General features: G+C 39.3%; 4 protein-coding genes and 2 long non-coding RNA genes across 14 annotated transcripts; 2 read left to right on the top strand and 4 right to left on the bottom strand.

The window, feature by feature from the left end:
* Positions 1–37,371: 37,371 nt before the first annotated feature.
* CFAP161 (cilia and flagella associated protein 161) lies at positions 37,372–42,542 on the top strand (the record flags this gene model as incomplete). The annotated part of the gene is made up of 7 exons (XM_082060915.1): positions 37,372–37,434; positions 37,583–37,672; positions 37,837–38,072; positions 39,380–39,464; positions 39,954–40,112; positions 41,245–41,318; positions 42,161–42,542. The coding sequence occupies 7 exons, from the start codon at positions 37,372–37,374 to the stop codon at positions 42,345–42,347; spliced, it is 894 nt and encodes a 297-aa protein (XP_081917041.1). The 3' UTR covers positions 42,348–42,542.
* Positions 42,543–51,734: 9,192 nt separating this feature from the next.
* LOC309443664 lies at positions 51,735–66,070 on the bottom strand. The gene is made up of 4 exons (XR_014184841.1): positions 66,057–66,070; positions 57,267–57,381; positions 54,397–54,528; positions 51,735–51,864 (listed from the first exon to the last, which is right to left on the bottom strand). It is a non-coding gene; the product is annotated as an uncharacterized lncRNA (long non-coding RNA).
* A 1,900-nt stretch (positions 66,071–67,970) lies between these two features.
* On the top strand, positions 67,971–97,486 carry IL16 (interleukin 16). 2 transcript variants are annotated; one of them, XM_082060806.1, is made up of 20 exons: positions 67,971–68,377; positions 76,343–76,482; positions 77,209–77,362; positions 79,048–79,141; positions 79,732–79,877; positions 80,853–80,963; positions 82,309–82,423; positions 82,643–82,716; positions 82,808–83,021; positions 83,942–84,059; positions 85,223–85,355; positions 86,249–86,336; positions 87,074–87,549; positions 90,045–90,186; positions 91,314–92,406; positions 92,908–93,085; positions 94,701–94,802; positions 95,479–95,731; positions 96,635–96,760; positions 97,016–97,486. In XM_082060806.1, the coding sequence occupies exons 1-20, from the start codon at positions 68,009–68,011 to the stop codon at positions 97,207–97,209; spliced, it is 4,320 nt and encodes a 1,439-aa protein (XP_081916932.1). In that variant the 5' UTR covers positions 67,971–68,008; the 3' UTR covers positions 97,210–97,486. The 2 variants fall into 2 exon arrangements, with proteins under 2 accessions (XP_081916932.1, XP_081916931.1); XM_082060805.1 differs by having other exon boundaries at positions 67,972–68,377; positions 90,048–90,186.
* LOC309443666 lies at positions 79,777–81,105 on the bottom strand. Its single transcript, XR_014184842.1, has 3 exons — positions 80,988–81,105; positions 80,251–80,375; positions 79,777–79,898 (listed from the first exon to the last, which is right to left on the bottom strand). It is a non-coding gene; the product is annotated as an uncharacterized lncRNA (long non-coding RNA).
* Positions 97,487–99,659: 2,173 nt separating the features above from the next.
* On the bottom strand, positions 99,660–104,970 carry STARD5 (StAR related lipid transfer domain containing 5). The gene is made up of 6 exons (XM_082060807.1): positions 104,266–104,970; positions 104,138–104,187; positions 103,872–104,004; positions 102,368–102,485; positions 101,712–101,805; positions 99,660–101,143 (listed from the first exon to the last, which is right to left on the bottom strand). Exons 1-6 carry the CDS (start codon positions 104,353–104,355, stop codon positions 100,996–100,998), a joined length of 633 nt encoding a protein of 210 aa, XP_081916933.1. The 5' UTR covers positions 104,356–104,970; the 3' UTR covers positions 99,660–100,995.
* A 48-nt stretch (positions 104,971–105,018) lies between these two features.
* On the bottom strand, positions 105,019–132,277 carry TMC3 (transmembrane channel like 3). Of its 8 annotated transcripts, none has more exons than XM_082060800.1 (25): positions 132,172–132,246; positions 130,733–130,835; positions 127,535–127,685; positions 125,315–125,463; positions 123,847–123,990; positions 122,810–122,885; positions 121,305–121,386; positions 120,495–120,601; positions 118,927–119,025; positions 118,691–118,833; positions 117,191–117,338; positions 116,195–116,238; positions 115,897–116,044; positions 115,490–115,599; positions 115,251–115,329; positions 114,566–114,805; positions 112,855–112,983; positions 112,175–112,242; positions 111,802–111,930; positions 110,870–110,980; positions 110,303–110,428; positions 108,868–108,946; positions 108,645–108,687; positions 107,233–107,530; positions 105,020–106,286 (listed from the first exon to the last, which is right to left on the bottom strand). In XM_082060800.1, exons 4-25 carry the CDS (start codon positions 125,422–125,424, stop codon positions 105,446–105,448), a joined length of 3,354 nt encoding a protein of 1,117 aa, XP_081916926.1. In that variant the 5' UTR covers positions 125,425–125,463; positions 127,535–127,685; positions 130,733–130,835; positions 132,172–132,246; the 3' UTR covers positions 105,020–105,445. The 8 variants fall into 8 exon arrangements, with proteins under 8 accessions (XP_081916923.1, XP_081916924.1, XP_081916926.1 ...); XM_082060802.1 differs by having other exon boundaries at positions 125,315–125,455; XM_082060799.1 differs by having other exon boundaries at positions 127,576–127,685.
* Positions 132,278–144,179: the final 11,902 nt, after the last annotated feature.

The raw sequence follows: 144,179 nt of genomic DNA, 5'->3' as shown, positions 1-144,179 counted from the left end.
GAGAGCCAGATAACGCAGAAAGAGCTCAACCTCATGTGTCTTAAAAATAAAAGAAGTACAAAAATTACTCCCCAAAATCTGTGCTGTTACAGCTACTTTTCTTGCTACACTGACAACACTGTATTATGGAAATGGCAGTGAAGTATGTTCACCACCAAATATCCCAAAGCTGAATGCAAAAATCTTACAGTTTTATTGCCCAAATAGTGTATAGGATACTGACACCTTAAGGACAGAGCCAGGCTGCTGACTCACACACCCTTGGTTCCAGCTGAGCAATGGCCTTGGGGAGCTATGGAGCAGAAAAGCCATTATACAGATCTGCTCCTACTTCATAATCTGCCTGGAGAAAACAAACAGATATTTCCTTCCCGTAGCATGGATGGCATCTGCTGTGAGCAGAATGAAAGCTGTCCAGCTCCCACAGAGCCTCGGCTAGGCTGGAGCTCCCAGGAGAGCTGCTGACCCGATTGTAGCACCTGGGGGAATATTGCGCTACAATTCCCACGAGCAGATATGACTGGGAAACCGTGGGCTGTGATCCAGGATACAAGCCTTCATGAGACAGTTTCATTTCTGCAAGATAATTAGCAGTGTAAATGAATTGGCGGCAACCATTTTGCATGGAAGACCGATAAAGCAATTCTTTATTCTTAACATGGCCTCTAAAATTGTCTAATAATAAAATATATGCTCTACATAATCTTTATTTTTTTTAATTCACTTCATTTTTAAACAAACAGAACTCCTCACTCTGCTCCCCCTGGAAGACAGATAATGTTTTATGAAGTATTTTGGCAGAAGGCACAAATTATCGTATTTATTGGCGACATCATAATGAATTAAAGGGAAAAAATTAAAGCTATTAGAAAGAGGTCAAATTCCAGCCTTTCCTCTAGAGTGAGGTTCAGTTTTGAAGTCATTTTTCAAAAGAGGTTTTACACTTACAAAATCTAACGAGGTTAATGTGAAACTGAATGAGCTGATCATTGGTTTGATACCCCGGACGCTGCACATGTATTGCTTCCTTTAATGTGATAATGTTATTTATCATCTGCTACCCTGTCAAAAGAACCATTTCAATTTCAGACTTCCATATTCATAAAAGCCTGTGCTGCTCCATTATCTTATAATGAGAAAAAACATCTCTGGAAGGATCACAACAGTCTGAGTTGGTAGGAGTGGAAAATAGGATGCTGCCTGATGAACATTATCTGTTCAGGATTGCTACTCTTCGGCTGGGAGCCTTTCAAGAGTACTGAGCATGAATTCCAACTCATCTAAATTTTGTGGGGTGGGGTTGTTAGTGATTTGATGTTTTTTTCCTGTGGTCTTTCTGGCATAATTTATAGAACAACTTCCAGGAGGTGCTAAGTTTGAATATTTCCAAAATTTGCATGTGTTGCCTGTTGGCTTTGAAGAACATATAAGTTCTACAAGGCAGAAAACTGAAAATAAAAGCTCACCTTCCACATCTAGGCCACTGAGCTGAATCATGCTACCTTGTAAGAGTTGTTCAGTGGCATTCTTGAGTGGTGTTCACAGTTTCAATAAATCTCCTGGCTGAGAGATGTGAACATCTAAACTCCTCTCCTGTCTAGCCCTGCACAGACAAAGCCCTCTGGCAGAGCTTAGAAAGAGAATAAGATGGGTTCAAACTGGAACACAAGAGGTTCCACTTAAATTTGAGAAGAAACTTCTTCTCAGTAAGGGTGACAGAACACTGGACCAGGCTGCCCAAGGAGGTTGTGGAGTCTCCTACTCCGAAGACATTCAAAACCCACCTGGCCACCTTCCTGTGTAACCACACCTGGGTGTTCCTGCTCCAGCGGGGGATTGTACTGGATGAGCTTTTGAGGTCCCTTCCAATCCCTGACATTCTGTGATTCTGTGAACTGAGAGGGGCAGCAGCCCTAACACAGATGTTTACTATTCAATTAATTACCTCTGGCTTGGTGCTAATCACTTGCACATTCAACTGAGAGAGCAGAAACATGCAGGAGGAGGACAATATAAAAGAAGAAAATCCATACACACACAAAAAAATCCATTTTTATATTAATTAGGGGGAAAAAAAGGAAAATTTAAATATAGAAGCTGTGCACTCTGCCCACAATTCAAAACAGACAAAAACACTCCATGATATTGCTGGTTTCCCTCTTTGCACTGAAAACCAACACACAGAATCATAGAAACATAGAATGGTTTGGGTTGGAAAGGACACCTTCCAGTAGACCAGGTCACTCAAAGCCCCGTCCAGCCTGGGCTTGAACACTCCCAGGGATGGAGCATCCACAGCTGCTCTGGGCAACCTGTTCCAGGGCCTCACCATCCTCATGGGGAAGAATTTCTTCCTAATATCTAATCTAAATTGACCTTATTGCAGTTTAATACATAGGCATTAGTGTGGAGCAAGTCATGTGAAGACCTAGGGTATATAGTCATCCTGCTGTCCCCTCGTGTCACACAGCTCAGTGTGTGTCCCTTATCACAAAGTTTCACCACTACACAATTTCCACCTTTTTCCATTCCCATTTCTGCCCAAAACACAGGGCCCTGTGACCACTTGTGAATTAACCAACATCCCCTTCCACCCACCTTGTTTTGGAGTCCTGGTGAGACACATGTGCCTACACAGAGGAACTGCTTTACTGTGGGTACGTTGCTGTCTGGACCACAGTGTTTTGAGCTGCTGCTTCTTAAACTGTGAGAACGTAGCTAAAGTAATACAATGGCTATCTCCACCCTAGAGCCTGTGGTTTTCCTAAACCACAAACTGACTACACGGCAGCCAAGTTCCCCATCATTTAAAAATATATTTATACACATATGTATATATTTCTATTTATAAATTTATATGTGTATTACAGAATATTAATACTTCTTAAATGGATAATGAATTAATCTACTGATTATAACTTATACACAAATATGTCGGTGTAGACTAGTTTGGATGGAGGCTACAGAACTCCAAGAGCTTTGTTGAGAGGAAATAACATCAGAAAAGATCTCTGTTACTTGGTTAAACACACTCATGAAACTCTGCCTCACCAATGACTTTTGTACATTGGCTTGAAACTCCAGCTGCAAGCTGTACAAAGGAAATGACGACAGGATATAAAGGACTAGGGAATATTCGGTATTTACTAAACAAAGATCTTAGTTTGAATGTGTATCCAGTCATGCCATAAGTATTTGACAGAAACAGCTCCCTTTGCTCGGACAGTTCGGAGAGTCATTGCTGTCATTTTGCAGAGCACACACAATAAATCACCTTGCGTTAATGTGCTTGCGATAGTCAAATTTCTCCTCCCCTCTTAAATTGTGAATTCAAGCTAGAAAGGCTCTAGCAAGCCAAAAAGCATTGATAAATACTGGAACAAAACCCAAAACCTTGAAAGGCCCAGGGTCATTTTGAGAAGATCATTTCACACTGCAGTTCTTCAAAGGCACTCTCTTCAGAAGTGTTTCCAAGCTCAGACCTGAATTCATGTTAAAATCACACCAACTTGCTGAAAGAGATTTTACAACTTCATCTGACTTCTGGGGTGACTAGAGAACAGTTCAGAACATTTTTAAGATTACCAGATGAGAGTTGTTCTTTTAACCCAATATGTTATGTCCTTTCCTTGGGAGTGGAAGAAAAGGGCTATTATAAACCATAATTATTTATGAACTGTGTTATGGTCTTTTCCAGATGACGGTGTGCAAGGGGCCCAATGTTTTATCAGGCTGTGTGGAGCTTAGGCACTGTAGTGACAGACTGCCATCATTTAGGAGCCTTTTATTGTGGAGAGACAACAGAAGCAAAAGGTCAGCGATTATCAGCCCCATATTGGACGTGGCCAAAAGTGCTTAAATTACTTGCCCAGCTTCAGAGAGTGAAACCTGTGGTAGAGCCGGAAACTAGCTCAGATTTCCTGAGGCCCACGGTGGCACCTCTGATGTGCTGTGACTCATGGCTTACTCAGGGCTGATTAACAATAGTTCAGATTTCAGTTATCAGAGGTTACCCATCTCCTCTCCCCTTTGCATTACATTTCTAGAACTGTTTCAGTGATCACATTTTACGGGCACTCTTCCTTGCAGAATTAATTTTGAAACCCAAATACCTGAGTATCTACAGATAGTTTGGTTCACCATAGATGATAAAAGACACTAGAGAAGACCTGTAATTCCATGCCACTTATCTAAGCCAGCCTCAGACAAGCAGCAGTCCCAGTTCTGATAAGCTACGTTTGAAAAGACCTTGGATTTGCTAGCTGCAAATTCAGGGGAACTCTGATTGCTTGACAAGAATAAGAAATGTAGTCAAATTATTTGCAAACACCTTCAAAGTAAACTCCAATGGGAGGGGAGACCCTGCTGGTCCCACATTTGTGAGGGACTTGCTTCTGCTTGCAGGTTTTCTGCTCTCATTTTATCAGCATCCTCTATCATCATTACATATCCTGAACTTTCTTGACTTTGATTTACTTTTTTGTTCAGATGTGTCTCTAACTTCTTTTCTCAGTTGCTCCTTATACAGCAATTTGAACAAACTGATAAGCAAAAATTTGCCGGATTAGCATAAAAAAAGGTTTGCTTGATTCCTAGTTGCTAACAGGGGGGTCAGATTGAAGAGAACCACAGACACACACACAAAAAAGAAGCAGTAAGTCAAGCTTTTTGCACTTTGTGAAAGTCTTTGAAATGCAACTTGTTCTTCTTTTACATTCACAGTTCAACTAATATTGAAGTCTGGAACAGATCTCTTCTTGTCCAAGTAAAACCTGGCTCCTGTCTAAGATAGCAGCATGTTCCGCAGGTTTTATGCCACTGCATTTACCATTCAGGCCAGAAACTTGTATAAACTTCTCTAAACTAGCTTCACATTTTCTTTTTCCCCCTGCTAGGAGCTGTAGGAACAAAAAGTTGCAATATTTAATTTCCTTGCAGGCTTCTTAGTGCTTCTCTCTGGAAAGGAGTTTGATCTTTTCCCACTTTGATTAGAAGACGACACAGATGGAGAAGTAGTGTTACTTTTGCCAGCAGCAGCATTGCTAATTTTCTCAAGCTGCAAGGTATAGAAAACAACAGAAATAGCTGCATAGTATCTGACTAGCAAGCCTTAACAAAGTTCTTTACTTCAGGTGTGCTTGATGTTGCTGTACAGGGAGCCCAATAATGATTTGGTAGTTAACTTTCTCTTTAATGATCTCATTTTTCCTTGTAACTGTGAAAATGAAAGAGATTGGCTTAATCCTACCAGCTTGTTCCAAAGGCAGGGGAGACTACATGCGGTATCGAGCAACACAACAACATGTCAGGAAAGATAAATGAAATGGCTTTGTGGTGTCAGCTTGTGAAGAAATGAAGATGAAATATTTTTTCCATACGCTGAATGAGGCCAGACAAACTCTGTCTAGATCCTCGGCTCACTACAACCTGCTTGTATCATTTTTGGAGGAGAGAACAGTCTGCTTTATGGCAGACACTCAACCATGCTACACACTCTGAAAAATACTCCCTTTTCTCAGAATAAAATTCTTTGTAGCTAGAGAAGATAGAGTGGAAGTTATTTGGGAGAGTCTTCTGAAATAGCCAACTGTGATTTTATACAGCACTACTATTTTTTTTCTTAGGTTCTAACTCCTATTGAATTAGAACTAAATGAATAAACCCCAATAAAAGGAGAATTCAAAAAATCAAGTGCCTGTTCCAGGTGACCTCATATGTTGGAAAGCAAGTTCTGGGTGATTGTGGGTTACTGGAAGTCTGTTCTGGGTGGAAGTCTATGTAATTTTCCTTTCCAGGGCTCGCGTGGCTCTAGTTTCTTCTAAGTTGATTTCAGGTAAATACATATTATTTAAGCCCTAAAGTTTTAGTTATCAGAAACTTCAGGTTGTTGCTTTCTAATTAAAACAAAACGAACAAAAACCAAAACAACACCACCACCACCAGTACGAAAAACAGACAACAAAACTTCATGTTATTCCAGGGAGGATTATCTGTGTGTAAAATGTGCATTTTTCTGCCTCTGACCTACCCACATTCCTGTGAATTTTATTTACTATCAAACCAGCGTCAAATGGGAGAGACAACATTTTCTGTAAATAGCAACCGCTAAGTCTCATTTTTAACACTGAAAATATCACAGTGTGTGGTTTAAGTACAGCAAATTGAGCATGAAGAAGCAGCTTTCAGGATAAGCTTTATGTGCAGAGCCCCAGAGTCTCCGTGGGGGGAGGGAAAAAGTCTAAAGACAGTAACCTTTGTTTTCCTTTCTTTTTTTGAACATGCAAGTAACAATTCTTGAGCTTTCATTCACAACTTCTCAAACATTGAGTATATTAACGCCTGTAAAACGGCTTATTTCATGGCTACATGCCAAATACTAGCAAGACACTCTATTCATGGCAGTAGCTGAAAGCACCGTCCGTTCTCACTGTATCTCTCGGGCCACAATCACTGGTGTCAGATGTTTTTACTGACCAGACTGTGGAACTGGTGAGCAGTGAGCTTTCCCACCCTTCCCTTCTCCCAAGCATCCGACAAGCCACGGTTTCAGAGCGGCTACACCCTGCTTGTTATTGTTTAATTCAAGTATTTAAGGTGGGTTCTTTTTTATTTTCCTTAGCCTTTCACCTTTATTTAAAATAGAGTGCATTCAAGGGACATCTGTGTTACTGGCAACAACATCACATGAAGGAGGTTTCTATAAATAACATCACTATTAAATAAACGGCTGGAGCACAGCATTTACTAGCATGATGAAGTCAGTATTGTATTATTTGCTCTTGGCAGATCTGACTGTTAGTGAAATAAAATAGATTTTTAAAAAAAAAATTTGAAACAATATGTTTAATGCACAAATAAAACTGAAAAGCAAGATTCAGAAGATGTGTCGCGAAATTGCTAAATTCCTTAGGTGACACTGGCAAAGTGACTAACATCCAAATTCAAAAAGTGTGCTTTCTAGTAACTTTTATCTCTGTTTTTCAGCTGTAAAATGAAGTTAATAATACTGAAGTAGTTCACAAAATATTATGATGGTTAAAACATTCATGTGAGCAAAGTACATTAAGTTTCTCTGGCTGAATGAGTCACTACAATACAGAAATTATTTCAATTTGAGATGTTTGGCATGTGAAGGAGCAAGGTAAATACTAGATAATTTTCTTCTGTTTTCACAACTGAAGAAATGTCAACTCTCTAAAACAGAGGCCAGACTTTCAAAGAGCATAATTGTAGACATACCCCAAACCAGTCCTAAATTGGTTTGCTAAGGGCTGGTCAAGGTCCAGTCAAAGCTGTGATTTGCTGTGGAAATCCAGCAATTCAGCCTGCCAAACTCCTTACTCCATCTCTAAAATATTACTCTTAAACTAGCTAAGTAGGTAAACCCAGCTTGAATGTTCATGCTGTGAAGAAATGACTGCACTGAAGACAATTTAAGTTAAGCGAGTAACGTGATAAAAATAAGGTTTGTCTGAGAGAATCAGGGAAAACAAAAAAGAACATAAGACGACATAGGAAGTGGCAATAGACATGATTTCACCAAGAGAGCCCAGTAGTAGCAAAGAGATGATGGAAGAAAACCTACAGAATTGATTAGAGTAATATATTGTTTTCCTATTCCCAAACATCCCATGGGTTGTAATGAACATGGTATAAGAGAGCTGCACAATCCACGCATTAGCCAACATTAAGTAAATAGATTTCCCAAGAACAATGTCTATAGTCTGCATTACATTTCTATGTAATGCTAGAGGTTTAAAATGTATATGACATTTATTTAAGGGAGAAACCAGTTCAGCTGAAAGTGAAGAATATTTTGCCCAAAGATTTGTATGTATCAATGAACAGACCTTGGAAATACATATACACAAGTACAGATGCCTGTTTGAAAACTGGACCCACAATTCTAAGCAAATTATATACTCGAGAAAGCAAGCTGTGTGGTTTCTGAAGAATACATGGATAATAAGCATATCTAAGTCTCACCATGCTCCAAGATTTTCAAAGTAGGCCCAAAATACCGTTTCTCTTACTTTTTTTTTCTTTGTAAAACACTCAAATAATGTAGCTCTTAAAATAAATTTACATGGAAAAGCCTAAGAGAGAGGAATCAGGAATGAATAGAGAACAAACCAAGAAATATCTTTTTGTCGTCATATAAATACATGACTCATCCACACCCTAAATACTATGTATAGTTCTGTTCCACTCATCTTAAAAAAAAAAGATATGTTAGAACTGGTAAATGTTCTGAGAAAGGTAACAAGGATGATTAAAGATTTGCAAGAGCTTTCATATAAAAAATACTAGGCGGGCTGGGAATCTTCAGACCGGATAAAGTGGAGGAGGCTGCAAAATCATTACTGACATAAAAGCATTAGATAAAGAATAACTGCTGTCTCTTTCAATGCAAGAACCAGGCACATAGAAATGAAGATACAAAGAGCCAGCTTCAAAAGTGTAAAGTTTCTTCATTCAATAGGCAATAGTGAAATTCATTTTTAAAGGATATAATGGATACGAGAAATTTATGTGAGTTTGTGACAAGTATGAACAAGTTCCTGGAAAATAAATCTTTTGGGGTCCCTCTACAGAAAATCCTCCAGAGGTTCAGGAAGTTCCCTGAACTAAAAATAGCTGAAAAACAGGAGAGTACATGGCAGAAGTATCATTTATTCTTGCTCTGTTCTTATTCTTCCCTGATTTTTTTTTTTCAAAAGGTCTCTTTTGCTGACATGGAACACACTGATATAGTATGATCTGGCTCCTGAAGTAGTAACGTTCTCAGCACTCCTGAATTTTCTATAGCTACTTCAACTTCCTCATGCAATTTATTGTGTACCCCATTGGACACGATCTTGTTGTTCCAGCCACCCTTCTGCCTGATGAGGCACAAACTAAGGATCCTGCACTGCTGGGAGTTCTACCTATTGGTGAAAATATACTCCTTAACTTTTGTCAGCTCCTCTGCTCTCTTGGCAAGGTCAATATTTTCTCCTTAGTACCGTATGTGTTTAACATTGGCCCAAAACCTTGGGTGGCAAAATTATTTTATGCTAGTTTTTGGTGTTGCTGTTTTGCACAGTCTCATGACAGATTTGTCTGTATTGCTTCAGTTTTGGAGTCAGGATGTTGGACTAGATGTCCAATGGGCTGTAAAGCTGTTCTTATTTTTTACGAAAACTGAGTCATGTGTCACTTTACACAAAAAGGTGCAAACACAAAAATGCTGTGCTAGCATAAATTCATTAATGAATGGGTTCCAAATCAAGAATTAAGATTACAGTTGAAACAGTTAATAACTGATATTTGGTACATTTTTCATGTATCTATTGTGGAGATATGAAATTAGATCTTCCTGGGTCAAGTATATATTTCTCCTGGGTCAATCACTGGGAATAACACCACATGTCATTAAGTGGAAGTGATATTTGTATCATTTTGCAGGACTGACTGACTGTGCCCTTAGGTACCTTTAATTGAGATGCAGCATTAAAATATTGAATGCTGAAAAACAATAAGGTTAGAGGAATACAATCACCAAGTAAAACAGCACATAATTAAATGTAAATTTCCACTGTAGAGCTCTCATGAGTTGGTATATGAGCCTCAGGAGAGGAGCAGGCAGGTTAGGTCTAACACAGACTTGTTTTCTTTGGCCAGTAAACAGCTAATAATTTTTTAACATGGCTCTTGTTTCAGATATCACATTCTATGTGACTGACCTTCTGTTTCCCTCTTTTAAGTCTGTTGAGATTCTTTAATGTACAAGGTCTTTTGATTATATATATATATATATATTTTTTTTTTTTTTCTTAAGGTAAGAAGGTGATCTACTGTGTCGTGTATTAAAGAGAAGGCAAATATTTTTGGTGGCTACTCAACACCTAAGGGTTCAAATCCACCCTACACTGATGTTGGTTTCCCTATCCTGTCTCCCTCAAGCCATATGGATTTTTGATTACAGTGCAAACACAGAGTTGCATAATAAATCAGTGACTACAGTAAACCAGCAGTAATGACACATTCAGAAGTGTAACTGGTGGCATTCAGCCGTCAGTGAGGGGTCTGTGGGGAGCTGCAGTACCCCAGGGCGGGAGTGTGGAGCACACACCATCTCTTCCAGAACAACCTCACAGGACTGACAACAGTGAAGCTTGCACTCTCTGTTTTAGGTTAACACGACTGTCAACTTGCTAACTGGCATGACTGTAAAAACTGATTTAGAGGCACTCAGCAAAGTGACTGTTGAGCAGCAAACTTGCATGATTTACCTCAGGCTGAGAGCATGAGCTCTGGCTGTGGTGAGAAGCTGGTTGTCCTTTCCCTTTCCCATGCTGGTCTTCTGAGGGGCTTCGCCGGGATAAGTCTGCAGTGCCAGCTGTGAAAAGAAGGTGCCAAACATTTTACAATTTGCTTTTCAAATGACAGTTACCCTTTGATTCTTTTGAGTCCCTGGTTTGCTGATGCCCGGTACCTGTACAGACTCAGGCTGGGGACAGGCCGCTGTCCTAACAACAGCTTGGGAGATCATTTGTCCAGACCCACTTTAGTATTTGCAAATTTCATTTCTAATAGCCACCCACTAAACAAAGATCAATAAGTCCACACAAAAATACCCAATACATTCATATAATACCTTTACCACTTCATCCAGGTTCCATATGTTATTTCAATGACTGGTCTGGATTTGTAAGCTACTACCTAATAATTTCACACCTACCACACCTACAAAACACAGTAACACGGCTGTAACTAAGCATATCATATAAGCAGATTGAGTAATTCAGACAAAGCAGTGTGGTTATCTAAAATGCAACCCAAACACCATATGTCATTATGAGCTATGTGCCTGTTCTAAAGGCAGATGCTGAAATACTTCAGATCCGTCATAGCTAAATACTCCAACACTGCTGGATGGTTGCATAATAGGTATAGAGGTACCACAACCTTTCTCGAGACACATAATTAAGTGGTAAGGGTTTAGTCAATCATATCACATATGAATATGCAGAGCACTTCTCAAAATGAGCATTGCAGTTTTTAGGAGAAATCCACTAAGTCACATGTTTCATAACTGGAGAACTGTCATGATTTACAAGTGTACAGTAGAAACCAAGATATTTAAGAGTTAAAAGAGCAGTTCGAAGTTCTCAAACTATATTTAGTGTTCATAAAACTTGCTACAGTCCATGGACCTGGTTCTTCCATCAGTTAAATTCATATTACTTTCAAAGAATTACTCCCTTTTCTTAGTTTTAATAACCCTGTTTTTCTACTGACTGAACTTCCATTGAAACAGAGTAGTCTCTAAAAGGTAGACTGGCACAGATACTTATTTGCATTAAATTTTTTTCATTTTTCCACTATGCTTCTTTACACACGGGCTTCTCTTGATTAATTTTTTATTTCACTCTTACTTGGCTCCGTCTACATTTTTTCTTTTCCTTTTTTGCCAACTCTCTGAAACATAATGAAAACACTCTGCATTAAAGCAGACTTGGAAACAGCATAACAGGATTGCTCACCCCAAGTATAAACACATTCCTTTTTCTACAATTATCGGATACCTCCTCCTTTCTAAACAACAACAACGAAAAAAGAATGTACACATAGAAATAGAGTACTTGAGAGGCTGTCATTATGGTCCAGTAGCTTTATTTTAAATTTTAATGTCTAGCAAATTTACTGCAAGATTAACTTTTTATGTATATACAGAATGTTAATTTATGTGTTTATTTAATCACACGCACACAAACACACACATATATTAGGAGCTACCCATCAATGGAATATGGCTGCTGCCACAATCTTATGCCAACAAAAATGATTGCTAAAAATGAAGTTGACAAGCTCAGAGTCTTCACATGAGTTTCTTTAAGACAAAATACAGATATTTGCAACAAGCTCTTCAGACCGAGTGCATCCTGATGGTAGCAATTACATTTTCAATGCACTGCTCAGGAAGTTGACTGCCAAACTTCGATTTATAAAGCACGGTATTAGAAAGCACACTTTAATAGCATTTTGAGTGTTTATACCTTAAAGTAATGAAAAATTGCCTCAGTTGTGGAGCAAGAATAAAATATTACATTCTACATATATTCATATTTCTTGATTAAAGGCAATAAAGTCAGATTAACATTTGACTATATCCTTTTACAGTGGTGAGAAATTTATGTGAAATTTAAATGAAGTTGCCCAGCTTTTTACAGATCTGATTCCATACAGGAAAGACAGATTTTGTGAAAGCAAACAAGTGATTGCTCTTGACAGGGCAGTCAGGTTGGAATACTGGACAAAAATGTAACAGGAGGGCTTGGGCTCCAACAGCAGCCTCAGATCATTCCAGCTGCAACCACTCTTAGCATCAGAAGCGCACCAATGACAATATGATGCTCACGGCAAATTTATTTAACCTACTTATACCAAGTCTGCATTTGACAGTTTTCCAGTAGACGGCATTTCACGTGTATCTGACTCCATTGTTGAAGAATCTCAGATGGCATCTATTACCAGTGCATAAAGCACATTTACTTTACGGCTCACTACAACTTGGGAAAGAGCAAACTGGCTTTGCTGATGTTATACAGCTATTTCTGCAGTCTAACATTTGGACAAACCCCCAACATTTCACAGCACTGAATCCCAATATACTTACAATCAAGCACTAGCTCATCCTGGAACTACTGGAAAACATTCTTTCAAATAAAGGCACACAGAGTTCAAGTAATGTTTGCCAGTCTATGAGAAACAAACAAAACGGGTTATCTGAAGGATGACAAAACATGAACAATAGTTTCAGTATTGAACATCAGCAACGTCTGGTATTGCTTCATCTTGTGTTTTTACCATAAGAAAGAGCAAAACCATATTGCCATAACTGCAAAGACCGTTTTCTCTTCCGTCTAAATCCAGCTCTGGCAGAAGATAAATGGGGTATTTGGACTGTGTCAAAGAGGTGAGTAGGGAGAAAGCGAAAACAGTGGTTCTGGCTCATTCACTGAACTTGTTACAGGAACGGACAAGAGCCACTGTTTCTTAAACAAGGTGATCCCCTCAAAAATCTGGCACCTAGTAGCTAATCTGCAAGCAGCCAAGTTAAACACCTGTATGCCAGACAAAACCAGCTGTCTGCCTGTCCTGCCAACCCATCTGCTCAATATACCTCCTGCTAGAGGGCTGAGATATTTCAGTACATACACAGTTCAAATACAAGGTTGGTGTTTGTTGTTGTTTGTTTGTTTATTTTCTGTGCTCTAATCTTCCCCAGGACCCCAATTTTCAAAGCACCCATTGATTAACTACAATGGTACTACTACCTTTATTATCACCAGCAGCTGGACATCAGTTCAGTTTTAACTGGCTACTATAGAGATATAAGTAACACACACACTAAATGAGTTATTATTAAACTGCTGTTGCCTTCATCACCCGTCGATACACAAACACTGTGTTGCTCAAACATTTGCCACAAGAAGTAAAAATTTAGGATAAGATTATGTTTTAAAAAAGTTAATCTTTCAAAAGATTCAAGAAGGAATTCCATAAGGGACTTAAAAGAAGGTGCTTTTGGCTATGTAATTCAAACAGCACCTCATGAAATAAAAATAGAACTAGGTTAGCTACTGTTGTGGCATACATATATTTCAGAAAGGATTGTATAGCTGCTGGACTTCAGGAAGGAAAAGGAAAACCCATTGAAGTTGCCTTTCATTTTGTTTATAGCAGCTCCACAGTTATACATGCAGCTGTTACTGGCAATATCAGAAGCTGAATTGGTATCAAGGGAAGAAATGCCATCCCATGCTCTCTTCTCAGCACAGGGGTTTTCAAGTCCGTCCTCAAAAGATGAACTTTTTTCAACTAATAACAAGATACAGGGGTTTTTATTGCTCACACTGGTGTAACAGCAGCTGCAGAGAACCCCCACAAAGTTCCACAGAAACCTTGTGAGAACGCTCCATTCTCAGGCCCACCATTTGTTCTATACACACAAGAACATTTATTTTCCCCACCTTGCCTAAAGGACCCGCTTTCTCCCAAGTTTCCAGGTCAGTTTGCCCATCTCTTTTGGGAAGTGTGTCAACATTGGTCTGGATGAAGGGGTTCGTTTAGAAAAACTGTTTCTAATAACTTTCATTTATTTTATCTCTCATTCTGCTCCTTACCATGTTACTCTTTTGGAGGAGGAGGAGGGGTTAAATTTGTACCAAAAGAGCACTGACCAATTTGTGTCTGAAGAGAAATGACTATGCATCCACCTTTTAAATGTTCCTAACAGCTTTTCTCTCTTTGCTGGGTGCAGGGGAGCCTCTCTCCCCAGTGAACGCTTTGTTTGCTCTTTGTTCACAGAGGCTATCTGTCTATTTTCAAACTGGTAAAGCTTAACTAGTGCTTCACAGGGTGTTCCTGACCAGGGAAGCTAATACAAACCAGCAGGACACTTTCAGCATTGTGTACATTCCCTTTATGTGATGTCACTCTTACTGCTGACAGGAACGGGGAATGCATTTAGATTATTTACTTTTCTAAAGTATATAGGCAAAGTACAAAAACTATCTGAAAATTATTCATTTCAGTGTATTTCAACATCATTTCTGGTGCAAAGTATATTAGAAGAGGGAAGTCAGAACTACAACCTCACTTCTTTCCAGCTATCAAATATTTGCTCTAGAGTTTGTGGCTATCCGTGAACTTCAGTTTTAATAAGGAACTCTTATCTTTAATTTTAAATAAGCTGATACCAGAAAGATTTTGGAAGGGCATCATTGTATTACTTAATTCTACAGTACCTTTTTAAGTATGCACATATCATTAGGTTTCACTGTAAGCTCTGTTAAACAAGATAGTGTTTTTCATTGGATGGCATAGTCGGGAATAACAAGCATATTATCAGGAATTTCTTACAGTCAACTCTTTTACTGATATGGATGGAGCTTCTTGTGCACATCCTCACTCGCAGAGCGTGGGAGCTGAAAACTCCTTGACTTAGTATAAGCACTACTTAGCAACAACTAAAACATCAGTGCATTATCAATGTTATGCTCATATTAAACCCAAAACACAGCACTATACCACCTACCAGAAAGAAAATTAACTCTATCCCAACCAAAATGAATACAACAGTATTTTTAAGTTTTATATGTATTATTTCATCATTGCACCTCCTTAGTAGAGAGAGAAATTGGATCTTTCCAGAGGGAGAGGAGGAAGAGGGAGGACATTGCAATTGCTGGTATAGCTTTATAGCTTTTATTTCTTCATAGAATCACTAGCAGAAAACTCTAAAACTATAGATAAGAGATTGGAGGACTGAGGTTCTTCACCACTGAACTGACTTGTTTTGTGGCATGAGTGGTGTTTTGTGGGGTTTTTTTGTTTGTTTGGTTGTTTTTTTGTTTGTTTGTTTGTGGTTTTTTTTTTGGGTTTTTTTTTTTTTTTTTTTTTTTTGGCTGGGAAGGATATGATATTAATCTTAGAGCTTGGATTCGTGAAAGGTGCTGCCTTATTTTGGGACAGCTGCACAATTCCTTCCTCTGGCTTCTCCTCTCTTCAAGATTGCCCTGCTAAGAAGGGTCACCTCAGGTCCTGGAAGAGATGATGCTGAATGGCTGTTTACAACTCATCATACTCAGAAAAAGTAGCACCAATTTCATGCTCGGTCTGGCTCTAAATGCTGATGGTTCAGCAGCTGCACGAGACTATTACTGATATAGAACTGCATTACTTGCTTAACTATGGATTTATTTTATTAAACTTGAAGTGGCAGAACTTTTCAGAGTACGGCACTTTGGGAAGTTCCTTTAACTATATCCAAACCAGAGGTAAAAAAATATTTGGGCTCAAAAGTAAAACTATACTCTTGAATTCTAATTCAAAGATGTGAGTCTAACCTCCTCTCATCCATCATTAAAAAAGTGGAATGGAATAGTTCTGAGTAGGAAGATACATCTCAAGTCTCTTTCTATTTTTAAGTAATGTTCACCCCACTTGCTACTGTCAGAGTGCAAGAACTCAAAGAAAATATGTACATGAAGGTCAGAGTGCAGCCGTCTTTAACTACTGAGTTGTGTGAGGGAATGTGAAGAATTTAATACAGGCTGCAAATTGTTCCATTTCCCTTAATTATTTTCTCTGTGTCAGATACAGTTCTTTGGTGGGTGTTTGTTTTTGCAACCATAGTGATGAGATACATTTGCTGGCTGCAGTCAAAATAATTCCGAGCAGTTATCTACTGGCATCATTTTTTATTCAGCAAATCCAGACATTTGCCTGCTTTACACCCAAAGGGTAAGAAATAGCTCCTGGAATAGCTCTTAAATTATTTTTCTAAATCAGACCCATAGTTTATTTTTTGATACATTCCCACAAAAAATCAAGATCACTCCTCATGCCAACACAGAACTGGATCCATTCAAAATTTTCTTATTATTCCGTTCTTGAGAAAAAACAAAAAAACCCAACAACTCAGATGATCTCATTTAAATCATAAATATGAATATTCTTCACAGCAACTTCCTTTATAACATGTGCAATAAATCACTGTTCCTCCAATGCTGCTCTGCTACTACACCTCTTGGTGTGAAAAACTGTCAGTATATGATTTGACAAACTGCTGACAAAACCAACTTGATTTTAGAACCACACGGGAATCCAACGCTCACTGATAGATCATAGTTATCTGGCAGCAGTGTATTTAAAATCATGTATGTATAAGCGTATAAATACACACTGGCTAGTTGACTTTACTGACCTGGGATGTAAGCAATGATTTTGACAGACCATACTGCTCACAGCTTTGCAGAGCAGAGTTTAACCCCCTGTGATTAGATCCGAGGCTCTGATTACAAGTCTTGCTGGAGTGACGAGGGACAGCGGAGCAGCAACCTTGTCAGCTGCTGAAATCAAAATCCAACAAGGACTCTGAATCAGAGCTCATAGGAAAATAGAAACTGAACTTTATGGCAGTTTGCTCTGCTACACCGGACTGCAGATTCGGAGGACAGGCACATTACCTCCCCACCCCTCCCGCTGGCCCGATAGCATCTCGCAGGAGAACAGGCAGAGAGCTGGAGGCAGGAATCTCTTTAGTCATGCCAGTGTGAATTGGCAGAGCTTGGGATTCCAAGCACGTATTAACATGAGGAGGCCTTATTCTCAGAGCTGGAATAGCCCCATTGATTCAGTGTGTCCAAAGAAACTGGATTATGAAACAAAAGTAAATTCTATCCTCATGTTTTATCTACATCACTTATTGATATGTGGTGCTTTCGATTCTGTTTTCAAGAAGAGGCAGCTGTGGCTGCAATACAACCAGGCAGTTAACAGTGCTGGGGAGCCTGTGGATTGCAAAGAGCTGAATATGCTGGTAGGGAAGGTAGGAGACATTTGATTTGGGGAACCATCAGTGATTAATACTGTTTCAAGTAACTCTTGGCCAGTACCCAGCTAATCTGGATTCCAGAACTGTCACAGAGCTAGTAGTTATTTTGCCAACACTGGCTGGCCACCCCCAGGAGCTGCTCTAAGCCACCACTGCAAACAGCAGAGGACTAAAGGTTCATCTTTTTTTTTTTTTGTCAAATTACAAAAGGAGGTTGATTTTTGAAAGGAAACCAATGTATAAACTTGCTCACATAAACTGGAATCAACAAAATACTTTCTGTCTCTGGCATACGGTTTGAAACCAATGTGAGGACAGAGATGACTTTAGGGACCTCAGCCCCTTCCCTGACTGACATCTTTCCAACATAGTCACTTTCCATCATGAAGAACGCATTGTCACGACTGTAAGGAACCCTTTGTGCAGGACTGAATTTAACAATACAGCATTGTAGGAGCAATTTGTTTCCCTTTCATTAATGAAGATGTATAGGACATTAAGTACTAGTCACTGACTTTTCATTGTTTCTGCTAGAAGAGATGGCATTTGCTGTTCCCAATTTAAGAAGGAGCTGGGATGGCTGTCAGAGCAGTTGATGTCCTCCAGGATGGGTGTTGCTAGTGAGTATTATTGTTAAAAAATATAAATAGTTTCTAAACAAAATGTTGTGGGAGGATGAAAGTTCAGTTAAAGCTGGGCAGTGGCCAGCCTGGGTTTCATGGAGTAATTGCTAATTGTGTAAGCCCTGCCCAGTGCTCTGTTTACCAAGGATGTTTTGCCCATTTTAGCTGAGGTGGGGCTCATTTCCCTAACAGACACAGAACAGAGCTGCAGTCTGCTCAGTATCCTGCGCGACAGAGCATGCTCAGATCCTCAGGCATTCACAAAAAGTAAAAGTAACTTCCCCCCCCCCCCGCTTCCTGCTATATAGTGGGCTCAGATAAAAGGCTCAGGGTGTCCCTCACGTTCAATATTTACCTTCTCTTACTGTCAGAATGTCAGAAACGTTCAAGGTCGAGTGCAATTCAGTGCTCGCCCCAGTTAATCCTTCCTGTCAGACTTGGTTTAAATGCAGCATTCCCAGTATTCCATTTTGATCATTAGCGCACGCAAGCAGTAGAAGAAACTGAATGCACAGTTCCTGCCTTGAGTTTGTTCAGTAAGTCCCGCTCACAGCTAATAACAGTACAGCAACACGTGTGCTGTGCTCATACTAGCCAACCTCAGTTCTGAGTGCAGGCAGAAGAAAGCTTAAATTTATTTGTTGCAAAGAACTCGCCTTCATGTAAGTGATTTACCTCTTGCAAGAGCTGCTAGCTGGAAAACAGCACAGTATAAAAATGTCGCTTTGTTTGTTAACCAGCTCGTTCCTCCCTTCATTATAAAATTAACCCAAGACTGAACAGTGTTTTAAACAACCTAAAGCTTAAAGCATGTGGTATCTGATTGAAGGAATGGTTTTAGGATGCACAGAATTCCCTGCCAAAAATTCAGCAGCATCAGCCACAATAATTCTGCAAATTAGTGCCAGGTCAGAGGATTGTAATTATCATTTTACTATGATTATTCTTATAATGCCGCATCACACTGGTAATTTCTGCTGCAGTTGCCCTACAGTTAGGGCAGCCACTTCTACTTTGCTATCTTGTAAACACCAGAATCTTAAACATTTTTTCAGATCTTATGAGGTATTTTTATAGTCCCATGCTAAATCAGAACACTTGAAACAGAACCCATTGGGTAGCACTGGGTGGCCCACATGGAACTGTGTACTTGTGTTACACTCAGTGGCACTGGAGCTGTGTCTGCAGCAGCAGCCTTAACTCTGGATTTCTCAGCCTTTGCCAAGTTACATCTAGAACATGGAAAACCTTGTACGACTCTGTTTGCTTAACAGGAGTATGATCCACATACCTCACCTTTAAAAATTAGGAGAAAAGCATTGAGTGCACTGGTCTTTCACTTTTACCAGTGATGCTGCACTTGAGAAGACAAAAGATTTGAGATAAAGCATTTCCTTGCACCCTGTCCCAAATCTGAGTCATAGCTCTAGGGACCTCAAGGCCTCTGAATAATATTTCCTTTGCCTGTTGCCTTTATTTTATTAGCACACCCATCTGACTGAAAGAAGGGGCTACTGATTCCGTACCACCTTCGCCAGTAAGGCAGGATGGGTTCTGGCAGGGAAGGATGTGTGAAGTGCCGTAATACAGAAACGGTGCAGCAAAAGCTTTAAACAATATTGTTCCCTGGGGCTTAGACACACTGAATTGCATACCAGCACCTGAGAACGTGGTGCACCTGCTGAAAGGAAGGGGCAGCCAATTGGGCAAAATTTGTGGAAAAGCAGAAAAAAATATATTATTCTTCCTTCCAGGAACAGTTGGTTTCTGTTGAATTGATGTTCACAGCCTTCAACATACCTCTGGCAAGTTTTGTTTGCAAAAAGTGGCATGTTTAGTGTTTTGGCCAGGCTCACTGCACATACTGATACTACGAGTTTTATTTCCACTCTTTCCTATTCCCGCATGCCATGCTCCCACAGTTCTCTGCAGCAGTGTTCGGCTGTCATATTTCGCAAGATTTCACAGTGAATATTACATGCTTATTATAAATTACTGAAGTCCAGTGCTTCTGGATCATGTTGGAATTATTGAGAATACTCATATTAGCTCCACAGCAGGCTTCTGTGGTGCTGCCCAAAGAACATCTGACTTACTGCAAATGCGCTCTGTGTTTTGTTCTGAACATGTAACATGAACATATCTGGAACCTCCAAGCTGCAGAGTGTCTCTGCCTAGTGTCCTGGACATCCATAAATCCTGGACAAATGTAGAAAAGGCTCAAATTCCTCCAGCAAACAGATTTCCAGATGGAAAAAGAAGACATGCACAGGGAAGTCAGACCGATCAGACCCTAATTCCTAGCAATCCCAGCGCTCTCCCTTGTCAAGAAGGACGTGGGCACACATCCTCCCCTTTTTCTATGCCAGCTTTCTGATCCTTCAATACAGAAGTCGGTGTTTCAAAAGTACCTTGTGACACACAGAGAAATGCCATGTAGTTGAAGAAAAGACCTTGCGTAATTAGCTTGGCACCTATTTAAAAAGAATGTTTCCTATAAACAGGGCAAACAAGAAGCACACATCCCACCCCAAAGCATCCCCCCGCAATGCTCTTCCAATACCTCTTGCTTTACCTTTAAACAGAGTATTTTCCAGTTATCCAAATTAACCCTTCTATTTTCCTCCTTCCTATTGCGGAAAAAGGGAGGAAGATTGTTTCCATTCTTTCTTCTGCTGTTCCTCCCTTCTCTGCTGTGATCCCACGCTTGACCCAACCGTGGCACTAATCAAATATTTGCATGAAACAATTCAGCTTGCTAACTTAAGAAAATTAATTTCATAGTGGGTAAACAGTGGGTCATGGAGGACTCTGTCGAGGACTGGACCAGACACAAAGTAAGCACTGGTGTGGTCCGCTGGGAGCAAAGGAACAAGGTTGTCCTGCCAGGGGTCATAAGAGATCAGCTCACCTTGCTTCATGGAACCATGAGCCTAGAGGTTTATCTATGAACTTTAGCCGACAGGATGGGACTGCTGCATGGACCCAGGAGAGCTTCCAGCTGTTCGCATCTCCCTTCTCGGCCATGGAAGGAGCAGGACACCAACCTGATAGCACCTCTTGTCCAGGTCTCAACACATGGCTGTGTTTACATTCCAAACATCAAGGGGGGGCTGCTCCTTTGGTAGGTACCTAAAAATGAGAAGGAGAAAGAAAGGGCCCAAATGAGAAACTGAGTGCATCTGCTTTTCTCTGCTTGCTTTCTCTTTCTGTTTATCTTTAGTTCACATTTCAGCACTCTAAGTGGTAACAATGAAGCAAATTCGCTAAATAAATTGTGAAAGGATGACTTCAGGGTTTTGCTTCTCTATAGCAAGAACAAAACAAAAAAATAGCCCAGTTTAGTAGTATGGGGCCAGTTTAGAGTAATACAATTGCTGGACACCAGTTCCCTGGTTGTTCTGCTCCATTCAGCTGTCTCTCCTCAAAACAGGCGGTAACTAAATTACACAGAGAAGGCCGTAGAGAAACTATTGGTATTTTATGATCTTGGGAAGTGAATAATAGCTGAAATCATAACTAAAAACCAGGAAGCTGATGTTCTCCTGACATCTGGGTGAATCAGTGCACGCTCAGGAACACCATAGCACATCATGTCCACATTGCCCTGCTTCTGCTGGCCTCATGTTTGCCTCACGCTATGCCATACAACCCATAGTCATTCCAGTGAGCCATTTTCAGATATAATCATATTACTGTGTAGTATATAACGCTGCAGAGGGACTGATTTCCAAACAAATGTGCCTTTTAAAAGTATTGAGTAGCACAGATTCCCAGAAAAGAGAATAATTTGTTTTGCATGCTGTCAAAATCTCACTTCATGTTGAGATGTTTTGTTTGTGCTTTTGTTTTGGGTTTGGTGTTTGTTTTTTGTTGTTGTTGTTGGGTTTTTTTGGTTGGTTGGTTGTTTTTTTTGACATAGGCTCACATTTATCTCGGGAAAACCTTTCAGATGTTCGAAATTCATCTATTTTAGTTAAATGGCAAGAAAACTGTCACCCGAAACTTTATTGAAATAAAAATATATGGAAAGAGAAGATTACCCTTCAGCAGAATTTAGGAGGAAATCCTGCTTTTGGCCATAGCCATGTAATATATTAGTACAAAGTAAGATTGAGTATATTATGAAATGTGGGAGTAAATCTTAATGTTTCTAATACCACTGTTGCTATTTGTAGTTTATACAGAATAACAGTAGCTACAGGCCAGCACACATTGCTCACTGCCTTATTCCTAAAGCTCATATTTTCTAAAATTATATTCCATAATTAAACAAAACAGTACTATAATATGAGAGCATTAGTTTTAATGAAAAGCAGTTACATATCAGTCTTCAGCTTAATTTGCTCTTCACGGACCCCAGAAATAAAGGGATTAACTATTGCAAATCCTTCTGGTACTTTACATTTAATCACAAGCAATTTATGATAATTTATTCCACATGTCTGATACCACTGAAAAAAATTTGCACATGAAGGGTGCTGGTGCCTCCAGGAAGTGAGTTTGTTCTGCTCTAATATTAGCAGCAGACTCCAGCAATGCAACATACAACATTCATTCCATACCCCCAAATTTGTAAGCACGTACTAAACAAGTCTCTGATAGTGACTGGGCTGAAGTTATCTGTCATATGAGTTCCAAAGGACTATCAAGAACTGAAAAAGAAACTTTGCTCATGTTTCAGTCCAATAGGAGAGAAAGATCAGAATTAATTTTCTTATTTTTTCCCTAACTGAAGGAGTTCTCAAACCAAGAAAGTACTTTTAACCATGACTTACATTTTCCCGTCTTGATATTGCACACACCCAAAGTGCTGTGTTTTTTTTTTTTTTTTCCCTTTTTCTTTAATCAGTAGATTTTTGAAAAGCAAAGCTTTCTTTTTAAACACAGATGCTGTAACAGAGGGGGTGACTTCCGGCGTACACTCACCAATGACTGGACCACATACCCCTTGTGCGGCAACCAGGGCTTTGCAGCTCCTGCTGAATTTGGCAGCGGTGAGACACCATGGCCCCGCTGATTAGCTCTATCTTGACTCGGGATGAGGCCAAGGCACCTGGCTCTGCCTCAATTTACAGTTCGGAATTAACCAGGAAACCTACTATTGGCACGCTCAGCTTCTAATTTGGGAAAAGAAAATACTGTCTGGCAAGCTTGCGAGGCTGCTGACCCCGGGCTGCTGGAACAAGGCGAACCGTGCTGCTCTGCACCCTGAGCTAATCAGCGTTTCCTCAGCTCGCTCAAACCCTCTGGAATCTCTGTGAAGAGGAACCTGTGTAACAGACCCGTCATGTCTTCTCATTCCGATTGGTGTATAAATTGGATATTCTGGTGTGATTTGTTATTGTTTTCTGAGATTTTTTTTCACTTCCATGTGACAGCATAGCATGGAAGTGGGTGCAGTGTTCTCGGGAGCTGTCAGGTTTCATTAGGCAAACTAGCACTTACTAGGAAATAGTGGCATGAAAACACCTTTCTTACAGTTGCCTCAATGGCCTCCAGGTTCTTATCAGCAGATAAAATACAGCGAAGTGAGTATTTAGACTGCAGAGAGAGGCTAGGTTGGCATTTATATTTAGATATTAATTAAGCTCATAAATTAATGACTGTATTTCCTTGGTCATATTTTTGAAAGAGTTTCAAGGTTGGCTTTTTTTTTTTTTTTTTCCTTCTAGAAGCACTTGTTCTCTATCTTCCTAACCATAGCTTTTCCCTGAAGGCTGCAAACCTAATTATGAGAGGACTAAAAGAACTGATTAATTTCCCAGTAGCACCATGTCTTCAGTCACCACGTGTATGTCATTCAGTAGTGTTTAGGTTTTGTATCTTGCTTTTTAAACCCATATTCTGGCCTGCAAAGATCAGCAGTGCCAAGCACCAACAGGTGTCTAGGCAAAAAAAAGTACTAGAGACCTTGAAATTCAAAGTATTAGTTCACATTCAGTGCTTGTTGCAAGCATTATTTTTCAGATTATATATCTTGCTAGATGAGGTGGTAGGATCCAAGCCGGCAAAACTCAAAGAAATCCTGCATTATTAAATGTCTTCAATCATTAATAAATCAATCAGTTTCTGTTTGAAACAAAGTCTAAACCACAGGGCAGGTTTAAAAGACTGGAAGTACTTGTGCTACTGGGTAACAAAACATGAAAAAGAAAAGATATATAAGTTCCATTTTCTTTTTTTACAAAGATGGCAAACAGAAAAACACAGATAGTCCCGGAGGTCTTGTTTTCTCCACAGTAATTCTCATTAAATTCTCACTAACTTAAACTTATAACAACATGTATGTGAAACTGAATTTTTACAAAAGATCCCCCAAGTAAAACTCAATCACACGGGAGTTTTCAGACCTTTGGCTGACTCATGTACGGTTCAGGTGTGATTCTGGGCAATCTGTTGATTTCCCCATTTCAGGGCATTCATTTCAGCCTTTTCTCTTTTTCTTTCATGTTGCAGCCATCAGAGGGGTTTGCCCAATTCAGTTATTTCTGCGGTAGCCAAACAGAAAAGGTACAATGTTAATAACAATATAGCACTGCCAGGAAACAGTTGTGAATGGTGAGTTCAGGGCTATACTAGGAAAGAGCCACAAGGAGACTTCAGATATATGGTTTTAGTGAAGAGAGATGGCATATCCCAAGTATTTCAATTAGTAGCCAGAAACAGAGGGATATGAGATTTAACAATCAGAACTTCTGCTCACACCACTGTTTTTCTGGCACAGATTACACACCAGATTAATTTTGGGAATAAGATATTAAAATAATCATTAATTTTCTTTAGAAGAAAGAATGCCAGCCCCTTAGGACCTGGTTATTACACCGTCTCTGTAGGAGTCCTTTGGCTTTTAGAACCAGAAGCATTGTTACATATCTGATAGGGAAATATTACAGTTTAATAAATCTGAATGTAGTGGGTGGAAACAGAAGTTTCTGTAGCCCCTGCAATCAGATTAAGTTGCATTTTATTTACGTTTTAAAAACAAAATTCCTGCTACATTTGTCACCAGGGAACGTTCTCAGACATGTAAATAATTTAAAATGCTCATGTTTCAGTAGAATTTGTGCCATGTTTACAAGCAAATATAAAATAAGGAAATCCTTCCCAGATATGAAAGCTTTTACTGCCTATTGTTTTTCCTACATTTAAGCAACATTTCCTGTCATATACCTGAATGTTTAATACTAATCCAACTACTGACATGTCATTTTTATGGGCTTTTTCAAGAGTTCAAATGATAGCATGTTGATCATTTTAGCAATTCTTGGCTTTCAAGAATCTCCTGTTTTCTCTGAAATCTGAAATATCCAACAGAAATTACATGAGCACACACACCATTCTGTCATATGAATTATGATCTTTGAACACATTTCAGGAAAAAGCGTGTGCTGCTCTAAACAGCTTTAAAAATAGCTTCTGTGCAGACAGATTGATTTCTGCCTAGTTATATTCTGTTCTCTCTGTTTAAATGAATCACCTTTACACCACAAAATGTGAGGGAAAATGGAATGATGAGTAGGAGAATGAGTGATATGTATGGGAATCTCAAGGATGACACAGTTCCGTTGTGTCTTTATGGTGTTAATCTTTCCAGCCGTAATCACAAACATTTAAATCCAGGATTTTAAGGCAGGTTGGGCATGTCCTTTCCTGAATCTATGGCTGGGTGGGAGACTCAGAAATCCATTGGCAGTAGTTTGGAGTAATTCTCAGAATAAAAGGTAAAAATAGAATTGAGTAATTGCCAGTTTGTCAACATATGTTATACCTCCATTAGCCAGTAATCTGGGCACAATAGGAATGGATCAGTACACCAAACCAATTTGTTCTCTGTGCTTACACAATCTACTTTTCTAGGGTTTTACTTTGGACTACATTTAGTCTGACCCCCAGATTTAGATGTCTCCCACATGTATGGTTTTATATCAACCAAAGAATCAGTGACTGGTACAGCCTGCAATGTCTCCATCAGCACTTGGAGCAAACCTGGAGTGAAGTTTCTTGTTTATTTTTTTCCAAGAACAGCCTAGATAACGTGTGTCAAAACTATTCTGCAAACCCATCCAATACACTGAGATTTGCCTAAAGACAATGCTATGCCTTCAAACCAAACTGCTGATGTAGACAACTCTCTTAGATCCCGTTGTTCTCACAGCAGTAGATCCCAGGAATGGGAGTCCTTGCTTGACAGGTCTCTTGTTATAACTTGTCAACCCTTGCCAAGAGGATCCCTTTAAGGGTTCCAGGTCAAAGGATGAACACTTGCCTGTACTTTTTCAATCTAAACTGTAACTCACTTTTAAAAATATAAAAAAAGTAAATTGCTGTTCAGCTTTATCAAATCTGTGCTATTATAATATGATGGAAGATAAAGCAGCTACTTTAATTTCATGGAAGTACAACATTAGAAGCCAGCTCCACTTTTAATGCAAGCATAAAAGGCAATGAAGTTTATTCCACAGCACTGTTCCATGAGACTCCAGCCCTGGCCTGATGGGATTACACTTCCCAATCTGTTTTCTCCCTCTTCACTGTGATTATCATCAAGAAAGCAGGAACTGGTGCTGTGTGTCCTCACTGGGAAGTGGGCTGTCCACAGCAACTGCATTGCTGGCTACTCAACAGAGCTTGTTTTTCACTTGATCATACAGCAAAGAATTAAAATCACTGTAGATGGATGCTGCTTCTTTTTTGTGTAGAATTTATTATGTGTTCTGTTCTTTTTGTCACAATATTGAAGGGGGAGGTATTGTTAATATAACTTAACCACTGTCCCCAGTAGAAATGAGTCTAATTAGGGTGAAACGGTAATTTTATTCACTGAGAATACAGGCATCCATCCTAAATTCCTTTCAGTGACTAAGGCATGATGACACATTTGGCATTAATTACATAGTGGTGCTATAACACTTATTTGCAGGACCGACTGCCATTAAAAACCATTTTCCTACTCCTACCTTCAGCAAATCTCTAGAAATAATCAGTGTAACCTGCAGCACAAATCAATTACTAAGGACCAGACTGCTTTGGAATATCTAGTGTTATAAAAAAGCACCAAGGCGCTACTTTGACCACATGGAGAAAACTCATTCTGTCTCACCACCTCCTCTTCCTTCCTGAAATCCTCGCCTTGTTCTCCAGTGTATCCGCAAGGTTGCTGGAATTATCATTTACTTTGCCTGATACTTATCATGTTTCATCTCCTCTTTGAATCTCATTTACAGGTTTCAGCTTCCCTGTCTTTACCCTTCGTGTCCACACAACATCTCTGTCACCACCTCTCTTGCCTGTTTTGTCTCTAGATCTTTGTGCTCTCTAGATAGCTGAGTTGAAAAACACAGCTCATTACTTTTGCTCAGAAAATATACAAATGTATTATTCAGGATACCACCATGTCAAAGCCTGGGGATTAGAACAACACAGGGATACACGAGAACAACATGTGGCTGAAAAGAATGGTAAAACCACTACAAGATTCCACCTGCTACCAGCAAACCCCTTCCAGCAACAAGCATGGAAACACTACAGGTAACAGTCTAGGCAACATAAATTACTCTAGGATGACAGTTTTTAATTCCAATGCTTTGAATTACCTTTTTCCCTCTTTGCCCCAATGACTGGTGTAAGCATATAAGCAATGCTACTCCAAATATAAGATAAAAAATCTGGAGAGGTTCAGGTACCACTTAACCATCCTATACTGAAGTGCCTATGTTAAATCATTAAGCAATTATGAACTGTAGTGGAAGAAAACTGCCCTTAAAATCTCTTTTCTCAGAGGTCCACTTATCTTTCCAAGCCTGCAAGTATTCCTAACAGTGAAAACAGTAACACAGAAGAAGTTAATTTATTATACGTGACCAAAAATTCATAATTTATCAGCCTGTGTCAACGATCATTGTAATAATTGCAAAAAAAATCAGCAAAATCCATGTTTTCACACACCTCCCGGGGATAATATGTATTATCTCATGTGCCCAATATACTGTTTTTTTTCCTCATATGTGAAGAATGCTGAAGCTCCTGCTGAAAGTTTTTCCAGCTCTAAGACCTGACCTGATAACATAAGGATGCCAATCCAGAGTTGATCCTCTCTCACCAAAATGGCTGAATGTGAAGAGAACACTCACTGGAGTTTTGTAGCGTGGTCTGTGGTCCCCAAACTCCTGGAGTTTTCAATATGCATAACATTTCCTCGCTATGTTCCAACTTGTGATTTTTGGGTTATAAAAACCGTTTCCCCACTCTGAAAGATTACACATCCCATTGGTATGTTATTGTTACAGGAAGACACAATAAAGGAGGATGTGTTATGAAATACATAGGGGAAAACGCTGGGTAAAGATGCAAGGGGAAAAGAACACTGAGCACAGAACTAAAGTGAAATATTTGTTAGCGAGAAAGGAAAAAATGAGGAAATGATTAAAATATTAGTTACGCACTTATATTTCCACAGACAATTGAAAATCTGTTTATAACTTCACCTAAGTATAAGAGAGTGATGTGAGGCATTGCTGGGGAGTTATTATTTTATGACTTTTATCACTTAACACATTGAGAAGGCAGAGAATCTCTATTAGCTGGAAAGCCTTCAAACCCCATTGGGACTCTATTCTTGAGCATAGAAATTTAAAGTTCATGACCAACTTATGTCATGGAGCAGCTCACCCTACCTCAGTTTCTCTATCTGTAAAGCACAGACACCCTATTTCAGTTTCTCTACCTGTAAAGCACCAAGACAAATAACTGCTCAAGTTCCTCTAGCTCATTGTGAGCATGCTTTGAAGTAAACACAGCTATGCATTATAAGCAGGTTAATATTAGAGTTACCTGTCATTAAAGCGAGAAGGATATCATAGAGTACTCAAATATCTTCTTTACTACTCCTTGAAGAAAATTCTAGTTTAATTTTAGGCACATCTGGTAGTTTTTGCTTGGGTTACCAGTTCCCCAGCTGAACATAGGCTAACGAAGAAATAGATGAGTGGCTGGTCCATACCAGGATATGTGAAACAATGAGAATAGTGAACCTTAGTAGTAAATTAAACATAAAAATAGAAACATTTTATGGAAGCAGCAGAAGTTATTAAAGTGACAAATCTGTCCCTCAGCTTTCCAAGTTTAACTAAAATTGTGCAGGATTCCTAACAACACAAAATAAGACAGGCAAAAAAACGTAAGAAGGAACAGATGCTGCCAGGCTTCCAGAATATTTTCCTGCTGATGGGAAAAGAATCATCCTTTATGATTTTACAGAATGAGGCTCATTACTTTGATCAATTTCTGCTACAAGTGGACAATGGCAGGGCTATTCCTAACAACTTCTGCAGGTCTTGGTTTGACATTTCCTGGACATATACAGAAAGAAGAATCAGACGCATTCTATGTTGCAATCATTTCTTCTTTCAGATACATGTTTATTCAGTTTATTTGCGCTCCCCCCCTTTTTTTTTTGCCTTGGCAAGACTTCACAAGCATTGTTGGGGAAGAAAAACAGATTTAAAAATAATTATTATAAGACAGTGCAGACTGTGTATTAAAAAGACTTTTACTGAAAGTAAGAAATTGTTTAATCTTGTTATGAAAAAAAGTAGCCAAGCTTGCCCCAACCATGGGAGGTACCTGCAACTTTTGTGAAAGGCCACACCTAATTTCCACAATTTATTGTTACTTTTAGTCACTTTCGTGCTCCATAATATGTCAGATGCAGCCAGGAGAAGACACTTGCTACAGAAATAATGTTATAAATACATGCCCATGTGTGATATAAAATATATGTGAAAAAAAAACACAGGACTTTCAATGTACCTTTCAGAAGAGATTAAGGCACTGCCCTTCAATTTTATTGCGGTCAACATTTTAGACAGGGTGTAACAAATAAGCACAAGAGGAGGGAAAAAGAGAATGGTGACTATAAAAATAATGGATAAAATAATGAGAATAAGCATGATATTCAGTAAGTACCTGCAGGAATTCATATCAACAAAAATACCTGCAACAGTGGAGTGTCCTCTGAAGTGCCTATGAATTCTCAAGGGATTATGAAATAGAGGATAAGGAAAAAGAAACAAAATGAAGAAAACAACCTGAGAGGTAGCAAAAGTAAATGAAATGGAATTTGAGAGGAGCAGAACAACGGAAGAAAAGAGAAGGGAGGGGAAAGTGTTTATTCTAAAGCTTCCTTCTCTGTCATGATAACACTTTTTGCTTTCCTTATCAACCAGAACCACATGGCCAGATTTGATTTTTTTCTTCATGCCCTGAGTCTGAAAGAATCAGAAGAATGCCACTTATTCCTCCTCCAGCCACTAAGAGGCAAACTTTCCTCTCTCCTTACTGCCAATGTTCAGATCCAGCTGGTCTCCCAAGGTTAATTTGCCTTTCTTCTCTCCGAATTTATTCTCAGTTTCCCAGAATATCATGTGCAAGTGGCCTAGATTACCACAGGAAACCTCTTTGTTAACTTAACTAGTTCTCCAATGTTCCTTATTTTGCACATTCACCAATACTTTGACATAAAAGCCTACATCATTGCCCTAACTGTATATTTGTACTCTTAAGCATTGGAATTTGCATTCCTGCATGACCATCTCTATTGAGAATTTTTTAATCTCAAAGTTGGCTCTACTGAATCATTTACATACCCTGTTACATCATGGGAAATCATGCCAGTCTTCTCTGAGACACCGTTGCTGCTTTCAGTTTTGCCAAAGGCCGCTGCCAGGATAAACAGAAACTAAAAAGTGCTTTGTGGATTTAGTGATTGTTCTCCACAGAGAACTCCATCCCCACAAGACTTCTGTAAGAGACAGAATAGCTTTTAACGTCAGAAGACTACATAAAATGGAGCTAAATGCAAACACATTCCCTTCTTTGATTATCATCTTATGGAAATATAAATCAATTTACTTCGTGCTGTACCTTGCAACAAGAAGAAAAATCTATAATTTTTTTCTCTTATTGAATATAGCCCATTAGTTTTTATATGACTAATTTTGCTCTTTCATTTCTTGTTTCCTATAGCTACTACTGCTTAAGGTTGCTCAAAGACAATCAGGTTTCACTTTCCATGTACAAGCACTGGTTGAAAACCTAAATAGCCTTGAAACTTCTCAATTTATTTGATTTTACTTACTCCTCAGTAACTCTTACTAGAATTAAACAAATTTTCCCAGGGCCCACGTAAGATATGAACAGTTTGTATGGATTAGGACAATTCTGTGCATTCTTTTGTATAGCTGCCTCCTCCCTCCTAGATGGATTCCCAAAAGTTTAAATAATGACAATGCATATGGTCTGGTGATCTTCAGAATATATCCTTACCTTCTGGTTAGTTCTGCATATATTATTGAAAATAGCTTTCTGCTATCAGATACATTTTTGAAGGAAGCGGGAAAGCTACGCTTTAATTTTCTCAATGAACATAAATAATGCTTCAAATACCTTTTATTCTTAGTCCAGAGTTCCCTATATCTGGTGAGACAGCTGTGCAATTCCGTGGTGCTTTCAGGGCTTTTCTACTAAGAAGGGAGCACAGACCCCCCTGTGGGAGCTGCCCAGTGTTCCATGTGGGCAATACATCAATACATACACCAACAGAGCAGTGTGCTCACCTCCAGCAAAAAAATACTGTTCCTGTGGACAGATATTCTGACCCCTTTCTAAAGAGCCCCAATCTTGCTTTTATACTAATTTTCTCCACCCCCCCTTTTTTTGTTTTTTTTAGAGAGATTCATGTAAAACTTGGAGATGACCAATTCTGTATCATTCGGTTCCACTGAAAAGAGCAAACAGGAGGACATTTACCAAGACTTAAAACTTATTTCAGCAAGAGAGTTATTTCTCCCCAGAACAGGTGTTCAAAGAATGACTGGTCTAGCTTTCCCTCTCAAACTAGCAAATACACTGTACCTTACAGTGACCATTTTAGTAATTTTGTTATTTATCACATTATTTGTGCTTCCTTGAGTCTTCAGTATTATATTGAAATATCATCTGTATTATATTGAAAGATTTCTTTTCACAGCTCAAAAAAATAACTGCCAACCTAGAAGTGCTAATTTACTAGCCAATAGAGACAAAGAAATGTAAGAATGTTCAGAGTCTTGAATTAGAACAGTTACTTGGGTCTTCAGATGTATAAAATATTTTCTGTAGGCCGTGATGTCTGACATAAACACACTGCCAGAGTAAGGTCATCCACATCAAAACCATAAATAGTGGAATGGTGGCAGAAAATGTTAAAAACTATTACAATACACATGTTCTTTTCCCCTTAGGACAAAAGATTCTCATCATGTTCCTTTTTGTTATGCCAGAAATATTTAACTGATTCATGTTTTGTGGTATAAATACATAAGTCACTTTCTGCTCCTGTTTTTTTTTAATGTAACATATTCATTTGAAGCAAAGTAAAGCATTCTGACCTCTGACACTTCTTTATCTCTGAACCTTGGCTACCACAAATAAACTTCTGATGTAGGCCCAGTGGGACAGAGCTTCTAACAAGCAAATTTAGCAAAGGTTGGAAGATGGATTGACATGGATCTCTAGCACTATTTGTAAACATCATTACTTTGCTTCAAGAGACTGAAGCAGATATTTCCACCATGGAAAACTAAGGTAAAAGACTGTTCTCTATCTTAACACTATCATCATGGGGAAGTAAAATCCCAAAGGAGAGAAGTGACATAACCAGGTCAGGATTGATGCACGGAGGTGATTCACACTAGGAGATAAAGATGGTGCTGCAGGCAAAGCTAAACAGGGAAGCAGAGGCAGCCCTGAGCACTATCTATAGTTAGCCCTAAAGTGGGAAGAAACAGAATGATCTGGGTTCACAAGAGGTCATGCAAAATTGTTGCTTTTCAGTTTCAGGAGCAGTAGGTTCACATCGGCAGGTCTGCATGCTTGGACATAGTCAAATCAGCTAAAGTCATGGAGTTTAGGGCTTTTTTTCTCCCTACAGACAATCTTGCGATTGCTTTTTATATGCAAAAATTGCTAACAAAAGGCGAATTTCAAAATCTCAAGTATGAGTATTCATGGAAACCAAAGTTTAAACAGATCAGTAAACAAGAGAGACAATGACCTGATTTCCACCCTTTATAAATAGGACCACGCCTCATCCACAATGATTTTGTGTCAGTGCCTGTGGGTGATGACAGAACTTAGTAGCTCAGTAAATCCAATGCACTCAATATATTGGAAGTAGGGTGAAACATCACTTAAAAGTCTCTCCAAGCAGGTCCCTGGTAAGTAGTACTTAAAAGAAGCCAGCTGAGATTGTATCACGTACATTAAATACTGCAAATTAAACATAAACCTTTCGCCTAGCCAATGATGTGGCCAGTCTTGTTGTTCTGGTCATGATACCTTGGATAAATTCTCTATAGCTTGAAAAATCAGATTTTTTTTAAGTTGCCTGAGTGTAGGTATACATAGTTCACAGTCCTGTGAAGAGGTAAATGTAATCAGCAATACAGCTTTGTTAATGGTGCTTCTGCTTGTGCTAATAAACGCTATCATAGAATGGTTTGGGTTGGAAGGGACCTTAAAGATTTTCTAGATGAGTCTTCTTTTTTCTCTTTTTAAAAATGAAGGTTATGTTTCCCTTTTCCAGTCAGGGGGAACTTCACCAGACTCAGTCAGTAGTTCTCAGCTGAGCTATTTTTGCCAATGAAAGTATTCTAATGTCTTCAGAGTTAATACAGATCTCTTTGCAAAATATAATGTTATTCCTTGGAGACATACTTTAACATTTCTATATTCCTTTCAAAAGTTACTACTGAAATGACAACATTTTTCTGAGAGATTCAGAGCTCTGGTAATTTTTCATGCCGACCTCCTGAATAATATTCAACCAGACGGAGGAGAAAGCCTTCAAATAGTTAGCATGATCAGTCATGATGAAAAAGCTCAATTTGAAGAGCTGTTATATATTCCATTATACACCACTTTCTCAAGAAGGCGTGCTCCGTACAAGTCTAAATGAGAGCCCAGTAGAATGAGAATACCATGAAGATGTAGATAACTCAATCCAAAGTGTTCAGTGGTCTTAGACATATTGCAAATTATTCCCTCCCCCTTCCCTCTCCTTCTAGAAGAACCTTTTTGTTATAAAACACCAAATGAGCAATCATAGCACTTTTAGATGTCTTCATCCAGATCTAATATTGGGAAACTTTCCACTTGTGTGCCTACATCAGCAAACTTACTGCCAATACAACGCACAAGCGTCCTACTCCCCATTCTTGTAAAAGGTAGACTGAGAGACGTGTTTGATGGACGACTACATTTCAGAAATTACGATACCGTGAGCAGGTTGATTGCTCCTCAGCATTGCAGGAAAACTCCACACTGAAATTCACAGCCAAAATGGGAGACATCAGTACAACTGTCTGGCAAAACAACAATCCTTAAATCTTATCGCCTAAACTACTTAATTCTTTTCATGCTGTGAACAGATGAGTGTTTGGGGAATAGGTTAGAACAAGAAACTGAAGCTGTATTATTAACAAGCAGATTAATCATTTTAATAGCCAGAAATGTAATAACAGCAAAGAAAAATGATAGCTATGCTCTAATTCATAGCATGTGCCAGAATAATGCTAGTATGAAATAATAAAATGAAAGGAGACAAATTGTCCTGAAGAACATATGTTTTACTCCTGTGCAGCATTGTTTGGGCTGTTTTGTTGATCATATTTGGCACATTCGTAATTTTCAAGAGGAAAAACAAAGGGAAACAGGAACAAACATAGATATTCTCCCAAGGCAGTAAAGGTAGGTATTAAAAATATTCTCATCCAATCTGCATATGATTAAACCTTGTCATAGTATATTTTTCAGTATGAATAGACTTTAATAAATTCCCAAACAGCAGATGCAGATACAAATAAAAAGAACATTTTCCATTGTGAAATAAGAAGGTAGATGAGTGGAAGAGCTCACAGAGAAACTTAATGCTCTGCTGCTTCCTCTAAATAAAGATGGCACACCTCTTCCTTGAACTTCATTTATGTTCATATCTATTCAGACCTTGTCCTTTTTGTCAGATTATTTAAAAGTAGCTTAACTCTGCAACAAACAAACAATGACAACAACAAAAACTGAAATTTCTTAGACATTGCACATTGAGATAAGTAAATCATTTAAGCTCGAATATATAATGCAGCTTTGAACAAAAGTGTGATAAATGCACTTAATTGTTTGCATACCAGTATGATTAACCAGTCACCCTAATCAATACATTAGCTCTGTAAAAAGCATGAATGTAACTTTAGATGCTAAGTATAAACGATTATCAACACAGGAGATTAATTCAATATCCTTTTCTGAAAACACTTCAGATTTCAAATCACATCTAATACTTCCGAAAGTATTTTATGTTTGGCCAAGATGAGCAAAGTTTCCTCCCTATTTAAATTAAACAATTCAGCATTGCTTCTAACAGAGCTTAGTTTAGGAAAGCGTCACTTACCTCAATTCACCACAAAGTGGTGCTATTTGAACAAAAATGGATTTAATTTCCTGCTTAAAAGGGTTGGGATGTACTGAATACGCTTTTCTGTGATAGCCTTTGGTTTAAAAAGCAACTCACAAAAGAGCCAGATTTCATGTGAATTGTTGTCAAAACTGTCTGATGATAACATGTATCTCGGCTATCCATAAAAAGAAAAACAAAACAAAACATACAACAAAACCCACAAACCAAAAACCAACAAAATCCCCAAATCAAAACAAAAACCAAACCACAACACGTTTTATTTTAAGTTTCTTGAGTTGCCCAGCATTGAAACCTTACAATAGTAAGAAAACCATGGCAATTGCAAGAAAACCATGACAGTTGTGAAGAGATTAAATGTCCTGTGTAAGAATCTACACCATCATTGAGAATCATTGCTTCAGCTATCTGGAAAGTAAGCACATAGTACACTAACTTAGCCTGTCTTCATAGAATTATTTAGGTTGGAAAAGACCTTTAAGATAATCAAGTCAAACCATTAAGCTAGCACTGCCAAGCCCACCTCTAAACCATGTCCCTGAGAACCTCACCTACGCATCTTTTAAACCCCTTCAGGGATGGTGACTCCACCACTGCCCTGGGCAGCCTGTTCCAGGGCTTTACAACCCTTTCTGGGAAGAAGTTTTTCCTAATATCCAGTCTGAACCTCCCCTGGTGCAACTTGAGGCCATTTCCTCTCACCGTGTCATTTGGAGAAGAGACCAACACCCTCCATGGTGCAACCTCCTTTTGGGTAGTTGTAGAGAGCGATAAGGTATTTTGCCATAGTAGATTTCAGAACTAAAACAATAACAAACCAAACCATTTGGAATCAAAACTTTCATCTAGAGCATTCACAATATTCGCCAATACTGTAACATTGGTGGCACAAGCTTGTTTGTTGCGTTAAGCCAATACACCTGCATGACAAATAGAGTGAAAAAGGCTACTTGTTTGTAAATAAAGCTATAGCTTGGCTCAAATTCTTGAATTTCAGCATCTTCTGTTTGTGCAACTATCCCATCACAGCACTGAGCCAGGAACAGAAGTACTTGTATATACAATGACACCCAAACACGTGTGAGCATTAAGCCAGGGGATCAGCCACCTCTCGGACTGGCGTGAGGAGATGAAGAGCTGCTTTGGGCCCCTCATAAGGGTTTTTTTTTCTTTTTCACTTGCAGAGGCCTTTCCCTGGGTCTCTTTAGTTTGGAGGAGACTGAGGGGTGACCTCATTAATGTTTATAAATATATAAAGGGTGAGTGTCAGGAGGATGGAGCCAGGCTCTTCTCAGTGACAACGTGGTAGGACAAGGGGTAATGGGTTCAAACTGGAACACAAGAGGTTCCACTTAAATTTGAGAAGAAACTTCTTAACAGTGAAGGCAACAGACCCTGGCCCAGGCTGCCCAGGGAGGTTGTGGAGTCTCCTCTGCAGACATTCCAACCCACCTGGACACCTTCCTGTGTAACCTCATCTGGGTGTTCCTGCTCCATGGGGGGATTGCACTGGATGAGCTTTCCAGGTCCCTTCCAACCCCTGACATTGATTCTGTGATCGTGGTCTGGCAGGTTCTCCTAAGAGGGCACAGACTGAGAGGCTCGCTCCTGTCTCCCATCTGCACTAACCCCACCCTCTGTGCATGCCCGGGGAGGAGCACTCGGTTCATCTGAGCCGCTTCTCACATTTATCGCATTTTTGGGCTCGGGTGGTGCCGCCGCTGGGCAGAAAGAGCCCGCCCCCTCCCTCCCGCTCGCGGCCGCTCATTGGCGGGCTCGGCCTCTCTAGTGCCCAATCGCGAGCTAGAGCGTTCGCCATGGCGACGGCGGACGCGGAGCAGCCCGGGCGCACCATGTCCGGGTACAGGCCCGGGGTGCTGATAGGCAACTGGAGCGAGGACGCGAGTTTGGAGGAGGTAGCGCTGGAAACGGGTCCCTCCCTTCCTCCCTTCCCCTCTGCACCTCACGGTGTTTCTCCTGTAATTGTTTAAATTCGGTTAAAACCTGAGGGTGTGAGTGCGGAATAACGTGTCTGCCCCCCCCCGCCTCTTTCTTTGCGAGCAGGAGCGCCTGAGGGATTTTATACAAAAAAGAGAGCGAGGAGAACTTCTAATACAGAAAATAAAGAAGCTCCAAGATAATATTTTAAAGAAGGTAATTTTTAAAGAAGCTTTTGTCTATGACTCCACAAACTGGCATAGTGGTTATTAGTGCTCTCTACGCATGAAGAATGCTATGGGTTAGTATTTTACATGCTAAAATACTTGTGATACTAGGTTCAGATAATTCTGTAAAAAAATCTGTATGTTTTTGTTTAGATAGAGCTGTCGGTATCTAAGGATGGATTTGTTCATTTTGGAGACACTGTGATGCTTTTGAACCCCGCTGACGAATCCTCGGTGGAGAATTCGGCTGGAGCGGGCGGCAGTCTGACTTTGGCAATTAATCTGGATGAAATATCCATATATTCATTTGAATCACTACGAGCCCCTTGTGGAGTTAGCGCAGCCGAGAGTGCAGACCCTGTGGGTCGAAACACTTTTTGTATTTTAAGGTTTGGTCCTTTATTCTGAGTTGCTTTCCATTATGATGTTAGCTTTCAGTATCTTGTTTTGATAAATATGCAGTCAAGTTTGCTAATATACAAATGATTTAAGAGTCTTTAATTTGGGTCATGCATCAAACTTGATTCTGCTCTGCCTATTACTGTGAATAATTCCAAGGAAGTTTAAATCAGCTTAAAGCTGGTGTGAAAACAGAATTGAGTTCACTATATCATTTGGTAAACTCTGCAGCTGTTTTTAATCGGGTCACATTTCAGCTGTAAAATACCAAATATGTCCCAAAAGTGCTTAGTTTTATTATTTGTTCTCCTGCAGATAAGGTCTCTGAAGCAGAGATTTGTGTCAATGCTTTTGTTGTACATGAAGTGGACAGTGTTTCTGTTGTCCTAAAAAAAACCCCAAAAACCTAACCAAAGAACACATTCTCTCTCTCAAAGATATATTTAATTCCAGTTGTTCGTGGGAGAAGAAACAGAAGAGCAGGGTCCTGCTCAGCAAGATTCTGCTTGAGTGCATGTATTTTATTATAATAATAGTGCATAAGAGTACAAACTAACCCATATAATCCTGATGGAACAAAACATTTTGAGTTAGACCAAAGGAAGAATTTTGATGCCAAGAGCATAGTTATAGGCCTTCTAGAACTGGAATCAAATAATTTTGCTTAACTTCTGTCTGATCTTAGAGTGGCTGGCACTGAACACTAGCAAATCCCTCATTAACAGACTAAGTTCATCAGCTATGTAGGTTTTTTAAGCTGAATATACTTAGAAAGTCTAGCACTTAGTTTAGTGATTCTTTAATATAAAATACATCATACAATAATTCTGGAAATAGAGATATACCAGCATGTATGTTGATGTAATGAACCAAATTATTGAACATCAGTTACATCTATTATTAGCAGCTAATGTTAAATTACTGACAAATACACACACACACACTGTTCTGCCTTTAGTCTTTGATTTTTCAGATGCTTGTATTAAGTATATTTTAAAGAGGCCCTCAGTGCTGAATTCCGATTAATTTTTCATTGTATTTTATGTTTCCACCCTGCATGTTAATGGATATGTCATAAAAAGTAAATTATATAGTCTGTTTCTATTCTGTTAAATACTTCAACCAGTAAGTCAAGTACGAAATGTCTTTTCAATTATTTAACCTATTTTTAAAGGTAAACCTAATAAAAAGTGTTGCCACAAAACTTAACCATAGACCAAAACAAACAATCAAACAAAAAATACTAGTAAAGATGATTATTTGAATGTCTCTTTCTTCCTCTCTACAATTTTAACAGTGTTGATGGAAGTGCAGTGGATGAACCAGTTAGATTTGGGCAAAAGTTTGGTCTTGGGACAAGAGGAGGGTTTCCTGACCCAATGGTAAGGCAATCAAGTTGCAAATAACAGTGGCAGCATATACTGATACTGTGCATTTAGCTACTATATATATAAAGCTGTACAGTAGTTCAACATCTTAGCTTTACAGGACAGATCCTGAATCACATGTAGATCAAGACAAGAAATAGCTATTTAGAAAGTTTATGCCACTTGCCTGAGATCAGATGTGCTGGCCAAGGGGGCTGTCAGCCAGAACGACTGGATAAAGGAGATTAAAAAACCAGGAAATTAAAATTAGCTTGTGAATCATGATTAGAGGGACTTTTTTGCATTTTCTTTGAATAGCTACTTAACAAGTTTATCAACAATATTGAACCCATGTTATGGGTTTTGTATGTGTAGCATTAGCTTGGCAGAATGATTTTTCAGGAGCTGAGTGAAAATATTTTGTGTTGAAAGATATTTTTAAAAATTACATATCTTGTTTTATTTCTCTCTATACAATCCTTAAGATATATTTTTTATTTACAGCTATATCTAGCAAGTGACCATAAATCATTTATAAGATTTGCTAAAAAATCTTACCTTCAGCAAGTATTTTTGACAAGTGAGCGTTCCTATTTGACTTGCTGGCAAGCTGCCTTCTTGGATCCCCAGCTGCGTCTTGAATCTGAAGGATTTCCAGTTCCTGTAAGAAATTAAATCTTCATAACATTTTCTACAGTTTTAATTGAAACAGTAGATAGAGTACTTAGAAAAAAAGCTGTATTCATTTTATTCACATATTTGCATCCTTATGTAAGTTCTGACCTGTAATTTTAGGAAGGGGGAGAGGGACGGAATGATATCTTTAACCAGGGACTCTGCATATACAATTGTTAGGTTCTGGTGTTCACTTTGAGGTTGACTTGATCAGTTTTTCTCATCAGAATTTTTTTAAAGGCCGACATTATGTTGTGACAATGTAGTACTTGGAATCTGCTTTTTAGGACTTCTGACCACTAAATTCCATTTCCAATATTAGGGGCTGTGATTAATAAGGAACTCCTGTACATTAAATATAAAAAGTATATATAAAAAAACCCCACAAACACAAAAAAACAAGGCATCTGAATAAACCGATGCTTTTCCACATGTGGATTTTAACCTTTTGTAAATACATCAAGCAGATGCAGTATTTTCCTGTTCCACAACACTACTGGGCTTCCTGAAGTTCTGGGTGTGTAGCAAAATATCACAAATACAACTGTTCCTCTACAGCCTTGAACTGCGAGCCATTTACATGGATCAGCTCAGTAGCAAACGCAGACAAAATTATGTAATTGTCAAAGAAAACATTTGTTATTCACAGTACTGGTAAATGGGAGTGACTAAAAATTTATTCTGTTATACACAAAAAATTGCAAATTGGTGAAAGATAAAGGTCCATTTCTAGGCTGTGTCCCAAACCATCTGGATCTCTCATATGGCAAATATCAATCGTAAATGGAATAATCCTGATGGCACAGGCCACTGGAATAACTCTCTGCTTCTTGCTTGACCTTTTTATTTAAGTGTCCAGCACAAGTGAGTGGAATGGAATGTATTGGACAGGAGAACGTGTCTGACCTGAGGACTGAGCGTTTGGCTGCTCTGAACTGTTAAGACAGACCGATGGGGTGTAAAATATCTCACTATCAATGTACAGCAGTCTCAGAGTGACATAGTGCAATGCGGGCTTACACTAAGCAGTAAATAAAAGCATTTAATTTGAGTAAGAATAGTTAAAATTTGTGTAAAAAATGTCAAGTGTCTTCTCCCTTCCCCCCTTTATTTTTTCCAGGCAAACTCTAAAATTATTATTACTCATTGCCATACTAATCGGAGCTTAGCCATTCCAAGGAACTTTTGGACAAGGTAAGAATAATTTGTAGCTGGCAGGGATGTACATAATGATGTGCCAACATCAAGAATTACTGTAAGAAGCAAGATAGTTGCTTTAGGAATTCACTGAGGAAATGGAAATGAATGCAGAATGCACATTCTCTTTTCCCTTATTTTAATTGTGGGCTGAAATATGTGCCACTGTGACGCTGCAGACAATCAGCTCAGTCTTTTTAAATTCGTATATCATATCTCATATATCATATCATTCTTCCAGCCTTCTCTAGCTTCTTAGTGGTTCTCCCTTTGAATATCCTAAGCAAATACACCTGATTTTTGTTTTGTTTTTTTTTTTTTAAGAAAAAAATGGCATACTAAGAAGTGTAAGGAGTAAGAGAACTAAATAAAAACGTGCTGCATAAAACTGTATATTGCTTATGTTCATATGAATCAATCTCACAACAAATTAAAGTTAATCTAACAATTCAGGTTAATACGCAGGAAGTTTGAGCTGAAACAGTTACTAAGCGTTTTCCTCAGTCAGAAAGAAATGGTGATTGGACTGGTGATGGGAAGAACGTAACCAGCTTGTATGGACTGAGTGGGTGTATCAGGGCCTGGTACCGATGGGGCTGCTTTACTTCTGAGGCTTGGAAGATGGCATTTCCCTTCAATTTCAAATTCCTAAATTATTCATAGGACATAAAGCAGGCTATTACGTTTCTTGTAAGGGTCTGATATTTGCGAGTGCATGGTGATATTTCTGAATGAGCCAAGAGAAACATGAGAAAACCTTGAAAAACTTAAAAATAACACAGGTTTGCTGAATTTGGGTATGTTCTCCCTGACCATCCACTTTTTCTTTGACTTTGCAGGTCTTATTTTGGAAAAGAATATGAAGTAGTTTGTCACACTTACCTGGACTCTCATAAAGCTGAAGAAGATAAGAATTACTGGGTAATAGTTACAAGAAATCCCGGCCCTGAGGATGGTTTGATGATTGATAGACCTGAGCCTCAGCCCGGTGGGATTGCAAAGAAAGGGTGTTGTGAAGAAACATAGAATAGAAAAATCCCAAACTACAGCCTACAGAGGTTGATGACATTCTGATTCTTGGTTTTTCTGCTCAGATTTTAGTTTTAGAGATGTTTGTTTTAAAAGTGGAAATGAAAGTCTACCATTAGTAATATTGCATAGTCTCATCGTAACTCATTAAGGTTATACAGTGGGCAAAACCTAATAAAATTTGATGAATGATGCACAACATCAAAAATTCTACAATCAGGAAGGTTTCATTTTCCCATTTTCACATTCACTGATGGCAAAAGATGTCAGAATTCAGAAACTGAATATATTTTCACTACCTTATTGGCCTTCAGAGTGTATTTAACCAATTCTTCCAAACAAGTGCCATAGTTTTTGAAAGGAGAAGTGTACAGTTTCCAAAACACTGAAACCCAAACTCACACAAGCTATCATGGGATACTTTGACATTTAAAGTTCATCTGAAAGGAAGCTGAGCTTGTTGAGCTTGTTCCACACTCTGTGTAGCACAAAGTTGCCAACTATTAAAAAAATCACAAGTGGGATCTCTTTATTTTGAGATTGGCTTCAGATTTATGACAAGGTGAAATTGTCAAAGAACATTAAGCTCCAAACACTTAAATGAAAATAAATGCCAAAGTAGAAAAAGAGTAAGAGACACTGTAAGTTTATCGAATAAGAAAAAGATTGGAGTCTGTGTTCATACTTTAAATTAGACACCAGAAAATCCACGTGAAAAAAAAAATGGCCCAAGAATGGTAAAAATTTCAGCTGGAACTCACATTTTCTTAGTCCCCCAAACCAACCAAGCATGAGATGCAAATATATGGAAAACAGATGTCACTACTTCATAGAGTTACCTGTCTTTATATGGAAGCTGAAACAGCACCACAGAGAGTCTTCTTGATGTATGACCTTCCATTACATCCATTTAGTAAAGCTACAACTGTACGTATTCCATTTTTTGCTGTACCACAAGAGTGGGCTCTTTCTGCACACAGTGAGTGAATTTCTGAGTAAAACACTCCATAAAGCTCCATTCTTGAAAAGGATTCCAAAGATCTTCAATCTTCCTAAAGGTCACATAAAACTTTTCAAGTTTTAGCGCAACGAAACCACTCAACTTTCACAGAAGGAACCAAGGCAAACATGCTGCATCTTCAAGCTCTATCCCAGAGAATCTGTTTCAAACCCACTGGCAAGGCTTTAAAAGCTCTTGCCTTTATTCGACATGAATTAAACCAGCAGCCTGCAGACCAGGCTCACTAGCACTTGGTATCCAGGGTCTCAGAGCGGGAGACGGGCAGGTTTGCTTTGGGGGAGTGTATCACCGAGGACAGTTTTTGAGTCACACTCCTCACATGCAAACCTTCACTGATCTGTTATTATAGACAAAATGACCTTCAGGAACATTTTCTTTCACTTTCTATGTAAAGATACAAAACTCGAGGTGTGGCAATTGATGGACATTTTTATAGAAGCACCGTATTACTCCGCCTTACAGAGATTAAAATTCCTCACATTGTCACAACAGATTGACACAATTCTGCTTTGATTTTGTAGGCATTAAAGCAGAAATACTAAGGCTGTGTGAATGCACTACAGTGCTTCTAATTTGAGCATCGTGGACATTTATTGGTATTAGGAGCTGCTATTTAGAATCTTGCAAAGTTTCTTTCCTCTTGGTTAAACGTAAGGAACAAGAAGAGGCCTTAAACCAAAACCATTGCTAAAACAAAGCTCTGTGTGAGCTCCGCAGGAATGAGAACTGTGTGGGCAGAGCCCTGGCTGGCGGACAGAAGGGGCTGGAGCGCTTGTGTGTGTGTTTGTGTGGGAGAAGAGCAACGCAGCCTGTACAAAACCAGGTTTTGTAAAGTCTTAGAGGAAAACACAAGACATAAACACATATAGAAATGAGCACAGAAGTAGGTAATGCCCGAGTTAGACGCCGATTAAGAGTTTTGATCAGCCTCTGCTCATAGAAAAGGACTTCCCAAGCTGTTGGAAAAGAAACAATTCCTGATTCAATCATCAGTTTTTCCTCTTACTTAATACAGTTTTAACCCCACAGATTCGGGCATAACTTCTTATATCGTACGTATTTATTCAGCTAATTTGTGATATAAAACACAGATACTTCTCTACAACCAGCTTTTTAAAATCTTTTTTTACACTTCGTCGTTTTCTCCACACGATGGCGCCACATTTTGCTAAATGACAGAATTATCGCTATATATGTAAAACAACCCGAACTGTTTAAATCCAAATGAGTCCCTGATACAATGCCAGAAAAGCTGACCAAGTTAAATCAGGCTTGAATTCTGGGCTAGGAGATGTCATTAAATGTTTTATTATGTTTTTGGAAAATAAATAAGCAACAAAGGCAGAGGGAAGAACACGGAGCATTGCGTGTTGCATGCAACCAACTTCTTTAACTAGAATATTAATTTTTAAGCAAAACATACTTAGAGGAAATCAGCTTTAGGAGCTTTCTCTTTCACTTTCTGTGTAACAATAGGAACTCTGATGAGTGATAAGTGCTGCATGCTTTTACAGGAGCACCGTTATTACTTACTCCAATTTAAGAGATTAAAATTCTGCCTGTTTTCACAATAGATTGACATAATTCTGCTTTGATTTTTTAGGTATTAAACTAGAAAAAACTTAGGCTGCGTAAAATGCACTGCAATGTTTCTAATTTAGCCACTCTGGACATTTACTGATGAACACAGGATTGAATATAAAGAATTATGGGATTTAATAGTAGTGCAGAATCTGAAGAATCCTGCAACTGCCAGTTAGAGACACAAGAGGGTTTAGTGGACAGGGTGGTGGAGACCTGAGCATTGGGTAGCTAAGGGCAGGCGCTGCATTTTGCTTGTCCTAGTGTTGCATGTAAGGAAATATGGACAATGATGCTTGCCTCTTTTGTAAAGCACTTTGACATATACCAGTGAAAAGCAAAACAATGTATTAAGAAAGCTTTTAATGCTTCTTTCAAATTAGGTCTAATACAGATGGCTCTACAAAGTACATTTGGGGAACATAAAACTCTGCCTTCCATTCCAGGCTGCTCAAAAGCTCTAAGTATGAAGATGATCCTGAGCTATTAGTCCTTGCTGAGGGATGGGGTGCATTAGTTCAGATTTAGTGCTGTGCTAATATAGCTTTTCATAGGCTCGAGGAAGAGACATCTCACATATGCACATATTTTACTGTACAGATGTGTGTTAGCAGCACAACACTAAAAGTAAGGAAGAGTTACAGAGAATTCAGAGTCAGCAAGGAAAAGTATCATCCTCCTAGTAAACTCACACATTGGTAACACTGGAAAATGAAAATCCAGCTTTAAATCTGCCTTTTCACTTCCTGTCTCTTGCATGTTTCCCCAACTCGTATTTCACATCACATCACTTCTCTGCCATGTCTTCTATCCGTGGTTATAAAGTGCTCTTCTAGCACTCAGCACGAGTCCCTGGCCCCATACCCTAATCACATCAGTATCTTCAGAGGCTGCTTTTCTTTTCAGTGGTTGTCATGAAGTATTGTTTTGGCACAGACAGCTAATCAGAGGAGGAGGCCATGTACAGGTTTGGTAATGGCATAAAACATTTGGGGGGAGGGAGGGGAGGAAGAAAAAAAACCTCACAGAGAACATTACAATAAGAAATTCCATACAACAATGGAAGGAAATATCCAAGCATTGGGAAATTTGGTGGAGTTGAGAGGTAAGAGGGTGATTTTGATAACATCTGTGCCCACTCACCCTAAACTAATATTGCAAGTCTGTTGTAATCTGGATGGGAGGAGTGTTCTTTTAAAGCCATAGTTGTTGCTTTAGAAACACTTAAGACTCTTCAATGCATGACAACTCAACTAAGGGGGCCACAAAATAAAAATACAGATGTGAAATGCAACATACATTAAATACAAGTGGAAATCAGGAAATCTCTATGTAATTTTGTCTGCTACACCTCTCTTCTGTTCTGTGTTAGGCTTTGTCCCAGGTCTCACCTCCAATCTCTGCCTGACCTGCCTTATTTCCCTGCCTGTACATAGCACAGAGAGGGGGCAAGCCACAGTTTGCCACCTCCCCTCTTCATGCTCGGGTGACTTCGTCCTGGAAGCTGTAAAAGGGAATCTAATCCTCAATAGTGCATTCCCCTGGGTAAGAGAAGAACTGGAAATACCTGTCACCTTGCTGGATGTCTGCTGTGCTGTTTCAGCAGGGATATGAGCAGTCATAATACTGCCAACTACATGATTTGCATCATAGGTTAGTGTTACCTATAACGGGAGGGGCAGTTTGCCATAAAGACCAAGGGAGACGCGTTTTTCTGGTCTTGTACAAAACAATGTATTTTATACCAGAGAACAGAGTCATCAGTACTACACTAGAAAGCATTCCTAGAACAGAGTCACTTAGCTCTCTCTAAAGAAGTTTCTGTATTTTTTGGCAAGGAGAGCTCAGCTTGCAGTAGAATAGGCCCAAACATCAAAAAATACCTGATGACATTAATACCCACATACGATGATGAAATTAATTCATACACATGCATCTCTACTGTATGTTTATATGAAAAGCTCAGAGAGGTAATTTCCCAACATCTGCTAAATGCTGCTTCATGCAGTACGTCAAAGCAAAACTAAACAGACCATCCAGTTACAGGCCTGCTAGTATATATGTTTCTATAATGCTGGTCTTGTTTTAATTATAGTCTCCTTGGGGCCAGGACCATATCTTCGCCTTTTTTTCCAAATATGAACAACTACAGCAGAGAAGTTCAGTAAGTAATACCATAAAGCTGTTTTTAAAAGTGGTTGTAAGATGACAAGAAACTGAAGTAGACCTGATGCAAATAACCAGAGATACAGGCATATGAATTCTACATGCACACCAGCAACAAATAGTAAACTCTTAGTGAGGGGTAAGTAATTCTGACGTTGATAGGAGTTGCTAGGAGAAGAGCCCACAAACCACAGTGCTGTCCCTGTGGGTCTGACAAACCCACGGAGGGGAATAAGAATTATACATGGCAGTATTTATTTTTATACATATATTTAGTTATTTAATTATATGGCATGCTAGTTAAAAATACCTAACCAACTGTTAGCCTAAGTCCAATTTGCAGAAGTGACATCGGTCTTGAGAAATTGAAGAGCTGTTTCTGGAGCTTGTTCAAGTTAAAACTGTTCAGAAATAGGTTGTACGTACCTTTGGAGATCTTAGTCTAAGAAAATCACTTTAGAAAATGCATTTAGCAGTTTCTGAAAATGTTACCTGTAAAATTCTCAAAAACCCTAAATCCCTAAGAAAAATGAAAGCAAGAATCTAGTGAATAAGCAAAGCACTGAGTTAAAGTACGAGTCCTCTTTCCTTTATGGGCAAAACCTCTTAAAACCCCTGAAATGCTAATTAGCATTGATCATTGTTATAGGGTCTCTAAAAGATTAAACACAACAGTTTGTGAAATCCACATCAGACAGCAGGTTCTGGTTTCCTACTGCTCCTCTGGCCTGGGCTTTCTGCCTCTTCTATATCCCAAAGAAACAACTGAACAGTTGTTTGGGGAAAAGTTTAAGGTTCGTCAGCTTTTCTGGTCTTTTTCCTGACAATTTTGGCAGCATTAATTTAGTCAGAACACCCAAGATGTATTATAGTCTTGCAAATAACCAGTGAATTTAACTGACCGTGAAAAGAGGCATATTTTGCCATATAAATATACATATATATGTATGTATACATAGAGAGAAATATAAATGAATTAGCACTATATACACATACACGCACCAGATACTTTAATACTGACATAGAAAAAACATGTATGTAGTTGAGCATTTGCAGGAGAACAATCTTCCCTCATCTAAAAATATTAATTGGTGTATTTTGAAACTACCTTTTGAACTACCTGGTTCTTTTAGTGTAATCTTAAGTGCTCAGGGACATATTCAGGTTTAATTATAAATGACTCCAAGGCATCACATGGTAATCCAGAATAACATCAGTGCTTGTAAGAACAACACAGAAACATTACAAAGCATATGTTACCATTGCTCTTAAGTGTCTTGGCATTCTACAATTTACCATAAAATTTTTCTGCATATATTTGGTCTCAAATGGCACCAAATTTCACAGATGGAATTAATAAAGCTATTGAGTTTGGTTAAGTTATCAATTTATTCAGCCAAAAATTATCTCAATCTGTTATCTTTTCCCCACATTCCTTTTCCAGACGCTAATGAGAATTTGTTTAAAGGGATCCATGTAGCTATCTCAACAATTACAATGTATGACCTTGGATACAATGTAGCTTAGTGTTCTCACTGCTCATTGAAAATTTTAATGCTTCCAGAACTACTTGTAATTCAACATTTTCCTCTGTCCCGTGCTAATCCATATAGATCAACTGATTGTGCCATGTTGGGCAGTTGTGGAATTTTGTCCTGAAGTGCGAACTGATTTTAAACAGTGTCATACTTTGGGATTAGTGAATGGTTTCTACTGAACACTGGGCATTATACAGCATTCAGAAACACCAACACAAATTCCTGCTTCCTATGAAATTAGCTCGACAAGGTTTTGGGGAGTAACCATTTGCACTATATGGTTGATGTGTGCAACCTTTTCATCTAAGCAATTATTTCTGAGAACAGAACGTTCATTCATCACAGAAAAATTGAGGCAAAGTTGGTTTATACCACATATTTGGTCTGTCACATGGCACAACCATTAGCTGTTTGGATTTAGAAGTTAAGCATTACATATAAGCCGGCAAATGGTGAAGGTTTTTTTGATCAGCCCACGTAACCTATAGCAATTTCAGGTTTTCTGCAATAACGCAAGATTCATATTGTCAAGAAAGTTGTTGTCAGAACTGGTATAAACACACAATAATGATTTTTCAAACGTATTTGAAGTTATTCTGTGAAAGAGAACTTATTAACATGCTGGGGTAGGGCAGCAATTTTTCCCAAATGAACAGTGTAATTAAGTGAGCACAATCCTCCAGTGTAACTGTCATGAAGGGAGTATTCACCACCTAGAGCTGCTGTGCCTGCCCCATAGCAGCATCATTGACCCAGACAGGCTTCCTGAGGGTGGCACAATGAAGTCAAAACTGAACTGATAGGCAATGAAAGGGGCTCTTAAAGAGTTTGGAAAATGCATCCATGGAAATGAAATTTCTTCTAATCCAGAAGAACATTAATGCAAAATACGAATGGCTGGGCAGGCTTTTGAAAAAAGAACTAGACAGAAATGTAGCTCCCTAAATTGGCTAGGAGAGTATTAACTGTTGAAATGAGATTAGCCACTATCCCCACGCCAGTAAATCCTTAGTGTGGGAAATTGCATACAGAAGAATAAACATTCCAAGAAGTTGTAATTACCTTATTGATGAACTTTCATTTAACCGTATTTCTGATTGAAATGCATCTGCCTTCATATCCCAGTCCTCTGCATTCCCTCTCATGAAGTTATGTAGACAGACAGTAAAGAAAACACATTGCAACCATCTGCTGGAAGAAAACAAATTAGTCTCTTACTGCAAATCACGCTCCTCAGACTTCTTATAATTGTTTTTTGAACTCTTCCCACCTTGTTAACATCTGTGCTAAAAAAAGTGGATGCCAGAATTGATCATAGAGTGGCTCGTTTAAAGTTTCATTCGGTAGTAAGGATGCTGCTTCTCCTTGATGTTTTTGGCACGTACATCCATTTTCAAGGCTGCATCCAAGGCCACCGTGAGGGTGGGTGGCCTGGGGCTGGCTGGAGGAAAGAGCTGCCTCCCCCAGCCCCCTCCTGCTCTCATTGCTCTTTGCTTGAGCAGCCTGAGCCAGCACATGCTGTTCTCCCAGGGTCAAGGAAGCCAGGAGGGGAAGATGGAGAAGTGAGGTTGGATGCAGAGAAGAAGGTACTTGAGCTCAGTAGTTAGGCTGAGATCACCTGGGAGCAGCTTTACTGAATTCAGCTGTTCATTAATTACTCCACAGTGCTCCTAGGACAGTGGAAGGGACTCTTGCATGTTGAGATTACGATTTTCTCTCTCCCACCATTCTGCTTCTCTGGGTAAATACTGACTTTGCCTGCAGCTATTCTGGCTCTACATGTTCACACAGAGTTTTAACAGCCAATTGCCATTAAATTATTTGATAAAGACTTAGAATAATAGATAAAAGTGCAATTTTAGAAGTATAAACTAGCTGTATATTTTGAAAGACACAAGGTGTTTAAAGGTAAAGAACAGCTGAGTTCTAATACAAATATTATAACTCAGAAAGTAGTGAAGATCAAATTAAAAATACAAATTAAGGGATATTTTCAGCTAGGAAGGATATTAAGAAGGTTAGATCCCAAGACCTATAGCAAAACTGGTGTTAATTTAATATATTTACTCCTCACCTGGAAAGCAAGCATACAAGAGCAGAGACAACATAATTGGGAAATTATGTGTCATTGTTTAGAAAAGCCACAACTTTCTTTTTTGTTTTAAAAAAAACCAACCCTAAAGGAAAGGACTGGGTAACAAGGCGGCAACTGAAATTTAGCGTAGGTTAAGTGTGAAGTAATGTGTTTGAAAGGAACAATTTGAACTATTCATATACACTGATGGTTTGCAAAATCACTCAAGAAAAAGATCGAGGCGTTACCGTGGACAGCTTAGTGGAAACTTCTACTCAGTGCACAGTCGTGGTCAAAAAAGCAAACAAGATGTCAGGCTATGTTAAAGGTGTATTGGAGAGTAACACCGGGAATAGGAATACCTTCACATACATTAATAAAGTATTTTTCATTTTAAGATTAGTTTATTTTGCTTTCCTATCGGAAAAGAAACAGAAATCACCTGGAAAAGAGAATTAAAAAGGATTTAGGGATATAGAAAGAGTGTTAAAGGGTGTGAGAATTGTAACACCCTTCAAAGAAAGGGTTTTTTTTCTCTGAACAATGTCTCTGCTCCCCTGGTCATCAGGTTGTAAACAGGACAGTGGGATCCACTGACCTTTGTATATCTGTGGGGATGAACAGATGGCAGGCGGCACACACACTGTGGATGGGCTGAACGTCATTTCCCTGCTGCTCCAGAGAAAAGGGAAGGGATCAGCTCCTCACCGAACCTCTTCTCTGCTCTCCCCTGAGCCCAGCCTGCAGGGCCCAGCCCAGCACATCTTACCCACTTTAGGCTCAGCCTATACGCAGCACCTTCTACTCAGTCTTTACCAGCCTCCTCAAATCCAGCCTAACACCTGAACTGGAGACCTTTCCTCCTTTAATCCCATTCTATGCCTTGTGCCCTGCACCTACACATCTGAACTTCCCTTTGCTGCTTCCACAGTCTCACACCAGTCAGCCCATTGCTCCCCACACGGTTTGTAGCCCAATTTCCCCCCAGGGCCGGCACAGCTCACCAGCTTAGTTACTTCAGCATCTGCTGTCGGGATTATCAGCGCTGTTGGACACCCATTAATGTGCAGGTTGCTTCTCCATGCTCTGCAGACTGCTGATAGAAGCGCACAATGCTGTTGACATTATCAATTACTATTGAGGGCAAATGAGAAAAAGTAAAATCAGAGATTAATTTACAGCGAAGGAACACTGCCCCACACATGCACACCACCCAGCTGAGGGCTATAGTATGCCTCAGTGCATATATTGCTTAGATGTTAATTAAGGCAGGAGGTTTCTTTCCTAATTACTTGACATGCCAGGTTGAAAGCTGTCCTGTGGATTATGGACAACGATATACACCAACCTCTGTGCTTCCTGGGGTAGAATGCTTGCTATAAATAGATGTCAGATTTGTAAATTTAACATTGTTTAGTCTGAGGATAAGTGAGGAAAATGGGAAACTCATTTGCCCGGCAGTGGGAGGCTGTGGAGTGGTGTTTTCTGCTGAGGATTTTTATTTTTATTACTAAGCTCTTGAGAGCCTAGAGATGTCACAAGGTCCTTTTTCTGTACTGGGCTGTGAAACCAGAAGGGGAAAATATGAACTGATGCAGTTTTATATAACTTTCAAATGTGTTTAGCATTTTTTGTGACAGTGAACGCAGTCAGAAAATTTAACTGTTTCCTTTGTGAACTTTATTTTGTCGGTCTGGAAGTTTGCTCTGTTCCAGCAGAACTGGCAGGAGTCCTGTCCAGAGAAAAGGCAGAGTATTTTCCCACATAAGCAAAATAAATTCTAATTACAATAAAAAGGGGAGGGGAAAAACAAAACAAAAATTGAAGTTACACTATGAAATGGCATTATTGCCTCTCTAACAGGAAGCATATGGAATAGTAGCGTGCACATAGGTCTGAAAGCCAGGAATAAATCAGTGCTAGTCTAGACATGCTGATCCCAGCTGTGGTTCTGAAACAAGCTGCTAGTGCTAGATTTTGACTAATTCTAATACCCATCTGGAGAGGATGGTGAATGAAGGCAGAATAACACTGTCCCATCAGGGTTGTGCTGGGATGGTTTCATTATGGCTGGGACTCAGGCAGGAGAACAAGTGTTGCCCATCATAATCCCCTCTTTCTGACAGTAACTGGATCCACAGCTGGTATCAGAAATCAGGGTGGTACATCCTATGCAATAATGATTTATCATGTAGCCCTGTTCCCTCCAGTCCAGAAAAAGGAGCAGAGTAAATGGCTTTACTCAGTCCTGTTTTCCACTTCTTAGTATGGCAATCACTCATGATTTCCTTTGTGCTTTCTCAACTGTGGACATAACATTTAATTAAGTAATATTTGTAAGTATCCAGAAGATGGAAAGCCTACATATTATCTATTTAAGGTGAGTAATTGCCTCACAGAAGGACGTAAACTTAGACCAATGATGTAATTTCAGAAAGCAAAGCACTACCAGAGTCTTACAAACCCTTGCAAAAATACCTCCTCTCTCCTTCTGCCTTCACTCTGTTCCCCAAAACAATGAATCCCTCTCAAGTGAACTGATATAACATTTGCACCTCCTTTGCTGTTATTTTCATACAGCAAAAGGATTCTAGTTTGTGTCTGTTTGCTTTAGCTTGACTTCTGCCGTCCTCAGACAACACTCTTCCCTCAAGTACACAGACTTTATTCACCAAAGAAAAACCTCCCAAAGCCCTTGCAGACCTTATGAAAGGCGTTTTCACTCACTTGGGTTAAATGAGCACTGTGTGTTTTCTTTCTTCTTTTTTTTTTTTTTTTTTTTGAAGGGGGCGTAAAAAGTCATAAATGAATCATTTCAACTTTGGGCAAGAAGTTTAGGTGTTGTATTTGTACCATGCAACTACATAAACACAGCATGAGCCAGTTAACCAATGAATTGCAGGAATGAGAAGCAATGAGACGATCTAAAACATTTTAGCACATTTTCCATCTATTAGCCCTCGGACTAGTTGTGTTTTGCTTTCTTACAACAGACACAAGTCAGTAAAAGTCCAAAAGGAAAGTCTGAGGTTTTGCATTTCTGTTTGTGGTACAGGAAAAGGGTTACGATCTCAGTGGTTGATTCAGTGAAATAACATCTCTTTTATACACATCTGCCTAGCAAGTAGGGCGGTAGTTGGAAATACCCAATCTAAAGCATTAAGGATTTGCTGGCAAATAGCAAGGCATTTTCTGCAGAGAAAAAGTTGTTATATTGAGTCGTCTCTTCACATGCTTAGGAGTTACAGTCAAATATCCAAACACTGTGGAGTTCCACTGCATTTATTATTTTGTCAAGTGTTTAGCACACTGGGAACTGACTCTGCTGCATATTTCACATCCAAGAAGGCATGATAACAGTGGACTTAAATAAGAAGATACTTGGCAATGGTAAGTGATATTTTTATAGACAATTATTTAGGCATCATAGAGTCAGCTGTTTCTGCATGTCAGTATGTATCATTTTCAACTGTTTTAATTTGAGAATTTAAAAGAGAAAGGTAAACAGAAAAGAGGCAAAACCAGAGGTGTTTCACAAACTATGTGTCTGTCTGTTCACTGTCATTGTTGCTCTGTTTTTAAATAATATGAGAAATTTGACTTCAATTATTCTTGTTCAGTTTTCAACATTATGACTTAAGCCAGAGACACTCTACATGGAAGTACCTTAATTTAGGGCACTTATATTTTGCTGTATAATGTTTCTCCTGACACATATAAAAGCCAGCAGAGTAGAGCACAGACTTTAGTGAGTTCATAGCTTTCTTCAGTTTCGAAGGCCTCTGTAAACCTGCAATACTATAAGAGACAGAAAAGAAACAAGATCACAAATCAAATGATTGATTACTCAAAAGCATTTTAAATCTAGAAAATACATTTCATTGCAATTCATCTTCATAAATAAAATAACTAATTTCAAATCCAGATGAAAAGGAGAGGATATGGACTTATTTTTTTTGTTTTTGCTAAGTTTTTGTTTTTTTTTTGTTTTTTTTTTTTTTTTCCCCAGAATTGTTTCTAACCTTCCTACTCACTTCAAGTCTTCTGTGTAACTGCAGGCTATATTCTTTAAATATTTTATTTTTATTAAAGAAGCAATGCAAAAAAAAAAAAAAAAAAGGCTTTTCTCCATGAGAACTGCACAGGGGTAGGATCTAAACCTCTGAAAATACACACACATTTCCAAACCATTTTAAAATTAAACATTAATATTGTTATCTGCTACAGTTTCAGATCACAGTTCCAAGCAAGACATCCAAATGCACTATTTCCTTGAATCTCTGTATGAACCAGCCTATACAGGAAATCAGTAAATTGCTCCAGAGTCTCAGCCTCAAAGGGGATACGTATTTGTTTAGTCATACGCTATAAATAACATCTGTAGACTTGAAACCTTGCCAGCATCATTAATGCAGTGTTCACTTAATAGCACCCTCTATTATGACCCTCATTAGTGACTGATTCATACAGTGTGAGCCTACAGAAAAAAACCATGCAGGCTAGTACAGCACACAGATATTGATGATTTATTCTCCACACTGCTAGTGTAACCTTAGTTTTTGTGTCTGCTCTGAGCTGAGCACACAGGAGGCTCCAGGAGCAGTGTCTCAGTGTGGTGGGGGACAAACACCCCCCTGCACCCCCACTGTACCAGCCTGTGGCTGTGGGTGGGTGACACAGAGCTGTGGGGCTGTCACATTGCTTCAATTTTTGCTGAAGGACTAACCCAACAGATGATGCTGTCTCCATCACTTTTACAGCTCTTTGCTATTAGAGAGTGCCAGTGATGTGTTCTGCTGCTTTTATTTGCCCAGTGCTGTTATAACATTTATGCTGTCTGTGTTACAGTATGACACATACTGTACACTGTAAAATAATTGGCCTGCTTTATCATATAGAATAAACTTTGTATCTGATAGATTCTACATAATGCAACATGGGTTATTGTACTCAACACCAGCAAATTCTTCTTGTTTTCTAAGAGTATTTGTTAATAATTTTGTTCATCGTCCCATTAAAATATATATATACATATCTTACAGTAATTTGCATCAGAGAAATCCCCAGCCCACGCATCCAAGAAACAATGTGACAGCCACAGCACAATTTCAATGATGAGGGCAAGGATTCAGAAGTGAAGGAAAGTAAAGCCCTCTAAGTTCAAAACAGCAGGTCACTATCACAGCTGGGAGAAGATCTCCAGACTAAATACAGTGATATGTCAAAAAATGAGCTGGGGAAGATTGTTACTGCTTTAGAGTGCATGATGTGTATTAGATGTGATTGATAAGGTTCAGTTGTAGGTAGTTTACACCTTTGCAGAAGATTAACACTGAGCGTAAACTGGTATTGTCAAAACCTTAACGTTTTTGCTCTACTCATTTTATTCACTTGGGGTCCCTTGTTTTAGCCAGAAATATGAAAACAACAACTTAAAAACTCCTGGTTTTGTATGCAACACTCGTAGGTGCGGGAATTCTTACCTCTCGAATGTTTGAGTCGAGTCTTCTAAGATTTACTCCATGAATCAAAAGACAAAATTTCTAATCAGTTTAAAACATGTTGAAGAAAAAGGAAGCAATCAGAATGGAAATCCTGAGTGACGCTGGTGCTTGTACTGTTGTCTTTGAACATGATGTTGGACAATTATTTGGGACTTAAATTCCAGAAAAGGCTGTTTCTTCTGGTTAAATCCAAACTGGGACAAAGGATATAGTATTGATTCTTCTGGAGAGATGAGTAAGTATTACCTCAATCAAAAATGAGCATACGTGAGGAATGGGCACTGGAAAAGTTGACCTCCCTGAGCACATCTCTGCTCAGTCAGGATAATTCAGTGGCTGCCCTTGGGACCAAGCCTCCTGTGGTACATGGGCTGTATGAGCCTCAACATGCTGCTTTACACTTTCACAGACATACCAGCTTTTTGTGCATATCCAGACAGCCTTTCCGGACAGACTATTCATGAGACAGCCATGGGGTCAGGAGGCAGACAAACTGTCACACAACCCAATCATATAGCTGCTCTTGTCCCCTCCATCAGCTGTAAAACACATACAGTACCTGCGATATGAGTTGTACAAGTTTCTTATGGATTAAGGCATCCCTTTCCTCTCCCTAATGCTATGGAGCTTAATTAGCTACTATCTTGGAGCCCTGGACTACAGACACTGTACTGTAACTATCAGTTATTTTCCCATTGTTTAAACTAAGGTCATCATAAAACCCCGACACAATCAAATACTAGGTCATGCAATAAAGTTCCATGACACCTCCCACCCCATGGTCTCCCTTTACTTATCTTCACAGAAAGTGAAGAATGGATCACGGGCCTTTACTGTGCCATAATAAAGTAAAGCTCTCCAGGACAAATACAGAAATACAAGCATATGAGTGCAAGGACCCAATAATGTTTAAAAGACATGGTAACTAACCAGAGGAACAATCTATCTGAGGGTACAGCAAGTTTTCAAGACTAGAGTGGAATGATGTCTTTACATTAAGATTTTGAGCTTATTTTAAAAGATATGCCTTACCTGGAGCAGAAGTTATTGCCATCAGTACAGGAATTACGGGTTAATTTTTTATCTTTGACAGGTCAAATAGACTAGCTAAATAGAACAAATTCTGCTGGGCTTGAAACCTGTGATTCTGCAGGAAGAAAACAAAGACCAAGATCAGGAGTTCTCAGCTGAGATTTCTCAGTCACTAGCTCCGAGCTATTTAACATTAGATACTGCTCTGAGGGTTCAGGCTGATTTCTAAACATGGAAGACAAGTCATCTCCCAGAGACACCAGATCCCAGACTGTTTAGGCTGCTACAGCTGATTCCAGTATGATCTGTCCCACCTATGAACAGGGTGTCACAAGATCCCACAAAGCACCAGAACATTGTGGTTTGTGTCTTACCAGGGAGCAATTTATGTGACAGATTATACTGTTTTACTCATGAGAAACCTGGAAAATAATCTAGTCTCATCTTGCTGTCAACAATAACGCTAGTGAGTAACATACGTGGTGTGCATTACGACTAAAGATAGTGTTAAAAGCTACACTGTTGCGGAAGAGCAAGAGAGCTGTTACTGGAATTTTATATTGTTATCTTCAACGCCATAAATAAAAACTATTCACTCAGCTTCATTTTGATTGTCACAGCCTTAGAGAGAAAGAAAAGCAGCAGAAATGTGAGGAGTCCTCAAGGCTGGTTTAGTACAGAGTTAAGCTGCAGCCTGTGTAAGTAGCTTTGCATGTGCCAGGCACCAGGCATAACACTCAGTAGTTCCTGCTAAAGCCTTGCAGGTGAAATGACAACTGTACTTATAAATATGGTAAAGTGACCTTATTTAGTCATAGATACCCAAGAGATTACATAATTGCACATCGATCACTGACAATGCTAATTAAAACAAACAACAAGAAAAACAAACAAAACTCCGAGAACTCCACATCTCCCCTCAAACAAACACACAACACCGAAAAAAATCTCAAACAACCAAACCAACCAACCCAGCAGCCAAGACAGGACCGTGCTGCGGTCTGTGACATCCCAAAGGACAATGAGCTCCCGAGTTCAGTGGGACCGAGATCAGGCTGCTGCAGAAAGTGGTGCCTGTGCCAGCACGTAAAACATGGAGCAAATTCTGCCACAGGTAACTCAGATGAACTCAATCTATTGACCTTTTCAGTTCTTCCATTCATTCATATCTATATGTTCAAGGAATAAAGGTTACAATGAATACAACAGAATCCAACATGGACTCACAATAAAATGTAAAACTAGATGGGTGTAAATACATTTTTTACATTGAACTAATGAAAAATACAGAGAAAAAATTTATATGATTCTTGTATGTATACTAAGTTCATTTTTCTTTTGCCCTTTACTTTTTTTCCTGATAAATCATAGTTTTGGCAATTAATAATTCTCTTTTCATTCATCTAAATGGCCCCTTATGTCAGCCTACAGTTCAGGGGCATATAAATCAAAAGGAATGCAAAGTCACATGAAAAAGGAACATTATGTGACTGGAAATGTGGAAAGAAGAGGTAAAGTCAAAACTTTTTAAAATATTTGTTTTAAATTAGAATGACACCGCACAGGGAAGCTCACATGTTTTTACCACTCTGGTGCTGCAGTAAGTTATGAACTGTGTGTTGGTCAATAGCTTTAAAAATATTGATGGACCTTTTCTTCAATACCAGATATTTAAAAACTTCATAGCTGACACAAATATTCTGTAGCGTTTCTCTAAACCCAACATGATCACTTACATGTAGTTTATATACTATGTACAAAAATTATTAAAATAACAGAACATTACCCAATACCCTTTGTTAAAAGGGCACCATTCCTGCTCTACCTCATATATGACACCAATGCTACAGTCAATGCTCTTTACACTGATAGTGCTGTAGTTTTTCAGTCACACACAATGCTTATCAACATTGCATGGGCTACTTCTGTCAACAAAACACTGTATGTGTACAGGAAGATATTCTTAATAAATTTCCAGGATATTTTCTCAAGATGAGGTAAAAATACTTTTTGAGGGGTGTACACTTAGTATAAGACCCTCTTCTGTGGAACCGTATTAGCACTATTTTACAGCTTATTTCTAAGGCACTGCAACAAGTAAGGACACCAGAGAAGGTTTGTAATCATGCAGAGTGTGAGCACGTTGTGCAACACAGAAGTGTTCGAGAAGACAAGGTGTAGAAACTTTATTAATTCCCAGGAAGGCAACTCACTGGAAAACAGGCTAGAAGGCTGCAGAGCTGGATACTGATATGAAAGAGTCAGGTAATAAAGTTCACAAAAGGAAGTGGATTTGCAAAAAAGGATCTGGAGAAAAAGAAGGAGATCCAAACATATGAAAGCAGCATGAAGCTGAGAGAATGGAGGGGCGGAAGAAGAAAAGGTGAAAGTGTGTAGAAGACAGAGGATGACACCAGCATAGAGATCAATGAGAAAAGGATTCTACAGAGACTTGAAGATCAGGATGTTTTTCCTACTACAAGAACCGAACAAATCTTAGAGGCAGTGAATTTAAAACAATTACAAGGAAGTAGATTTTTTATGTAACACATGAAACTCATTGCCTCTGGATACTCTTGAAATCAAAAGCTTAATAGGAGCCAGAAATGGCTAAATTACAGTTACATTACACAAGATTAATTTCATCTGTAGAAAAAAAAACCAACAACCTTTGTGCTTCCTGGCAAAGGTTAGGTACTAAGTGACGAAAGGAATTAAAAAGAGATTTACCTAACTTGACATAATGCAATATTTATCCATTATGGGACAGCTGTAGCTTCTGCTAAAACAAAACTAAACAATCATAATGTAAAAAGCTCCAATAAATTTGGAATACATACTAAACCTCAGAGTGCCAGCATACTCTTACCAATAAGGTACTCAGAAGAAACCCTTCCTGAAAGGAAGCTCTCACTTGATTTTTTTATATATGTATTTATTTATAGGTATATTTATATATTTTTATATATATATATATATATGTATTTTTAAATATTTTTTTACAAGGTAATTCCTTTGAAGTAATTGCTGTTAGCCATTGCTGGAGAAGGATGCTGGATTTACTGTGTTTATAGGGTGACTCAACGTGCCATGTTGCTATGTTTTGATGGATGGAAGGGCAGAGTGAAAATTGCAAAACCAAGACTAAGATGACTAATCCAGTCCTGGCTTACCAGGATTGTCCTGTGCGACATCACTGTTGACTGGAATATGGCAAAATATGAAAATTGTGATTGTGTTTAAGACAAAAGTAATTAGTCTGTTTACTGAGCAATGTAAGGACAGGATCAAATCTAGATTGCTCCAAACTATTGTCTTTCCTATTAACACAAGTAGTATTTGGAGTTGGGTGGAGATCAGGACTGAGGCTAAGTTCCATCATTACTTAGATTTGCTTTGCCCAGTACTAATGTTCTGCTTAAATTTATATGCTCCTTTTTGGAAAAGGTTATCACCAGTAGCAACAGGCAAAATATTTAGTACTGAGTAGTCTGCATATTTGTTCTCTAGAATTCAAACCTTGGGATACAGAAAATAATTTGGGGAAAAGAGGGATCAGCTCCTATATCTGCTGTGGTTCCACACACCCCCTGATTTTAGTCAGGCAAAAGAGAAGAACTGTCATAAAAAATAAATTCAATGGCTCCTCTATTTCCTTCTCCCATCTCCGATAGACACTAAATCCAGACATCAGAAAAGTTCCTCTATTTTATGGTAACTAGGACCCTGTCCCAGGGCAGAAGTATCATTCTACCTGTTGCTGGTACTGTTTGACTTTCATTTGGAGGCAAGAGCTGCTCCTTCTTCTGCATCCTATTCCCTTTGACTACAGATTTTATTTTCATCAACTCGCCTCTTGGGGTGAAATCTCTGTCCCACTGAAATCAAATGCAAACCAGCTAACTTCAAAGGGCTCATAATTTCTGCTGTCTTCTTGTTCCACACATTATTATGTTTTAGTATTTCCTCCTATTTTTTCAACTCTCTTCGTTTTATTGCACTTCTTTTCCCGTCCCTCACCTGAGAAGGCAGTAAGGAAACCCAGCTGATTTGCCCTATAGTACCTATTATCTCATCAACCTTTATCACGGCAGATCCTTTCTGCAAAGGAGAGTCCACATAATTTCAATCTTTTAATACAAAATTCCAGCCTCTGACCAGTGTTCATTGCCCTTTTCCTGGTATTATACCTTTGAGCTAAGTAATAAAGATTGACCACAGTATCCAATATCAAAGCATACCAATAGTGCAACATGGCAGGCACAGCAGAGGTTCTCTTTCTCTCCTTTTCCTTAAGGCTTCTAAAAATGTGCTTTTCTGTTCACCACTGGGCACTGAACAATTACTGTACAGAGAAGATGGAAGAAACTGCAAAAGGTTAGGAGTGAAACAACATGAAAATACAGCCCCTCCTTGTGATATTTATGTTTCTGCTGCTGGCCCTGGCAGAAGTCCAGATTCTGAATGAACAAAACTCCCAGTGGCTTAGGGACTACAGCACTCAGCCCATAGTCGGGAAACGCAATAGCATGTGACAATAGGAAGAAATAAAAAGAGCTTTCCAATGCTTTTGAGCTTCCAGCTCAATCAGTTTGGACCGAAACTCAGGGGCTGTTGAGGTTTTGTGTGAATGAGTTCTCTATTGCTAAACAAAAACACGTGTGTGTTAGAGTGGAAGGCAGTTAAGTGGTAAACAGTATGTGGCTTTGCTTCCTCATTGATATTTCATTTTTACAGCACTAGCGCTATAAACCCCCATTTTATGTACAAGGCCACTGTCCTCTCTATTCAAATACAGTAAGGAACTCTTTCCAAAAACACAAAATCAGCTTCCTATTTCTCCTCCTTTCCAGGAAAGCTACTGGATAACTGTTCAGTGACAAATTATGTTTCTTCTACAAGATTAGAATTTAAAAGAGTTGGGTAATATTCCATGTTTACTGTCATCCAGTGATCCAGGTTAAACCCATTTCCTTTACAAAAGATTTCCTTTGGGGAACTAACATCCTGAAAACTTAATTGTTGGGAAAAGAATGTAAAATTATTTTCTGTTTGTAAACACTTAAAATATAAATTACCCACAATTGTGTTATCAGGAATAGAGTGTTTTGAGGCTCTTGTAGACACTGTACAGAGTAGAGATTTCATCTTCACTTTTTCTCCCAGCACATACATCATTCTCATGGGGCAAATGCTTGTCTTCACAGTCCATGTTTTATCTAGAGCCCACAGGAGCACTGAACATGAGACTATATTAGTACAATGTTTTAAAACTATTTTATAATTTTTCTCTTTTGTGGTTTTTGTGACAGACCAATAAAACCAGGACCTTTAAGCACAGAACACTGAGGGCAGCAGGTGTCTAAGGACTCTCTTGTTGACCATTTCCATGACCAGACAGGTTCAGGTGTAAAATTCAAGTTTCTGTTTACATTTTCCTGAAAAGTATAGGATTTAAAGTTTGTGAGTTCATTCCAAAGAGGCCTCACTATTTTAATAAACTAACACCAAATGTTTCAGGGAATTATTTTTGTTAGGGAACATTTTTTAAAAATTTACAAACTCCCTATGTATCTTATCACTCAAATTCATCGAGATAAATTAGGTTTCTGCAGCAAGATTGTTATTTATCAGTGTGAGCGGAACTGAGGATTGACAGGTGGGCACTGGCACAGTTATCTGTGTGAAGGATGAAAAACAGCTAAGTGTGTCCCGAGCCATAGCAGAAAGGCGACTCCTGCTCCCACAACGGATGGTAGATGTAACTCAAGTGTGGTGGCACTCACCACAACAGTAGAATAGACTGAACCAGTTACTTTGCAGAGAATGAATGGTGTAACTGAGACAACTGGGAATTGATGGCATAGTTCTCATTTCCCAGATACTCAATGGGAAAAGCAACAATTTTCTGAGTCCTTGATCAGGTAGGATCACAAATTTGTAGCCTAGTCCATAAATGGGAGAGTATTTTAAGAACCGGTAGGTTAAAGGGACTGGTGCACAATACTAAGTCTTGGCATTCAGAAGTGGCTCCTAGTATGTTTTGCTCCTGGAGCAGAAGCAGCCTATGAAATTCTGACTAACTTAATACTTCAAATATCTGCTAAAAATTATGAGAAACATGCTTGCCATGTCAGCCTCCTGCAGAAAAACCTGCATTTCATTAGCACAGATTCTGTCTGCTCCCCCCAAGTAGGTTCAACATGCCTGAACCCCATCAATCCTAGGACCAGAGATTGATGGGTAAAAACCAGTGACACCAACTCCTTAAATGGTCCTGCCTTCTCTGGGTAGCTGGGAGCCTGCTGGAAACAGTTTCCCCAATACTGCATCCCATTGCTTTTGTTTGTCTATCCTTGCTGACATTTTCTTCAATTAGGAAACAATAGCTCCGTTCCAATGTACTGAGCAGAATTACTGAAACCGAGCCACGTGACACCATGAGAGTGTGTTTTCAATTATTCACTCTGTCTTTTTCTGCCAGGCCTATGAAGAGGAACAGCCTTCTGCAGGAGTCAGGTTTGTCTGCCTCGCTGTTTTAAGTTCCTCCTTTTGAATTTTCATTTTACAATTAGGGTTTTTTTAATTATTTTTTAACACTAAATTCACCTCTTGAAGAGTTTCTTACTCTTTATTAGAAAACTTCCAAATGTCTAGCTCTTCCTGCTACCTGGAAATTCTAGACATCTGCAATAGTTCAGTGCTAATAGTACTGCTCAGTAACCAATATGATAAAGATCACAAGATCTAGATTAAAATGGCATGCAAGATATCACGCTGTTAGCACTTGGTAATGTAAAATTCATCTTGTTCTTGCTAGTAAAGAAAAATTCTGTCTTTCCTACTGTCTGGTTAACAGCAGAGCATTTGCATTCAGTCTGGAAGATACATCAAATGATTGCATCTTGTAAATGCTGGGTTTAATATCCAACCAAAAATTTGAACCAAATGGGCACAGCTCAAATCATGTATTTTGTTTGCAGAAGACAGACTGTGTTAGGAGTTTTTAGGCTTAAAACTGGAAAAATAAAGCTAGGAGAGAAAAAAAAAAAAAAAAGAAACAGAGAAGGAACATTTGGTTTGCATTACAAACCACAGACAACTTCCATCAGGCATGCTGGAGGTATAAGAATGGCAAGAGAAAATGACAAGCAGTGAGTGCACTGGAGGGAAAGATGAATGGTTTGGAGCATTGTCTTTGAAGTAATTGTCCATGCTTGCGATACCTTGAATTAAATTTGGTGGAAGGTGGCAATGAGTCATAAAGCTTCTCTGGTACTTGTGATATTGTTTTCTGTGTACAATAACATATCTGGATATTTTTATCGGAAAACTTATAGACTATGTTTTTGGTACCTCCTATATTTCTGTCACTTACGCAACCCTGAATCAGCAGCTCTGGAAAGGATGTTGCTTTAGTTAAGACTTGGACTGTGATCTAATCTTAGAGCAAGTATTTAACTGGAAGTCTTCAGGTCTACTGAGCTTATTTTCACCTCAGCCCCTGGCTTGCTTTGAGATACTAGGTAAGTTATTCAGGGTTAAACTTGGTCTTTGAGCCGATGGAACTCTGTTGGGGGCTGGGGAGGAGGAAATAGCTGATGCAGTGGTGCTAAAGGGATGTTCTCTCTGCATAAAGTAAAATTTCTCAGGAGCATTGCAGAGGGGTGGAAAGGCAGAATGCACGTAAAACAATGTTTTCAACAGGTGCTCCTATGTGTTCGCTGCATCCCAGCTGCTTAGCACAGTCACAGAGACACCTCTGGGAGCATTTAGTACTGATGGCAGCGCTGCCTTCTGAAGCTCAGCAGCTTCAGGCAGAGCGAGAAAGGGCTCCTGCATCTCTCCATCCTTCATTCTAGCACGCTGATCTCCAGAGAGCTGCATTTTGACCATTAAGCTATCAAGTCCTCTGCTGACCCATGTGCTTAATAGCTCTTTTTTCATCCTTTGAGGAAGCAAGAGTGCATTGAAATCCTTGAAAGAAAAGTGCTATTTCTTCTAATTTTCTCCCACAGGCAAGATTATTTAGGTCTGTGTGCAATTTGGGCTCGTTTCTGATGTTCTTATTGCTAGTGTCTATTAGCAATTGCCAGAATCACAGAAGAGCACCATCCCCTGCTGCAGACTTTCAAGTGATGCACGTTTCACACACCTTCAGCAAGCATTAACAGCTTCGTTGCTTCCTACCCAGGTGCTGAAGGGATGTACCTGCAGAAATTCCCCTCATCCTAGCCATCCTATTCGTTTTTAAACTCCACATTCTGGTCTAATGGGCCAGATTACATTTTTACCTACCTTCAGACATGCAGGAAAAGCAACATCAAGCTTTACAAGTTTCATTTCCTAATGCATGTTGGATGCTAACAGGGATTTCACAACTCAAAAATTGCAGTTATAATGGGTACATGCATATTATGGCAGACTAAAGCTTTAGGCTTAACACTAAAAAGTGTCTTTTTCTAAAAATCTTCAAACCTTGAATGTCTCTTAGTATTAACAGAAATAACTGTCAGTCAGCATTTAACTAACGTAATCAGCAAAAAAGTGTACAAAAATTGCACACTTGTAATGCTGAATTACACCAACAACTACTAAGTTCTCAAAATTATTGTTCTAATATAATTCACAGCACTTTTGGTCTCTCTACTTCAAAATAAATTACCGCATAGAGGTTCTGAAAAGCAGCTTCTCTCAGTAGTACAGGAAGGGAGATTAATCCTAGAGAAATAAGACCCCACGTCAGCCACAAAGTCTAGGGGTTAAAGATGAGCTCCATCTATGTCATACCTTTCTCCATCCCCTCTGGCCTCTGTGTCCTTACACAACAGTTCAGATGTCCCTGTATTCGGTGTGTGCTCCGTGTCGCAGGGAGGGAGTATGGCCGTACCACTGGGCATCCTCCATCCTCACCGTGGCTGCAAATCTTGTCATTCATAAGAGATGCCACTGTGAAAATAGAAAAAAGTAGAACATTTTGTGTACAGAAGGGAATGGAGAATAAGCCAGTTCAGTGTGACCTCGAAAGCTGCTCTTGTGCCAGCGCGGGGCCGGCTGGGAGCCCAGTGACTCCAGTTCCAATGTTCCCATCCAGTGGGGTCAGACACTCCCACGGGAGCTGAGCGGATCCCAGAGACACACGTGAGAGGGGCAGGAAACACAGCAGGTTTGTGGAATTCGACGTGTTCTCTGGATACTTTCAAACTTCAGCTTTGCCCTGGAATAGCACCCTGACAAGTTCCAATACTCAGGGCACGAGCTTCTGAAATGTTAGGGATTTTGTTTTGGAAAAGAGACATCAGGGAGCAGAGCAATATTAGGACTGCTATGATGGAAAATAAGTTATAAATTGAAGGCTGTAGGAGCGTTACCTATCAAAAAATACCAGAAAAGACTGCTCAAATAAACACCCTTCTCCCTGGGAGACGGAGGGACCTCTTTGCTCCTCCTGAAAAAGCTATGTGTACATTTTCTTTTTCTTTTACAAACACAAACTCAGATTCATGCTGAATTGTGTATTTCTCCAGCAACCCTATATAGCTCCTATAGACAGGTACTCAATGGCATAGTGTTTACCATCTGGTTTTGGTTTTCCTGGTCGTTTGTGTGAAAGGGGGTAAAAAAAATAATTAAAAAAAAAAAATAATCCTGCAGATTTATTAAAGGCTGGCTTGTGTTTATTATACGGATCTGGCTTGGTCAGAACTCGCAGGCCTGTGTTTATTGTGGCTGTAAGGAGCTTTTAGAAGATCTGCCTCTTCTATTTCTGCATCACCAGCAGCATTTCAGGTACAAAGTACATACATACCAACCAAAATATTTCTTCAAACCTTTTTTCTGAGAGAAAAAGTAAACAGTTTAACAAATCTTCCCTTTGTTACCTTAACGTGCTCATTATTCATTTTACAAAAGTTCCAACTTTACAAAAGTTCCAACGATTCTGATTGTGTAGCATTTCTTCCATTTCCTCTTAATTTCATATGCTGAATCATACGCTGAAACAAAACATTTCTGTAATGGGACACATTTTGATTGATGTATTGGAGCTGTATTCCTTTATAGAGTTCAATCTCTAATCAGATATTCACATCTTAAGTGCTTCACTGGATCTCTCTGTTGCTGTTAAATGCGTGGTCTTAAGTGAGCTCTGGTCTGCAAAGGTAGGAGCTTTATAGCAGCCTGACATTCCTCACCCTCTCACAGCTAAGATCTACTTTTGCTAAACCACTTACAAATCAGATGTGCCAGGCGGAGAACTTAACCTCGACAATTTGATTAATCTTCTTTGAATTATAGTGGTTTCATGAATCAAACTTCAGAAGGAGCTTCCTCTTTCCAAATAATGTAAGGAGGATAGAGTAATGCTTTTAAAGTATCTTCCTTTTCAATTTGGGATTTCAACATGCAAATTCAGCAGAAGCCCAAAAGAAGTAGCACAAATGGAAGCATCAAAAACATTTATTAAAAGCACTCCGCTGTGCTTGGGAAGCAAGGGAAGAGAATGAAAAGGTGAAGGAGAATTTAGTAGAGCACTGCACAGAAACAGAATTAGCAAGTCATGAGATATCACGTGGCTGTTAGCAGACTGAAAGGCTCTGTTGATTCGATTTATTCATTAGGGCTTTCCAGTAGTGTAGGTTATTAAGTGGGAGAAAGTGGGGTATATTACAACTTACTTTTTATGTTTCCTTTCCTGGAGGATATTTAGCACCAGAGAAGCGGAGAAAGTTATTGAAAGTATCATGCCGCATAAATGGGAGAACGATAGGAAAAAGAGCAGCACCACCAGCTCTCTGAAGATGGATCGAAAGAGTGATGCTGGGAACAGGAGGTCAAGGAAGTTTCGCTCCATTTCAAGATCACTTATACTTTGCAATGCCAAAAACAGCGACGATGGGTCAAGTCCCGATGAGAAATACCCTGATCCTTTTGAGATCTCTACCAGCTGGGGTCAAGATGATTTTGACTGCTGTCCTAGAACACAACTGCCGTGCACATCAGAGACAGAAGACAGCTCACCTGACCCTCCACGTGTGATCACCAGCATGGTCCAGTCCAAAGCTGCCGCAAATGAGAACTGCAACAACCTGAGAGGAAAGTTACTCACCAAGGTAGGCAAGTCAGTGCGATATATTGTAATGTTTCCTATTGCAGTAGTTTCTAAATGAATTAATTCATGTTTCTCAGGAACATAGGGTTGTACTTGACTTTTTCAGACCCTGTGAGCCTGCAGTGTTCCTGCTCTGCATAAGCAGCATGAAAATATATTAGCTTCCCTGCTGGGATGTTGCACTCTGCTGACTGATGCTCTGCTGAAACCGGTGACTGCTCAGCCACTCTCAGTGTATCTGAACTAGCACAGCTGGTGCTTTCTGTCTGAAATACAGTATTCAGCTCAAAATATAAAACTGTAGCTGTAGTAAAGTGCATTTGTAAAGTGTGATACCAGGAGATCTCACAAGCCATGGAAGCAAGAATTATATTACTACTATGAAAGACATGGGAGATTCAGCAAGCAGATGTTCTTTCTCTTTGATTCAGGAAGGAGGTATTGATGGCTCTAGAACCACCAGAGATGTCACTTTTTCCTAGAGGTGTAAAATTCTTAACAGCCTCACGTTACAACATTTTTCTTTAATCAAGAAGTATCTACATTAACCCTAAAGGTCTGAAGAATTTTTCAGTCTGAGCAATATATTATAGATGCTGTCAGGAAGTTCCTTTTCAGTGACATATCCTATTTTTTCCACTTTCTCTCTGTTTGTTGATGTGATGTGTAAAAGGGGCTTCCTTGCAAGTAAGGCATGTCTTAAATACAGTTTGTGTCCTCCTGGCACCTCCTTTATTATTATGACTTTTACCTATGCAAATAGTGGTTTATGTAAAAGAACTGTTTCTTTCACCTATAACATTTCTTTCTTAGATATTCTATTTTATTTTACATACCTTCAATAGAAATTAGCTAAAACTAGATCTCTACATCTAAAGACACGGTAGCACAGAAAATCAGACTCTCTCCTTACTCCTTGAGTTTCCTGCTAATAATCACAGCATACAGCCCAGCATCGCAAAGAACTGCAGCAGCACACAGTTCTGGATGTGACATGTTCCAGCCCCTGGCAAAGCCCCACCATGAGGACAAAACCAAGCCAACTATCTATTACATTCTGACAGAAAACATAAATAGGCGACACTGACCCAAGTCTCAAAATACACTCAGTCACCTGCAAAACTGTACCGCCATCTCCCTTTTGGAAACAGTCCATATGCACTCTGATGATTTCCTTCTGTGAGTGAAGGAGCTGGTCTCTGTGGACACCCTCCTCTGCTCTTTTAACAAAGCTGAAGCACTTTCTTAGGTGTGTATCAGCTGCCACAGTCTACTTGCTTGTGTACCTCCAAAATACGCAAGGCTCCAATAACTGTTGTGATCCATACCCACATGAAACTACTCAGTATCTTATTGCAGACTGTAAATTTAGATAATTTGCTTTTATATCTGGCGAGTAGCTCAAATAGGGATCTGGGGAACAGAGTAAGTCTCATAACTAATGCCATTGCACCGACAAAATATAAGTGCTGAGGGTATAAATCCACTCTTAGGCTGGAGTGTTAGTTTCACTAAACAGGATGGGTCAGGAGCCTGCATGGATGGTGACACATTAATTAGCAGCCCAGTCCCTTACAGTAGCGTTTGGGCTGCTTAGTGTCATAGTAGACAATGGGTACATTAAATGCCCTCTCCAGAGCTCTCAAAGCAATATAAACCTCTTCAGATGCTACTTGCTAATCTTCCATACCTTTCAGAGTCATGGATCGCTGAGTGATTCTAAAAAGTCTTTGCATGCTAAATAGGATGAAATTCGGTAACAGGAACACTGACATTATCCTGTACTACTGTTGCTGAGGCTTTGCCCGATATTATGAAAGTGGTGTCTCTAGTTTCTGTATAAAGCACAAACCTGTCAGAACCATCTTCCCGTACCACGTGTCTTAGAGAGCTTAAAAGCTCTCTTTAAGAAAGGAGTCAACCAGCGTTTTTCAAGTTCCTGTGTAATGCTCACTATCTCCATGTGACACTTCAGAAATTCATGCTCTGTGACTCAGAGCTGAAGTATTCTTGTCTTTGTTCAAGAAAATTGATTCCATTCTTTCTGTGGTGTTGCTGAGGATATTCCACTATTCTCCTTTCCAGTGCCTGCAGCCTTAAGCACGACTCTGAAGGTGCTAGTAACTCATACAAAACTGAACAACTTAATTTCTGGAAGGAAAGAAGAATGTTTACAAGTGCTGTGTCTTTTAATGCTCCCTGTGCATCTCTTCTTCAGAGCTGAAGCAGAACCTGGAACATCAATATCCCAAATACTAGTTCTTCTCTTCTGTTCAAAATCTGAAGTATCTCTCTGAGCCACACTCTGCTGATTGTATGGGATTATTTATTGCATAAACCATCAGAAAATCAAACAGTGTTTCAGGACTACTGCATATGTATTAGAGGCACATTTTCTTGATACCAAAATATTTAGGATCCCAAAGAGTAGTCTTGTGGCCCATTACTAACGGTCTGAGAAACTACATGCTACTTACAACAAGGAAATGAGAGGTAAGAGGAGGATTTTTGAAGAGTGGGCATCTATAAATCATGGCATCAGTTCCTTTCACTTCAGTCTTCAATAGAAAATGTTGCTGTAGCCATTGGGAGAAGCATAACAGCATGAGCACAACCTCTATTAGACTTTGAATTAATTTCATTTCTGTGTTCCGATATTCACTCATTTGACTATTGGTTGTTGTGTCTAGAGCATCCATGATTACCTGGGTGTCATCTGTTCAGCCAGCTCTGGACCACTTACCTTCCAAGATGGGGTGGTATGGAAAGAGGTGCAAAGCCATCTTGTCCATCTATAAACAAGCAGATGTCCTTTATAGTTCCCTTCTCAGAAAATCAGCAGCATTCAGGTGGCCTGAAAGGAAAACACAAAAATTGTAAGTGGTGTCTGATACCTTGCACATTGACACAGCGTGAGCTGCCAAAGATGGCCCTGTCTGCTCATATCATAACGAAGTCTGAAATGATGCCAGTTGTAGGAAGAATGGAGAGAACTAGACTATCAATTCCGATATTTCAGAGAACAGCAGTCTCTGCTGGGTTTGAAAGCTGCTTCAAGAACTTCCCATTCCCTCTTTCCTGCACCACCAGCACCCTGGGAAGCACTGAGAGTGACCAGCCAGAGGGACTGGTTGAAGTAGCATCTAAAACACACTATAAAAAGGAAGGGCTGACTCTGTATACAAACACTGGATCCAAGCTGATCTGACTGCATGGCTCCACTCAGATCTAGAAACTTCTCTATCCTTCCTTCCTTTGGTCCCTGACCTTCTGCTTGAAGAAGGAAAAAGTAAAAAGGTCATTTTTCTCCCTTGGTCATCACTAGAATATGTTTTTATTAACTCGCTTTTATGCAAGCACTGGCTAGCTGGCCCATTGGTACCAGGACAAATGTTATGGCAACAGACTGTAATGTCTCAAACATGAGCCTATGGGCAGGATAGAAAAACAAAGCCAGGAGAGAAGATTGCATTTATTTAGACATTTGTATGTTCGCCTCCCTTTTCCTACTTTTTCTCTCTTTCTGTCATCCTGGCTTTCTTGCTTTTGTGACTTCAGGGCCACATTATCCGCAGAGCAAGTTGAGAAAGGGGCTGTTACATTAAGACAGTGTGTACTGCAAAATGCACGCCAGGGCGAAGGCTCCCAGAAAAACAAACCAAAATCCAGATAATGGGTGGAAACATCTGTAACATCTGATGTGCTGAATGGTTGTCTAGGGCAGAACCTTAATCCCATGCCCTGACTCCTGCACCATTCAAAGACTTTCTAGCTTCTACCATTTTATTAATTGCAATGGGAATATGTTGCTGGGAAAATGAATTGCATCTACTATAAATATTTTGAAAAGACCGAGGCATTGGCTGGGGCACATCAGAATTGGTGGAGTCATGTCATTTTATGCCAGAGAGACTTTGGCCCTTTCTCTATTAGAACTGATGCAGAAGAAAATGCTTCTTGAAGAAAATCCCCAAAGATTGTATTCTCTTAATCTTACACTTGGAAATCCCAGCCATTGCACAGACAGGGGGGCAAAAAAAGCTAAATATTTAAATTCATTATTGTGCTGTTACATTTTTTTTTTTAATAGCAGTCAATCAGCTCATTGTCACACGCTTGGTTAACTGAGTCAAAGACCTTACTTGAACTGGCCTTGTATAACACTTCGTTTCAGACAATCTCACTACTGTGTCGTATGTTAAGACTGCACAAAAGTTTTCAGTTTTCCACAGATGCCATGGTTACCCTTATTTCTAAACAACATCTGGAATTAGATGTTTTGACACAGGACTGTGGGCTAGAAATGTCTAATAAGAGCTTGAAGGAAAAAGAAATTCTTTAAGTGGCAGAGGGAAAACATACTCAGAAGTTTTGCATTTTGTATGACAAAAAAAGGGGAGCAAGAGGAGAGAGTTGGCCTGGTCGTGCAAATAACTTTTCCAGAACTAAACACAAAAAATTAATCTAATCTCACCTGTGACAAACATGCATTCCAGGAACCTCTTGAATTCCACCTCCGACTTTTATCTTTCAGCCAAGTTGATTCAGTTTAAAGATTTTTTTGCTTATAACGCACTCCCACAGGCTTTCTTCATTTTGTTTTCACAGCGATGAGTGGAACTTACAATCCAGTTTTCTCCAGTCTTGAAGTGCTCGGTGGCAAAGCCCCTTATAGGTAGAGAGATTTTATTCACTGGCAGCAAATATACATTTAAGCATAAGTTCTAACAATAACCAGCCAAAGTTGACCTAGAATCCACCTGCCCACACAACAGCAAACCTGCCAACCTTATATTAGCAGTTTTTCAGCACTATAAATCACTTTTCAAAATGGTCAGGACACTTGAAAAAGGAGGAGGATGCAAAACAAATAGTGTTTACTCTTGGAACTGTCAGCAGTATTTCTATGCATAAAATAATAAGTGAGATGGGAAATAAAAGATATTAAAGAACAAAACCCAAAGTAAATTGACTACTGGCACATGAAATGGTCAAATGTTTATTTTTCTAAAGAACAGCTTTTATTAATTTTCTGTCATGTTGCAATAACTTGGATGTGGATATAGTGATCTATATCCTGCATCCAAAAAAGTGCAGATGCTGACAACATACAGATATTTGCCTCATGTCCCTTCAGCCCTGTAAAAACTTTTTTTTTTATAAGCAATACACATAAATGAATTGCAGAACTATCCGACACACGTTGCGTATTTGAAATGTAGCCCAACTTGGTAAGATGACTACAGATTTGAACAAAAATTGTTCCTGAGATTTTTCTGCAGTGTACGATGGATTTAACCTCCATTTCCTTCTAAGTGCATGTAACTTACTGCTCTTGGAAACAATATACACATCAATTTTTATTTGGTGTAATTTCACATGTATGTCCCAAACGACCCAAAATTTCCAGCCTGGCATGTGTCCCATTGTACAAAATACAATGTTTTCCCCAAAGGACTTACATGGTGCTGCAATGAAAAACCTCAGAGCCAAACCCACTGCACTCTGTGATGTCCTGTGAAACTGATGAGAGCCAAATGACTTTTGGACAACTAACTATGAAGAGTTTTACAAACACTATGATCGCAGCAGCTGCACACTGCAAGCAAGTTATAGGAAGGGCATAAACATGCTCTGCTCTTAGCAGAGATGAGTTGGGAGCAGTCTGAAAAGGCCCACTGTTAATTTAAAATCAAGAACAAAATGAAACGAGGACAACAGCTATGCAAAGTTCTGTGTGTGTGCCTGACCAGTGCCTGTGAGAGGATACATAGATTTTTTAAGGGAGCGGTACACAAGAGTAAGGACTCCTAAAAAGAAAAGCTGGCAATTCCAAACTTTAATTCTGACTACAGAAAAAAACTAGAAACAGCTTTTTTTAAACACTGACTCTGTTATACAATTATTCTTTCACAACAGCCCCAATCCACGATCAGCTGACATCTCAAAATACTTAGCTAACCAGCAGAATAATTTCCTACCTGGCTTATCTATCTTACATTTCTCATGTTTTAGAACAAGTACATTACTCTATTGAAAATCCTGTGAATCTACTGGATGTTTCATGTATGCAGAATCTGGCGTCTAGTTTCTTACTGATACCTAAAGGACCAGTGCAAACAGACAGAAAAGATAGCTCATATTTTTTGCTACTCAGGATATGAAATTTTGAGACATCAGAATTCTAATCTTTATTATGTTACCACGCCAAAGACTTCAAAGCACCAACATAAGATAAAAAGGAGCGTAATGTAGCCCTGGTTTAAATTATGTATTTCCCAAGATATTTACCTTGGGTGAAAAGTAAATATGGAAGCTCCAAAACTAATACCAGAGTTCAAAAAACTGGTTTATAATAGAATTCTGTCCGTGCTTACGCTCTTACCGGTTACTCTCTTGGAGAACGCTTCATGAACAAAAAAGGCTTCGTAAAATTCAGAGGCTCCTCACTAATGGCAGACGATCTGGAATGCAAGTGAACCACAGAGTTAACCAGTCAGTCAATACAAGTATAGTCCTTACCCATTACCTACTGACTTCAGCCTGCAGTGAGCCTGGGGCTCCAAGTTAAATACTTCATTCATTCGTTCATTCATTCATTTGTTCATTCACTCACAGCCTTAGATTTACTCTGGTAGGTCTCAGAATGGGAGCCAGGCTTCAACACTCAGCCTGGAAGATAATGACCTTTATTGACATTGCCATACATGTGAAGTTTGTGTTTGCTGTCAGTCAAGTACGATGCGATTCCTATTGATTTGTGGTGAAAGGGTATAATGGCTCTAACTCTCAGGGCTGGATGAGCTCTGCTTAGGGCAGAAAGGAAACCCTGCTGATGGTGAAGAAAGTTGTTATAAAGTTTTCCTTGTCCTGTCAGACAACTATGGATTACTGGAAATAGTTCATGCCACTCTGAGCAGGGGACCTGGGAGCAATGCAGACAGTTGACCACTGCTATATTTTGTGGCCTGTCCTAACATATGAAATTTGCCTCCCCTTCAGAAATCTATACCTCAGTCATACGAATCTCTTGGGAACAAGCCTGGATCCAGGATACACTGAGAGTTCCCTTCACTATGTGGAGTATGGAGAGGCTGGCCAGGGCAGAGGAGGTGGGTTCAGCTGGGAGCAGAACAAGTGAATACTTGAATTAGGAGATTTACTAAGCAAATGGAAAACAAACGGTGTGTTAGCTTTCCATGTCTTTTGAGAATTCTTAAGTGTTCATGCATTTGTGCTGCAGGAGCATATGTCCTAGACAAACGTGTTGACCTTCATGTGCTGAGTCAATTAATTCTTTGCTTTACTTACTCAAATGACTTCAGACACTATTTCTCTTTCTGTATGGCCATATGTTAATGATTCATAACTGTTAAAAATGTGCTTACAATTAGTCCTCCAGATGCAACACACAGACTACAGCAACCTCAACCAGTCTGGAGTGCACAAAGAATCTTCTCTTGTTGCAGTCCTCTCTGCCTCCCTGCCCACACTTAACAAGTCTGCACCAGCGGTGGAGCTTCTAGTGCTTTGTATACACTTATTTTCCATTCAGACCTTTTCTGCTTTCCAGAGTACCTCCTTTTCTGGCATACGTTTATTTTCCTCCCTGTCTTTTCTTATAATAGTTGGCATTGGCAAAATTTATCCACTTACTGTGAAAAGTCTATTATCTGCTCTTCCCCTGCATGCAAAGGGCACTCTATTCCAATACTTCCTTGTCGTAGCCAGAAGCCATTGAAGTCCTAAGGAAAACAACTACTTTTAAAACACTGACTCTATAAAACAATTATTCTTTCACAAATGCACAGTGTTAAAGGCCTGTTCCTGTTCGACTTGGAGGCAATCTGGTTCTAAGAACAAGAACATTTTCTTCATTTCTTAAAAAGGCTCAGGATAACTGTAAGTAACTTTTAATGTCCTCAGTGCATATTTCTTTCCCAAAACCTTTCATCTTCTGCATCAGGACAGCTGCATCTGCAGGCTGTGTACAAGCACAGGGAGCAGCAGCTCAGGAATCAAGCTCTCGAGGAGTCCGAATTGTGCATCTTTCTGGAAAGGGCTCACGGGCAGCCTCGCGCCTGCTGCTGGAGGCACAGCGAACAGGTACGGTACATGTGCAATCAGCAGGCTTGTTAGGGAGCCATTGGTCTGCAGGGATCTTGTATGGCCATCTTTCTGTGATGAGCTATGCTTTGAGGTTCAGTTTCAGAGAAAGATGGTGATGTTTGGGAATAATTTCTTACAATGCTTCCCGTCAAAAGGACAGGTCAAAGTTCTGGAAAAATAAAACTGTGACCATTCAGAGATCTGATGCTTCTCAGTTACATTAAAAAGTAAAACCTGGAAGAATGAAAGCTTGTACATAACATCAGGTTTCCAAACAGTGTTTTGCTATTTGCACCATTAATGGCCAATGTAGGATGTCACCAGCCTAGCAAGGCCACGGAAAAGCAATGTGAGCTAAAGTTCCTGAAAGGGAGTAAAGCATATGTTCTCTGATCAATTTGCAAACACAAGATGATGAGAGAGGAGGAATATTTTGCCTGGCTTGGGCTATTCTATTCTATGCTACCTTAGCTTGGATATAAGCTATAAATGGAAAGGCAAGAACTGATCACCAGGACTAAGCAGAAGAGACCAGCAACAGGAAAACAATCTAGCAGGGGATGGGATGCATCACACATCAATATGTCTCATGGCAGGTCTGCTTAAGGCAAAGGAACGATTACAGCCCACTCCTCAATGAGACATGCAGCACAATAGTGCCAAACTGTTCTTTGTAAAACGGCATGCATGTTCCTCTTTAATTTCTTCTTCTTTTTTTTTAAGGAATGGTCGTCTGAGCCCAGAGGATGGTCGTCTGAGCCCGAGGGATGAACTGTTAACACTAAAAGGACAGTCACTTAAAGATCTGTCCAGCAAGGAGACTGAATCTCTTATTCACCCAAGAACACAGCTGATGAACTTCATGATGTCTAGCAAAGTAAGCATCAAAGTTGTGGTCCCCTCCCTCAACGGTGGGGTGATTTGACAACATTTACTTGAGAGAGATGGGGAATTTGTGCATCAGACATCTGAAGAACATGGTTTTGCTCTTCCTGACAAAACCCCAGACCTCTTGTGGTCAGACGCTGGTGGCTTTCAGCATAGTTTTTTTCCCAGATAAACAGAGGCTATGGGGAGGCCAAGGCCCTGGGAAATTCTAGCAAGGGCTGAACAGCCCTTCCTTTTAGAAACACACAGCTTGACAATGTTGATTTTCCATTTGGAAGATAAGCAAAAGCAGAAGTGGATTTAAGGGAAGATCCATGAATCCTGAAGCCAGAGAGCAGGGTACTGAAGAAGTTTTGTGGATCTAGGATCTATAGCTAGGAACTTCCCATGGTGAGTATTGCTGGAATTTGCTACAGAGAGAAGGGAACACGAGAGAGCATTAACAGGTCAGCAATCCTGGATTCTCACCAAATCGTTCAGTGATCTTTTAATCTTTCTTTCACAGAGTCCATTTCACTGGATTAGGCATTTCATTTCAGGTTTCTTCTCCTCTCATCCCCACCCAAACTAGATGGCACCAAAGGCTCTTCACTTGCAAATTCTGGAGCAAACCCAAGGATGATGACTAAGACAGGGTTAGGCCCCTAACACACATTTACCACTTTGAGGACAACAGAGCTCATCCAGAGATTTGTTACAGACTTCAGATCATTATATTCAAGGAAAAAACAAAAATGCACTTTCTTCCTGTTCTCTGCAGTAGGGTCACACAGAAAACTCTGATATAAACCTAGACTGAGAAAACACCCCTGACTGTAGCTACTATCAGGTCTGAGTAGAATGCACCTCTTTCTAGGATGGCAGAGAACAACTGTCTTACCCAGATGTCTGCTGGATTCTGCCAAGATTTTTGTTTATTTTCTCTCCTTTAAATGCCTAAGTGGCCAGAAAGCAACTATATTAAACTCTTGAAGCACAATACCACCCAAGAGGCAGCCAGGTGAACTGTGCATTTAAAGAAAACCTGCACCAAATTAATCAAGGGTTAATAGCAAAGGCTTTTTAAGCTAGCTAGCTTGATAGGAGACACATCGCAAAATCATTTTCAAAAGGCCTTTTTAAGGATGTTCTCTGCATTTTTTATCGTGAAGAGCTCCACAGCGCAGTAGGATTTTGCTACTTAGCAATGGCTCCACCTGCTGTCAAAGAGGAAAATGATTATTTATTAGTTGAGGATTCTCCAAACAGCACTGCTAAAATCAGGCTGTGGGAAGAAAGTGCCCGATGATGGAAACTGAATATCGCAAAGTGCCAGTTACCTCCAGAAAATAGACAAGCATGGCTACAGTTTCTTGTACATCAAAATATTAGTTTGTCTGAACCACCTAGGGGTACCCAATTAATTTTCTATCAATTTTGACTAAAGAATCTATGAATCTCTTTTTACTTTGGCAAGTTATAATCAAGTTTATAACAAAGTTTTGAGCTGCATTCATCTTTATAAATGCATTTATTTAAAATAATTGATTTTGCTCCGTGGTTTTTTTTTTTTTTTTAATTCATGTTGAAATTTGCGCAAGTCAAATTAGGAGAAGTTTTGTTTTAAAGTTCAAATCACTTTTGAGAATTTCTTGCATAACAATAGCCTTATCCCTCTTCATTTATTTATTTTAGGAAACACCAACATGTAAGGAAAGGCCTTTGGAAGCACTAAATGGCTTTCTGCACAGTAAAGCTGCCTGTCAACGGACTCGCAGTAACTCAACCAGTAAGTTGCAAAGAAGTAATCTTTTCTCTCATAATATTCAAGGGGTGCACAGCACTTTATCCTGTGATGTTACTGCAACGTTGAAAGAAATTGCAGCTATTCTCCACATGTACTCTGGGGTCCTCAGCTAAGATTGCTGATACCTAACAGCATCAGCCTTTATATTCACAATATTCTATAATCAGGGTTTAGTGCATAAGCATTCCATTTTATGTGTATTTGTTTGTTTGTTTTTGGTTTTTATTTGTTTTTGTTTGTTTGTTTCTTTGGTGATTTTGTTTTTTGTTTGGGGTTTTTTGTTGTTTTTTGTTTGGTTGGTTTTTGTGTGTTATTTTTTTAAGTTATATTCTCAAAGGCCAATTCTTTTTCAGTAGGGAACGTTTGCTTTTTACTATATTTAACATTAATGGCTTGATATCCTAGGCTTGAATGGCTTGAATCCATAGCTCAGTATGGATTGAGAAGATCACTCCCTTCACCGAGAGATTTGCAGGAGGAAAAGCATTTCTAAGTAGCATTGACCTGACAAAATGAACACGCAGAAACGTCCAACGCTTGCGAAATAACGCAGCCTCTCTCTCCACAATAAGCAGGTGTAAACCCCTACTGGATGAGGGAGACGGACTGCACGGCACCCCGGCCAGCTGTGCCCTTCAGGGACAGGCAGCCCCACGCCCTCCACACCAGCCGCAAATCTCTTTCCCAACAGCTGGAGTGCTCTGGAGGGAGAGTCCCCGTAAGTGCTGCAGGAAATCGCCTGAAAACCGGACAAAACTCCCTCAAAACTCTGAAATTCTGGCTGCTGTTCCACACACTTCAACATCTGTTAGCTTCACTTTGCTCCATTTAAAAAAGAAAGTGTTGAGCTCTCTTAGGTTTGTAATGAGTACAGTTAAGTCTGGCCCCAATGAACTTCATGCACAGCTTTTGGTAACGACTTTTGTTAGTGCTTAAATTAGTTTGTAATACCCAATTCCATGTTGAAATAGGAGATTTTCATTAAATATTTCATTAAATGTCCATTAAAATAGGTCAAATCTCAGAGGCCGGAGTTAAGAAATCCACTATCTGTGGAATGGAGGTAGAAATAGCGCTGAGAAATTGCTTACCTAGGATATCAAGCAAAGAGGATGTGCTTCACTTCTTCCAGATGTAGAAAGAGGCCTATGTCACAGCTTAATGGAGACAGCAGAGGGTATTTCACAGTCTGAAGAACTTTTGTGAGCGCTAATTCCTATTTTTAGGGAAATGCTGAAATCAGGTTCTGTTTGTCCCAATATAAAGTTATGCAGTGGCAAGATGAGGGAAGGGGTTGGAATTTCTTGTTTCTTAATTCAGTTCTTAGGGGCAAATACGACAATAGTTGTTTAGGATGCCTAAAGGCCACAAGTAGGATTTTGACATGGAGAAGCAACTGAAAGCACCAATACATCTTTCTACACCATCACACCACTTCAATGGCCAACATTCTAGTTTTGCTTTAGTTTAGTCATCACTGCAGGACACTTTCAGTGAGCAGTGAGTTATTGCCTGGCTTCTGAAAATTAGAGAGAATTGATTTTTTTTTTAAATAAATATTTAGTACCATTAGTTATAAAGATGAAAATTTGACGAAAACAAGTTGTCCTAATGCATGTCTATGAATTTCTGGTGCTGTTTTAAAAAAAAAAATATATTAATAATAATAATAATAATATTTTACTATTCACAGGCAATTTCAAGGCCATCTAGATCACTAAGCACTGCACAACTGGTACACACGTCCTGCGGCTCACAGGCATCAGTAATCTCAAACATTGTATTGATGAAAGGACAAGGGAAGGTAAGACTGGTTCTGTTGAGTTACCATAGAGTTTTACTCCATTTCACAAGTGTAAACTGCAAAGTGCAGGGAAGTGACTTCAAGTATTCAGGTTGCTACTTCTGGGTTGCAAATTTGTGATTAGTTATCATTCACTTGCTTTTGTTCATGTTCTGAAGTATCTCTTTGCTGAAGCACAGTTTTTGAGTTCTAACAACAGCTCCACATCAAGCTACCAACACCACCACTGAGGTTCACTGCTACCCAGTTTTGGCAACTGGAGGTAGGCTTGAAATCATAAACTCTGTGGCATCTGCAAGTTGCACTCACACAGCAACCCTAAAGCTTTCTTCAAGTCAGAGCTGAGCCATAAAGACAGCCCTGTTGAGAAGGAAAACAACAGCTACCAGGAATGCACACGATCTCAATAAAAAACAATAAACATTTGAAAAAATAAAACAAACCAAGAACAACCAACCAACCAAATGACCACAAAGCCTGGAGAAAGACAGAAGAATATGCTTAAAATAAGAATATAGAAGCTATGAACATAAACACATAGCTTTTGAACTTGTTGGATAAGGTTCTGAATTTGTTCATTAATAACCTTTCCAGTAAGAATATTTACTATTTTACTTGTAACTATTTAAGCTGTGAGATGAACCTCAGGAATCATTCCATGAAGTAGGATCATCATCATAATTTACAAAATAATTGTTTTCTGTATTTTAGAAGTTTATTAGGATGTTATCAGCACAGTACTTTTACGTTACATTTGAGGGACATTAAATGGCTCCAGAGGTGTGAATTAGTCTTGTAACATCCTTCTAAGGATAGCAGGTAGTGTTTTACTTTTATATAAGGGAAAAAAGGTCAAAAAAGTAGACAAGTAGCTACCCATGAAGGTCTGTTGGTGCTGCTTCAATTTACAACATGCATTAACTCTTTGGTAGAGGGTAAGAGAGAGGGATCTCCATGACACTCATGTGTCTGAAATTAGTAGAAATATCAAAACCTTATGTGGTGTTTTTTATCAGTCTCATTTATGGGAGAGAAAATTAAGGAGAAGAACAGATAAATTTATCTCCCAAGGCAGCTGTTGGATCAAGGGGAAAAAAAAAATTAGATACCATCCTGTGTGTTTATAATAATGAATCGATTGCAGCAAACAAAAAGCAAATCATGAGGGTATTCTGCTGAAATTCTAGATTTATTATACTACTGGCATGTAGTTAACTCTTTTTTAATGGATTATGCTATTCCATTTGTTAATGCTGCCCACGTAGGTAACGCAGAAGAAACTGCAAATGAACCATTACGAGAACTGAACATGGACTCTCACATGCTGTTTTTCTTCATAAATTAGGGTTTGGGCTTCAGTATTGTTGGAGGGAAAGACAGCATTTATGGACCAATAGGCATCTATGTCAAAACCATCTTTCCTGGTGGAGCTGCTGCTGCTGATGGAAGGCTACAAGAAGGTGGGAAATCCTTCTTTCCTCCCTTTTCTCACTCCAGATTCCCAAAGAATGATACCTAAAGGCAGATTATCGTGAAGCTGAAATGAGCCATAAGTGACTTCTACACCTGGATCCATTATTGTATTTGTAAGACTCTTTTTGTGTACACGTATGTATCATGTAACTTACTGCACAGTACAGTAATAGTAACACAGTACATTTTTTTCTCTTTAAAAACAGGTGATGAAATTCTGGAACTGAATGGAGAATCCATGCATGGATTAACACATTATGATGCTTTACAAAAATTCAAGGTTACGTACTGTTCTTCCAGAACAATTTCTGTCTACACACAATGTGCACGTGAACTCAACAGATTCATTCATTCCCTTTTCTTTCTAGCAGGCCAAAAAGGGTCTTCTGACACTTACAGTCAGGACAAGCTTCAGCCCACCTCATTCTGCTTCCAGTTGTCTGTCACCCCACTTGTGTCACTCACTGAACTCTAGTACATGCATAACCAAAGAAAACAGCTCTTTCAGTTCAGAAAGGGCAGCGTTCTCATTAAGTGCCACAAAACCCAATGACAGGGTCATAATGGAAGTTACCCTAAACAAAGGTAAGTGGTAAAATTAACTGAGCACTGGCAAACAAGGCACTGATCGTTTGGTTGCTCTCTGAATGTCTTTCCTCACTAACCTGATTCCTTTCCTGAACTAAGTTTATATAATACCCTAAATCAGATCTTGGTGCCCATCAGTGCACCAAGTGTGAGAAAGTATATTTCTCGGCAACAACTACCAGTTATTAAGCAGATTATGCAGCTCACCAATAATTGTGCAAGCAGCCCGTTTCATTATTGAAAAGGCTCGAAGGCAAATAAAATACATATCTATCTCTGTCACCATCTTCCATTTATAACCAACCACTGGCAGAATGAAAGAAACTTTTAAATGTGGGAACATCAAAGCAATGAACAAAGCAAAGTCTCTCGGAGGTAACAGTGTGACTTACCAAACACAATGTGGGATCCAACAGAGTGATTGTCCAGAGCAAAAAGGGTAAATTCACAAAAAACTTAAACTGCATTATACAAAACAGGAGGATTGAGATGATGCAGCAAACAATAGACACACATGCCTAACTTTTTTTCTTTCCTTAATTTTTGTTCCTCCTTAATTTTTTTTCTCCTTTATTCTGTGTCCTTGTAAAGTCATTTGAATTCTTCGGTAATGACAGATATTTTGCAAAATAAACCTGCTTTGCATTATGTCTGTGATACACCACTAATGAATTGCAAACCAGACTTTGATTGGTGTGCACTCAATTTAATCATAGGGGAACAAAAAAATAGAAAAAAAAAACACAAAAAAAGATAAAAGCAGTAGGAGTAGCAGCTAATATTGAACAATCTCATACTGAATATATAGTTTGCATAGAGAAAACTAATTAAATTGAAGACAGCTTTTAAAAAGTTCTCTTCAATGTTCCAATGGTTTTTTTTGATTGTTTTTTTTTAATTTTTAATTATTCTTTCAGAGCCAGGTGTTGGCCTTGGAATCGGGTTATGTAGCATTCCCTACTTCCAGTGTATTTCGGGGATTTTTATTCACACCCTCTCCCCAGGCTCAGTGGCACATATGGACGGGAGACTCAGGTAGGATGAGAAAGAGTGTCTGTCTTACACCACAAGGTTTTCATTGCTCTCTTTTATGGGCTTATTTTTGACCTGTTTGTGCTTTCTGAGGATTTGGGGTTTAAAGCATATGTGCTATTTGGAGAGTTTGAGCATACGTATTTAAGATACGTCGGGTTTCCAAATATATCACAACCCAGTGAAATTATTGTCTCTTGTTCAGGCTGGGCAAGCTTTGGGGGTCTTAGACAAGCATATAGAATGCTTCCTGGAGGAGATTTTCCAAATGAGAAAGTATCTGGAAAAACCCAAACATATGGCATATTCTGGCTTGTTTGAGTGCCAGTTTTTCCTGACACAAGCAGTTCAAATTCTATCACTACTTGCCCAATAGAAATACAGATTTACTGAAGTTACTTTTACTGGAAATGTAGAAATTAACTTCATAAGATTTATGACCCATGAGTAGTGAACATATTTAGAATTGAACAGAACACAGCATTTTCAGTCAAGGCTTTTTGATTAATATTAGGTGCTCTGTAACACCCCTTTCTACATGACTAAGACCTTAGCTGAAAGAACTGCAGTCTTAGCTATGCAAAAATTAGTATTATATGAATCACATGAATCTTAATGCACGTGGGTATTTGCAGTAGAGAAGAGAAGGGCAGCCTCAGTTTCCATGTGGGCCCAATTTGGATTTCACCTAGAAAGATTCAGTCTAGCAGTCAGCAGGATCACTATGGCATCTCGGTAGAATTTTTCTATTAACAAGCTATTCATACATAGCAGAAACACATCTTTTCTGACCTTAAATAAATCTAGCAGACCATAAAGACATGAAAAAGTGAAGCGTTGACTTGAAAGGAAGGAAGATGTAGGTGGAAGCAACAGCTGAGCTGCAAACAGCAGAAAGATCAGCCACACGCAAGAATAGCTGAAGATGAAGAAAGCTCAAAGGTTGCATGCAACAAGGCAGTTGTATAAAAAAGCCTTGACATCCAGCTCATTCTCATTTCATTTTCTCTAACAGGAACAGAGACGTACAATGATTAATCTGTGATTAAATTAAAGGTCAACCACATGAATTTGTTTGTGTATATGCACATGGGTGAGGCAAGATCGAGAGGAAAAGAAAATCTGTTTTGTTTACATCCTCTCTCTCTTTTTAAACATCTCTGTAGGTGTGGAGATGAAATTATTGAAATTAATGAAACTTCAGTACAAAATACAACTCTCAATGAAGTTTACGCTGTGCTAAGCCATTGCGATCCTGGTGCGGTGCAGATTATTATCAGCAGACACCCTGAACCACAGGTAGCAGACTCTTCTTTCTGACTTCTGATAAAGCATATGTTGAGAACTAAGGCTCAGTGATGGAGCAGGTACTAATCTAAAGGAGGTGGAAAAATGTTGATAACAAAAGATGCTTCTCACAAACAAACCTGAGATATAACCTTGAAAACAATCTTAAATATGAATGCGTAAAATTGAAAGATCACTGCAGACAGTCTTGCATGAGTTTCATATGCTGTGAATAAGGAAGCTACAGAAATACCATATAAGGAATAAATGAAAATATATATCTTACTCAAGAAAGAATTCCCAATAATAAGAAAATAATTTGAAAGGAGGAATATACCGCCCTCAAAAAACCCAAACAAACAACAAACAAACAAACAAAAACCCCACCCGAACAAATAAATGTTTATATACCCATCTTTCGGTAATTAAAATTTAGGTCTTGCTCAGCCAATATTTGTAGTTAAATTAATATTAAAGTATTTAATTCTTGCAAGATTTTTCTACAAAATGCTTCCCAATACCAAATACTGTATAAATGATTATCAAGTTTAAATTGTTGCATAAATGATAATAGAAACATAGTATTAAATGATATTATACTGATAAATCCAGAACTCCATTCACAGTGAAATATGCAAAAGAATATTTATCTTTGAGAGATCCCATTTTATCTAAAAAACAATATAAACAGTAATCCATAGATATACTTTAGCTATACTGGAATATATACAAATCTAATGGTGTGCACTTAGCTTTAAAATTAGCTGATGTGTGGTATAGCTATGTCCACTCATCTCCATTAGAGAACTTGCAGGACTTGGAAATCTTTGTGAAAGGAATAAATGTTTAAATGTTACTCACCCCACAGCAATCTCTTAAGAGTATAATGGCACGATATTTTCTAGGTGTCTGAGCAACAGCTAAAAGAAGCTGTAGCACAAGCTGTAGAAAACAACAGATTTGGAAAGGAGAGACATCAATGGAGTACTGAAGGTAAGGGAAGAAATGCATTCATTGAGACATGGTAATTTTGACTTAAAAGACAGACAGGGTGAGTACACGCTGTGTTAGAATCCTAGGTAAGAGTCAAGTAACCCAGAGCAGAAAGGAAGAGGAGGAAACCTCACAGGACAGTGCTCCTAAAGTGCCTCCTAAATTACCACAGTGATGAGAATAGACCACACCTGTGTGATCGTCAACAAAAAATTCTGTGCAAACTGCCTCTTGCTCTTTCTCATCCTTTCCAGTTCATAACTTCTGCTTAAAGCTTTTCAAACAACAGTCAGCAGATGACCAGGACCATGATAGCAAGGAACTGCACAGTGCAGGTGATGTCCTGGGGACAAACAGCTTGTTAATCCCCTCATGAGTAAAGGCATATGCAGTCACGTTTGCAGCTATTTGCCCAGTTCACCTGTGACATCCTCTCACAGTAACATATTGCAATGATATTCCTTTTAGCGTCCTTGTTTCTTCTAAAGGACCAAAGGTAACGGAATAATCATCAGCAAAACTATACTGCTGATATATATATCCATGGGGAAAAAGTAACATTATTTTGCTGTCCAAGAATGTAACTGTTGACTCTTCAATCTACAAGCCTTTAGTGCATAAATCATACCTTAGCATCAACTGGTGATGCTATTAGCTGCAAATTTAATCAGCTGAATCTTAGCAGTGAGCACTTTGCATGTATCTGAACAGATGCTTTGAACATAATCCTGATACAGGTGTTAAAAAACTGGAAACGAGCTGGCATGGAAGACATCCGTGTGAAAAACACATTGAAAGGAATGCTGCTTATTGCAACCGCAGGACGCAGAAGCTAATGACCCGCTCCAGCAGTGACAGCAGCTACAACCCCAGGTCCTCATGTAGTAACAACGCTGGGTACCAACTGACTGACTTGAAAGGAAGAGTACATAGCCTTGATGTACCGATCACCAGACAGCCTGGCCTGCTGTACTCATTGTCTGGTCACAACTCAGAGAGAAATTCCCCTCCTACTTGTAGTGAGAGAGGTCAGCCCTTGCAAAATGCTAAGAAATCATCAGAGATCCTCGTTAGAAAACCTAAATCATCAAAGCCCAAACCTCCACCAAGGAAATATTTTAAGCAGGACTGTACATGTAATGACCAGTGTAACGCAGACAGAAAAGAAAAGCTTGTATCCGAAGTGGCTGTATCACCTTCTGCAAGTGTTCAGGTAAAGCAACATTTCTCTTGTGTTTGCGTGAGAGGGGGACTGAGGAAGGCAAAGTGACTTTGTATGATGGCATAAAGAAAGGCAGGGAAGAAAGAGAAAGTATGCATGCTTATATGAGAACTGGGTGAAGGGAATGAGGCTCAAGTATGTGCCTTAGTGAAGCCAGTTTAGGTCAAAATATGATGTTCAAAATAAGGTCAGAATGCAGAAAAGTGCCTGAAGCAAATTTTCTTCCATATCAAGGAATCTGAGTTAAAATCCCAGTGAGAGCAGCAGCAAGAATGAACTTGAGTCCCTCCCTGTCATTCTTAAGGAACAAGTGCCACTGGTGGTATTGGACCCTTTCTGGTTCCAGTTTGACTCTGGGCTGGGACTGGAGGGGGTTGCACGGCCTCTGATGTCAGCTCGGTATGGTGGGTCACAACCTCAACACTTAGAGAGGCAAATCATTTATGAAGCTAAGAAGTCACTAAACTGTTTGTTACAGTGATTTCTGTTGGAAGAAAGCACTAATGTTATGTGCAGCAGGCAGTACTGGGTTCACGTACATTTCTGGAGACCAGGAGGTAGTAAATAAACCTATTTAAATTGTGAGGCATATACATATTTGTTGATAAGCTACAGTATTTCAAAACTAAGTATGTATTTGTGAGTTACTAAATTTCAGTTCCCTCTCATCCAAGATAGAACAGAAAGGGTGTTTCACATTTGCATGAGTGTGAGGGATTGTGAGATCTGCACGCTGAAATGAAGTTGTGGTTTGTTTAAAAAAGAAACCTCTTTCCCCTGGGTTTAGTAATACAGCAGCAGAGACGAGCAGATCTCAATGCAATGCAACCAAAACCCCCACAGTTCCCAAACTGCAGAGATCAAAATAAAAAGATACAGCTCAGACTGAAGTCCAAGTATAATGTTAATATCCAAGAAAGTTTTGATTCAGCACCTCAGGTAAGGTCGCACTTTTACCATCCCCTAAAAAGAGAGCAATACAAACATATTCATCAACAGCTACCAGAAAATGAACTTTCTAAAGTAAAATTCTGGCAAATAAGTACTTGTTCAGCTTATCACTGCATGCAACTTATTATTCTTCAGTACTCACTTATTCTAAATGACAAGGAGAAAAAATAAATCAAGTTCAACGAAGTCTATGAGAAGTCAAGCTCTGTTAATGCAGATAACTTCTTCTAGTAAGTCTGTGTATCCCAGGGCAACAGCTCCTTTAAGTCCCCAGGAGAAAGGGTTTCTTGTCAGAATGTATTTCAGGTCATTAAGAGAAGATTTTATTACTGCTTGTCTTTTTGTTTTTTTTCACCTTTATTCCAGAAACATTTCGTATTAGTCAGTTTAAAGCCTGCATGACACAGTATGTGGGGGTTCTGCAGACTGTAAGGTTGTTTTTACATAACCAAGAATGCTTAATTGACATTTTCAACTATGCTTTAAACTGCATCAGTAAAAAGGTAGGTATAGCTGCCATCAGTGAAGAGCAAAGACCAAACTGTCTGTTACTAGTGCCTCCAAATTAGCTACTTTACTTACTGACCATCTGATGTCCATATCCAACAGCAAGAGAACACAAGTGCAGCTTTATTGAAAGACCCCAGTAAGCGGGGGATGGAGAAAGCTTGTCCTAGAATATGAAAACTGCATAGCAAACACCAACACATTACAAAACCAAACAAAACCCCAAACCAAACAAACACGTCTCCAAACCAAAAAAACAACCAAAACGCCAAGCAAATAACCAAACCAAAACCAACCAACCAAGAATCTAAGAATTTGTTCAATCACTATTTTTTTCAGGACAATCTTGTTTGTTTCTAGACCTTCACTCTCTATCTTGTTTGGTTTTGGTTCCTGTTAGTAATTGTGGAGCTTAACTACATAGCAGAAAGTATGTCCAGTGTCAGAGCAGAGCAGATGGTAACTGGGTATCATTGGTTACAAAGGCAAATTCCAGATTACATTTTAATGATGTTGAGAGTGGCATTTACTGCAACCTCAAACTAATCCTCTCACCCTGTTTCCAGCCAAAAACAAGAAAGGGAGAGCTCTGAGACTGCAGCAACAGTTTAGCTGGTGCTTAAGGGCAAAAAGCTTCAACAGAAAAGATAGTTTAACATGAAGTTAGAGGAAATTTGCATGACTGCTTTGCAAAAGTCTACTGAACAACTGATTTTTCTTAAAAAAAGTTAATTATAATAGGCAGTCTTTTAGCTTATTATAAAGTTTAGTGCTAATTTTTTGGGATTGTAATTGCATTTTTTCCACAATCTGTTTACAAGTGGAACCATAAAGTATCACGCCAGCACTCTTCAAACACAGAATAAATGAAGTCCTATGAGGATTACTTCCCAAGCAGAAGTGAAAGCTTGACTTCTATTCAATATTTCTTTTCAGATTGGAAACAAATGATCTTCTTTTTTCAGATTCATACATGGTGTGGTTTGCGTGATTACATTCTGCCACATTTCTATTTCCTGTTTGTTCAGCAGGAAGCTGGAGAACCAGCGCTAGAGAGACATCAAACTGATGTAACCCAGAGCGTCTTCACCACTTCTCCCACAGCGTGTGATACCGGCCACATCGCCGCTGTTCCAGCAGGCAGACATCAAGAAAGAAAAGCAAATTCAGGTACGTTTAATTCCATGGAATTTTTTTTGCAGGTGAACCTAGCATTTAGTTTGGATTCCAAACTGGGTATCAAGCTGACTTCACGTTCCTCTTTAATTGTAGACTTCAACCCCTATCTGTAAATTCTATGGTGAGCAGACGAGATTTCAAACTATTGATTAATCTTTGAGAATTTCTGTTAATGGATAGGCATATTATTGCTGTATTTCTCCAGGTGGAATTCCTTATTTATATTGAAAATTTTATATTAAAGGTTAATTTTAGCATTTCTAAAGTACATTTTTATGCATAGTTTCAAGGCTTAAATTTTGCAATGGTATAAACCGCTGATAATAAGTTAGTATCTTGTTGTGCTAGTTAGAATTAAGGAAACTTAGTGTTAAGGGAACTAGACAACTCTTACAACCTAAACTGTAAGTAATTCTATAAATTCTGGCTCAGATAATTTGAAAAAATGTTGCCTTAAAAATATTTTTATTCATACTGAAACAGATAAGCTGTGTAACTGCACAAACAACAGTTTGCTGCCCTTCAGCTCTATCATGGCTGACATTAAAATGCTTAATCAGTCAGTGATGTAAAAAATATTCCTACTTGACAATTAGGTTTTTACTTGCTAGAAAATGCAACATGAAATGCCCGCACAAATTTAAGGAAGAATAAATATTGATCAAAGGCTCTCAGGGGAGAGTCTTCTCAGAGTGGTGTATACCCATAGAGGTATGAAAGAAAAAAATACTTTTAAAAAGAATTTACTTTAACACCAACTTTTTCACTAGGCTGTGAACAACGTTGCAATTTTAGCCTTCTGTTTTAAGTGTTATATCCTATATTGTGACTTCTATATTCCAGAACTTCAGGTTACCTTTAGAAGTTGCAGGCCCTTTAGAAAAGGGATTTTTGCATATAAGCACAGAAGAGCCTTGTTTTTCAGTTAATTTCAGTGTTGAGAATCGGAACTTGTGGATCAAGAAATGTGAATTTTGGAAAAGTTTAAACTTTTCAGAAGCTTTAAAAAAAATACCTTTTGGGGATTGAACGAAATTCAAATTTAATGAAGTAATAACAATGCATAGATAAGGGACAGAGAAGGAGGCTTTTTTATAATCAATGTTTTTCTAATACAGGGTGTCCACTTTCATCAGTACAAAGGCCTATACTTAAAAGACAAGCACGGGTAGATTATAGTCTTGATACGACAACAGAAGACCCTTGGGTTAAAATTTCTGACTGCATAAAAAGCTTATTTAACCCTACCATGAGTGAAGACAACGTCCACTTAGATTTGCAACCTGGCATCAACACAAATAAAGAGAATCAAAATCAAAGCAGCTCGGAGACAGTTTTGAAGAAATCAGAATCAGAAATAGTCAGCTCAAAAGTGCTAAAACCCGACGAAAATGACAGCGTGAAAAAGGGTCCTCCTGTTGCACCTAAGCCAGCCTGGTTTCGCCAGAGTCTGAAGGGACTGAGAAAAGCAAATTCAGACCTGAAAACACAGTCAGATCAAAGTCCTCCTGACCCTGAGAGTATTTCCAGCAAAGAACGGCAATCCAGCTTATCCCGTGTCTCTCCTAGGGGATCATCAATAAAACAAAGAATAAGCTCATTTGAATCCTTGAGTGCTCCGCAGTCACCTGAGAAAATACACCGAAGGTTTAGCTTAAAACCATCGGCCCAGAAAGAACCCTGTCCCACTGCAACAGGGCCAGAAGTGGCTCCAGCCCATTTAAGCCAAGCCTTTCTCCAGCATTGTGAAACAAGCCCACAGTCTAAGTCATTTGTGGTCACAGGTACCAAGAGCCTGGACAGATCTTCCTCTCCCAGGGAGGTTCCTGCAGCTGGTTCAGAGAAAAGCAACGATGCCAACACCGAACATTCCTTGGGTCTCTTAGCTACAGAAGCTGTTGCAACTCCTCATCTTGTATCAGTAGCAAAAGCGCACAGCCTAAGATCGCGAAGCTTCCCACTTACTGCATCCCAGTCTTGTGAGATGATGAAGCCATATGATGAAAAGTGTAGCAAAATCTATTCCATCAGTAGCCACGTGTCATCTGCTTTAATGAAATCTTTGCTTTGCCTTCCTCAGTCTCCAGTCTCTTCTGGAAACAGCTCATGGGAGACTCCGGACACATTGTCTCAGTCCTCCGTGGAGGAGGATGGGACTTCTGTCTCACCCGCAAGTGAGAATCACCACCTGGACACTGGATTTTCACTGAAGTAAGACACCATATTTAAAAATCAGATTTGCAGATCACCATTGTTGAGAATCTGTGCTGATCCATGGACAGATTAACATTCTAAGGCAGTAGCAGACAGTAGTAAAGCACAGACTAAGTTAAGAACTTTTTAAAGCAGGAAGGCTGGATGACTCGCATGACTGTTAGGCTGATTTTTCATTTGTATTATATAAGCGCATGCGTATTTCAAGCTTCCTCCTACTTGAGGAATATTTCTAGCATCTCCATGATAAAGGAGATTTAAGTCTGGTTTTGCCTGGGGCCTGATCATTCCTATTCTTTTATGTGATAGATCCTTCTTCTATTAGGCTAACATGATTAATTTACATTTGTATCTATCACAATATTTATTATAGGAACTACCACCCCAATTAAATGCTGATAAGACCAAAAGAGGACTGCTCCAAAATTTTGCTGTGCTTTTGTGGGTATATTCTTTCATAACTAACATGTCCTTTTTATTCTTGTCACCACGGGACAGCCTCTCTGAGTTGAGAGAATATACGGCGAGCCTAGCAGACAGCGAGAGAGAGGAACAGGAACGTGGCTCACCTCAAGCATCCGGCACGTCAGGGCAGTCCGTCATCTCTCTGCTGTCCCCCGAAGAGTTAGCAAAGCTTATAGAGGAAGTCAAATCACTAGATGAAGCAACCTTAAAGGTAAATCCGCTTTTTCTCTTCGTGCAAGTGTTTCAGAAAGCTGTGGAGTGGATGCGTTTGGTTAATCTTTGCAACTTGATATTATGAGACGTAAAAGTCATCTCAATATGTACCAGTAGTAATGGTTAGCTCAAAAATCTCAAAGAAGTCTTCAAAAGATAAGTAAGCAAGAGTAATATCCATCTATCTAATGGGATAGCAGTTATTCAGCAGGTGAGGTCAGCGCATGCAGAAGTAGGTATTGATATTTTGGAGGCCTTTCTTTTCATTTAAGTTGCCAGTCTGAGATACCCAATGCCTCATTTTGGGGATACTGAGCAATCTTTAGTCTTACTGGATTCATCTAAAATTGTGATAAAGCTCAGAATAAGTCAAAATCAAGGTTAAATATGTGCATTCCAGAACCGTAAAGACTTTAAGACTGCTCACACTAAAAGAAAAAGCAGATAACATCCAGAACTCTGCATTGACAACAGTTCAGCTTCTGCTGGCAGCTGCATGCTTGTGGTGTTAAGACACTCCAAGCTGTGAAATAGCAGCATAACTGCATTAACGCACCCACAAACCAGAGTTAATATAGTTTTTGCCCCTTAGTTGACTGCAGTGGCACGTGTCCCCAGTTAGTCCTGGTTCCTGTCTGTACCACACAGAGCGTGAGCAGAGTGCTGGCTACACATATCCTCATGTCAAACAGATTCTTACAGACTACATCAAACTTGGCCAGTATGTTGCAAACAAAAACAGTTTGACAAGCAGGATTTAAGAAAGAGGAATTTTGTGTCAATTTGTGTTTCTTGTTAACATCCAAAGTTGATGTATTTGGTCTGATGAGCAGTAAGAGCTCTGTTGCAATGTTGCCTTCAGTGGACATTAGTCTTATACTAAGTCACCTGTTTTCATGGAACTTTCAGGGCAATCTCTGAGCAACAGGTACCCAGATTTGATTTGGAAGGAAATTCGATTTGATCGTGTAAGGAAATTCCATAATCGAATTCGATTGTGGAAGGATTTGATTGTGGAAGGAAATGACACCCTGTCAAAAGATGCAACTACAGTTGCTCACATACTGAACATGATTGCAAAATTGTGGTCAAGAGTTTCCTTAAGAAACTTGGTTAAACAGGAGCTGTTACCCTATATAAACTCGTCTTTGGTATAACACTGTCAGAGACAGTTTACCCACTACTACAACATTGCTAAAAAATAAAAATAAGACTGAAAACAATTTTTAAGCTGTGACACATGAGTTGTATGCCAGATTCTTCTTCCACTTTTTCAATGGAAAGGTTCTCTAATATGACTCAGCAATATTTTCTATTTCTACAGTACCTGATATCTATACTCTTTAATATCATTCAATTCCTGGTCCAGATCCAACCAATAACCTGTTTACCAAACCAGAACAATTTTAGACACGAACTAGTGTTTTATAAAAATGGGTAAACGATAGGTAAATTTGATAGAAACCAATTACTAAACATGTCTCAGTATTATGCTTATGCCACTAAGTATCATTATAAAAAAACACAATGGACAAAAAGAAAAGATGCTGATTTTCCAATCATATTGACATATCTGTTGGGAAGTTCTTGACATTATTTCTTTCTCTGCCTAGGAATTTGATGACATTCATGTTACAATTTTGCATAAAGAAGAAGATACTGGGCTTGGATTCAGTCTGGCAGGGGGCATTGATCTAGAAAACAAAGTGATAACAGTAAGTAGGAGCTTTCTTAAAAATACTCAAAACGCAACTATTGCACCTAAAAATCTATAGCTTACTGCTTTTCTACTACAGAGATAGGTTTTGGCATAATCAAAGTAGATAGCTGTACTGAGAGTCAGAAGAATCATGGTCTTAATGGGTGAAAACAGGATCCTTGTGCACAGAGCTGCCCTCTCCAGGTGATGGGCAGTGGTGTCCCCCAACAGCTCTGCAAGAACAACAAGTAGCCCTCAGCAGAAAGTAACCAACACCTTATTCACATGCTTCTAGAAGACATGCAGGGTGATCAGGAGGAATGAGGTGAGCGTGTAGACATACAAGACACCTGGAAGCTAGAAACCAGTTTCGTGCCTTCTTCCTCCCACTAGCAGAGCAGCGAGGGGTCAGGAGGCAGCATAGGGAAGGTACGTACCATGGGCAGCAAGGCCTTGGCCATCTGATACTGGGGCGAAGGAGGTTGCTGAGCTGCTTGAGGAGGGCTGTGCCCAGGAGAACTCCTCTGTACAAATTTATTCAGCCCTCAGTCCCGAAACACACTAGAAGCAACGTGCTCCTGGCAAAGAATGGAAAATGCACATGGTAAAATGTATTAACTAAGTGATCTATTTATTTGTCCTTTTTTCTCTCTTCTCTTGTGTGTGTGTGTGCTGACTGGGCTCTTCAATAGGTTCACAAAGTGTTTCCCAATGGGCTAGCATCTCAGGAAGGAACTATTCAGAAAGGTGATGAAGTACTATCCATTAATGGAAAGTCCCTGAAAGGCGCTACTCACAGCGATGCCTCAGCAATCATGCGACAGGCTCGACAACCCAGACAAGCTGTTGTTGTCACCAGAAAAGCTAAAGATGGAGAAAAAAATCACAGTGTTTTGATTGACTCCAGTACATCTTCAGTAGCAAGTGATGCCTCACAAGAGTCTGGTAAGTTCAGTGGTGTCACCTTGCAGCCCCCACCTGTTACGTGTTTACTCACCTCCTGAAATCCTGGGCATTCATAAAGGAGCTCAGCGTTGGTTGTGTAAATCTGAGAACCATGATTAAAGACAGCGCAGTTAATAAAACATTCCTGAAGCAAACGTTTGGAATAACTTTGTTGGAAAGGGAAGGACTTAACGGATTTCTAAAATAAAGGAACCCTCTGAAAAAAACATGTGGTCCTCTGTATAAATGTCTGTAGACATACAAGGTTTATTATTGTAATAACACGTCTAATTGAAAATATAATGCCAACTCAGTGGACAGTGATTCTTTATTCTAATATTATTAGATACTAGTTTACCAGACTTTTTCTCTGTGAAAGAGAATTTCTGTTTGAACAAACAATGTGCTATTGTTTGACATAGCAGATGGCTACATATGAAACACAGCAAGATCAGATTTTTACAGAACTTGTCACATTCTGAAAATATTTCTGTGCTTTTTTTTTGTTTTTCTAAAGCATAATCTAGAGATCTGTAGCTTTATTTTCATACTGCAAATAAACATTAGCAGCTTTGTAGTCGATAACGATTTCATAACTAACATAAAGACAAATATGTTTACCTTAAATTCTGTTCATTGAACAGATTTTTCTAATTCTAGTAAATGTCACCGGCTTTCATTTTTATATTTCCTCTTTGCCATGAATTCAAACTCAACTCTTTCTCCCCAGCTTCCCAGAGGGCTTTACAATAACAAAATGAGGAATTAAAAATTATAGTTTTCTCTTTCATTTGGCAGTTTATGGTGCCTTTACAAGCAAAATGGAAGTTCATTTTTTGTAACAGATGTTTTAGCTTTCCAGACTGTGTGGTGCCCATCTGCTAACTTTCCATTTGTTTCCAGCAAATGAAGATACAATCTACACTGTAACCCTAGAGAAAACACCTGCTGGTTTAGGATTCAGCCTGGAAGGAGGGAAGGGCTCTGTTCACGGAGATAAACCCATCATCATCAACAGAATATTTAAAGGTAAACACACATAAATGCATACACAGCAGGTTCTTGGCTGATGCAAACTTGTGCAGTTCATAACTGACTGCTGGCTTACACAAAGAAAAGAATATTTTTTGTAAATGTAGCATTACCCTGTGCAGTGCCAGTAATTTGTTGTTTGCTGAGCCCAGGTGGTTTATACCAAACATGCTGGTGATCCTTAAGAAGTGAAAGATCTGTTAAAGCCTCCTCCGCACAATGAATTAAAGGAAATCCTTTTTCTTTCTCCAGGGACCGCATTAGAGCAAAGCAGCCCTGTTCAGCCTGGTGATGAGCTATTACAAGTGCACACAACTGTCATGCAAGGACTCACTCGTTTCGAAGCGTGGAATATAATCAAGGCATTACCTGATGGGCCCATCACAGCTGTCATCAAGAGGAAGAATCCAAGCTCTGTTACCAGCAAATCATCTAAAACTTTGTAAGATTAGACTACTGCCCATACTAAAAATAAATAAAAAAAGGATTTTATTAATTGCAGCCATTTGGCTAGCACAGCAAGATACTCAGAAGGCACATATGAAAAGTATGCATGATCTTACTGCCAGTTACAGAGCAAGCGGTCTGGGATAAAATCAGACGTGCACGAAATGTGCATGGTTCTTATTTCAACATTCAGAAACAGATGTTCCAAAGTGTAGAATTATAAAAGAATGACTATTATTAATAATAGACTGGTTGTAATAAAATATGTGACAACTATAGCATTCTCCTATTTTAAGCCATTAACAGATATCAGAAGCACATTCTGTGCTAAGTTTTCAGTCCTACTGTACAAGCCTTGCTTCATGCCTTACCTTCCCAGGGGGAAGCAATGTGTCTAAAAGCCTGAATGCTACAGCAAAGGAAAAGCCGTAGACAAGGTAGAAAGGACAGAGAAAGGTAGATACAACTTTGTGTGTCAAAAGGACAACCAGTCCTGAAAAACTCCAGCTTTTCTATTCAAACCACACAACAGCCAGAACCTGAATAGGGAAACTTTGTAGGAGCAGCTGACAGAAGCATCTGAGCTCCTGCAGGGAAACACGAGGGCAGGGGGAAGGAGTGTCCCATGGTATTGCAAGGGTGAGGCAGGATGCCGAAGATAATATAGGAGAGGTTTTTCTAACTTTCCTCTAGCCAAAGGTCTCAGAGGGCTGCAGCAGGAGAGTAATAAGGTCATTTAAAACCAACTCTTACCTTCTCACCACATGCATTTTTTGAAATGTCCTTTTGTTATTTTTGTAAGGAAAAGTACCACTGAGAGCATTTAGGAATTAAAAGTTCTGAATCCAAATATTTATTCTGCAAATACTAAATAACCTGGAGATAAATCTACGCTTCAGATGCTGCTATCGGCATTTTGTCAGTGCTCTCTAAGCAACGTATGGATTTCTACCAGCAGCAGCACGTGTATCAATGGCAAGATGGTCTTGGGGACCCATTTGGTCTTCTCTGCCCCATTTCACTGAAGGGAGAGATGCAACATCAGGATGGAAGTGACTCACTAGCTGAAAGCCAGAAGGCTGCACTGGTTATTGTCCTTGGCCATTCACCTTCCCAGAGCCTGGAATTGCTGCATCCTTCTTCGAATACTTAATTTCACCAAACCATAAACTGCAGGAGTTCAGAAGCTGTTTTCCGTGCACTTACCACAATGTCACAGAAACAGCAATTGAGAGAAAGGGAAGCAGGACAGACAGCAGAAGGTATTTAACTGGATACAGGCATAGAACTTGCTTTGGCCTTTCCTCACAAATTACTTCTATGTTAATCCTGGAAAGAATATTCTTGACAGACCATCTACCTCCACAGTTCTAACCCCCTTCCCAGTTGAGTTGTTTTTTCCACAAATCAACAAAACCATCCTCAAAACAAAATTTCTACAGATTAGGTAGGAACCAGAACAGGAAAAAAATGTGAGAGGGAATCTTTTCATACATTTAACTGGTACCTACTTAAAATTCTCTGAATATTTCTCTTTTCTTTTTGGTAGAATTTCTTGTATTTAACATCCGCTGAAGGTGTCCTCACCTGAAACAGCTCTTTAATGTCATCAATTTAAGAACTGACATAGAACCACCAAGACAGGCTTGCTCTCACTTTTTTCCAGCGGGGTTCTCCTCACTTCACTTGCAAAGTATTTCAGTTTTTGCATGCTTCTGCATTTCCTGGCATCTGCATCAAAACACACTGGGTGGCAGGCGGCGAGTCTCACTGGGGAGTCCTCCAAAATCTTACAAGGTGATCTTTGCCAAGACACTTCCAGCTCCAATTTTGGAGGGCAGAAGGCTGAACATTAAGAACTCTTAAGTCTTTCTGGATATAACATGTTGAAACTTAGAAAAGGGATCCTTAAGTTATCCCAAAGAGGAGCCTCACCTAACACCTTTATTGCTCAGAGTAATAAAGAAGAAAAGGCCCCATTGTCTCTAAAAGGTTTACTTGCAGGAATAACAAGTGGTGATCTGAGCTCTGCACCTTGAACTTTTTGCAAATTAAGCAAATAATAATCTTGCAAAGAAGTGTCGAGATATTGAACTTCGTGCCTAACAACTTTGGTACGTTTAGACAAATATATGTATGAGTCTCCGTAATATCAGGGTCCAAACATCTCCTCAGTGAATTTATTACTCTTCTTAAGTACAGAAAGCAGCAATCTATATTGGAAATAAGAACGAATCAAGAGCAAAGAAGTTGGGAAGGTGAGTGCTCTCACCAAAACACCTTTATCCCCAGTTAGAAGGGAGTGTGAACAGGAGTGAAGGCTTTTCCCTCTCTTGTTGCCTTGAATTCAGAGAGATCCTGGAGGTCCAAGTGGCTCTTTTATTTCCTTTCTGGCAAAGCAGGTGCATGAGGAACCATTTCAAAGGATAATCCAGGAAAAACAGCAGAATGTAGCAGAAAAATATTTATTTCATCACACACATACAAATTTTAAAATCTTTGTACACAAAGGAGACTAGATTAAAAACAGATTCCTTGAAAAATTTATTCCATAGGGTGGGATTGACAGTGGCAAACTGTGTGCAGGTCCTTGCCTTATACTAAATATAAAATACAGGGACAGAAAGCAGAACATATTAACCTTGTCAAATAATCAAGGTACAGAATTAAAATCACAACCTGCATTTAAATTCCTAATTCAGCAATTAGTTTTCCTTTTGTAATTATATGTAATCTATAGTAACGTCTGATATTCCTGCAGTAACCAGCACCGTAAGTATTTTCTAAAACTGGACACATCACTGCACACAAAATCAGAAGCCAGTTTCCCAAGATAATGCTACGAGGCAAACAGGTCTTAGAGAAAAAGCACATCCTTAGGGTCTGTCAAGTCAAGACTAAGCTACAGAACTGATTATTTACCCGTTTAAAACTCTCACCACAAGAGAGTGAAAAAGGTTCAAAAATGCAGGTAAAAATGGTCAAGTGCAGTTTTTAAAAAGGCAGGTAAAGTGCTTAATACTCTTTATTTATTGCTAATGTGTCAGTGCAGTTTGTTTCATGACATGACAATCACTGGTTTTGGAATAGAGGGAAGAAAGAAAGAATGTTTGTTTGCCAACCCACAGACATATGAATTGATTTGCGCTGCTAGACCTTGATTCAGGAAAAAAGCACTTAAGGCGTATTTACCTTTAGTACTGAAGTCTGCTGGAAAAAACAAGTAGGATCTTCCACACAATCCAATTTGCTCTGGCTTTTACCATTTGCTGGCTTGGATCCACTGAAGCATCTTAGCAGCTCCAAGAGTGGAAGCAGCACAAGAGCTACCTCTTCTTTTGGGGAAGGAACATTATTCCACAGGAGACTGCGGGGAGCTTCAGAGATGAAACAGGGCTGACCTGCACTCGGCTGATGCTGTAGTGCTAAGTGGGTTTTAGCAATGCTCCTCCTCGCAGACACTGACAAAGCGTGGCCCAGAACAATGTCATTTGTGTATCTTCTCCCCACAGACAGCCACCAGGGCTGTCTCCACGATTTTTCCAGCCTCCAGTCTGATATTTTGCTAATGCAAATGAAGGATATCGTATTGGAAAAGTGCTTTGTATAGGGACAGGTAGGAAATGCTGGTTTAAAAATTTACTTCATTCAAGCCATTGCTTCCCCTCCACCTTTCACAAGTATCTTTGCTGGCAGTAAAGTCCCAAAAGGTCCACTTCCTATTTCTACCCTCAAGCTGACATTTTTTTCCTACCCTCAGCTACTGATGTCAGCAATTGGTCTTGTCACACTTTTAATGACTTAACAGCTTTAGTCAGGTTGCTGTAAAACGCAGTTATGGTAGTTGGAATGAAGGTTTCCACCACCGACTGGGGAAGAAAGCCACCAACATCTGTCTGAAAGAAACCGAGGAGTTGAGTCCTGTCTGGCTCCCTGCAAAGACAATGCAAATGATTTTATAGCCAGTGGTTTAAAAGCATTAAGAATTTTACAATTACTTTTATATTTATTGTCCAATGATAAATATTTCTAAGTACTTTTTTAAAAAAAACAACAAACAAGAGACATAAATTCCAAATTTCAAGAAATGTGGTTATCCCCACAAGTCAAATTACAGTTAAACTAAACCCTAATTAGGTACACGATTCTGTTTGTGAATTATGGCAATGTAATAAACAACTAGATACTCATTTACCAAAAATTAAGACCATATTTGTATGTTCTGGTGAATCTCTTAAGAGGTCAGCAAGAATCCTACCATGATGATAGTTCCTGTAACATTAAAGACTTTGCTCTAGGAAATGAAGAGAGACTAATTCATTGCACAAAAACAAGAGAACAAAAAGGGCACTCAAGTCATAATGATTATCAGCCAAAGGAAGACAGAAAGATGTTATTGCCAAGAGGCTACAGATCACATGTGGCCATACACACACAAACACACTGCGCAATGGAGAAGAAGGGCTTTAGAACACATGACATCAAAAAGATCACTCCTTACCCTGGTAGAGGTATACAGAAACAACCACAGGCATAATTAAAACCTCTCACGATATTTGGCCGAGGAAGACACAGTGGGTGTTCCACATTGGTGCCTATACAGAAAAGCATTCAAGAAAAATGTCATTTTCACAGGAGATGGAAAAAAAGCCCTTGGTACTCAAAGCACCAGCTGAGAAGATAAAACATTTAAGAAGAATGGCAGTATAACCTTTTAAATGTGGGGCTGTGCCATACCAGTGGTCAGAAAAGACCATTAAAAGGAACCACTCTGGTCACGGAATAGAGAAATCAAAGAAGTGTTAAATTTAGAAGCGACTGCTACTGAGCTCTGAACTAAGCATCCAGACACTTGGAGGGGGCTTCACTGAACCCATGTTGTGTGAGGGCACCGCTTTTCTTGAGAGGTCACTTAAGTTACTTCCAATTAATCCATGTCACAAAGGTATATGCTGCTTGACTGCTGAGAAGCTGCACTCTAGCAAGTATATAAATCCCTGGCAAGGTATTCCTGAACAGGATGGGAAAATGAGACAGCTGAAACAAGACCAACAACCACTAAACAGCATATTACTTTTAAATTTTATATTTATTTCTGGTGTCTGATGATTATCGCTTAACATAACGCGAACATGTTGAGAACACAATCATTCTTACCAGCAGACAGCATCGTCCCATCTTCGTACCGCTTTATGGATACCACATCTACAAATTCTCTTGGTGAAATAGCCCCCATCAAAGCTGAAGAGGTTGTGGTTCTGCATACAGAGACATTCTGGAAATCACAAAATAGAGTAGTATCAGTTGATGCTTTCAAAAGTACAGCAGGAAAAAAAATCTCTGTACTTTCAGGTACAACTTAAAACTGTATCAAGGAGTTCTATTCACCCTTTGTTGAACAAAATGCAAACCAGCACAGTCAAAATACACTACAGTATGTTGATGAAGGACAGTTTAACAGAGAAAAACAACATCGTGTGTTGCTCACAGGTTATTTAAGGATAGATACCACAAGGGATACTGAAAAGCAAATCTGGCACATCTACCCTCATAGAAGAGTCAAAATGAATCTCATTGCTAGGAAGCTAACAAAGGTAACTTCTTTGTATCATATCATAACTTGATAACCAGATTTGTTACACTGCAGGAAGCTTAACACTACCATCCCCTTCTATGGGGGCTCTGTGGTGACACACTTCCCAAAACAGAGGTTTCTACCACACTGCTAAGTGCTGGCAGGTTTGATAAATTCTGTGAATTTCAAGTGACAGGTTGCAGCATTCCTAAAGTTCAAGTTTATAATAAATACTAAATAACTGTAAGGTTCTGCCCCCAAAATCATCTTCTCAGGACTTGAGCAAACATTCCCAGGACTGGTTGTGTTTGCACCCTAGCTGCTTCTAAGCATCTCCATCCACTTCACATTTGGGGATCTAAATCAAACGCCCTTTTAAGTTTCTGACACACTCAAAACAAAAAACAGACACAGAAATTTGACTGTATAACCACAGCAGCAGCAACTACTGCTCATACATAGCTCTTTTCATATGCAATGCACCAAGTGCAGCATCTTCATTTTAATGACAGGGACACTGAGACAAAGTGCTGGGTCCCAGGGTCAGTCAGTCTGTTAAAGGCAGAGTGCGACAGGAGCATCGTGTGCTGCCATCGTGAAATTCAGGGCCTGAAGTAACACCTGATGACCTGACCGCTTCACTGCCCAGCTCACTCTATGTATTCTCTAAACCTCCTCTCACAAATAGATTGTTAAAAATAATCATGCTTAGCTTGATTTGTGGTATTAGCAACAACATAGTACGGGAATCTTTAATGTTATGCATTTGCATATTTTAAGTATGCAGTATTTAGCCAAGAATGTATTAGTAGTTCTTACAGAGAGATAAACCACTGATAAGAGAATATATACAATTTACGGAAAAGAAAAAAAAAGATGCTTGATCCCAGCACTGTCAGACTGATCCAGGCAAAGGCTATACAACTCCTTGAGATCTCTATATTATTATTATTACTCAATACCTCCCTCTACATAGCATATAAGCCATTTCATGAGGCACTACAACCGGGAAGTCAGTGCAGAGCCCAGTATTTCCGAAAACAATGCTGCATCGATTGCACCGGAGCAGTTTTTAAAGGAACTTACATCGTTGACGGCTTCGATAAGCTCAAAATCCTTCACGGTTTTGTCCCACTTGGTCCTGAGCCCGCCGACCTCCGGCTTGATGAAGTCCCAGAGGCGCTGGGTGCTGGCGGGCACGATCCCCTCGCCCCGGTACCTGCGGCGGGACGATACGAAACCAAACCCGCTGCTCCGCCCCGCCTGGGCCCGACACCCCGCGGCAGGACGGCGGGGGCCGGTCCCCCACCCCGGCATCTGGGGCAGCTCAGGGGGGAGCCGGGAGTACTCACAAGTTGCCAGCGAACTCCTCGGAGGGTCTCCAAGAAATCGAAACCTCGCCCTGCGGGACGGGAAGAAGCTTTCAGCCGCCGGGCCGGGCCAGCCCCCCACCCCGAACCAGCAGCCCCCGCCCGCTTACCGTGCTCCGGCTGCCCCGCCAGCCGTCGGGGTCCCGCCGGTACCGCCACACCTTCTCCACCGCCGCCTCGGCGAGCCCCGCGTAGTCCATGGCCGGGCAGGGCGCAGCCGCCGCCGGGCTGGCGGCTATGAGGCCGCCGGTTCGCACCGCCCCCGTGGGACGACGGCGGCGCCGCCTCCTCACCCGAGGGGCCGCGGCTCCAGCCGGCCCGGCCCGGCAACCGCGGCGGAGCTGGGGGCGGCCAACCCCGGCAGCCCGGAGCCGCGGGTGGCGTGGTCTGGCTCCCCCGGCCAGCCCCCCCGTCCGGAAAAGAGCCACCGAGCAACGGGCGGCTGCGAGGAAACGGGACAGCTCGGTTCTGGCTAAAGCCAACAGTTCTTTTATCCCGGTGTAATTCAAATGACATGAAAAATAAAACAATCTTCAGCATCTAAAGAAGGTGTAAAATTGCAGATGTGTGAAAAGCAGGATAAAATTAAATCAAAATTAAATTAGGAGTAATGAATCAAGTTGTTTTAAAGGCCATGGAAAGAAAGATGTCCACAGTGAAGCTGTGCTGAGGAGTCTCACCAGCAAATTAACAGAAGATTCATTATTTCACACAAAAGGCTGGCATGCATTGCTACAGTCAAATAACTCCATTGCCCATGCAGTACACCCTGAAGAAACTCACTATTCTCTGTAATTAACTCATTGCTGATTTGTTCCAGCTCTACTATATTCAAACTAGCCATGCTGTCATCAATCGCACTGTAAATAGCAACTCTATTTGTAGGAAACTGATTACCTGCTGAATTTATTCAGTGGAAACATCTTCAGCTGTGACCATGTCAAAGAAAGGCTCTATTAACATATTTTTGTACTGGTTTAATTATAGTGCCCCAAGTACATAGCTTTTGATTTTCCACTATATGGAGGTTTTGGTTTTTAACAGCATAACAGCAAGTAAAAAAATTGCAATAATTTTCTCTTCTAAATTAGTCAATGTATCTGTTGTGATAGCAAAGCAAGGTACAGTTAACAGTAAGCCACAAGGCTATTCTGTGCTTTTCCCACTGCAAGTGGCTGCATACGCTGTTGCTGCAAAGACTATGTTGTAGTTATTCTGATAGACCTCGAACAGCAAGTACAACAAATGCATGTATACTTGTTCAAAACACAAAGACGCTGGGGCACTTTCTCAGACATTTGAACATACCAGTTCATTAGGCTCAGACATATTTAGATCAACACTGTTTTTTGGTTTATTTTTGGTGAGTTTTGTCCCAGGTTTTGGATACTTTTCCTTGCTATGAATGACCTGAATATACTGGTCGTTGCTGCTGTTCTGCGGATCACTGCTAGATTCAATGGAAATGGAATCAGATTCTGTTAGAGATTGCTCCAGCTTTTGCTTTGATTTTGGTTTCACACGTGGCTCGGGATAGTTCAGGTGCACTTTTTTGTAAGCATATGGAGGTCTGTCCAGATCCAGCTCAAAACCATCATCCCAGGATTTGTAATGCACTCTGGCTAGATCTTTGCTCATAAGAATGTGGCCATCAGCACGTTCCCCAATGTAAAATCGTGGTGCTGGGCGAAGATCAGACAGTGAGCGAGGGCGATGGGATCTGTTAATGAATTCTCTCTCAAGTTCCTCTTCATCCTCCTCGTCTTCACTGGGATGAGGGGAATACATCTGGTGTGGAGTTCGAACCACGTATCTTCTGACATTGCGTGGATACAACTCAATAATGTCTCCCGATTCATCTTTTCTGAAGTGCCTTTGGAGTCGGGAGGTGGAACGGAGTGATTTTTTGTGGGACTCATTTTCATTAACAACAAAATATCTGGTAGTGTATGGTCTACGTCCCACAAAAACAGGAGCCCCTGCCCCAAGAGTATCCGGATTTACCTGCCGAATACCCTTTCTAAAGAGAGGCTCAGAATGAACATCTTCAGTGTGCTTCTTGAAAGTCACTGGTGTGTAGGGCTTTGTTTTACAGAGCTCACTTGCACTCCCATGCACAACGCTTGGGTACCTTTAGGAAGAACAAAAAAAAATGAACAAACTATTGAGATACAAACTTATCTATCTAATGTAATTAAAATGTATCAAAAATTATTGCTCTGGAAGTAAAACATTAGATTTTTAAAATGGGTGGAGCTTACAGAATCTCCATTGTTCCAAATTTTTAGAACCAGTTTGAGAAACATACCCTAGAAATTAGGACATATATTGCTTTTCCCTGTGAAAATGCAGAAGACAAATGACCTCTCAAGTTATGTTCCTGTGTTGTTTTCTTGTTATTCTGAGAACTGTTCTTTGATCACTTGGAAAAAAAAAACCAACAGGTAGCTTAAAGCATCAGCCTGCAGATGTCCAAATCTGGTTGTCCTACAACTAGACCTGCACAGACATCCTGCATAGAGTTCCTTCACTCTTACTGGGTTTGTCTTGTTCATGGAAACAGTATCCTGCACAACCTCTTCCAGTTATATGCCTGAGGGGAAACAGTATTTATCTTTGCTTGAGGTGTGTGCAGACTCTGTCAACTACTCTGAATAGTACTCATGAATGAATCTGCTTTTAAAAATTCACAGAATCACAGAATGTCAGGGGTTGGAAGGGACCTGGAAAGCTCATCCAGTGCAATCCCCCCATGGAGCAGGAACACCCAGATGAGGTTACACAGGAAGGTGTCCAGGCGGGTTGGAATGTCTGCAGAGAAGGAGACTCCACAACCTCCCTGGGCAGCCTGGGCCAGGCTCTGCCACCCTCACCATGAAGAAGGTTCTTCTCAAATTTAAGTGGAACCTTTTGTGTTCCAGTTTGAACCCATTACCTCTTCTCCTATCATTGGTTGTCCTATCATCAGCTGTTTTACTACTCCAGGCAGTCTGAATACACTGCTATTTTGTAAATAAACACAGGTATGTCATGGAGCTGATGGAAGAAATGCCGTTTCAAAACCAAAGCAGTCTTACCTGTTTGTGATATGGTTGTTCCTTGGTTTCTGTACACTTGATACTGAGGGAGCTGGTGTTAAAGAGCTTGAAGTTGCAGGAGTTGTATTGACAGGTCTTGCAACATCAGTTGAAGGCACAGTTTGGGGCACAGACTGGGAAATAGTTTGTATTCTGGTGCCTTTGCTCACAGGAGATTCAAAATTCAAGACACTGCCATTCTTTCGGGGAGTTGAGGACCGAACAGAAGACTCCTGGCTGATAATATCAGTTTCTTGCTCAGGTCTCTTGTCATTCCCATCCAGATTTTGGATTCTGGCTAGAAAACAGAAATTATTACAAGTACTATCCAGGCCTCTAAATTTAGAAACTGCTTTGTAAATGCAGTGGCTCAAATTCACCCTTCAGTCAGGAGAGGCAGCGCTGACAGAACCCCACTGTGTTCAGAGAAGAGAAGCTGGTGTCACATAGGGAGACATGGTGAAAAAGGGGTGCATCAGCGCTCTAGGGTATATGGCAGACATAATATTGAGGAAAAAAGAAAAAACACTGGACATTACACTGTAGGATTCCAAAACAGGCAACAAGCCAATGACTCTCTTCAAGAGCCTAATTTTAGTTCGCAATGGACACTACTTCCAATATGAAGGTGGCCAAATTCAGCAAATTGGCTCCAGTGACTGTGCTGGTCACAGCCGAAAGTTGAATTTCATTTTGTAACAAAGGAAATCCAACTAGGAGCCATAGCCCTCTGCCCTTACTAGTTACTCCTGGTCACCATATTGTTATACATCAGGTATTTCACCATTTAAGTGTCCACTGGAGAGCTATAAAGTGGTCGCAGTAGCATTAGGACCTGGCCACAAAGCTACTGTGTCATGGCTTCTCTTTGGCTTCACAAATTTTTACTTGTTCCTTTCACTGGGAGGTACCAGAAGGACGGCATCCTTTTTGGGGTTTCTCATCGCTAAAATCTGAGAAGCGGAAGGTGCAGGTTCAAATTCCCTTAGGCACAGTAGACAAGTCTAAAATATTTTCATTGCTGATGAAATATTCAGTCTGCTCAGGTCAAACAGTAGGGGCCATTCCCTTCTTCCTCTTTGGATTCCTAGCCTCTACATTTTACGCAAGGTCTGTCAGGATTTGAATCATCAGAGATGCCTCCCAGGTTCTGCCCTGTTGGTGGTAAAAAGCAGGAAAATACTCAGTCCAAATTTCCCAGCAGACTTTGGGTACAAACTACACACCCTGCCTTTCGGTGACACCAAAATTAGGTCAAGCTGAGCTTAAAACCCATCTAATCTAAAAGGAGGACTCTACAGCAAGTGCAGTTTTTACAATTTAGTTGAATTTCTCTGTGTGTATGAGAAATCAAAACAGGTTGCATCCAAACACTGTCTCAATAGTGTTATTTCTAAAGGTCACCAACTTACCTACTGCCATCTGAACCACCTTTTTCTTATCTTCAGTTCTTTCCTAAAATACATTCAAAACAATGAGAAGCAGTAAATAATTATGGATTAGAAAGTAAATCTACTGCTGTGGATCGGTTTTACATTGTGAAACACTGAAAGTGACTATATAGATTTATTAATAACTAGAGCTTTACTGAAGACCCACTGAATTGCATGTAAAAGTGCTTTGTGCTGTACTTACTGTTTGGATCTTCATCCTCAGTTGATTGTTGGTGAATTTTAATGATCTTGCAATACTTTGTAGGTAATAGATTAGCATGCTAGAAGTGAAAGAGGTGATTACGAGTCACTTCAAACAGTCTTGAGAGTTTTCTCTTTGGGGGTTTTATAGGTCATCAAAATGATGTACATGTTCAGTTGCTGCTTTGTAGCATTTCCTTTATACCGTGATAATGGATCACAGCCTTCTTTCAAGCAAACATACATGAAAGAAAGAAATGAGACTGAAAACAGATTTAACAGCAGTTCTAATTGTGCCTGTGTATTTTGCAAGTCTTTTCATTATGCATGTAACCCTGAGTGCATTTCTAGCTTTTGTTGTTGTTGTTTTTGTTTTGTTGTTGCTGAAAATAAAAATTTTGATAAATATTTTCTCTTTTTTTTTTTTTTTTTACGAGTCCAAAGTTATGGAACAGAGATACCAGAATTACAGCTGAGCTCGCACACTCATACCAGTGTAATTTTGTTGACTGACTGGAATAACACCTTGTTTACACTGGCACAACTGAGGTCAGATCTGGCCTGACAACATTGAGTACACTGGCTTTCAGATGAGGTAAAGTCTTATGTAATAGCTAGACTCTGTACCACAAACATTTACATATATGCTTAGCCATTGGGTTGAAGGAGTCAAGAGATCTACTTAAATTTGTAAATACGTTCATATTTATATGGCTGGGACCTTAGAGGAAAAAGTTACAAATAAGAAGTATTGCTTCGGTCCTTTTGATTTGTCTAAAAGCCCACTGGTGGGATGAACTGCATTCATCTGTAGTTTACAGGGCAAAAGAATCACACAAAAATACCTGCAAGACAAATGATGCTTCATAGAAACAAAGTGAGTTTCAAACAGGTCAAAGCAAATATTAATTCCCAGCTGTGAACAATTATTTGGACACTACAGTAATAAAGGACTTTCACTGGACAGTCTGCAGCAAGTTCTATTACATTAACACTTAAGAGCAGACCTTCATAATTGATTTATCTTGTCAGAAATCAAGATGACTCAGTAGGTTCTTTAAATGACAGACCGAGCCCTGTTCACAGTCAAACTGAACTAATGACCGTGAGGAAATGGAAAATTAATTTCTGAGGAGGTCTTGAGAGGGAAGAAGGATCTTAAAAGTTCCTGGAACCAGCAGCACTGCAAGCCTTGACACCATATAGTGAACTTGCTCTTACACTATCCCAGAACAAGAGATGTCTTTTGAAAATGTGGTGATAGTCTTTTTAACATACTCTCATTCCTGTCTGATCCGTATACCATGTATTTTTTTCAGATGTGCTTATTACAATAACACAGTGTTTGTTTCTCAGTGTCAGCATTTGATTCTCCAGGGATAAGGCCACTATTGCTACAATCAATTTAAACTGCCTGTGAAAACCACAGTACTTACAATAAAAGCAGTAGTGCAGGGAGGACAACCACAGGACTGCTGATGTAAGTAATCACTGTGTTGAACCATGCAGGAAAATCGTGTTGAATTGTTTCAGAAACGATATCATATATTTTTTCTTGTCCACTACAAGGGGGGGGGGGGGGGGGGGGAAGAAAAGAAATTATTAAAAGAAAACAAAACCACCCCCCAAAAAACGCTACCTACCTCCCTCCCCATCCCCCTTTGTCCCCTCAATTAAGTAAAATTAAGTTGTAAGAGATCCTAGGCACATCAGTTTGCTAAGCACTGTTGCACTGAATAAACAAAGAGTTTCATCCCAAACTTATAAACATAAAATAACTGAACCACGTGCATTAAGCAAAATGTTGAGCCTCATTCAGAATATTGACATATTCGCCTATTTATATCTTAAACTGGAAAACACTGGCAGCAGAAAAAAAAACTGTCCTGTCTATCAACTTTTTTTTTTTTAATTGGTAATTTTAGTATTATTGAACCTGATCAATTTATGCTAAGAGGGTGAAATAAAATCTTTGCAATTTTCATTAGTCCATTATAACTCACCTGAAGGGACCACAGCTTGAAGATGGCTTATATCGGGCAATAGCAAAAATTGTTGGTAACATGCATAAGAACAACATGAACAGCAACATGGCCAAGTAGAAATTATTGGATCTGCAAGAAAGTGTAGACGTGTTTCAGATTATACTAATCAGAGAGAAAAACAGAGGCAACATAAAAAGGTGCAAGTCTGTGTCTTCCTAACAAGTTCAAGATCTACATTTCTGAAAGATCAAAATCATTCTGCTATGATTAGAAAGTCTGAACAGAGCCAGTTTGAACAGCCTCTTAATGATCAAAATCCTATTTGCGCTGCTTTCCAGATACCACTGCTGCAGGCAGAGAGTGGTTCATAGCACCCTTCTGTAATATCAAACCTGATCTTCCTGCCTGGTTGTGTTCGGGGAGAAAAAGAACAGTGGCAGAAGTTGATTCATCTTCAAAACATGTTAGAAACAACCGATTCTTAAGAATCAAAGGTGTTCTAAATTATTTCCATTTTGAGGAAACAATTAAGATATGAACTGTGGTAGAAGAAATATGGGGACATCTGTTGTGGAACACAACAGGAAAAAGCGGATGCTTCATAGCTTTCAAAGAAAGAAACATCAAGAAATAGGACTTGCAACAGTTAAGACATGCAGATTATTGTGTTCAATCAGATCTGTATGGGAATAAAGTATTTATGTTAGGCCATAGTAATATTCCCTGACATTTTCCAGTTCTTGCATACCTTTAACTACCTCACTTTACAAACCCTTTTGTTTCTCAGTAACTATCTTTTTTCCACAGACCTTTGCTATCAGTATTACTGTCAAATTTGATCGTCAATTTTAAGAGCTAGAACCTCCTGTAATTTTGTTCCTATGCACAAAAGACATTTCCATTGTCAGCATTTGATTTGTTCTTTATCTTTTGTTCTTATTTTGACTAACCGAGATGCTCTGAAAACCTGCTGATGTGGGACATTACATGTTAACACTGCCCAGCTCCTCAGGTACATGAGTCCAATCAACTTGAGAACATTGAATGCTGGCAAGCAAGGTGAAAAAAAAGCTCCCATCCTGGAAAAATAATATCATGTCAGTGCTCAGTGTTGCCAGAAGAAATTTTAATAGCAGAACATATGAAAACCAACCAAACAAATCAGGTAAACAACAGCTCACTATCAACAGACAATCTCATGATAATAAAGTATAAAAGCTTGCATTACCAATATCCTACTACAATAGGTTTCACTGGAAATCATCAGATTAACTTAGTAATCTGCCAACAAAGGACAAGAAAAATCACTTATGGACTACATACCAGATCATTCCTTGGTTGTAGACCAAATGCAAGACATTCTCTGCAATTTTGAATTCTCCATATTCTGGCTACAAGAAACACAGCATAGGATGAATAACTTGTCTTATTTATTTATTTTTTTCCATATAATTTATTAGAAGCATTTGAATCAGTTTGCAGACAGCACAGAGTGGGAACACAGTAAAACCTGCTCTGCAACAGGGGATTCAATAAACTGATTTCTCTCTAGTTTACTTCATGTCTTTAGTTAAGGACAAAGAACAGTCCTCAGCCTTTCATGCCAACAGCTCCTTGCTAACCACTATAATTTTCTTAAAGAGCTTTATGCTTTTTGTTTATTGTTTCTTGGACCACTATCTACATTATGGATAAGTTACACACCTACAGAAAAGGTCAAATATGGGGAGTAATTCCATGCCCTCTGTCTCATCTTTCACTCTGGGACTGCTCCATGATCTCATTTTGGGAAAGACAAAGAGTTTTGCACCACGGCCATGGGAGGAGGCTTGAGAAAAACATCCAGTTGCAGCAATTTAAACTCAGTCTGAGCTGTGCATTTATATATGCATGCTACCAAGAAATTATTTCTCTGTTGAAAGGCTTTAAGGATGTTCAGTACTAAGGAAAGGAGCCTACCCATCTTCAGGATTTTAGTTTGATAAAATAAAGTCTGTACTTACAAACTTGCTTTCTAGATCCCAGCACCAGCAATCACTTAAATATCGGACACACAGTCCACGAAAAAAATCAATCAGCAGGATGCTTGCGACTGTGAAAATCATGTCGATAATTGAAAGCTTTAGCATCTCCTGAAATACATATTGTTCACACATACTGAGTTGTTCTGGACTGCATGTGGCTCTTTTGCATTTGCACCTGTATTTTGGCTCAAGCTTAGTATTCTCATAAAATAGGATTTGAATATATACATTATCCCCTGTTAAGCTTTTCGTGTTTGACTTTTCCCTTATTGTCTTTGTTCTAGCACAGAGAACAAATATAATCAAGCTTCCATTGTGCCTTCTATTGTTTGCAGCAATAAAACTGCAAACATGATGGCTTCAAGCTTTCTTTTTAATGACTGTTCTGAAAATTTATCTAGATAAACCAAAATGGATTGGTTTTGCTATTGTACCCAATCCTTTATCATATTGACTGTTGTAAACATACTTGCTAAGAGTGAGAAACGCTTATTATTCATGCAAAACCAAAACCCAGTGGCAGTAGGATCATCACGTCATAAAAGAAACCTTCTTAGTGCTTTGAAATGAATGGAGTTATCCTGTATTTAATTGGGCTTTAAAAATGTACAAGTAAATAGAAAAGATTAAATTCTCTAGCCCGCTCTGGAAGAAAAAGCAAACAATCAAAATAAGCCCTGAACACTGATTCTAAAAATCTGCTGATGCAATTGGAGGGTTACAAACGAGAACAGGAGGCAGGCTAATAAGCCTAGGAGGAGTCTTTTGCTCCAGACGATCACACAAGGCCTTTAATATTGCTTCCTCTGGAACAAGGAGCTGAGAGCAAGGCAGTAGCCCATGGGCATCATTCTTAATCTAGTGGCCTGGACAGGAGTGCAACACTGACAGAGACCAAACCACATTTGCGTTAAATAGCATCTTTTGAATTTTGTGTTAACATTTCTCTCTGTATGTGTTGCTGACGCTGCTAGTCACTCAAAGTAAAGGCCACAAATAACGACAGCTTCACATGTAGGAAGGCAACAAGTGTCATGTTAAGTCCACAGATTTTCTGCAACCTAACTGTGGGAACATGCATACGTGGTGCTGCACCCAGCTGGCTCCATTCTTATGAACTGACAGGATTTTGAAACCTTTGGTTGCTGTCCTCTTTCTCTCTAAGGAAGTGAAAAACATTTGATTCTCCAGTGATTTAGTAAAGCAGAATGAACAGGGATTTCGGATATATTGTACAAATGACCAAGAGCACAATCTCACGTTTGGCTCGAGTCTTCATCTCCATCTATCCAGGCTGCAAACTGAAGCTGCACTGGGTGCATGTTACTGCTTATGCATTTTTATGGTCACGTTACTTTGTATGAGTTTAATAGGATGTATCCTCTTAAAATAGGATCTGTATCACACATCTGCAGAGATCCGCCTGTGCAGAGTTGAAGAGAGAGGCCAAAGCCTGGCAAAAGAACATCTGTGCAACACTGAACACATTGTAGATACTGAACAAAAAACCAAAGCTTGTATCTGTGGCCATATGACTTTGCATAGTCTTTACCCTTTCTACACAATCCTTAGCTAAATCCTGGAATTTATACAAAGAAAAGCTCTAAAATTGAACACAGTACAACATGATTTATTTTTTGTCAAATATGGATTAGGAATAAGTTGATGACATAATAAAACCGTTACGTACTTGACCAACATACGTCTCCCAGCACTGATCCTGTGGGTTCTGGGTGACGGAGGAAATGGTTTTGTTAACCAGTGAGACAGACACTGCCGAGCCTTGACCATGACTCTCTTCCAATGTCACCATGCTGTTTCTTTTAATTTGTACATCAGGAATAGTTGTAGATAAATTGTATTCTTTAGAAAAATTTTTAGTTGCCAAGAAGTTGGTTGAATTACTTGCATCGTTGTTAACGTCAGAGTCCTGAAATAATATATATCCCAAAAGCTACTTTTCCAACTGTTCATAAATGCAGATGCCTGTCCCTTCTAAAACATACACACATACAGGCATTTCTTCATGTATTTTCAAGCAGCAATTAGGTGACTGTTAAGTAGCTGTCAATGTACAAATACAAATGAAACCTGTAAGGACAGTACTGATAGCTGAATTTAGGTAGCTGGAAATACTTGGCACAAAGTGATGACTTTTTTTGTTTTTAGTCATTAAGCAATGCACAGAAATTATCCTAAAAACCTGCAAGTAGTTGTGAACAAACACTACAAACTAAACTTCACGATCCTATCAAACTGTAATACGTTTTCATCAATTCCAAACAAGTTTTCATCTGACTTCACATGCATCACAATAAATGAAACTCTCTATAAAGTCTACTAGCTTTACACATCAGAAAACAAGTTAAACTTACAGTGACACTCATACTGTCCACTTTATCCAGGAGAGCAATGATTAAACTGTAGAGGTTTCCAAGGTATAGGACAAGAACCCTAAAAACAGCAAGAATAAGATATGGGTTATTGGTATTGTCATCCCATGGACTTCTCATTCATTCTCTGTCTTGGCTGGACTAAAACATATGACCAGAACACACCTCTCCTCCTCCTCCCTTTCTCCCCCCATGTTTTCTATGCTGATTGATGCCCATACCTAGCAAGCTGGAAGCGAAGAGTTGTCCTTGGGTGATACATCTCCAGAGCTGCCACAAGTTCAAAAGCAGACGGTGCAATCATTGTAATCAGTGACACAACCACACTTACCTGAAAAACAGAAAGACACGGAATTTTTGTAGCTTTTCATGTAGATCTGTGGAACCTTGAGTGCTGACTGAAATATTGCTGATGTACATGCATTCATGTCTGCTTTTCTTGGAGGAGATGCTTTGAAAAGTTGTTATTGACATTGCTAATAACAATAGTTCTGATCTAAAATTATAGGTCTAGAATACCACTCAGGAATCTTTACTCCAGACATTGTAGCTTTAAAGTTATTACTTTATTAATTAAGATAAAAACTGAAAATGTAGGAAATATGAAACCAGCAGAAAGACAGCGTACCTCATTTTTTTCCCAAAGAGTCAGCTCCTTTTTGGTGCGCTCTAACCTTTGGGATCGATCCACAACAAAGTATATGATGTAAATACTACCAGCAAGTGAAAGAAGCACAAGGATGTTTGCAATAATTCTTAAGCTTATAGTCACTGCCCTGGAAAACAAAATAAAAAAAGACTAGGTTGTCTTATGACACCAGGGGTCTCTTCTAATATTGTTTTTAGAAGTATGAGCAAAGCAGATTAGCATTGCTATCTGCATTGAAACAGTGCTTTGAAAAGTATCTCTGGTCTTATATACATACAAGTTTTTGCTTTTCTTCTTTTCCTGCTCTTCCAATATAGCTTCCTTGAAAGAAACACAGCATTAACATTTTAATAGTGTTCAGCAAAATAACACTCATATCTTTCACAGAAAATATGAAGTATACTAAGAATAAAAGTTTACAATCTGGAAGCGTAACTGGTTAAATACCTCTTTGTCCTGCATACCTTTTTAGAGTGATAAGTGAGCTTACATAGCAAAGGAAATTTCTGAGAAACAAATACATAGTAATCAAATACTTGTGTGCTTTCATTCATGCACGTTCAACAGGCTACAACCAGAGGTTTACACTTCCAGATGGTTTTGCAGAATGTGCCTATAGAATCCATGCGTCAGTAATACAATACAGAACTGTCAGGTGTTATCCTCCATCATTGAAATAACTGAATATTATAGCTTATTAATTTATCCTTGACACAATTTGAAGAAATTTGGTACAATGACTTAACGAGAATACACCAAATTTGGGAAATAAATTACTTTTGATGAAAACAACATCTGTTCTTAAATTCTAAATGGAAAACATCTGTATTTAAAGCAATTTTCTAATACTGAGAGACCTGTAAGATGTCGCTGGACCATTTGTTATGAAGAGATGAAATAAATGAGCATTTTCACATTGTTAACATGAATTTGATTCTGTCACTCAATGAAATTGCATCAGAAGGAAATTTGTTTCTAGTTGTCTAATTTCTTGTCCCACATACAGTGTCATTAAATAAAACTCTTGAAGAACACAATGGCCTCGCTGGGACAGAATGACAGTGCCAGCAAGTATGATGTCACTGCAATCCCAGCCCTCCCCTAGGCAAACAAATCTGTAAATGAATACTAGAAAACAACAGGAAATGCAAAGGAATGAGAAGAAAGAGATATCTATATATCTATATAGATATATAGATATATATAGATATATATAAAATTTACAGATGAACAAACAAATCAACTCTAAATAATTTGAAGGTCAGTTTCTCACCCTAATGCTATTAACTATGGCAGCAGCTTTACTCTCTGCAGCCTCGGGGTTTCCTATTAAATAGTCCCAAGCACAGAACAGTCTCCAACAGAAAGTGTAATTTTCATCAGAGGCACTTGCTAAACTCATTCTTGAGTTCTTTGCCATTCTGTAAACAAACAAACATACATTCAATTGTAGTTAATGTGTGAAGATCAATATGAAGGAAATCACTGGTCTGGTTCATAGTTTTCAGCTGTCTACATCTTTAGAATTACCAAATGTTTGCAGCAATTATGGTCATTGTTGGCAACTTTATGAAGGAAAAATAAAACTGGGTGAGGTTCAGAGCATGAACTTCACTTTTGCTCTGTTGCAGAAGTGACTCACTGCACAAGGGCATTTTGATATTTACACTATTTATAGCTGGAAAGTAAAGCAAATAAATCTCACTAGAACTGTGGACTTAAACATTTTACAGTCTCTGGGTAGGATCGAGCTGGAGGATACTATCACTAAGATCACTATTACTGTGATTACAAGCTAGTTTGGCGAAACTTGTTATCATGCACAAGATCTGTTTGTTTTCTGTATTGCTTTCACCCTCAGAGTGAACGTCATTGTCAAATAGAAACTCAATGCCATTTTACAGACCTTGGGAAACAGAAAAAAACCCTACTTGCTCATCTCAGATAGGCAAGATGGCAGAATATGACAAAGTGTAAGAAATGAAATTCATAGCTTATGAAAGAAAGGCCATCCAAAAGGACAATGTTAAAAGGGAAACTGTAAGACGATAAGCTAAGAGTCAATGAGCTAAGTCAGAGGAAGAGCTAATCATCTTCAGAAACTGCAAATGAATAGATTGGTGTCAAACATATCAGTGACCCTTTCACAAACCAGGAGGTAGAATGAAAATAAAAAGCGGAGGTTCAGCTTCAAATCAGAGAGTTATTACAGGAAGTGCTAAAAATAGAGTGACCTTGCCCCTCTCCAAGAATTGCACATTCCTGGATTTATGGTCAGCTCTAGTAGTCTTGCTCTCTCTGCTGAGTAACTCCTACTCCTGACCCTTGAATGGGATGCCATGGGCTGGCTAAAAAACCACAAACGTTACATCTAGGATGGAATTTTTATATTTGTCTTTCAATAGATTAGAATAATAATGTTGAAAGCATTATACTTAAAATATAGATTTTTGTTGTAGCAATACTTATACCGGAAGAGAGGAAAACAGAAAGGACTTCCATGGGTGTTACGCCTTACACTATACAAACACAAAGATCATTGTGTGTTCTGCCCTTCTTTTATAGACTGTGAAACTGAGGAGAGAACAAAGTCAAATGATAGCAAGAGGAAGAGGCGAGCTATAATTAAACTCAGTCTGCCTCCCTGGTATTAGCAGACTTGAAGAGATTAACAGAGAACTATGCAGGATTAATAGAGGAAATTAGATAAATACACCATTACTGATTGCCTGAACACTCAAGCTCATAAACAACAACAAACAGAGAGCCTTACTTTTTTAAGAGAATGATAAAGCTGTAAGCAAACACTGCCATTCCAACAAGGAAGTAGGCAAGAGGCAGCCGATATCCAGCTTTCCCAATCTTTCTGTCACGACCGTAGTAGCCATAAAACAAAACGGAGTACTGGAGGTAGCCCTGCAGAGACCAGAGCCCGTAAGTAAAAGCAGTTAACTAATGGTTACAAGAGAACAGTTATAGCAAAACAATAAAGAGCGGTTTTAGCCTTGCCCCAAGTGACCAGATGGTGTCCAGGTCTTGAGCAGATTCAATATGCTCCTTGGGAATGGTCTTGCTGACGGTGCTGCCGAACGGGGCTCCGGCCAGGAGCTGGGAAAGAGAGAGAAGGAGAGAGAGAAGGTCTGAGGAGCTGCCTGACCCCATCTGCCCTGGGGCTGCTGGGCAGAACCACCGAGAGCTGCCACACAGAGATCTCTGGAGATCTTTAGACTCTTACATCTGGGCAGGAACAACCCAGGTTCCAGTATAGGTTGGGGAACAACCTATCAGAGAGCAGCATAAGGGAAAGGGACCTGGGGGTCCTGGTGGACAGCAGGGTGACCATGAGCCAGCACTGGGCCCTTGTGACCAGGAAGGCCAATGGTACCTGGAGTGGATTAGAAGGGGGGTGGTCAGTAGGTTGAGAGAGGTTCTCCTGCCCCTCTGCTCTGCCCTGGGGAGACCACACCTGGAATATTGTGTCCAGTTGTGGCCCCTCAGTTCCAGCAGGACAGGGAACTGCTGGAGAGAGTCCAGCGCAGGGCAACAAAGATGCTGAAGGGAGTGGAGCATCTCCCATGTGAGAAAAGGCTGAGGGAGCTGCGGCTCTGGAGCTGGAGAAGAGGAGACTGACGGGTGACCTCATTAATGTTTACAAATATCTAAAGGGTGAGTATCAGGAGGATGGAGCCAGGCTCTTCTCGGTGACAACCAATGGTAGGACAAGGGGCAATGGGTTCAAACTGGAACACAAGAGGTTCCACTTAAATTTGAGAAGAAACTTCTTCATGGTGAGGGTGGCAGAGCCTGGCCAAGGCTGCTCAGGGAGGTTGTGGAGTCTCCTTCTGTGCAGACATTCCAACCCGCCTGGACACCTTCCTGTGTAACCTCATCTGGGTGTTCCTGCTCCATGGGGGGATTGCACTGGATGAGCTTTCCAGGTCCCTTCCAGTCCCTGATGTTCTGTGATTCTGTGAACACCTTTTTAATTTCAGTTTATTTTTTTGTTTGTTTTGGGGATATTTACTTTTTTAGTTTAGCCAATGAGAAGAAAAATCAGACATTCCCATGTTTTTTGATAACATTACTGAAGCACAGGTTAGGGGAAGCAAAATGTTATTTATGAATAATTTAATGAAGTTAACAAATAGACTTACTTGCCTGCAAGAAATAAACAAAGTTGTGGCTGTTCAGAACTTCTAGAAAATTATTTCTAATGGACAATGATTCAGAGCCCAGAGAGGAATTTTCTGCCTGTAAATGACACTTAGAGGACTAGAGCATACTCAACACCAACTACAGCTTTTAGGATTTGGTTCTCCATTTTAGTAATTGGATACAAACATATTCTGTAAAAGCATCAGTAGTATGTGGACAAAATATAATCTCTAACACTAATAGCAAAAATCTCTTATCCTCTGGCAGAAAAAAACTCTTAATAGTGGAATTTATTTTAAATAATTCATTTTAAATTGCACATTTGAAATTGATGTATGCCTTTAAGTGTGGCATCTGTTTAATTCAGAGAGGAAAATGCAACAGTTAACATTTTTCTGTCACTATTAACAACATATTCTTACCTCTGGTAAGACTACAAATGCTCCTGTCATTATGGTAAGTACGATATTGATTCCAAATAGCCATCTCAAGAAGATGAAGTAAGAGGCAACTCCAGACCCAAAATGACCTTAAACCACAGAAAATAATTATCTGAGCTACGCAGTCTATTAAAGCTCACGTCATTTATTCATGAAGTATTATTTGAACAATAAAACAGAAGAAAACCACTTCTTATTCACGCACGGCATACAGCAAAGTCGACAAAATATTAACATGTCATTGAGGAAAACATAATTCCAACACAGACTCTGTTGGGGAAGTCTGATGATTACCAGCAGCATTTACACAAGAAGCTGCTGTGCTGGGTGACATGATGCATCTGCTTTTCTTTACCACCGAAGCACAGATGTACAGCCTCGCTGCTGATGTCATGTTAAGGGCAGCTTTAATTCCATTCAAAGACTCAAAGGCTGGTGACGCAGGTTACAACCATGTTTAACAACCCTGGGCAGATGTGGGGATGTCAGCCCAAGGATGTTGCCCCATGGGCTGTAATAAACTGTAATGAAATCTTGCTGCATTTTCAGAACCACGATGGCACAAATTTGACTTTTGAAAAGTTACCTGCCACTAGGACCAGAGATGAGAACCGTGTCTAAGGCACCAGGAAAAGAAGAAAAAGCAAAACTTTAAACAAAAACATCACTGCTGAAAGTTTACATCTAACTCTTTTTCCCAAACATTATCTATTGAATTCAGTAAATTCAAAAATAAGCCCTACGACCCAGCATGTGCTTTACTGCTCAATACCATTAAATCTTTATACTCACTCTCGATTTTCTTAATTCTCATTTCCCAAGGAATAAAGATTACCACAAAATTATATGCAAGTCGAATAAACTTCCTCCAAAGCTGAGGAAAAAAAAGCAGAAAAATGAGAAATATGACACTTCTGTATGTTAAAATAAACAAACAAAAAAGGAAAAATAGAAATGCAGAGTATTTTTCTCATCTCTTTCATCTTGTATCACAAGAAATACTACAAGCATTAATTACTAAGACCTTAGAGAATGTCTGTGGGTAAAGCAAACCACGGTAGGTTTTAGAAACACACAAAATGGGGAGGCAGGGGTGGGACACAGGAGTCCTTGACTCTGTTTACCAGTCAGTTGCCAACAAAGATGAAACAGAAGCACCTTTTATACACCTCTGAGTGTACAGTCTAGAGCCACCAATCTACATCTTTTACACATAAAGACTGTAAGGAACCAGCAGAAGAAGCCAATGGGCACCATTCGGTGTCACCTTCTCCATGGCTCGGGGCCGGGCAGCAAAAGTCATCCAAGTTGGGCATTGCCAGGACACCTGGCTTCTGTGTAATTGATGAGGGAATCCCGCTACACTACACACAATGAACCCGATTTCTAGGACAAGCAAACGAACAGACAACTAACCTGAAATTTAAGAGAAATATGATACCTCAGGGGACATTTTTGGAGTGGAAAAGTAAGCTTTTGTATTCAACAGCAGCAAATTTAACTATTATATTCTCAGCTCTGTGTATGACATCTGACACCTGTAGAAACCTGTGGTTATATTTTGTAGAGTCTTTATTCAACCTCCATTTCTTGCACGGTCAGAGGAAAGCATCTTCCTGTACACAGCGTGGTGTGCAGGGGGGATAACAAAAAAAATCTACACGTGCAAAACTGAATGCAGTTTCTGATTTGTTGACTTAGATAACTTTACAGTATCAACAGAACAATAATACCTATGAAATTTCCTACATGTCATTAATTTCCAGAAATGAGGGCCAAGGTCTATTTTCAGTGGTGTAAATAGATTTACTAAGATTAGATTCAAATTCCTCGAGTATTACGCAAGCTAAAACCTTTTTTAATAATGTATTTACTATAAGCTATTGTAGGATTGTCTTCCAAACTAAAAGCTAGACACATTTTCATACAGAACTATTGAACTGTGGCCCCAGAGTCTGGTGAAATAGCCCTTCAGAGAATACTGGCATCATGCTGTTGGTAGCCCATTCCCATCACCTCCTCTAGCAGGCACCAATATTTGTAGATTATTTGAGAAGGAAGCTTATACTGCATTGGTAGAGGAGCATCCACCCCTCAACACATCAAATTAGTCTGCAAAAATGCAATTACTAAATTCACAATAGAAAAAAAAATACTTTAACTGCATTTTCCTCCCTCTACAGAGTTCTTGAGTTGGAGAGCAAGACTGCATAGCAAACATATGCTTTCTGGGAATGAAAACTGCAGATGACTGTTGGTATAGAAAAGAGCTGTAGTTTAAGAAAATGTAGCTGTACCTCTGCACCAGCGGCTTGATAACCTCTTGTTCTCGTGAGCCTCCCTTCATACTTCAGCACAATCTCCTTTGCCTGTCTGCACAAGAACACAGAATTTCATTCTGCACTGATCGTGTTACTCAGAGCCCCTCATTCTGCACAAGTAGCGACTGGCAAAGTTGTGAAAAGCTTTGAAATACAATCATGGACCATCTCACCATAAAATCCTTTCCCAGGCAAAGCTTTTTTCTTTTCCTATTGAAGTTTTTACTGACACCCTAAAACCACTGAGCATTTTGTCTGAGAAGACTCTGTATTTGAAAGTCTGACTGCAGGGAGAGTTTTGTATTCCTCTGTTTGTTTTTTCTCTCTCTCTGTCCTTTTGTTTCAAAGTCTTGAAATGCTTCAACTCAAATGCCTAGTTAATCTCAAGTGGATACTAACACTTCTTCTGCAAATCTATTGTAATGCTCTTGTAAGATGCAGAGAGGTGCATAGTCATCTGGTCATACACAGTCTTTGACCTCAGTAGAAGGTGGATGGGGCCCACCACCAAAATCTCATCAACAGAAGCAGGAAGGCAGCAACTCACAGCATCTGCCTACAAGCTTACACAAAGGATCCGCTGCTGGTAAGGATTCCTCATGATTCAAATGCCATCCTAGCATCATTCAGGGCTTTAAGAGAAAGACGCCAGACAAAAAGAAAAATAAAGCAAGCCCCAAACAGATCATGCTGTGAAAGACCTGACACAAATTAGGCAGGTGGCCCAAAGAGCACACACTCTCTCATTGTAAATTTGGATTAATATAATAATTGCAGTCTTAAGCTGTGAAACGTGTTATTACTACACTGGATGTATCTTTTAAACCTACAAGTTTCCAGTATTTACTGCCATTTGTAATATATTACCAGAAGATTGTGGCCAGCTTCTGTCCTCTTACCATGTAATCAACACGTGCAATTAGCTTGCAAAGGACAGACAGTTTTTCCTTTTCGGGACAGAGTGAAATAATTTATCTAAAAAACATATTACTAAGCATTATCAACAGCCTTACCTGAGTGCCCTCAGCTTCTGCCTCATCGGCCACGGCCGACAGCGGATGTTGGATATAATCTCCTTCTGGTACTGGATGTTCTGAAAGATCTGCTCTGGGTCATGGCTCTCAGCCTTTTCTTCACCAATATCATCATCTGAGTTGCTGGCAGCCCAGCACACACCCCACAAGAAGAAAAACAAGACAGATTATTCCCATTCAGATCCCCAGCAAACTGTTGATATGCACAGGGTCCTGCCTATTAGAGCAATATAACAGCAGTGAGCTCTGGAACACACATGACCTTACTGTTTAAAAGTTGACAAATAATTCAGATGATTTCCCCATCTCCAGAATGTGCCTCTTTTCCTCTCCACTGCTTGCTGCTCAGTCAATAAATCATCCCAGCTCCCCAACATGAATCTCAGTCTTTCTTCTCTGAGCATTTGCAGCCATACAGCTTGTACATCATGCTAGCAAGACACTCTGTATATTTTTCTGGAGCAAAGTGCTGTCTAAACATTCCCAGCAAGTGCACTTAACATTCATTTATTCACCACATATTGTTGGCCTTTTATTTTGATTGTAGTAACGATAAAATATTTTCTTGTAAGAATGGGGGGGACCAGATGCTTAGATCGTGGTCGCTCTTTGTTCCTGTTCCTTTCTGAGAGGGACAGGAGCGTGGGACCCGCACACCAAGAATTACTTGTCCTTGAAAAAGATTAATGTGCTTTGATGCAAATTTCTATGGATGATTATTCATCACCTTTTCTGATGCTGTCAGCACATTTGTTAAGCTACAGCTCTTACAATTCCCCGTTTGAAACAGGGTACTGTATAAGAAACAGCAGCAATATTCACTCTTGTAGAGGCTTAGGTCTAAAACCTGTGGTGACTGCTGCTCCCCGGAATTAAATGAAGGGATCTGATGTACTGCAGCAACCACCGGCTAGGAAGTTTTCTAATTATGTTGCTATGTACTTGTTGGGAAAGTTCCCTGCAACTTCGCTGAAAGAGCAACACCTTTTAATCATTTAGAAATAAATCATAACCTAATCCATGCCTTGTGATAACATTGAAAGGACATCCTGATCCGTCAGTCCACAGTCCTGTCCCCTCAGTCACAGGGGACATCTAAGGGAAATGTGTAATTACACAGGAAAAGTATAGAGAGATTTCTTACTTTGCCATACCCTTGACCTCATAAGAGTTACAGTGTTTAAGTTCAATGTTTATGTTGCAGTGTGAAACACGACTTTTGTGAAAATAAAAACAACAACAAAACCCCCACAAACAAACAAAAAACCCCAAACAAAACACACACAAAAAAAGAGCTTTGAAATAGATCTAAACATAGAGAGAAGAGTGATGTTTCTCACACTCCATGTTTACCGTGCTGTGTCTAAATCAAAGCGCAAAGACGAGACCCCCACTTCTGTGCTGGGTAAGGCAGATTTGCACTTCAGGAGAGAGAAGGGTCTCTTACCTGTGCGGTGGTTCCTGGTAGGTGTAGATGCCGACGTGCCGCTTCACCGTGCGATACTTTTTGCAGGACCTGGCAGTTTTTGCGGCAGGAGAGCCCGTTGCTGCTGCCATGCTGGCAGCCGTGCCCGCAGCAGGTGGAACTCTGCTGTGCTAGAAGGAAGCCTTTAGCTCGCCGGTCAGATGTCTCGCAAGCAGCCAAATGTTATTAAGTTGAGAGCAGCGAGTGACAGCGAGTCGTGCGGAGCAGAGGTTTGCTGCCTGCATCGCCGCCTGCATCGCTGCCTGCTGCTCCCGCACACAGGACCCGCTGCCTGGCACTGCCTTAAAGCGGCAGCGCACAGCAGCCCCTGCCAGGCAATTTTGGGGTGAGATGCCCAGAAGTGAGGTAGGGAGCAGAGTCCAAGGGTTGGCCAGCTGTGGGTTATAATTCACAGCCAAATTTGCCTTGCCGCGGATGAGGTGTTTTCCCTCAAAGCGCCATCACACCGTACCACGTTGGACTGCTCTGGGTGGTGTTTCCAATGAATGCACTGGACATGCTGTTGATGTCTTCGCTTCATGTGCTTGAGAAGAACGTTCTTGCTTCAGTAAAGCAAGACAGTTTGCATTTTGGCCTTTATTAACAGAAAAATGCAATGTCCTTCAAGAATGACTCTGCATTTCCAAAATGTAGCCAATAGTAAATCCCAGAGCCCCAGGTGTGTCTGGTTTGAGGCTTCCCCAGAAATGTGGGAGTTCCATTAACACAAGGCAGAAGAGCATCCAAACGATAAAGAAATGCCCCTATTCAGCGTTCAGTAAAACCAGGCAGCTGTATTCTGCACCAACTCTTTCACCCCTTCTTTTGTCACATGTACATGAGTTGTAAACCTAATAAAAGCCATTGGTGGAAACACCAATTAGCCATGTTCAGGACTTCCAGATCCTTTCCCAGAGAACAGCCCTGACACAACGTGCGGCTGCTGCTTTCCTGGGCCACGGCCCCAACCTCTCCACAACCTCCCCTTGTTGTACCTAAATTTACGGCTTTTCTTTTAGAAGTATCAAAATACCTGCTATTCAGACAGATTGCCGAGCAATTAACTTTTTGTCAATAGCTGTATCTTAATTATGCTCAATTCCATTAATTACTGTATCATCTTTAACACTTAAAATAAGCATTGCCTGGATTATTGATCATACTAATGGCAATTCCTAGAGCTAAAACACTAGAAACCATTAACATCTGATGCACATTTTCCATTTCTTCAGCTCTACTACTTAATTTTATTACAAAATTAATTTAATAGACACTAAAACTGTATTTAACAGAGAATCACTTTAAAAGACAACAAATGGACGGTGCTGTGAGCTCGAGAACCCTGTCTTAAATAACTGCTCTGCCTCTCTGCATGTTCTGGGGCAAATTCTTGCACTTTCAGGCCTCATTTCCAATCCTGTTGTGGGTATTCTGGGTTGTATTGTTAAAACAGATCAAGAAAACTTGATATGATTAGATTCTCTGGCCAAAATCTGACTCTCAAACATGGGAGAGAAAGGAAAAGTTTACAGAGTGTCTTTACTTGTTCCTAACTTGGTATTTTCTCTCCTTAATAGCTCTATGCACAGTGCAGCAAGGGTTTCAGTTACATAAATCAATGGTCTGCTGTAGTTAACTTTTATTTGCAGCCCCTGACAAGAAAGAACATTAAGTTCTCTCTGCTAGATATCCTGTAGAGAATAGCACAGGCTGCTTTTTCCCTCTGCCTTCAGTTAGTGTAACATATTGCCACTTGCTGAGAAATGTTACTTTTCCATAATCATGGTTCTTCCCCTTGTAGTATACTTATTTAATTAACTACAGGACTAAGTAGTAACAAGCCTCATTATTTATAGTCCGAGAGTTGCTTACATAGCTTTACAGTTTTGAAAGAGTAACTCCATTTCATGTAATTCACTCCACACTTTTTAGATGACAAGGAAGGACCATATAAAAATGACTCTGCATTTCCAAAATGTAGCCAATAGTAAATCCCAGAGCTTTAGCCACAACAGAGACTAAAGGGTTTGGGCTCCAAATTCCAGCTTCCCAAGAAGGATGGACCATAATAAATTTTACCTTTTTTCTGCGATGCATTTTGTTATTTTTCATAGTGAAATCTGTAAAATAGAGGCTGTTAGAGCTTTGACATATCAAACTGTCTGTACCATACTTAAATCCACCAGCACTGGAAAGGTTTACCCGTTCGTTTTCTAGATCACAGGATGGAAGAAGCAACCTACCATCCTCTCAGGGTGTCAGACCATTCATCAAGTAAAAGCAAACAGCCAAAAGGAATGGGTATCAGCCCAGAAACATGTCTCCACCAAAAAGGCTTCTCACGTCTTTCCAGCTGGAAAAAGAAACAACAGAGGAACTACCCTGAATGCCAGAAATGTCCCTTAGAACTTTGATGCACAGAGTGTCCTGCAAATATGCCCACACCATCATTTTTTTGACTTGCTACAAGATATGCTTTCCATTTTACAACTGAAAACCAACAGTGTCAGTTCAAATATATTTCCTTGATTGTAATTGTTCCTTGGCACCTCAGCTGTCAGCAAAGCATTGGGGGCCAGATTCTGCTGCCTTAACTCAGGAGAATACGTGCTTCTCTAGTCAGGTCAGTCTACTAAAGTCCATTAGCAGCCTGCTTATTCCAGCTACGTGCAGAAATGTTGAACTCATGCTGCAGATAGACACTTAAGGAAAACTTCTGTACACCCACAAGGTAGGTTTTGACACAGTAGTGTCCTGAATCCCTCAGAGAACATAAGCTAGATCTCTTAAAAATACAGGAGAGAAACTCAGCTATTTCTGCCTCTGTATTACTATTCCTACTTCCCCCTGGGCTTCTGGATACCTTAGTTTTCTTTTGAAGGAACCACACTGGAGAGATTAAGATTTATCGTCATTGGTAGCGCACATAAATTACTACATTTCACAGATAAAGCAGTATCCTTTAATATGATAGTAGTACAGCACTACCAAACCCATTAAAATGCTAACATTTATGATTTACATAGATTTAATCAGGAAGTATATCTTAACAAGTCAACAAGGAAGATTAATTTTGTTTCTGCTTGTTAGAAGGAAGCCTGAAGTCTAAAAAACAAAGCAATAATTTGAGCCTGATATTTATATAGCTCTAATACTGCCAATGCTGGAACCACATACATAATCTGAAGTTACTACCGAACACTACAGCACAATGAGCAGCAAGAGACTCGTGGATTCAGAGCCCACCTGACGGAAGGATGCACAGTGCTTTTCAAGAGAAAACAAAAAGCAGTCTTCAAGAGCTCATCCTTGAAGTTGGTGCCATCCTCTGTTGCCCATGACCCCTGCAATGGCCTCTTTAAAGAACTGAAGCGTTCACTTGAATCACAAAGAAGGTTTTGGGTTTGCCTTTCAGCTCAGCAGTTTAGCAGCCAGAACACCCAGCTGCCTATTTCAATATGCTCTATTGAATCCAGAAACCTACCGGGGTTTGTTTTACTCTGAATGAATACTACAAGGATTATAGATTTGATTTCAATTGCCATTAACTGAATGTAAACCAGGACATTAACCTTTTATTGCAAAACTTAGTGGCAGCTCTCTGTGTGTAACAGGAAGCCTCAAATTTAATCCATAGGATCATTTTGCATTTTCAAACACTTATCCAGGAAAAAGCTGGGTTGGTGAACTCTGCTTAGTGAAAATTCAGGCAAACAGCAGGCTATATTCTCCATGCTTGTCCATTCCCATGGACTTTCAGTTTAAATTGCAGCAAGTGAATATTATTCCTCCAGATCCTTAAGTACATAAAACAGGTGAGAAATAAAGTATTTGGAAGCACTGAAAAAAGGAGACTTGTGCATCTTTAAGTGAACTAATTGTCAGTAGTGCTAAAAACATTCAACCCCATAGAAATCAGTAATAAGTAACGATGCTGTACAGCATCCAAGTTCATGTGAAAACACTGAAACTCCTTAGTAGTTTGAGGACATTTATTTTTAGAACTGAAAGAACTAAGATCAAAAGACAATCCAGTTGGACTTGAAAGACATTCCATTCTCAAATTACAATCTCAGTTCACCTGTTTAGTCCCCAGAGATATCATAGATGTGCAGCTGGATGTAAGAGCAGTTATGGGATTTCCAGGGTAACAATGCCAAAGCCGTTGTCTTCACTTACTGAGAGTAAAATTGATCTACTGAACTCTGTTAAATCATTGTCTCCCCATAAGCCTGTTTGGACAGTTTAATTTCATACACTACGTGTTGCTCTTCAATTTCAGCACGTTCATAATTCTTGCTGACATTTATCAGACTTGCATCAAGGGGAATACTCCCATCGTGGTTCAATATTCTTTGTGAATTCACATTCCACATGAAAAATATTCCGTTAAAAAGCTCCTCCTGTGCAGTTAACTGATTTTACATCATCCTGACTATTTTTATTCATAGATGAGTATCATGACTATTAAAATATACATTTCTGTGACAGTACAATTCACAACAGAGTATATTAAATTCAGAAGATTGTTGAGAGCATTTTAGAGCCTGGTGCTAAGACAGTCGCTAAGGACAAACAGAAGGGGAGCAGAGAGGGGATGGGGACAAACAGAAGCAGCCGCATGCCAAGCCAGGTATCCACAGTGAGGCAGAGGAGGCCCCAATAGCTCTTACAACACTGATGCACCCGGTTTGCAGCACTGCCCTGGTTTGCATGACACACTGTCCCTGGGACTTGCAGCTCTTTACTTTCAGGTGGCAAGAAAGTAATTAGGCACCATATGAGAACTTATTTTTCAGGTGTCATAGGCTGTAGCTACTTCTCCTACAAGAGAATCTGTATTTTGTGCTGCTTTTTCTATCCAGCAGTATGACGTGTATCCCACAGACATATTCATTTCACCAGAGACCTTTTTGAAAGCACTGTAACCAAATTATTTTCCAGACTTACGTGAGTCATTACAGGCCAGACCTAGGATTCAGTGAAAATGAAGAAGATAATTTTAGAACATTTAACAAATAAATAATAAAAAGAAATTTCATATTTTAGAAGAAAAGTTCAAGGAACTTACAATCACAGAAAGTAAATGAATATAGTCTCTCTGTTCTCTGGGGAAAGTTGCTCCCTTTAGTTTTCCTACAGGTAATTTGGAGCAAACTGTCTCAGTAGACCAAGGAGGCAAAGCGAATGAAATGTCACTTTTGGTGGCCAACATGCTCACTGGCACTTATCGTGTGGCCCATTTCTGCTTCTTAGCACATGAAATATGTGGTAAGAATGCAATGAAAGACATCCAGGTATATACAGAGTCTGCAGTATTAAAACAGGATTCAGAGATTCTACCTAGACAAATTCCACAAACTCTTGGAGCCAAGAATGCATAATGAAGATATACAATACCTTAGCATAGAAAACAAATACAACTTATTGTCTCTGGATGTAATTTAGACCAGGCTGGTAACGAGAGGAACTGGCAGCATCGTGATTTAGCTACAAGAGTTTTCTAAAGGCGGGGGGGAGAGGAAAGGCATTAAGAAACACATTAATTTAAACCCCCCATCTAGTCATATCAAGAAACTGCCAAGGGGAAAACTTGAAAAGTGTAACAAAACAAATTAGCAAAGCTTTGGAGACTTCAAAACATTATGCCCTGGCACAAAACTATTCTTAATATTCTTCACACAGTGTGCCAGTGGCTAAATGCCACAGTAACTCAACACAAAAAGATTTGGCATTTCTTCTTACTCTACCCGTAAGACACACCTCTATTTCTAGAAATAATGATGTTAAGATGGATGTTTATTAATAACAGCAAAATGTTTTTATTTTATACACTCTGAGAAGAGCTGTGCTGCCTGAGCGCACTACGTGCTGGATGACCTTGGAAGTGCATGAGTCATGGGCAGTTTGAGCTGCAGTCTAAACAACCACCCTAAATCTTATATGTTGGCACGTTCTCATTATCTGGGCTTTGTACTTTCCTACCATGGAAGGATTTCCACATAAATTATACAGGAAATGAAGCAAAATGTAATTACAAAGTCCAACGGCTCCAAGGCAGAGAGATAACACAAGGCACAGAACACAGTTCAAAAGTCAGCTTTCAATAAACGTCACCTATTAGGAAGAATCTAAATGAAACGTATATTACACTAAGCCACCCACTTCGAAATTATGTCATTATCTCATCACTAGAATAAGGAGTTATAAGGTTACAGCAATTTCAAATAATCAAGTAGATTTCTCAAAGGGACTTTCATTCTTTGCTTTTACACATCAACATTTGGACTTTAACATATACTAGAAAATTCTATTATACTCTATTAAATTGAATTATCCCAAGGAAAACCTCTCTAGTAAGGTTGGCCCAGATGCTTAATAATCCATTATCACCCTCACTTTTTCAACATAACAAATTTTCTCATAGTAGCTTTTTGTCTCAAAAGGAAAAAAGAAAGTTATAGAGCTTTTAAGCGTTCTGAATTGATGTGATTCAGCTGAACAGAAGGAGCACTACAGTGATGAAGAAAATCACTTTTCTGCCTCTGACTTCAGTGGATGGTAAGTCAGACCCATAGTCTTTGCATTAAACGTTTCTAGCCTAGTTTATAGAAGAGAGCACAAAACACACATCTTCAAGGGAAGATCGTTCCTTAAACCATTTGTGCAGAATAAAGTTCTTGGATTTTTTGCTTGTTTGGATTTGGGGGCTTTTGTGTGTGCTATCCTCAGTGCAAAAGGATTATAAAAACAATGCAAAACCCACAAAATTTGGCTTACAAACATCAAGTAAATGCTAACAAAATAATAATATAATATATATTTAAAACAGTCCTTACCTCCAAGGACCTCATACGCTGCAAATACATAAGCCTTATTCTGCTGCAGAATTAAATGTTATCATTGAAGTCACAGAGGTCGAGTGTTTAAGCCCGGAAGTTAGAAGAAAAACCTCAAATGATGTAAGTAGATACTGTGGAAATTATCTTCTCCTTCCTGCCAGCACACATTAAACACATGCTACTTTTTGTAAGTTCCTCTATTGTGTTCACTAGTCTCATGATATTTTTTAATATGCTGCGTAGGTGGAAGGCTTTGAAAAAGCCCTATAATAGACAGCATGGGCTTAGCTAAATTCACTCATCTGAGATCTGAGATGTGCTACAAAGATGCATGTGGACATCCTCTACAGCTCAGCTCATGCAAAGCAGTTTAAGTCTTAATAATAGGATCGTGGCTCATGACCTATCATTAACATTTAGTTTTTCATTAACATTGCACGACAAAATTAGACTGATCAGCTTCATTTTGACCTTTTTTTTGGTCTTTTCCTGCTTGTGGTATAATTGTGAAGTTATTTTCTAGTCCCAAAATATAATTTTCATATGTTTTTTAAAAACATATATTCTCAAAGTTTTAAGATGTGTGGTTCTTTTCACAATTTACAAATGTTTCTGAGGTGAAACCTAAATGCAGACATTATATCAATGGAATTAAATAGTTTTTTTTGTAGGTTTATTTGAGTGCAATCCCTTTACATACTCGTGAATCATCTTAGCCGTAACTAATACTGATTTGTTTAATTGGGTAACTGGTTTAATCACCTAAAGAATTAAACTGAACCAGTTCCAAATTAGGAGGTTATTTAATTCAGCCTGAGCATTTGTATGTACAGACAGATCTTTAAGTTCATATTCTAATTCAAAGCACAGAAAAGTTAGGGAGAGAACAGAACCACTGAAAGTATTAGTGTATGATCTGATTAGTTCTTTTAAGATGAGCGCTCATTTCTAATGGGATAACATGTCTACCAATAGGTAAGAAAAGATAAAAGTTAAAAAATCAGCAAAAAGAAAAAGAACAATGAAAGATGGTTCTTGTAAAAAATCTTTTATCAGCAAAAGGATGTTTCTTTGAGGCTTCATTTCTATTATCACACAATGAATCCGCTGCCATCACAAACACAGATGTTCTCTTAAGTCTGCACAAATACCAAAAGCTTTTTCTCTTAATACCCACTCTGGAAGGACTTCCTTGTTAATGAGGATGGATTAGCAATTTATTAAGTAACGTTTCTGCATCTGCTGCTGGTCCTTAGCCTTCCCTTTCAATGTGATCCAAGTCAAGTACGACACAAGATGAACTTGGAGCAAGGCAAAACATACAATGAATTTCTCGTAGGCAGAAATCCAGTGAGGAAAGAGGGTGAGGATAGGTTACTGTTTTTATTTGTGAAAGAAATGTGTATGTATGATGAATTTGATGCACCTAGGGACGATGCATAGGCTGAGGACCCCTTCATATGCATGTGACTGTAGGTTAAGAGTGCAACCATAATGCTGGAAATAAACTGGAATTTGCTGGCCTGAATTAAATGTGTTGATAATTAGTTTCACCCTTAGATGCAACTTCCAGGCCCAGGGAAAAACAAACAAACAAACCCCAGATGAACAAAAACCCCAAGCAAACAAAGAAAACACCCCACAGCACCCCTCACCTCCCAAGCTACCAAAAAACCTACAAGACAAACAAAGACAACCAACCACCAAAACACAACAGAAAACAAGCCATCCACATCTCCTGTTGCACATAGAACCACAAATCACCATAAAGAACGGTATTTCTGGAACTTGGACTTCACAGCTCTCTCTGCTGGAGGATTCTGGCAGTCAGACTCCTCTTATAAACATTTTTTCCTGCAGAAAGCAGAACGCTCCACCGTGTGGCCAAGTTGGTCCTTGTATATTGCTTGCTATCAGAATTAACGGGTTCCTTTGGCAAATATTCAGACTGGCTCTTGCAAAAACAAACAAAACACTGGAAAGAAGATGTTTTCAGCTAAACAAGAAAAAGGTTATATAGTTTATTAGGACATATTCTGACCTGAATATATATTTTCATCTATCACAGTTTCGTTTAAAAGACTTGAAATGTTTTCCTTGGCCATTTGTTTAACTACTCTGCCACAATGACAGTTCTTAAACGAGTAGTTGGTACAATTTGGGACTTCTAATGTATGGTCCATTCAAATATCAATAATGCTGACTCATGCTTTTTTTTTGTTAATTTTAATATCAGAAATACTAAGAACAGAATGTTTTTTCTTTATCCATTTGCTCAAGTCTTCAGTGAATTTTTTAAGCACTACTTCTTCAGTACAGCATAAATATTCAATGTCACATTAAATGCTTAATATCTACAGATAACTAGGGAAATAATGATGATGATGATGATTATTATTATTAAACTAAATGAAGGAGTATTTAGCTCCGATTCAGTTCCAGTGCTTTTTGAGGGCTTTGAAAATGCTCTAGTGGGACCAAAGATTCCAGCCATAAAGACCTTGAAAATATCCTTTCTATTGTATGAGGACTGCACCTTAAATGAATTGCCCACCATTTAGCAGCTGAAAATACGAGAATGCAATGCGGCTTTCTTCAAAGTCTGGTCCCAACATTCTCTGGCCTGGAACAAATTCATACATTTACAGAAACAACACCTTTTACTGAAAGGTGAAGCTCTCATAAGTAATTGAATGTTTTGATACAAAAGAGAGACACGTCTGACTCAGATGAGTAATGTGCTTCCTAGAAATGTGACTCTATTGTCTAACTTTCATAGATGAAATTTCTTTCTTCTCGTAATGATGAATAATAAAATCAATATATTGCAAGTGCCAGATCATAAAACAAGCTTGGAGTGCAGACCATGTGATATACCCTGTTCACAGGAGTTTTTGAAGAAGGCAAAGGCAACTTACAGTGGGAACAGCAGTGACATTGCAACTGCCAGAGTGTTCTCCTGAAAACTGCTTTCTCAGGCTATTAATTTAATCCGCTGCTTACTAACTACAGAAAGATTCCTTGAAATAACATTAAGGGGATGATACATTCAATATTGAGTGCTCTGCTACTTCTGCACACTCAAAGTAGGCAAATTCTCCAAAATATGTTTTTAAGTACCAGGTCCAGACGTTTAAGCTGTTCTGTTTAAGGAAAAGAAACTAATCTGATTGTATTGTAATCTGATTTGGAATTTGTAACATGATCTAATATGAAGAAACCAGATCAATGAGATTAGGAACCTACACTTCTCTAAGAAGAAAAAAAAACAAAACCAAAACAACAGAATAAATCCACAGACACACACAGAGACCAAACAACTATAACCTGAGATGAGTGTAGCTAAACAAGATTCTATCATTTGAGATAGCATGGACTGATTGCCTGGAACATTTAACATTCTTGTGACTTGCTATAGACCAATTAGAAACTGAGAATACCTGAAAGGGAAAGGTTCAAGTCACTGGACCTCAAATCTGTGTTTCAAAAAGTGCAAATTCTCATGCAGCATTCTTGATGGTAATATTCTCACTCTGGCCATTGCAGCACCTAGCAGAAATTCCATAATGGGTAGAAAAGACATAAAAGCAATCCCTAAAGTGTTTGTCTCCTGATTAGGGGAAGTACCTGCAAGACTTAAATTTATAGAAGTGGAAAATGTAGCAATGCATCAGATACAAGACAACAACAGGAAAAATTGGAGGGGAACAGGTTGCATCAGACCTGACGCTGGAGCCCGGTTATTCAGGATGCTGTGACTCGTGCCATACCCAAACCAACCCGAAACGAGTTCCTCGGTGAGACTGGTATGATGAACAGCATGTTGTCATCTCTAAACATGCCACAAAGTCCAGATCTCAGAATATGTAAAACATCAATTCACAATGGGTTTCACTGATAGTTCATGAACTATCCTTGTTTCAGCACATAGAGTGACATGGAAATGCATTAGCACATTAGGACAAATTCTTGAGAGATTCCTAGGAACAGAACTTACAGGGGAAATGTTGAGATGTCTGAAGATTTTCTTTTAGTAACAAACATCTTTCAAAACCTGGATTGCTGTGTCAATAATTATTACACTAATGGTAATTACACTTTGATTTAGCTCTCACATCTCAGATCCGGTTGACAACTGCTTAATCAATTTATGTTTTTTTTTTTTTTTTTTTTTTACTCCAATGTAGGTGGTTTGGCTGTTTAATCCTTTTCATTGCAAGATCATCTGTTGGTGATCATAGTCTGTGAGCATTTAAATGAGCGCTACAATAAACTGCAATTCCCTGATTAAACAGCAAGAAAATATATTTTCTTTTTAATCATTTTCTGTGTACACATTTCCAGAGCACAGTTGACAGAGCTACCTTCAGTGGTGGACCAAAACCAGAGGAACGTCAGGAGGAAGCAGAGGCCACAGCCTCTCCAATTTCTCTGCTCTTCACAAAGCTTTGACATGAGCTTCTCATGGAGTCCTCTTGCCATGGCCTCCCAAAATGGTGCACAAATAATTTTGGTTTCCAGTTCAGAAATTTACCCGTGATAAACCATGTATATACTTCAAACAAAGGCATGAGCCATCCACAATAAGTCATTTATATACTGCCCACCATAACAAGGAAACAGGTTCACTAGGAGACAAACCTGAGGACTGGAATCCTCCTAATGTCAAGTGAACGGTTAAACATGGCTGGCTCACACGGCGTGGGGATGGTGATGGTAGACCAGCTTGCTAGAGATCTTCAGGAAGCTCCCCTATAGAATTCAAGGAAAAATTATATTCAGAAGGAGGAAACAGAAAATGGCCTGTTCAGCCTGTGAGTAGCGCTGTCAAACACAGGCTCCTTCAGGAAGTCAACAGCAATGCTGATGATTTTTGTGCCATAACAAAATAGATTTAGCTTCAGCATGAAAGGGACCTCCAGCTGCTCTGCAGCCAGCATCCCAAACTCTGCATACTTTGCATACTTACTCTTAAAGTAAATCTAAGGACACTGGGGGGGGTGGGGTGGGGTGGTCGGGTGGTGTGTACCAAAACATGGGATTTAAATGTAGATGAGAAACTGTCTGCCACTATCTACAGCCACTACTCACTGACAGATGCCACAGTGGAGCATCTCCCGTATAAGGAAAGGCTGAGGGAGCTGGGTCTCTTTAGTTTGGAGAAGAGGGGACTGAGGGATGACCTCATTAATGTTTACAAATACATAGAGGGTGAGTGTCAGGAGGATGGAGCCAGGCTCTTCTCGGTGACAACCAATGATAGGACAAGGGGTAATGGGTTCAAACTGGAGCACAAAAGATTCCACTTAAATTTGAGAAGAAACTTCTTAACAGTGAGGGCAACAGAGCCTGGCCCAGGCTGCCCAGGGGGGTTGTGGAGTCTCCTTCTGTGCAGACATTCCAACCCGCCTGGACACCTTCCTGTGTAACCTCATCTGGGTGTTCCTGCTCCGGTGGGGAGATTGCACTGGTTGAGCTTCCCAGGTCCCTTCCAATACCTAACACTCTCTGATTCTGTGACTCTTCTCCCTCTGACCCAGTAGAAAAATCTATAAATAAATCAAAATCACTGTGACAAGAAAGTCCGCACCAGGCTGCGGGCTGCTGAGTGCAGGAGCGGCCCGGGCTCTGCCGCAACGTGCGCCGAGTCCCCACGAGGTGGCTGCCGAGGCTGCGGCGCGACCGCTGACAGCGCAGAACCTCAGTGACCGAGCTCCAAGTGCTTCAAACGCACATGGGCGCTACAGAAAGTCGCTTCTTTCAAAATGAAAATGCCTTGTGAGATTTTTTTCAAAACCTCATTAAAAAGGATGAGATTTTTAAATTAAACAATTCCTTCTGTTACGAGTTTGTGGGTTTTTCTTCCCTTTTTTTTTTTTTCCTTCTCATTCAGTTTTAGGTTATTATATGCTACATAAGCACATGTTTCACATCATCACAATCAGATTATCTTTTCTTTCTGCTTTTTTTTGAAAGAAATGTTTTCTGGAAGATCTTTTGAAGCCATTACTTTTCTGTCCTTTGCGATGAGGCTTTTTGTGTTGATTACTCTGATTGTCAAACCTGTCGTCTTTCCTGTTGTGCTCAGCTGTCATTCAGCTGTTCTTATCACTGTTCACCATGCCTGGTCACGATACCCACCTATCAATTTGCATTTGGTATTGTGGTAATTGCCTATTCCATGCCCTAGCTTGACACTGGCTGGGGGTCTTAAGCTCTAAATTCAGACAAGGAACACAAGTAAAGTGCAAAGTCTAACATAAGGTTAAGAAGATCTTGGCCAGTTACCTAGCCCTGGAAACCTTGCCCTGACAAAGACTGACACCACCTAAACAGAAATCCAAGCTGAGGACTCAACTCATTCTGTTTTCTTGCGAACAGCTGCAATCCAAATTCTGCCTTGTCTTACCCCAAATATTTTTAGTGTGGGTAACACTAAAACTTTAGTCCAGGGAGATCTACATGCCCTTATCCACCCTAATTGTAATTTTCTGAGGTCTGAAGGACATGACATTGATTTTAGCCTGGGAACCTCTTCCGTTACAGATATTAAATGTCAACATAGCCAAAGGTCCCTTTTTTTATCCTGTATTCAATTTAAGCCTTAGTTTGGAACATCCTACAGAGAAAACCTACAGAAGACTTCTCCAAAATGCATCCCTTTCCCTTTCTTAGCTGAAATCTAGTTCTTATCAGGTTTCTCTGAAATTCAAAAGTCTTATGCTTATTCAAATCCATTTAAAATCGCTATATTGGAGCAAACTTTTGGTTAAACATTAAATCAAAAACCTATCTGTGTCTACCTAATGAGACTTTAGGAATTATTACTTACAGATTTACAACCCCTTCTTACCATACACCCATTTTTCAAACTGTTCTTCTAAAGTTCAGTCAAAACACTGATGCCAACCTCAGCCACATCCTTAGCATGGAAGCCAGCTACACTTGCCAAATTTCATTTTCATCTAATGAGAAACCCTATTGTTATCCTTTAAATGTGCCCAACCATCAGCCAAAAAATTCTACCCCTACACACATAGTTAATTTTTATATATATATATTATTTAATGCCTATTTCTGTCCCAGCAGCGAAGTAACTGATTCAATATCAGACCTCCATGGACCAAGTTCATCAGAAAAAAACCCAATCCAGCTTTCCAACATGAATCAAACTTGATGGCCTCAGCTAAACCCAGTCCCTAATTTTCCTGATTACAGTGCATGCAAAGTAATGTGAGTCACACAGATATCCATCTGGATAAGGCCATATAGACTTTGTTCTCTGAACCCCGAATGTGCACATTTAACCTTCTGAAATCAATTTACATAGCCATTACTAGCTGTTGTTTCATGCTTGTGGATTTGAGGATTGGCTCTTATTGAAGAGTTGATTGATTAATCTCAACATTGCAGAAACCTCATTTAGCTAGGGGGACATTTCTGGAGTTTAATTTTCTAACTGAAAAACAACCATAAGTGTACATGAAAATTTCCTAATTTTGAAACTCTGAAGCTTTTCATGAGGATTTGCATTTGGACATATTTCTCATCCGTATTTTGGTCATTGTGTCACTGAAATTAGATGTGTATGATTTTTCCATGTTTCTTATTGTAGATTCTGAAGGAGACTCTCTCGTAGCCTGTTTGCAATTTACAACCTCTAAAAGGTGTGAGAATTACAACAGACAGAGAGTTGAGAGACACCCAAAATAAGGTCCACAACATACCATGTGTAGGCTGAGGTCTTAGGCCTGTTCATAAATATGTAAGAGACAAATGCTAAACCAGCCAAAACAAGTTATTTTAGAAATATCTCATTACTAAAGCAGAAAGGCCAGTTAATCACTTTGTTTCTGTTTCTCTGGGAAACTGTTCCGTTAATGGAATTTCCCACCAAGAAAAATTAATACTTTATTGATATTTTATTTGAAATTAAATCATATGATGATAATTTGAAGATAGTAATATAATTGCAATTTAATTTCTTTTCCATTTTCCCTTCTAATTTAATTTGATATGTGATAAAGAGTATGAAAATGGGAAGGGACATCTTTTTTATATCCAGGCTTCATAGTTGTGAGAAAAGAGTGGGTAGTAGTAAATAGTTGGGGAAACATTAAATCTTCAAAACCAACATGAAAACCTGGAACACTTTTGTGTACAATTCACAAATCAGCCTTTGAGGTGAAATAAAGTGCACTGCAATATTAGAAGACTTTTTTTAAAGAAGTGATAATTTTTATCTAGGCTTGGGAACAACAGAAGTTACAAAAGCAAGATTCCTCATGAACACACAAAGATGAAGAAATCATATAATGAGATGAAGTATAAGAAAATATTTACTTCCACTGCTCAACAGATTACTATTTTCCCCCTTTTTGTAGCTCACTAGAGATGTTAAAAAGTCCTGGTAAGAAACACTTTAATAATATATGTCAATTAATGCATAACAAGCATTGTCAATCAGAGATGAACTCTAATTTTTTGAATGTTTTACATTCTGAAGTATATTAATGATTCTGCAAGTTTAAACATCCTTAATGCATGTTTGACTTATTCTCACCTTTTCAGGAGGTACAAAACCACTTAAGAATGCTTACAGATGTCCACGAAGAACATACCTTACAGAAAGGTGACTTTATGTCCAAGAGAGGTAGAGTTATTTTTCCACCCACACCCTGGAGGTTATAGACGTAATACTGAGATCTCTTGGGAAAGCCTAGCTGCCTGAAAGAAAACTAAGCTCTGAACAACAGACTCAACACTGACGAGAAATAAATCTTGCCTAGTTGGGAAAAATATATCCATTGAGAGTAATTTATTCCCAGGACAGAAACCTAAACTAACTTCTAGACAACGAGCTGTCTCAGAAATCCCAGTCTTGGGGCAATTCTGGCAGGGCAGCTGTGTTGTGGGTGTGAGGAGAATGGGATGCGCTCTGCAGCAATTATCTCCTATTAGTGTTTTTTAACTAAGAAACCAACATCTAGCTCTTCCTCTTACATGGACAGCAGTGCCCTAGAGGTGGGCTAACTCATTCTTATACCATCCAAGAAATATCCGTACATAAAAGAAGCACAGACCATCCTTTTTTTTTTTGGCTAATTAAGCAAAAAACCACTATTAGCATCTTTGAGAGAATCCAAGACAAATTTAAGCATTTGGTATTTTCAACTCGTCTCTTAACTTGGGCTTTCTTGGCATATGAGCTGTCGTCTTTTGGCTGATTGCCACTACAAGCATAGAGTTTGCATTATAGCAGAAGTCAAGACAAGTCCTCACTTTCCCACTGTCTATCCTCACTCTTTTCCAAAGAAACAGTTATAAGGCCAGAATAATATCTTTAGGGACCCTAGGTGGCGTGGGACATGCGACTCTTATAAAAAATTTATAGCATATACAGTTGCAATATTTTTGACATATTTTTCTGTACACATCAAATTACTTGAGGATTCTTGATGGCCCTTTTGGCAACTTCTTCTCTTGCCAACTCCTCTGCTACAAAAGGCTGATTTCCTTGTCAATCCTAGTTGCGTTTGTGGAAAAAACAGTGGAGACAAGATTGCCAACAAATCAGCCAAAGAACAAAAAAACTTCACTCTCTTCATCCTCAAACATTTTCATGTATCTGCATCCTATAAAAACTATATGTCCCCACACTTACCAGGCGGTATAATCGTTACTCAAAAATGAAAGTTTCATGTTACTAATCTTGAAAATGATGGTGCTTGAAAAACATTCATGTAGTTTATCAGGAACACAAATTCACAGCAGTTGACGCCCAAAATAATTAAAACCTATTTCTTGCACTTGATGAATACAGGTCGTGCACACATTCTCTCTAAGCAGCTCCAGCTTTGGTGCAAGCAAGACTACAGAAATATATAGTTTGGGGTCTCATGTTAACACCAGAAAAAAAAAAAATCATAGCAATATAAATTGAAATGTGATCTCCAACACAGACAGTTTAATAGGCCATGATTTAGCAAAGCATTTAAGCAAATGTTTAAATCTCATTGATTTAAGTGGGACTTAAGTACTTATTAAGTACTTAGTTCAATTGGGGCCACACTGTGAAGGGAATCTTAGAACAAGGAGAACACAGTAGGCTTTGGGGATCTTTATTTACAGCTCAGATGTGTAACTTAGCAAATTTGGCTAAGTAACCCGTATAACACAAAAAGGAGCCAAGGACAGACTGCAAGAACATTTGGCTGCCCAGGATCACTTCAGGATAAGGAACATACCAATATGGGGTGGATTTATTTTCTAAAATACTTTTATCTTGTAATTTACCACATGTAATTTATAATTAAGGTGGTTTGCCTTACCATGTCATTCAGCACTTCACTGTCCATACAGATTTCTGATGCTGCCAAATTTCTTGTGCTCTCATTTATTCCTCTCCTGTTCTTCCTTCCCACTTTTAACCCAACCTTCTGGTTGCAGGGTGAGGAGGAGGCATATGACATTTGCCGTTTGTCAGTCAAGTCTCACTGCATATCTGGGAACAAAAACAAAAAGCTGAGCAACAAGTACATCATCCTGGAACACGAAGACATGGTTCTCCAAGAGGGGATCAAAACAGACATTTCATCACAGTTAAAGGAGCTCTGTTAAGATTATATAATTTCTCTCGGACATGTCTTGTAGTGACATCAAAACTATGCTTAGTCTATATGTACCTTCCTAAATATTGTAGCTGCCAAAGTATTATATAAGATGACTTATTATTTCTCTATCTTTTCTTCTTGACTCCAGTTATTATATAAGCCGTTTAACTCTACTGACGCTTTTGCAGATGGTTGAACTATTTCTATTTATCTTGCAGAGTAGGAGTTAGCTTTTGGGTGTGTTAATAATTCTTCTTGTCAGCTTTTCTTTTTGGGAATAAGTCTATTTCCAGGGAGGTCTGGGAAGCTTAGTTTTCTACATCTAAGAATAGCCCAACAGGAAACAGAACATTATTATCGTGTCCAAACACGGCCATTTGTAGTGAAATTAATAGTCAAGGTTTTATGAAAGCACCTAATCATATAGTAAAACAGATTAGTTTCGAGACTAGTTCTATTTAGCAGTGTGATCTGAGGCTAATTAGAAACCTCTTTCTTAGTACTATCTTCATAGCAGGTTCAAATAAAAACATCAACAAATTTTAGACATATAAAAAAACCTCCTTCATTTAATAGCTCTGGCTTATTTCTAATAAATATTTAGCTATATAGATGATGCTGTAGAAATCAATAATATCCAAAATTCCCATAAACGAATAATAAGGATTATTTTACGTTGGAGAAGAATGATGGGCAATGTTTTCAGGCATTTAATATGGGAGGAAGGGATCCTAACAAAACAAATCCTTGATTTATATATAAAATTTGCAGATATTTGCTGAACAAATTTGTGATAGTGCTATAAGTTAATCTCACCTTTCCCAACTCCTGCCAGGTGGTAAATTTTCAGAAAACTGTGTTCCATTCCAGGGAAGATACATGGATCCATTTACAGTAACAGGCACTACAATGAAAATACATACAATTATTCATCTTGCTCAAGAACACCTCTCTGAAACAGTGCAAGAACAATTTAATTATATGATAAACTGACTTTATTGTCATTACATTTATTTTTATTTCTAGTATTTAACTCCTGCTAAGGAAGCTGCATTAACCAGGGAATTCCTGACCTTTATGGGTGCATGCATAGATGAGTACATACAACTCTCAGCATACAAACAATCAGACCTACTTGTTCTCAGGTACTCAGCCTATTAAAATAAGAATACTCAGAAATGTAATTGGATAGTGAACTAAATAATTCCTTTCACACTGATTAAAACGATAAAGTGGCATGATGGCTCATGCTCTGAAAGCACATTATCTGTCATTTCCTACAGTCTGTCACAATACAAAGAAGAAAGAGTAACTAAGTTTTAGCAACATTCAGAACTTTACAACTACTTAAAGAATGGTCAGTGTTTCCACTGTAAACACTTATCCCAAAGC

Source organism: Streptopelia decaocto (assembly GCF_964273445.1).
Source record: "Streptopelia decaocto genome assembly, chromosome: 9".
NCBI classification, from domain to species: Eukaryota; Metazoa; Chordata; class Aves; order Columbiformes; family Columbidae; genus Streptopelia; species Streptopelia decaocto.
The sequence above is the reverse complement of the archived record's forward strand: the minus strand, read 5'-3'. Positions and strand labels throughout refer to the sequence as shown.

Excerpts from the sequence above, each read along its gene's own strand:
- IL16 (XM_082060806.1), top strand. The coding sequence starts at position 68,009 with ATGCCGCATAAATGGGAGAACGATAGGAAAAAGAGCAGCACCACCAGC. Across the intron at positions 90,187-91,313 it reads AGAAAGAAAAGCAAATTCAG|GGTGTCCACTTTCATCAGTA; the intron begins GTACGTTTAATT and ends TTTCTAATACAG. Across the intron at positions 94,803-95,478 it reads TAGAAAACAAAGTGATAACA|GTTCACAAAGTGTTTCCCAA; the intron begins GTAAGTAGGAGC and ends GCTCTTCAATAG.
- STARD5 (XM_082060807.1), bottom strand. The coding sequence starts at position 104,355 with ATGGACTACGCGGGGCTCGCCGAGGCGGCGGTGGAGAAGGTGTGGCGG. Across the intron at positions 102,486-103,871 it reads TTATCGAAGCCGTCAACGAT|AATGTCTCTGTATGCAGAAC; the intron begins GTAAGTTCCTTT and ends TGTGATTTCCAG. Across the intron at positions 101,144-101,711 it reads TTCTGTATACCTCTACCAGG|GGAGCCAGACAGGACTCAAC; the intron begins GTAAGGAGTGAT and ends TTGTCTTTGCAG.
- TMC3 (XM_082060797.1), bottom strand. The coding sequence starts at position 132,201 with ATGTATTTGCAGCGTATGAGGTCCTTGGAG. Across the intron at positions 118,834-118,926 it reads ACACCATCTGGTCACTTGGG|GGCTACCTCCAGTACTCCGT; the intron begins GCAAGGCTAAAA and ends TGGTCTCTGCAG. Across the intron at positions 115,330-115,489 it reads CTTCGCTTCCAGCTTGCTAG|GGTTCTTGTCCTATACCTTG; the intron begins GTATGGGCATCA and ends TGCTGTTTTTAG.